This window comes from Bufo gargarizans, chromosome 5 (genome assembly GCF_014858855.1).
Source record: "Bufo gargarizans isolate SCDJY-AF-19 chromosome 5, ASM1485885v1, whole genome shotgun sequence".
In the NCBI taxonomy this organism is placed as follows: Eukaryota; Metazoa; Chordata; class Amphibia; order Anura; family Bufonidae; genus Bufo; species Bufo gargarizans.
Genome location: NC_058084.1, coordinates 154060698 through 154204876, shown reverse-complemented (window position 1 = coordinate 154204876; position 144179 = coordinate 154060698). Strand labels below are relative to the sequence as shown.

The 144179-nt window shown below is 43.4% G+C and overlaps 1 protein-coding gene across 1 annotated transcript; it reads right to left on the bottom strand.

Annotated features, from left to right (window-relative positions):
* Nucleotides 1-36710: 36710 nt before the first annotated feature.
* On the bottom strand, nt 36711-116391 carry TMX3 (thioredoxin related transmembrane protein 3). Its single transcript, XM_044294590.1, has 16 exons — nt 116301-116391; nt 111262-111313; nt 101827-101866; nt 100434-100557; nt 81267-81312; nt 78339-78419; nt 75168-75267; nt 74271-74348; nt 72336-72402; nt 51233-51331; nt 49705-49762; nt 45995-46048; nt 45212-45268; nt 41470-41599; nt 38549-38617; nt 36711-37431 (listed from the first exon to the last, which is right to left on the bottom strand). Exons 1-16 carry the CDS (start codon nt 116335-116337, stop codon nt 37168-37170), a joined length of 1356 nt encoding a protein of 451 aa, XP_044150525.1. The 5' UTR covers nt 116338-116391; the 3' UTR covers nt 36711-37167.
* Nucleotides 116392-144179: the final 27788 nt, after the last annotated feature.

Sequence of the window (144179 nt, the reverse complement as noted above, 5' to 3'; positions counted from 1 at the left end):
CGTCTGGCAAGTGGCAAATTTCCACCTGCTAGCAAAGGAGACGTCATTTAAATTCCCAATTCCCATAAAATATTAGGTAATAGCCCCCTCCCCTTTTCTTAGAGGCCAGGCAATCATAAAAGTTTTAAAACAATACTAATACATACATCTGCTGTGCTGTCTGTGGACTGGACACTGAGGAGTCTCACTCTCTGTTGTGGCTGCTGCTGGCGCTCCGCCTCCTTCTCTCTGCCTGTGCGGCAGCTGCGGCCTGCGTCACACTCCAGCAGCCAGTCTGGTCTGCTCTGCTCTGTTAAGAGACAGGCAGCAGAGCGGAGCGCAGAGCAGCCGCGGGCCCCGCCCCCTCCTCACTCAGTCTCTTAGTCTGGACCGTGGCGTGAGTGACGGTGCGGTGTGTCACAGTGTGAGTCTGACTTCATCATGTTTTCATCATGCGCCTGTTCCTGTAGAATAGATAGCCGGCGGGCCGCAGCGGGCGGCGGCAAGCAAAGCAACAAAATATAATAGTAGTATAGTAGACAGTCTTCACTTAGAGTTCGGCGGGCTGTGTCGGCCGCCCGGCGCCCCTGTTGCTATGGCGCCCTGTGCGGCCGCACACCCCAAAGGTCGGCCCTGAGTGCGTATGTCATAATCAATATAACAATAGAACAAAACAATAACAAATACAGGTGCACTCTGCAGTCTCACTAAACCCTCAAACTGATTTTAAAATTGAGAGATTAGTCAACATGTCCTACGGTGTAGAACATGTCTAAGCTGGGGCACCACGTCAAGGTTTCTCAAGTAGCCCCTTCATACTGGAAAGAAGGGACAGGCCCATAAAAAAGTGCAGAGTGTGTCACAGGTGGGGGTACACGGAAGGACACCACCACTCAGTGTGACGCGTACCCCGATCATCCGGGCCTCTGCATTGACGGTTGCTTCAGGGAGTACCACACTTCCATGGAGTACTAAATTTATAATTCCCTACCCCAATTTTTTATTCCATTTAGCCACTGACAATCGGAAAAAAACTATGGTTCTCAGACTTGGGACACTAAAACAAAAAAAATAAAAAAAAATTTAAATATTATTTTATAAAACTAAAAAAAGTAGACATTCTAGTCACGTCCGTAAGAATCTGCTCTATAAATATACCCCATGACCTAACCCCTCAGATGAACACGGTCAAAAAAATAGAATAAAAACGGTGCAAAAAAAAAAAAGTTTTTTTTTCTTGTCACCTTAAATCACAAAAATTTGAATAGCAAGCGATCAAAAAGTCATATGCCCCCCAAAATAGTGCCCCTAAACTAAAAAACTGACTCAGACTATGGAGATACTAAAATGTTTTTTTTTGTTTATAAAAGGAAAACCTAAATAAAAAAATAAAAAAAGTAGACATATTAGGTATCACCGCGTCCGTAAGAATCTGCTCTATAAAAATACCCCATTACCTAAACACTCAAATGAACACGGTCAATTTTTTTTAATAAAAACGGTGCAAAAAAGATATTTTTTTGTCACCTTACATCACAAAAATTGTAATAGCAAGCAATCAAAAAGTCATATGCACCCAAAATAGTGTCAATAAAACCGTCGTCTCATCCCGCAAAAAAGGAGCCCCTACCTAAGATAATCGGCAAAAAAATAATAATAATATGACTTTTAGACTATGGAGATACTAAAATGTTTTTATTTTGTTTATAAAAACGATAATATAGTGTAAAACCTAAATAAATATTAGGTATTGCCGCATCCGTAAGAATCTGCTCTATAAAAATACCCCATGACCTAACCCCTCAGATAAACACGGTCAAAGAAATAAAATAAAAACGGTGCCAAAATAGCTATTTTTTGGCAAATTTTACATTTTAAACTGTTTTTTCCAGTAACAAAGCAAGGGTTAACAGCCAAACAAAACGTAATAGTTATTATCCTGATTCTTCAGTTTACAGAAACACCCAATATGTGGTCGTAAACTGCTGTATGACCAAACAGCAGGGAGCAGAAGGAAAGGAACGGTGTATGGTTTTAGGAAGGCAGATTTTTATGGCCTTTTTTTTGGCACCATGTCCCATTTGAAGAACCCCTGATGACATGGTGTAAATAAACCAGTCCAGCAAAATCTGCCTTCCAAAAAGCACACGGCACACCTTTCCCTCTATGCCCTACCGTGTGCCCGAACAGTAGTTTACAGCGACATATGGGGTGTTTCTGAAAACTACAGAATCAGGGCAATAAATATAGTCTTTTGTTTGGCTGTTGACCCTTGCTTTGTTACTGGAAAAAATTTATTAAAATGGAAAATTTGACAAAACATTGAAATTCTCAAATTTCATCTCTATTTGCCAATAACTCTTGTGCAACACTTAAAGGGTTAACAAAGTTTGTAAAATCTGTTTTGAATACCTTGAGGGGTGTAGTTTCTTAGATTGGGTCACTTTTATGGAGTTTCTACTCTAGGGGTGCATCAGGGGGGCTTTAAATAGGACATGGTGTAAATAAACCAGTCCAGCAAAATCTGCCTTCCAAAAGTCACATGGCGCACCTTTCCCTCTATGCCCTACTGTGTGCCCGTACAGTAGTTTATGGCCACATATGGGGTGTTTCTGCAAACTACAGAATCAGGGCAATAAATATAGCATTTTGTTTGGCTGTTAACCCTTGCTTTGTTACTGGAAAAAATGGATTAAAATGGAAAATTTGCCCCAAAATTTGAATTCTCAAATTTGATCTCCATTTGCCATTAACTCTTGTGGATCACCTAAAGGGTTAACGATGTTTGTAAAATCAGTTTTAAATACCTTGAGGGTTGTAGTTTCTAGAATGGGGTGGGTGGTTTCTATTATGTAAGCCTCACAAAGTGACTTCAGACCTCAACTGGTCCTTAAAAAGTGGGTTTTTGAAAATTTCTGAAATATTTCAAGATTTGCTTCTAAACTTCTATGCCTTATAACATCCCCAAAAAATAAAATGTAATTCCCAAAATGATCCAAATATGAAGTAGACATATGGGGAATGTAAAGTAATAACTATTTTTGTAGGTATTACTATGTATTATAGAAAAAGAGAAATTGGATCTTGGAAATTTGCTAATTTTTCAAAATTTGGGGCAAATTTGGTATTTTTTTACTCCATTTTACCAGTGTCATGAAATACAATATGTAACGAAAAAACAATCTCAGAATGACCTGGATAAGTCAAAGCGTTTTAAAGTCATCACCACATAAAGTGACATTGGTCAGATTTGCAAATAATGTCCTTAAGGGGTTAAAACACAATTTTTTTGCAATACCCTACATCTGGGGCCTTTGCTGCATTTGTAACAGTAAAATACAAGAGTTAGATAGTGCTGTTATATTCTGGTATAAAAAAACAAAACATTTTGGGCAAAATAATACATTTGTGGCCTTTGCTGCATTTCTGACAGTCCAATACAAGCGTGATATACCGCTGTTATATTCTGGTATTCTTAAAACACCCATTTTGGGCAAGAATACATTTGTGGCTTTTGTTGCATTTGTTACAGTCAAATACAAAGTTTAAATACTGCAGTTATATTCTTGGTTTAAAAAAACTCAAATTTTTTGCAATACCCTACATCTGGGGCCTTTGCTGCATTTGTCAAAGTCCAATACAAGCGTTATATACTGCTGTTACATTCTTGTTTTAAAAAACACCCATTTTGTGCAAAATAATAAATTTGTGGCCTTTGATGCATTTCTGACAGTCCAATACAAGTGTTAGATACTGCTGTTAAATTCTTGTTTTAAAAAAACAACCACTTAGGGCAAGATCATTTGCGGCCTTTGTTGCATTTGTCACAGTCAAATAAAAACTTTTAATATTGCTGTTATATTCTGGATTAAAAAAAAACATCAATTGTTTGCAAGACCCTACATCTGGGGCCTTTGCTTCATTTGTCACAGTCAAATACAACTAGTCAATACTGCAGTTACATTGTTGGTTGACAATTTTAAAAACATTTTGGGACCGTGAAGTAATTGTATAAAATTTGCCTGTCACACTGTTGTGTGACCTTAGGAAATGTTTCCTCTTTATGACACCGGCACTGCCTTACTCTCAATGAACTTAATTGGTGAGTATTGGCAGTTACATTCTCGCCTGACAAAAACTATCTGTTAGTTTGGTGGGTGAACACAAATAATGAGGAGAGCGTCAAATGAGGAACGTGGCCCCGGTCGTGGTGCTGCTGGTGGACCTCCTGTTGCAGGGAGAGGAAGTGGTCGATCTATGCCATCTATACGCACAAGCGAAACACCTTCTTCAGGTGCGAGTAGGCGACAGAACCTTCAGAGTTATTTGGAAGAGCCGAATGCGGCTCTACGAATGGTGAGGCCAGAACAAGTACAGGCGATAGTAGATTGGGTGGATGACAGTGCCTCCAGTTCCTTCACATTGTCTCCCACCGAGTCTCTTGCTGAAAGATCAGAGTTGGCACCTGCAGCCCATGGCCATCAGTCTTTCACCTCACTCCCTTGCAAATCAGACAAGCAGTCTGAGCACCTATTCATGGAGCAGTCTCTTCTGCTTTCTGATGACTCTTTTTCCCAGGGCAATACACATAGCCCTGCCCCAGAAGTGGAAGAGATTGAGTGCACCGATGCCCAACCACTTATGTTTCAGGATGAGTACATGGGAGGACCACCGCAGCACGTCTCGGATGATGACGAAACACAGGTGGACCGACAAGGAGGGCAAGGGTGCAGACCGACAAGGAGGGCAAGGGTGAAGACTGGGTGGAAGATGAGAATCAAGGTCATGCGAGTGACTTGTGTAGTTCGGAGGAAGAGGCGGTGGTCGTACAGAGCCACCAGCACACCAGAAGAGGGAGCAGGGGGCAAAAGCTGAGCGTCCGTCCCCTAGACAGTACGCCTGCTACTGCCCACCGCAGCAAGGGACCAAGCACACCAAAGCCAGATCCAAGGAGTTTCCTGGCATGGCAGTTCTTCAGACAATGTGCTGACGACAAGACATGAGTGGTTTGCAAGCTGTGCAATCAGAGCCTGAAGCGAGGCATAAATGTTCTCAACCTGAGCACAACCCGCATGACCAGGCATTTAAGTGCAATCCATGAGCTGCAGTGGAGTAGACACCTCAAAAACAAAGAAAAAGTCTCTGGCTCCTCCTGTTTCCTCTTCGGCTGCAGTCTTGGCCTCTTCATCCACCTCTGGAGTGACAGTGGCACCTGCCACCTTGCAAACAGAGGATCTGCGAGCAACACCACCACCTGGGTCACCAAGCATCTCCACAATGTCCCATGGAAGTGTTCAGCTCTCTATATCCCAAACACTGTAGCAAAAGAGAAAGTACTCTCCTACCCACCCGCGATCCCTCGTCCTGAATGCTAGCATTTCAAAATTACTGGCCTTTGAAATGCTGTCATTCTGTCTGGTGGAGACGGAGAGATTTAAAAGCCTTATGGCGGTGGCTATTCCACAGTACGTCGTGCCCAGCCAACACTACTTTTTGAGGCAAGCCATCCTTTCCCTGCACAACCAAGTGGGGGACAAAATCAGGTGTGCACTGCACACCATCTGTGGCAAGGTCCACCTAACTATGGATACGCGGACTAGTAAGCACGGTCAGGGACGTTATATCTCCCTAACAGCACACAGAGTAAATGCAGTGACGGCTGGGCCTGAGGCAGATAGCAGTTTGGTGCATGTCCTTACACCACCGAGGAATGCAGGGCGTTTCTCTTTGCCTCCTGTTGCTTCCTCCTCCTACCCCACTTCCTCATCCTCTACTGCTTCCTTATCCGGTCAGCGTAACACCTTCACCACCAACTTCAGCACAGCCAGGGGTAAACTACAGCAGGCAGTTTTAAAACTTATCTGTTTTGGGGACAAACCCCACACCGCGCAGGAGCTGTGGACGGGCATGGAACAATAGACCGATGAGTGGTTGGTGCCAGTGAGGCTCAAGCCCAGCCTGGTGGTGTGCGATAATGGGCGAAATCTTGTAGCAGCTCTGGGACTAGCCTGTTTGACGCACATCCCTTGTCTGGCGCATGTGCTGAATCTGGTGGTGCAGAGGTTCCTTAAAAATTACCCCGATATGTCAGTGCTGCTGCAGAAAGTGCGGGCCATCTGTGCGCGCTTTGACGTTCTCAACTTGCTGCTGCTCGCCTGTCAGCGCTGCAGCGTAACTTTGGCCTTCCCGCTCACTGCCTCATATGCGACGTACCCACAAGGTGGAACTCCACCTTGCACACACTGGCCAGACTGTGCGAGTAGCAGCAGGCTATAGTGGAGTTTCAGCTGCAGCACGCACGGGTGAGTTGCTCTGCAGAACAGCACTACTTCACCACCAATGACTGGGCCTCCATGCGAGAACTGTGTGCCTTATTGTTTCGAGTACTCCACCAACACGGCCAGTGCCGATGACGCTGTTCTCAGCATTACTATCCCACTTCTATGCCTCCTTGAAAAAACACTTCGGGCGATGATGGAAGAGGATGTTGCACAGGAGGATGAGGAAGAGGGATCATTTCATAGGGTTTCAGGCCAATCATTCACAAGTGGCTCCGAGGGTGGGTTCCTGCACCCACAAACGCCTGGTACACAATTATCCAGCCAGGGCACAGTTCTGGAGGATGACGAGGTGGAGAATGAGGAGCTGGAGGAGGAGGAACCGTGTTCACAGCAGGATGGCATTCAAACCAGCTCATGGTCATCACTGGTGTATGGCTGGGAGGATACAGAGGACACAGACGATACACCTCCCACAAAGGACAGCTTTTTGTTACCTCTGGGCAGTCTGGCACACATGAGCGATTACATGCTGCAGTGTCACTGCAGCGACCATCGAATTGCCCACATTCTAACTTGTGCTAATTACTGGGTAGCCACGCTGCTGTATCCCTGTTACAAGGAGAATGTACCGTCCTTAATTCCGTCACTGGAGCGTGATCGTAAGATGCATGAGTATAAGCGCATGCTGGTAGACGCACTGCTGGTGACATTCCCACCTGACAGCGGGGGCACAGTGGAAGCACAAGGCGAAGGCAGAGGAAGAGGTCGCCAACGCAGCTGGGGCACCACCAGCACCTCAGAAGGCAGGGTTAGCATGGCCGAAATGTGGAAAAGCTTTGTCAGCTCGCCACAACAACCAGCACTACCAGCTGATATGGAATGTCTTAGCAGGAGGCAGCATTTCAGCAACATGGCGCACTGCCGATTACCAGGCATTATCTGAAGCAAGCCCTCTGCAAGGCAATGGAACCAGTCCTCAGCGAGATTTCAGCGCTTCGTCAGGACATCAGGCAAGTTGGGGAACGTGTGGAGGTTCTGGAGCCCCACCAAACCGCGATCCTGGCTCACCAGTCAGCTACAACAAAATCTTTTGAAAGGTGCAGTAACTACCTAAATGATTTGCACAATGCCCTGGAAGACCAGGAAAACAGGTGACGGCACAATAATTTGCATTTCAGAGGGATCCCAGAGACTGTGCCAACAGGTGACATACCTGCAACAGGTAAATCAATATGCAATTCCCTCCTGGGCCCAGAAGCACCCCCTGATATCGTCATTGAGAGAGCCCATAGAGCGCTGCGTCCCAAGCCAAAGCCTGAAGACCCTCCAAGGGATGTGATATGCAAATTCCTAAATTTCCAGATTAAATCGGCGATCCAAGATGCCACAAGAAACTGTGCGAATATCTCATTTGAGGGCGCGCAAATTGCAGTGTACCAAGATCTCGCACCCTCTACACAGAGAAAACGCAGAGCCCTAAAGCCGTTAACCGACTTGCTAAGATCCAACAAGACCCAATACAGATGGAACTTTCTGTTCGCTCCGTTTTCTATGAGGGACGCTGCTTTAATATCTCTGCCTATACAGATCTAGATGCAGCATACGACCATCTGCAAATCCCACCGCTGAACATAGAAAATTCGGAACTCTTTCAAGACTTAGCGGCACTACCTGATGTCCCTACAGTGGCTCCCTTTGCTCCACAGCGTACGCCAAAAGCCCAGAGAACCGAGAGAAGAAACCGCCCATTGACGCCAAAGAGAATGGTGCAGGAATCCTGAACGCTGCTTCATAACCAGTTCACAAAATGCCTTTTATCCCATATTAATAACCTTTTTTTTTTTTCTAGCAGGTTCCTTTTGCTCTTAAGGGACTTATTATTTTCTACAAGTGCCTGTCCCTTTAAACATGCTTTTTCTTAAAGAGGATAATACTATCCTCATATCCTGCTCCTTCTTTCCATCCTTATTTCCTTTCTCTTTAAGTGCTGGGGAAGTCATACTAGGGTCTCGAGACCATTCTACCCCCATGATGTCTTTTTCCTCTAATTGCATTGTTAGTTCAATGTTTAAGTTAGTTTATTGTTTAGTTTTTTTTTCTTCATTTTGTTTTATAGTAATAGGTGGTACTTGCAGTACACAGAATCTTTACACTGGCTTATCAAGACATTCTGTGTTTCTCCTTGGCCCTTTGCCAACTCAAATATGCATCTACCTGTATGGAGTCTTCACTACATAAAAGGTACAATAAAATCCCTTAGTCCCCATGGCTGATCTACATATAGCATCCTATAATGGCAAAGGCTTCAACTCTCCATCTAAGTGTAGTCAAATCTTTACTATGCTACGTAAATCTGGGGCTAGTGTCCTGCTCCTCCAAGAGACGCATTTTAGATTTAATAAATACCCTAACCTATCCTTCTCACATTTCCCATTGTGGTATCATGGGGAGGGGGGGGGGGGACACATCCAGGATGAGGAGGGAAGGTATATTATGGTAAAGGGTCAGATTGGTCCTCAAATCTACACACTCATAAACATTTATATGCCGAACACTAAACAAGCTATCTGGCTCTCTAACATATTGCCTGTTATTGACTCCTTTAGAGAGGGAATTGTGATAATGGGTGGGGACCTAAATAATCCGCAACTCAACTCTTCATCTCATAAGTCTGCCCTATCCGCAAGCTCCTTAAAGACAATTAGAGAAGGTTTTTGGAGCTTACACCTGGTAGATTAATGGCGTTCCTTACACCCTAACACAATTGCCTATACCTTTTAATCCCACGTCCATGATACATATCACCGGTTAGACTATGTTTTTATCTGAAAGGAACACCTTCAACTATGTGCTGAAGCCAAAATAGGATCCATTAACATATCAGATCATGCCCCAGTTCTTATATTGGTTTGTGCGCCAATACATTGTCCGAGACCCCCAAACTGGCGTTTAAATGAATCCATACTAGACGATGGTAAAACAAGAGATAAAATCACAACCTTATTAGAGGAATACTTCTCCCTAAATCAGCACTCCGTACAATCAGCACAGTCACTGTGGGACGCACACAAACCTTTCATCAGGGGTCACTTTATTAGCATAGGTACCCACCTAAAAAAGGAAAGAGAGAAAAAGATAGACCCCATTCACTTAAAAATCGAGGCCCTTGAATCCCTACATAAGCGTTCTCTCTCAGATTCTCAACAAGACTTAAGTTCAAGAGCGGAACTAAAAGCCCTTCTGCAAAACAAAGTTGCCAAATATTACTTAAACTGCCAACACAAATACTTTCGCATGGAGATAAAGTCTCCAAATTCTGGATGCGCAGGATAAAAAATAGGAAGTCCTTGAACTATGTCCACCAGCTCCATACCCCTTCTGGGGACACAATCTTTTCCTCTACACAAATAGCGGCCCAATTCAGGGATTTCTACGAAAATCTATACAACCTCCCCTCCCCACTTCCACCAGACATTCATCCTTCCCGTGTCTCTTCTTCCCTGGATTCACTCCCTTTGCCAACTCTTTCAGATCCTCAGAAAAGGTCATTAGTCTCCCCTTTTACTCTGAAAGAACTATCTAATGCTTTACATCAAATGCCTACAGGTAAAAGTCCAGGCCCTCCCCGCTACGTACTATAAAGCTTTCCAGAAACAGCTTTTGCCTCGCCTCCTTGATGTCTGCAACACTTCCTTAAACGGGGGCACAATGTCTAGGGACATGACAACAGCTCACATTACCCTTATACCTAAGGAGGGTAAAGACCTAAGACAGTGTTCCAATTACAAACCCATCTCACTCCTTAACATAGACCTCAAACTTCTAGCAAAGATGCTGGCTATTCGCCTTGCCAATTTTCTCCCTCAGATAGTACATAGGGACCAGGTGGGTTTTATTCGCAACAGAGAGGGGAGAGAAAATACGCCCAGGGTGATTAATATTCTATGCCACGCTTCCTATTCCTCTAAACAAATGCTGTTCTTGAGCACAGACGCTGAGAAAGCGTTTGACAGGATAAACTGGACATACTTGAGAGAGGTACTCAGGCAGTTTGGCCTTCCTTGTCCCTATGTACAAGCTGCCTTTGCAATGTATTGGCAGGCCTCAGCTCTTGTCATGGTCAATGGTAACCCGTCTACCCCTTTCAGTATACGCAATGGTACCCGTCAGGGATGCCCTTTATCTCCCCTGCTCTTTGTCCTAGCTTTGGAACCTCTGCTAGTTACACTGAGGGGTGATGCGGGCATCAAGGGGGTGAGGCCAGGGTCAAAAGAACACAAACTTGCCGCTTTTGCGGATGATGTCTCATAATGACTACTAATCCATTATCCTCCCTTCCTATAATACCCCGTCTCACCTATTTACAACAGGTGCTTCCAATTCCAATTCCCAAATCCTACTACGAATCTATCAGGAAAAAATTTTGAACCAAGATTTGGAATGGAAAAAAAAAACTGATTATCACTATCCCTTCTCTCAAGACCAGTAGGTAGTGGAGGAATAGGCCTCCCCGATCCGGAACTTTATGGTAAAGCAATCCTTTTGTCTAGAGCGGTGGAATGGTTACGTTTCAATCCAGATAAGCAATGGGTCCCTCTTGAACGACATTTAAAGAGGACCTTTCACCGATTTTTACACTGTGAACTAAGTATACAGACATGTAGAGCGGTGCCCGGTGATCTCACTGCACTTACTATTATCCCTGGGCGCCGCTCTGTTCTCCCGCTATGCCCTCCGGTATCTCCGCTCACTAAGTTATAGTAGACAGAGTCTGCCCTTGTTCTTCTGTAGCGCTGGCCAATCGCATTGCAGAGCTCACAGCCTGGGAGAACAAGGGCAGACTCCGCCTACCATAACTTTGGGACTGAAATCTCTGCCTACTATAACTTAGTGAGCGGAGATACCGGAGGGAATAGCAGGAGAACGGAGCGGCGCCCAGGGATAATAGTAAGTGCAGTGAGATCCCCGGGCGCCGCTCTACATGTCTGTATACTTAGTTCACAGTGTAAAAATCGATGAAAAGTCCTCTTTATTAAGCATCCCTTTGCGCTCCCAACTTCTAGGGTACCCTAGCTTGCCCTCTACTCCCCTTTCCTCATACCCTGTACTGCGGGCCACACTGGATGCTTGAAAATGGTTTTGCACCTCACACTGCGCCGTGCCCTTTCCATCTCCTCTCCTCCTGGTTAGAGATATAGTGGGCACAACCACTCCAATTAGGCTCAATTCTACCCCACAGGAATTGAGGGACTCCTCTATCCCTTTAACCTCATTCATGGGGCCCGATGGTAAAACTATGGGTATGAGGGAAATGGAGAAGGTTTTGAACCTCAATCCCTGTGGCTTACCGCTCATCCCTTTTATCAGGTCCTTTATGTTAAATAATAATTTAAAGGGTGAGCTTCTTCGTCCGCTGGGATGGTTTGAGTCTTTGATAACGAATCCGAAACCCAAAAAAAGTTAGTCTCACAATTATGCAACAGACTCAGGTCAGGCCCCTTACTCATAAAGCCGGCATTCATTTGTAGTTGGGAGAAAGACTTAAGTAGAGAACTTCCCTTTCCTATTCTCCCTAAACTTTTTAGGTCCACCCAAAAAATCTCCAGGTGTGTCAGGATACAGGAGAATAGCTACAAACTCCTCACTATGTGCTATATGACACCAGACAGATCCTGCTTGTTTTCCAAAGATGCGTCTGATAGATGCTGGAGGTGTCATGGGGAAAGGACAACCTTTATACATATTTGGTGGGATTGTCCCTTAATTAGGAGTTGGTAGAACGACATTTTTTCAAATCAGTAATCGAATCTACCACACCTCCATACAAGCTTCGCCTTCCAAAGCCCTTCTTTCTTACTTTGAAGAGGAAGAGTCATCCCCCCGTCCTATCTTTAAACAGCTGCTTATTGCGGCCCGTCTTATTATCCCAAAATTCTGGTTACAGACTTTCCTTCCATCAATTGAACAATGAAAACTAAAATAGACCAACTCTATCGTTTTGAAGAGCTGTCAGCTTGGGAGTCACGTACTTATGCTCGATTTGTGAAGCAGTGGCATCTATGGTCTGCCTTTAGATTTTCACCCAATACACACCCTCACTAACTGACAGTTGTTTATGAATTACTAGCTACACCTGTATTCTATCTCTTGTCTAGGCCAAATTTTTTAGTTTTTTTGGCCTCCTTATACCCAGGTCTTTTGAGACTTGATTTGTTGCTCCAGTTAAAATGAAGTTGTCTTGCTCATGCCTCACCAACCAGGCGATGCAATGCTCTGTAACTGATTGCTTGATATATGTACTTCAGGTGTCTCTGATCTCACACAAACCTTGTGATGTACTGCTCTGTATAATTCTGTACTATTCTATACTAATGTTAATTTTTTACCTGTTTGGTAAATAAAAAAATGTATAAAAAAATAAATAAATGTCGGATGAAATTCACCAATTTTTGGCTGTTATATGCCCCTGCTCTACCTTGTGAACAGGTTAATAAATTTCACTAATTTGTCTGTTACATTGTCGGGTGAAATTCACCAATTTGTGGCTGTGATATATCCCTGCTCTACCTAGTGGACAGGTTAATACATTTCACTAATTTGTCTGTTACATTGTCGGGTGACATTCAGCAATTTTTGGCTGTGATACACCCATGCTCTACCTAGTGGACAAGGAAATACATTTCAGTAATTCATCTGTTACATTCTTGGGTGACATTTTACAATTTTTTGCCGTTAATAAACCCCTCCTCTGCATAGGTTGCAGGGACCTAAATTTTTTAAAAAATTGATTGTTACATTGTCAGGTGACATTTTACCAGTTTTGCCGCATACAAACCCCTGCTCTGCATAGGTGACAGGGACCTATTTTTTGTAAAAATCGTCTGTTCAATTGGTGGGTGACACAGTTTTGCCATGAATAAATCCCTGCTCTACATAGTTGACATGGCCTGAATTTTTTAAAAATCGCCCGTTCCATTGGTGGGTGACATTAACCCATTTTTGCCGATGAAAAACCCATGCTCTGTATTTCTAAAATTCGTCTTTAATTGGCCCTTTCATTCGATCCTTCCGCTTTAATAACTTGTCCCACATTTCAGCTCGATCACATTGCAGACCTCCCTTGGATGTGGTATCCCTTTCTCACACTCCCTCTCTGGCGTGGAACCCTGATTTGCCGCTAACCGTGATCAACATGGTAGGTGCAGAAAAGAACATCAAAAGTTGATAGGGCAGATATCCAATTGGATCGTGGACATCACGGGGACGTGCAACATGGTGGAGCAGTATATGTGCACACGCCTACACGTACTGACTAATGGGTCTGCCCCCTTCAACTTCTGGGTCTCCAAATTGGGCACATGGCCTGAGCTTGCCCTTTACGCCTTGGAGGTGCTGGCCTGCCCTGCAGCCAGTGTATTGTCTGAACGTTTGTGCTGGAGGGGGTTATCACAGGTTATATTTCCCAATGTTTTGGGGTGTACCCTAATTTAAACAAAAAAATTTATAAAAATTAAAACCAAAAACCAGTGTTAGCTACCTCCTCCTCCACCGCCACTTCTACCTACACAGCCACATCCACCTCCTACTCCATATGGACCTCGTCCTCCAAGATCATTTATTTATATTTTTATGTTTTTTATGTTAAGTTATTTCCCTATCCACATTTGTTTGCAGAGCACTTGCCATGCTCTTAATCACATTTTGATGTCATTTGCAGCCCTCTAGCCCTTTCCATGACATTTTTAGAGCCATTTTAGTGCTTCAAAGTTCGGGTCCCCATTGACTTCAATTGGGTTCGGGGTCAAGTTCGGGTCCCGAAGTCGAACTTTTTTGTGAAGTTTGGCCGAACCCCTCAAACCCAAACATCCAGGTGTACGCTCAACTCTAATTACAATAACACTACAGAGGTGACCATTAAAATACTAAAAATAATAATAATAATACAGAGGGTCCAGTATATATTATAATTATACAGAGGGCATTATACTAATGGGCACTACGGAGAGAGGGGAGGTCTTTTAACGGAGGATGATAGTAAAGTGAGGAATCAAAAAAAATAATCTGTAAAACTCCGCAGAGACGAGATGCGGCTGAAAGAAGCTATCATGGCGGTCCTATCTCCAAATGAAGACACTGAGGAAAGAGTCTACATAACAGGAGAGGTCACTGGATGTAACAGGTATGGTGCAGTATTCTCCTGTATATTTCATAGCAATGTCCTTCCAAATATCTGGGTGTTTTTTTTTTGGGGGGGGGGGGGGGGGTGGATATACACACTGTGTGTGTTCTGAATTCTGGAGGCTCACACTCATCTACTACATTATCTGTACTCAGAGAGTTATCACTGCATCATCTGTGGTGTTATGTAGGACTGCAGGTCTACTGCATTATCTGTAAAAGGGGACATGGTCACAGGTTGGGGGGGGGGGGGGGCAAAACTTGGCTTGCCCCAGGTGCTGCCAACCCATGCTACGCCACTGATTCAGAGGACCACCCACTGGAATCCTAAGCAAACAGATACCAGGGAAATTAATGAATTACACATTATCCTCAATGTTTTCAAAACTATACACCAGTCTTCACAGCTCCTACTGCTCTATAATATGCAGACCACAGATGGAAATGCACGTACAATGTGACAAGTTCCCTTTAATATCCCAACAATGCCTTTGTTCTACAGGTATGTAGAAAGCACCAAGAAATGTTAACTGACTATAGTCCTTTCTCTTAAAAGGAACGTCACCTATATATATATATATATTTTTTTTTTGCCAGTTAAAACCAGATAGTGACCTATACCATTTTTTCTAATTTCGAAGAGTTAACACTCAAACTCTTAACTCAAATTTCTGAACCCATCATGATATCCCGAAACCAAAGCCATGGAAAAACAATTGAAGGTGTCGGCTTAACACAACTAGTTTAGTAAAACGTCTGGTTAAGCATGTGTGTTAACTCATCATTTCCTAAATATAATTATGGGGGCTGCCATGTTCCCTGAGCTGTTATTAACATAATTTAGAGAAATGGTTTTCAGCATCGTATCCAGGGATGCAAGTTAGGCTCCAGGAGAAGTATATAGTGGGCTCGGCATGCATGTTGGTACTTGTATCCCTGGATCCGATGAAAGCTGTAATGGCATCGGACGGGGTTAAAAGCAGAGTGTGCTTGGCGTGCATGCTGTATCTGCGCTCCCTGGACTTTGTGTGGCTGTCATGGCCCATAACAGGTAGGAACTAGTGTTAGGGACCACTCATGGAGGCGACCTTGACGTGGTGAGTGGCTTATTACGCTTTGGCCAAAATGTACACCAATGCCTTATTCAACATAAAGCATAGAGGCAGGGCAGAGTGCTGGTTGCAGAGTGCGATTGCATTTTGTGTTTTTGCGTTTGTATCTGTATTTCGCCATAGCAATCTGCACCTGCTAGGGGTTGTGCGGGCTGAATCCCCCACAAATTATTTAACATAAACTTGATTAAACAATCCATCATTTTCCGATTACACATTATCTTTAAGGATAACATTTGGCCAGTCTAATAGGTCTAACCAAGCTTTGCATATTAAAAGAAAATGCTAACCTGCATTGTACATTTGATGATTTGAAATCAAAGAGAGAAACCATGTAACAAAGCTTGACGGCTGCATAGTCATTCTGAATAGAATTGCAATTCATTATGCAAAATCTGCTCTACTTCCTAAAATAAAGGAAATAAGAAGAATAAAAACCTGAAATCATAAAACAAAACTCTGCACATAAATGAATTAATTCAGAGCAGAAGTCTGTTAAGTAGTTTCACCTACACAGCATCATCCTTGAAGCATTATGTTTCAGTAATTAAATGTTTTAAAGTGCTTTAGGGCAGCTGTATTATCTGAAAATTACTACAGGAACGCCTGCCTGTTCATTTGTCATAATACGCTCTCCAAGCGCTAATTGCTACTCTAACATGTTTACCTCTTAAAAGAAGTGGATGGAAAAAAAAAAATATATAATAATTTGCCACATGCAGAAGCTCAACTGACCATTATTCGCTTAATGCATTAACATTTCTAGTCGGACTGAATTTACACCAAAGCTGCACACAGACGACAAAATGTCTCTGCTTGCGAGTATTTTGTAAGGTAGCAGCAAAGAATCGTGCTGCTCCACTGGGAAGCTTATATGTGCGCTGCTTCTCCCCATGGTGCTTCTCAAATTGTAACGTAATTGTCAACATTTTAGTGTAATTGTTCTGGTATTATCCAGCTGGGAACGTGCATACATTCAGCCCACGTCTACTGAGAGCCTTGTGGGGACATATGAGAGCACTTGATATGACAAGACATGACACTTGCACAAATTTACCATGATAAGGGCGCCAATTTCCTGAAATTGTTTGTGCAAAAATTGTAATGCGTCTCATTTTAGACACATTTATTATTCAAATGTACAAAATAAGTACTTTTTGCTGGTTTTAAAATAAAATACAGACGTGACCAGCTTTTGTCTACCGTCTAAATACATTTATGAAGCACACAACAGTTTAGTTTTTAGACTGGTCTAAAGTTTTTGCTGGAGAGAATTTCGGCGCATTGGGACAAATGTTTTTGCGCATGTGGATGGATTTTCAGGGCATGTAGACATGTTTTCAGTGTAAGCCAAAGCTAGTTTCACATTAGCAGTAAATTCTTCTGGCAGAGGAACAGCCTGTCCAAAGTCACCATAACTGGCAGAGCCAGAAAAGGCAGTAGCACCTCCAGGCCCAATTGATTTTAATGGGACTCAGCGAACACGCGGCAATAGTGCCAGGATTTGGCAAGACAAATACTGCTGCAAGCAGCATTTTTTTGTCCAGCCGAATGCTGGCACTAATGCTGCAAACAGGTCAGATCCCTGTCAAGTCCCATTATAGTCAAGGCTTCTGGCGGGGTCAGTAGTATCTAGCTATGCCAGATACAGTGTCTTCTGGCAGGCTGTTTCTCTACCGGAAGAATTTACCGTTAGTGTGAAACTAGTCTAAGTCAACTAAAAAGCTTTATAAATGAGGCAATCTAAAGATGCGCCAGATTTACCAGCCAGTGTCAGCCACTGTGATAAATTTGGCACATTTTTCAGACTCTCTGGAGGAGATTTATCAAACCGGAGTAAATGAAAATGAGCAAAGTTGCCAATAGCAACTAAATTCTTCCGGCAGAGAAACAGCCTGCCGGAAGGCACTATTTTGGTTGGATACAGCAACAGGAAGTGCTTCACACAGGATGGAAACCTGGAGTAATTTGTTTACATGGTAAAAATGAGTCCAAACTGAAAAAAATAATATGGAGAGGACGTACATGAGTTAAGCAAATACATGACCATATCTGTTAAAAACTACAGTAATCCTGGAAATCCCCTTTAAAGGGGTGTCCAGCTTAGGCATTAACCAATCTAATGATCTGAACATGTGCTAATTTAAAAAGAAAAAAGCACTCACTTGTCCAGAAAATTCACTTCCATCAAATAAAAAACAGACAGTTTATTTGAATATTGAGGTAAATTAGTCTATTTATTCACTTTTTGTTTGTATTCACCCGAATAAACAACTTTGTTTTGTTGTAATATTTTCCCCAATAATAGCAATCTGCCACATGATTTGAAATGCTCCGCATGTATATCTTGTGAAAGGTTTATAGCCCCTGATCAGCAATCTGAGGGTGCATATTGCTCAGCAAAATGTGTTTTCATGGCACCTTTTGAAGCCTAGATCTTGGATCTAAACAGACAGCTCAGAACATGGAAAGGAGTCTTCTGGTCACTGAGCAGGCACTCGCTACTGCAAATACAGGAGGGAATGGAAGCATGGAGATGGAGTAAAATGAGACAGCCAGCCTGGGGACAATTATAAGGCAGGGTAGATTTGATCTAGCACATCTCAACAAGTTGGTAGATGAGGGGAATGCCAATTCAGAAGTAGCACTATTGCAGCAAAGATCCAGGTGAATGGTGCCAGGGGAATGTCTTCTCCAGTAAGGCAATCTGTCACAAAGACCAGGTCACTGTGCTGTGGTCACTAGTAACCAAGGCATCTAAGGGGTTAAACTGCTGGAACTGGCAGGGAGGTCAGGTTGCTGTATAATACAGTTGACAAACTAAAGTAATGGCAAGAGCACAGCTCCTGAATCAGCACCATCTTTGTGCCGTAATAGTACAGTGGCTTGCTGAAAATATGTACTTCCTCCAGCCCACCTCTACGGCACCTCAAGGGAAGTGGTTAATGTCTGTGGAAAAGTATGACAAAATATGAGCACAGTAGTGGGGATATCTGAGGCATGGCTGGATGATTGCTATGATTGCATGGTTAATTTACAGGGTTACATTTTTTTCACAAATTATTGTAAAAAATTGGCACGGACAGTTTTCACCCTTCTGCCCAGGTAATTTTTTGCAAATCTGACAGGTGTCACTTTATGTGGTAATAGCTTTGGAACACTTTTATTTATCCAAGACATTCTGAGATCGTTTTCTCGTGACACATTCTACTTCATGATAGTCATAAATTTGAGTCAATATATTTCAGATTTATTTATGAAAAAATCCCAAATTTACCAAAAATTTTGAAAAATTAGCTATTTTCCAAATTTCAATTTTTCTGCTTTTAAAACAGAAAGTGATACCTCATAAAATATTTATTACTTAAAGGGTTTCTGTCACCTGAAAAATAAGTATTAAGCTGGCTGACATAAGCGATGTGCTAATGTCAGCTGAACATAACTATATTAGTGCCATCTCACTGCCTAAAGCCTTTATTGAGAAAAACAAACTTTTATAAATATTCTAATTAGCCTCTAGGAGCAGGGGGACGGTGAACCAGCTCTTAGAGGCTCAGTTTGCCCACCTCTTTTCACGCCCTTCTTCTCTTGATTGACAGGGCCAGGCAGTGCTCTCCTCCAGCCGGCCGTGTCTGTAGTTTAAATCTCGCGCTGTTCAGCTTATTTATTTTTTGACCGATTGCCTTGGGTAGAATCTCATTTTTTGCGGGATGAGGTGACAGTATTATTGGTACCATTTTGGGGGACATAAACCTTTTTAATTGCTTGGTGTTGCACTTTTTGTGATGTAAGGTGATAAAAATAGCTTTTTTTGACACAGTTTTTATTTTTATTTTTTATGGTGTTCATCTGAGGGGTTAGGTCATGTGAAATTTTTATAGAGCTGGTTGTTACGAACACGGAGATACCTAATATGTATCCGTTTTTTTAACACAATAATAGCATATTTGAAAGAAAAAAATGATGTTTTATTGTCTCCATGTTCTGAGAGCTATAGTTTTGTTATTTTTTTTAGCAATTTTCTTATCTAGGGTCTCATTTTTTGCGGGATGAGGTGACTGTTTTATTGGTACCATTTTGTTTGACATAAGCCTTTTTGATCGCATAGTGTTGCACTTTTTGTGATGTAATGTGACAAATATGGCTTTTTTTGACACAGTTTTTATTTTATTTCTTTTATGGTGTTTATCGGACGGGGTGGATCATGTGATATATTTATAGAGCCAGTCGTTATGGATGCAGAGATACCTAATATGTGTGTTTTTCCTTTTTTTTTTTTCATTATGAAATCTGGGGAAAGGGGCGTTTTTTATCTTTTTTTTTACTTGAAATATTTTTTTTTAATTAAAAACACTTTTTTTTAAACTCTTTATTTCTGTATCACTCTGGGACTTCAACTTTTGGGGGACTGATCCCCTTTGCAATGCATTACAATACATCTGTATTGTAATGCATTGCCTGTTAGCATATTACACAGAGTAATACACGAACAGGTTGCCTAGTAGACAGAGCCTGGGGCTGGATCTCCTCGGCACCCGTAGAAGGCAGGTACTGATACCGTTCAAGGCATTGGGCAGCCTCTGCACGGCATCGGGCTGCGTCGTCACCCATCAGGTTCGCGCCACAGCAGTGCGGGGACTCGATGGGCTCCCTCAACCGCAGCAAACCCCTTTCTATGTCACGGTCAGCGCTGACCGCGGCATAGAAGGGGTTAATCCGCCGGCATCGCTGTAAACAGCGATGCCGGCAGATACAGCAGGGGCCCGGCTATCAGGGACTGCCGGACCCCTGCAGTGATCGGGTGCACACCGCTCCGGTGCCCGCCCAATCACCATGACGTACTATTACATCAAAATGTGGGAAGTCACTGACTTCCATGACGTAATAGTATGTCACATGTCGGGAAGGGGTTAAAGACATTTTGCCCAGTTGACAGACTTTGAGAGGGGAAGCATCAATGGATTGATAAAACAGGATTGTCATTTTGATGAATTGCCCACCATCTAGACTGTTGTGGCCTAGCTGTTAAAAAGGTGTTGGGAGCAGTGGTTACATGTGGGCACAGACACAATCAGTGAACAATTATGGAAGTATGTGATCTGCACATCTCTATTATGGTCCGGGTGCTCGTGAGAGACAAGTAATCTGAGATTAGGGATATCCACGGCTCTCCAGTTTGAATATATGCAATTAGTTTTATTGATCAGAAAAAAGTATTCACATCAATTAGTTTTCCATACAGTGTTGTTTATATCCAGGAGCAGAGAGTATATTAGCCACATTGTGTTCCCCACAATAGAGCATTTATGGAACTGCCTGGGACACCAGCTCTGGCAACCTACGAGTGTGCCCAGCTGCAACATCTGTGGGAAAAGGTGGCGCAAAATACCAAACAGAACCTGTATGCCTCCATGCCCAACTGTATCTCATCTTTTATCCAGGCTAGAGGGAACCCATCAGGGTACTAGAGCCTCCTTTCAATTGTACAGTTTTCTCCAATAAACTTATCTTTTCAGTCTATTATAATCACATACTGTATATCATCATGCCATTCACACACAACATTTCATTTGATTCCAACAATTCCTTCTTGGTGCGTTATTTTTCTTTTTTTTTGTCAATAAGTGTATTTTTGTAAGGGCCTATAAGGAAGCACTTCCATAAAAATGTTTCTTCTCTTACCAGGTAGAAAAGTACATGATGTAAACTGTAGAGAAGGTAATTTTCTTGCCCCAGCGCACATAAGATGCTATGTATGTTTGGAGAGTCAGAGTCAGTTGAGGATCAAATTCTTCTCCACTACAACTTCACACATCCACAAGAGCAACTAAAAGCTGCACCCATTCCAATGAATGAATAATGGCTGCCATACGTTTCACAGCTACAAGCCCCCCTCCGTGTGATATCACTGAAACTATACAGTCACCCAGTTTTTCTGGAAACACATTTACACACCAAATCCAGAATTTCTGCCCTTACTTGCCAACATCTTCTGATCTTAATTCTGTAATCAATCAAATGAAACAAAAAAAATGAGTACAATATCACACATCCCTTAATCATTGTATATGCCATGTGGTATTACTCAATTGGTAGTGCACATATATAATATTTTTTCTTTAAGGCTGGGTTCCCACATGAAAATTAGCTACTTGGAAGAGAAGGACGAAAAAATATTAATATCACTATTGCAACACGCCAGACCTGCAGGGTATAGCGAAGTGAGGTCACGGTTATGGGCAATCGAGGGTTACTCACTGTATTGGAGAACCCTGGGCAGGCGCGTGGCAGTGAAGGAGAGGTAGACACGGTTCCTCTGGGGCACACTCTGCATATAGGGACCAGGCCTGATGGTGGATTGAGGTGCCCTGGATGTTACGGGTATTTTGAGTGCCTGGGGCAAGGTCCCTGTTGTATTCGTGACGCCAGTGCCTTTGGACGGTGGCACACCGGTTAGTAGTTGGAATGATGTAGGTACACAGGTAGAATCGTGAACCAAACGTACTTTTACTGAACAGTTCAACTTTGTACAGCAGGTGGTCACACAGTCTTTCAATCACAGCTCCACAAGTAGGCTTATTCACAAAATGGCAGGTAATAATTATGCAAGATTTGCAGAGGGTAAATTCACAAGCACTCAGAAGCAGGTTGTACCTTTCCTCAGAAACAATGTACACTGTCCTTTCTAGAACTCCTGTTCTGGCTTTATATCCCAAGGCCCGGATGCCTAAAGGGTGGCTTAAATCCTTGGTAACTATCTTCCTCTGGTATTAATTAAATCCTTGCTTTCCTTTCTATTTGCTTCTGCCCATCAGGGTCACTTATCTTTCCCTGGATCTTCCTCACGTGGCTTTTGATTGACTGTGGGTTTCTCCCAGGAGGTTGGGTCCTGCAACTGGGGTGACTTCAGAGCTAACTAAGGCTCTCTTGGTTTCAGGCAGGCTGGATCTTCTCACTAGCCTCCTGGACATCACTAGCAGCCAGGGCTATCAAGCTGCATGTCAGGAGCAGGCTTTCTAACCTCTGTCTTCTCAGACTCCTGACTCTGCGCACCCTCTCCCTGTCTAGGCCTGGACATTTATACTAGGGGCTCCCTATCTCCCTCTAGTGTCTGGGATGTCTAACTACACCCAACTAGGCCTGCTGTTGCATCATACAGGGGTACATTGCATAGAAAAACACATTAGAACATACATTAAATGCACAATTAAATATAACATTTCTGTTCCTTGTGAGTAGGAGTAACGCGCACACCCATTGACCCTTGTGTAGTGCCCACCCCTACCTAGTGGGACACTACACTATTATGTGTCTTGTAAAATTGTATTGCAGATCACTTACTAAAACAGTGGGGACTCTGCTTTACTCCTCTGTCTGTTGTAGAATTTCAGATCTAGTAAGGCCTCAATCTCTCAAGGAAGTAGTAACAGGCAAGAGGATTTATTGTATACACAATATAGCTCTGATTAGTAGGAACTAAAGAACATGCATTTTGGTTATAGATTGTATCCCACTGAAATCAGATAAAACCAATCAGTACTTAATTATGGATGTAAAATACCCTTACATGTGCATGCAGTGTAAAGTGTAGAAACAAGGAGTGCAATAAAAAAATTACATATATAAATCTATGCAGATATCCAGGAGGGGCAAAATATTAACCCATTTACCAAGCAGCTATAATATAAAAATATTAAAAATAAACATGAAAATAATTCCTCATCTGATATACGGACTATACCACAAATGGTATGGCAAATCAGTCCAGGGTAAACAAAGTAACATGAGCCTGTGCTCATCATTGCAGATAACTTGTTTTATTATTAATATTCAAGCTTAAAGCACCTCCTCAGTACACACAGGCAAACCCCACTCATTCAAATGTAGGGGAAACATTTCAGCAGCAGTACTCCGCGTTTGAGCAATAGGAATTATAACATCTTGTAGAAAGAAAAAAGTCTGCGGCACTCACCCCTTCCTAAAGGTAGTCTCTAACTAGAGACCTCCCTATCAAACAATTTATATAGACACATAGCTGTAGTTCATCTGATTAAAACGCTGTATTTCTTTCGTTGATCCGAGAATAGGCCATCAATATCCAAAACTCGGAAAGCCTGTTTGGAGGCTTTTTTTGTGGCAGGTTTTTGGAACTTGTAGAAAAACACCATGAAGTACAAAGCTTTTTTTGGTGGTGTTCTTTGGTCACACCCTTAGGATTCAAGCACACGGCCATTGCCCTGCAAACAGCGAGTCCGCAACATACGAGCACCGGCCATGTGCACACCATTTCACGGATGTGGACCCATTCACTTGAACGTGTCTGCAATTCAGGAGATATGGCGCGGTGCGGAACAGAGGCAGCACTTCTGTGGGTTTTCTGTCCATGCCTCCGAACCTCAAAAAAGTAGCGCATGCACTACCTTTTTGTGGTGTGGATTGTTAGATACAGATCACGGACCCCATTCAAGTGAATGGGTCCTGCTTTAACATACAGCGGTGTGAGGGCAATTACCCCTGCGTCTAGGATTATGGGTTCGGAATTCAAATAGCGTAATGTGCACAGAGAAGGCCGATACACACAATAGCTGTAATCAGTAATCTATATTGTAAAATTAGAAGACAATCTTATACCATAGTTATTGGTAGACGCCCAACAGCTGTGCGTCACATAAAAGCACAAAGATAAGACAGAAGAAATGAAACCTCTTTATCAGAAAGAGGATCTTATACTTAGAACAGCAGAAACTAGCATTTATAAAAATAGAACAGGAAGGGGGGGGGGGGGGGGTTGTCAGCTGAATCCTGCCTCCCCCCGCGTGCCTGCAAAGAGCTGACACTTGTCTAAAATTTTAATAACCTCTAATTAAACTCTGGTTCAGATACATATAGGATATACAAGATGGAGTTCTATCTCACAATTCCCCCATTTTGAGAAATCTGTGAACTGTTACCGCCCAAAGGTACTTCAGAACAAGCTAATCCTATTCTGCCCTAAGGATTCCCTTCAGGGGGAACAGTACCACAGTCCGGGCTGCAAGTTGTGAGTTTCTTCTACTGAGTCAGGATCTGGAAATGAAGCAAACACCTGTTTATGAGTGTATCCTAGCCTTTTTGTATGTAACTGGTCAGACTGTCATTATTCATCTGCAGCTGCTGGGGGCCCTTCCAAATAGGATCTCAAATGGGGACAACCCTGTCCTCTTGTTTGGGGTAGTCCTTACTGAATATAGAACCAGAGGCAAGCACTTTGTCAAGGGCCTCTGGATCTCCTGCATGGCCTTTTATCTGTTCAAGCGCTCAACTCGGAAAGCTTGGATCACCCCTAATGCTTGCATAACTTCCCTCATCACTTCAACTGCGAAATGAGAACCTCTATCTGACTCAACTTCAGGAACACCATACCTGCATATCAGTTCACTGACCAGTTTCTTTGCTGTATTCTTGGCATTGCTTTGGCTATTGAGAAGGCTTCCGGGCAACCTGAAAAGAGATCAACACACACGAGAACAAATTCATACACTCCTACCTTTGGTAGTTGTATATACTCTATCTGCAGTCTCTGAAATGGGTAAAGTGGCCTGGGGGTGTGCTTGCTTGGAGTCTTCACCACTTGACCAGGGTTATTCAGTGCACAGAGAAAACCCTGGAACAATTCACTCTGTATTAACCACATTTACCATGGCAACTTTCGATAGGTGAGTAGGCCCATGGGCCTCCTGAGCCATCATAGGATAGAGGGCTCTGGGTAGGCATTTTTCCTGACACTTCCCAGAGTCCCTGCCCATTCGACACTGTTACACTCCGAGTCCAGGAAATCTTTTCTCCTTCATCTGCCTGTGCAGACAGTTTAATCAACACATCTTCAGACATCTGGTGAGGCTCCAGGACGCTGACAGGGATTACCTCGGGTTTCCAAGGCTTCACTGCTGCCTCTTTTGCAGCCCCATCTGCCCTGTTGTTGAAACTAGCCTCACAGGTTTGTTGTCTGGTATGTGCCTTAACCTTGACAATGGCTAATTCCTCTGGAAGCAGTAGTGAGTTCATTAGTTCAAACTCTTAGTTTTTATTGGGCTGACCTGCAGAAGTTAGAAAGTCTCTAGCCCACCATATGGGTCCATAGTCATGTGCAATACCAAAACCATACCTTGAATTTGTATAGATGTTCACCTTCTTCCCCTCAGCCAATTTACACACCCCAGTGAGTGCCTTCAGCTCTGCCTCCTGCATAGACATGTACGGAGGGAGTGGTTCAGCAATGGCTACCTCATGCTGTGTGACCAATGCATATCCAGTGTGGAACTGGCCATCCTCACCCATATTCCTGCTTCCATCTACAAAACACTCAAAATCAGGGTTATCAAGAGGTTTTTCATGAGAAAATCCAGACGTTTCTTGTTGCATCATATACAATCATGAGGAGCATTTTCAGCTAAATCAGACAAAAGGCTACCTGTGCTACCCTCCCTTATTTCTGAATCTGTAATTGGTAACAAAGTAGCAGGATTCAGAGTAGTACATCTTTTGAAAGAAATGAGGCGGGCACAATAAAGTCTGAGTTGTCTAGCCATAGAAATATGTTTTGTGGCACTTGTGCACGTCCTGTGTGTTTCCATCCCCCCCCCCCCCCTGCACTTCCTGAAACTCAAACTGATTGCTGAAGAGGAAATTGTGGGGAAGAGGGTGCATGTGGGTGCTATCTATACACAGAAACTGCCATGTCTTCACAGCTGCTCATTAATTTCATTGCCTGCACTGCCGCGACTGCTCTGACACAGGAGGGGGCGCCACGGGCAACAGGGTCTAACTGGCTGACTGTGACCCTGAATTTCAGAACAGAACAAATTAAATTCCTCATCATATTTTGGAATACTGAGGGCTGGGGCTGAGGTTATGCACAGCTTTATTGTATGAAAATGATTCACTGCCTCTTCTGTCAGGTGAAATGGGTCAGATAACAGACAATCACACAGAGGCTGCATTAACATGGAGGCATGTCTAATCCAGTATGACACCAGTCCAAAAACACCCTTCGGCTTTGTGCTTCTTTGGGCACTTGAATCCTTTCAACAGCCTCCCTTCTATCTGGGGTTTTCAAAATGGTCATCTTGTTAACTTCTCTAGCAACATGAACCATCCTGTAACTGACAGGCAGCCCCTTAACTGGGTTTCTTCTTTAGTAACAATTGGGTAACAACTGTACTGTCTTATCTTTAGTTTAACTGGTACAGATTCACGGACAAAAACAGTTTCTCCCATAAATCCCACAGCCGGTACATAACAAGGGGTTAACTGATAAGGCTGCAAAAAACTCTTTCCTACTCTCTCTCACTATTTGTCTGGAAGTTTTCCTCTTCTGCTCCCAGGACATATTTGGTATGGTCCGCATAGTCTGTCTAAGTCCAATACCAGGAATTGGGTCTGGCTCACAAGGCACTTTAACACCCCAAATCCTAAATTACATAATTTGCCGTCCAGGCTTCCCTTAGGTCCTCCTCCCTCGGATCATAATCCTTCCGGTATGCCTAGTCATGACTTAAGCACAGACCACCTTGGGGACCCACCAAATCTATAATAACCTCAACACGGGGTGTCCCTTACAAGTACCCAGCTCTCCGTCTCCATATGTTCTCTATCTCAGCAGAGTTCCTACGGGTTCTGCAGCAGTAATTCTTGCATGCACATTTACCCAAGCACCCCTTCACTCCCTGTGAGGGATGGGCAGTAACAACTGGACTTTATGAGTCGCAACTTCAAAGAATCAGTACGGGAATTTCCTCTGCTACATTGCACATTGTACACAATAAACAAGTATACACAATAAAGATAAACTTTCAACTTCTTGTTTACCCACTTGAACATTAACAAGACTAAAACAAGTGGCACCTCCCCTCTAACAACAAGCAGGGATCACCTCACTGGCAGACAGGATTTTTCCCCGGCTTCCACGGTTGGCCTGCCGGTCGGACAACCCCTTTGCCCCCTCGTCTGGCAATTCCTCCAGACTCTCACAGACAGAAATCTCTTATGGTCTCCGTCAGTCCCGTCCCTGCGCTCAAAGCGCAACCTTCTGTCAGGGGAATTCTCTTGCCCTGGTTAATTGCTACCTGGGAGGCGCCTGACACACAACACAAACCACAGAAAACACAGAGAAGAATATCCACAATAGAGTAAAATTTTCCTTCTTAGTCTGGTTCTAAAGACCCAAAATGTCAACACCAGTTACTACTCATAGCATGATCATCATCCTGCAGACAGACAGCCGTGATGTAACGAAACAAAGCAACTAGAGGCAGGCAAGATTGCTTACCTTCTCATGGGGCCACGGTCCCCTCCTCAAGTGCCTTTCGCAACATCTCGGAGGTCATTTATGTCGGCTACCGATGCTTCATTCTCTCTCAAAAACCCAATTTTAACCTCACAAACTACTTTTATACATATGTCAACAACTCCTTTGCATCCATGATCCCTAATCCAACCACCATAAGTTTGTTTGAACTTTTCCCACACATCCACTAGAGTCTTTGCCGTCTTGTAACCCTCTGGGACACTACGATTATTAGCCATATCTGTCAGTTGTCCACAAGTTTTGTCATTCAACACCAAAGAATACAATTTCCTAAAGTCAGTTTCTCCTAGTCCTAGAGCTTCCTCACTTGTACCAGTGTACTCTAGAAGTCTAAAATTATTTTTTCCAGGGAACCCAACTCAGTTTTCCACAGAACTTTCCCACTATATACCTAGTGTATTCTGCACTGAGCCTTAGCTTATTCAACCCCTCAGGGGGTTCCAGGGCTCCCGATTTCCCTTTTTGGTGTTCTTAGTTATTTTCCGCAAAACATATCTATGTCAGCAATCCCAGTTTACTGATTCAAACGACATAGTCAAAAGTCTTACCCAATAATCATAGGAATATCATCTCTTTAGAGTTCTTTACCCAAAACAGGCTGGACTATAAATCAGCTTTTTAGACTCCAACTCCACACTGATTTGGACAGACAGGAGATGAGCCACAGATTTTAGCAAGATAAAGTATCTTACCTTGCAGCGCTGCTTTAAGTGGATCTGTACATCCTCTGACCATGGTTATTGGGGTGTCAAAGGAGAGCCGATTAGTCCAGCCCCACATTGGGGGCCAAGTTTTGTGAGGGAAATTACCCCTGCGTCTATGATTATTGGTTCCGAATTCAAATAGTGTAATGTGCACAGAGAAGGCTGATACAATCAATGGTTGTAATCAGTAATCTCCTTTATTGTAAAATTAGCAGACAATCTTATACCATAATTATTGGTAGACGCCCAACTACCGTGCGTCACATAAAACCACAAAGATAAGACAGAAGAAATTTAACCTCTTTATCAGAAAGTAGATCTTAAACTTAGAACAGCAGAAACTAGTAGGATATACAAGATGGAGTTCTCTCTCTCACAAGCGGCCCTACTGTCGGTGCACGTGCATTGCGAACCACAATTTGTGGTCTGCAGCACAGGCTCGGCCGCCACACGTTTGTGTGCATGAGCCCTTATAGAGATGTCTATGGGAAAATGCCTGAAAAATGCTATACAGACACATGTTGTGTTCTGAAATATATCACCATGAACCAAATCGCAACACAAGTGAAGAAAAATGCTATAAAAATGCCCTCTGTAGTGCATTTCATAATTTCCTATAGACTTAGAACTTACATCTGGCCACAAAGTTTTTGCTGCAAAAAAAATAAAAATCCACAAAACTGCTAAAAGTGCATTTTGGGGAAAGAAGTATGTGCAGGACAACTGTTTACTTTCTTACCTTTTCTGTTAACTTTTATAAAATGTTTTATTTTTTTGTCCCTTTTACATCCATTATTACCCACGTATACAAAAAAAATTCTTTTAGGACAGCCCTTACGGCTTTCATGGGCCCCAGGCAGAAACAGCCCACTTTCTTTATAGATGCCTCAAATACTATTATGACAGTAAATAGTCAATTGTGACACTAAATGATTGGATAATCGGGTTACTGTGAAGCAGTGGCTGTCGATCACAGTCTCGTACAGTATATGTTAGACACATACTATGGCCTAAATTTGGTTTCTTCTGTTAGCTAATATAATATTTATCTGAAGTCATTTGAAAGCTTCCAGGGAATCAACATGCCTAAAACAAACTCTAACCAGATTTTTCATCAATTATATTTCATCAATTTTTCATCAATTATATTTTCATATAAAACCAAATATGAATACTAAAAGGTAAAAAACAAAAAAAATAAAAAATAAATCAACAGTTGTAGGTGAAAATCTCATTGTGTCAGTGTGATATCCTAGGGTATGTCCACATGGTTTTTGCATGTTTTTGTAATGCTTTTAACTCTGTCAATGAAACACTTTGTTTGAAGAAGAAAGAACGTGCTCTAAGCTGAGATTTTCAGAAGCCTTTAGAAATAAGCCTACATCCTCCGAGATGTCGCCTGACCTTCCAAAGACTCACAGCTGAGCATCTGACTGCGCAATGTCACTTTCCCAGCAAGCGTGCGGCGAGCTGCAGTTCTTAGTCACATGCTGAGCTCACACGGTCAGAATTTTGATTGTTACGAGGTAAATCTCAGGAAAGAGACTTCAGCTTTAAAGATTTTCGAATTATTTTTCAAATCCAGGGAGCATCTAGTCACACAGTACAGGCGAATAGAACTAGTACTAATATAGCAAGAATAACAGCACTACGCATACTTACAATGAATCATATAGACTTTATTAAAAGGTAACCATGTATCTCCTTCACAGAGTAGTCTTACACACAAAAGGCATAAAACTCTGGAGGACATATTTTGAACAGGCTATGTTAAGAAGCTATTTTTTAGCGAGCCACTTAATGCACATTTTATACAACTGAATAAAATTTGGCATCGCCTTTTGCATTTAGCTGGTGCCTGCTAGCGATTGGTGTAAATATATTCTGAAATATTCTTCAGCTTCCTAAATCTAGCTGATGTGCCATACAACGTGTGAGAGAGAGATGACATCAGAATATGCTTTGTAACAAAAAAAATAAAAATAAAGTCTACATCCTAAAAGACAGTTTGCATATTTGGATCCCGAATTCAAAAGGCTAAAAACCAGAATAAAATGGCAGCTTCAAACAAACATAAAAAAACAACATACACACACACACACACACACCGTGTATATTGGGTTACTATGGTAATTGCCATGGTATCCGTGAAGCTTACTCTGGCTTCTCCCATGAGACTCTGTACAGAGTGCAGTGTCACGCTTACACCCATCAGTAAAGACGGGTGCTGGGCACACATGAAGCTTGCTGCTTTTACCATGATCAAATAAAGAAGAAGAAACGACATTGAGTGAAATATTACATCCTATCGTTATAGGCAGCTATTTCCGTACAAAAAGTCAATCAGTGCTCGCGTCTGGTCAGTTACATTAACGTCATGCAAACCACATTACCTTCACAGCATAATGACCTAATAAAGAAGTAAAATAATAAAAAATAATGATAATAAAACCTCCAAGTAAGAATGCATAACAGCAGCTTGTTTGGTAGGAAAGAAAACGTACACATCCGTAACGTATGGTGAAAAATCAAGAGACTGTAGACCATGGATGTCAAAATCATGGCCCTCCAGATGTTGCAAAACTACCTCTCCCAGCATTCCCTGATAGCTGCAGTATGCCCAGGCATGATGGGAGTTGTAGTTTTGCAACAGCTGGAGGGCCACGAGTTTGACATCCCTGCTGTAGACCAAAGCAAAGTCTGAATCACGGCTCCATGAGAGTATATGTAAGGGGATACTGTCATCAGACAATAATTACAGCACTGAGGTTTTTGTTTGCATATGTTCAAAGTCGCAATCTCTCCCCCCCCCCCCCCCCAAAGAAAGAAAGAAGCACCTAGAGAAAGTTACCGTAGGTTTAAAAGTACTGCAAAATGATCAGGAAAGAAAGGGGAAACTAGAGGTATAGCCAATGTAATATTGACTGGCATATCACTCGTCAATCCACAAAGAAAACACACTATAAATTTTTTTTTTTACATAATTTTTTTTTCAAATACATATATTATACCACCTCTATGATTGATGTACATTTCCTTAAACAGGCTCTGTCACCTGTTTTGTGAGGTAGGGCTCCAAACGGTGATCACAAACATACCTTTGTTTCCCTTGTTTCAGGTCCGATCACACTGTAAAATTCCACTCTTAAAAATATGCTAATGAGAAAACGGAGCACTCAGAGGTGTGCTTATTGCTTCTGAGCACCGCATCACCGACGCCCTCCTGCCTGTTAGTGCCGCCCTGTATGTAATAAAAACACCCCCCATTCACTTCATTGACAGCGCTAGACTCACTGGTCCAGCGCTGAGATCCTGTCCGTGTGCACTCCAACGTATGACGGCGCGTGCGCTCTAGAGGAATTAGACTTGCCGGGATCAACGGTGCAAGTGTAGTGCGCGCGCGTGGGATCTCAGCGCTAGACCAGAGAGTCTAACGCTATCAATGAAATGAATAGGGGTGTTTTTATTACATACAGGGCGACACTAACAGGCAGGAGGCTGTCGGAGATGCAGTGCTCAGAAGCAATAAGCACGCCTCTGAGTGCTCCGTTTGCTCATTAGCCTATTCTTTAAAGTGGATTTTACAGTGTGGTCGGACCTGAAATAAAAGCATGTTTGTGATCACCGTTTGGAGCCCTACCTCACTATATATCTAGCATGGTATACTGGAAACAGGTGACAGTGCCTCTTTAAAATTAGTTTCTATAAAGAAAATAGTCCTCTGCAGTATAAAGAGGTCCTTAAAGGGGTTGTCCAGCCATCAAAAAATTATTCCGAAAAGAGCTTAGAGCAGGGGTGCCTACCTTTTCTAATTAGGGGCCACACTGACGACTGAACCAATTCCAAGGGACGGAAAAAAAAAAATCTTTAAAGGGGTATTATATTACCAACTGAAATACTGTATTTATGGCAAATTGTACATATAGTATATACCATAAATGTCTGGTTCCATTTCCAGACAGACATTCTCTCCTTCTAACGGGAGAATACATGAAAAATACAGGCTTTTTTCTCTCTCAGGCTATGAGCTGAGCGCTGCGAATGGCCAGCGCTACAGCATGGGAGAATGAGACGCCGGCAGGTTCCCCTGGGTGGAGCCTAACTATGAAGATACCGGAGGCTATACCGGGAGAACAGAGCGGCGCCCAGGTATAACAGTAAGTGCAGGGGGATCCCTGGGCGCCGCTCTACATGTCTGTATAGTTAGTTTAGATGTTTTATTCTGGTGAAAGGTCCTCTTTAAGGGGAACCCGTCCTGTTGACTATGGTGTTTCAGCTGCAGGCAGCATGTTATAGAGCAGGAGCATCTATAGTTTTGTGGGAAAAGCATGTATTTAAATTTTTCATTTAAATTCCTGCTCATTCTGGGATTTGAAATCAAGGAGGAGGTTCCATCAGTGATTGACATTCCCTCTATGACTGTGTATATAGAGATAGCTGTCAATCACTGATAGCTCCGCCTCCTGGACTTCAAAGCCCAGAAAGAGCAGGAATTTAAATGAATAAAATACAAGTTTTTCCCACAAAACTATAGATCAATTTGCTCCACTCCTCCTGCTTTAGAACATGGTGCCTGCAGATTACTTCACATCTTCATGGTGATCCCTTTAAAAGGTTATCAAATAATCAAAGATGTCTCCCTCACAGGTTCATTGTTCGGTTCTATTTCCTGTTCCCTCTCCACAAAAACATGTGACCACTGCATCCAGTAATTGGCTGCATCAGTCACAGGTCAATTTGTGAAGGAAGTAGAAACTAGCGAAGTACTCGGAAAAGTCGTAAACCTGAGCGGGGGAGGGATAGGTAAGGTAAGTGTGACTTATTTTCTTATTTTATAACTATCTTTGCTGCTTTCCATATATTTCTTCACAGAATAAGAAAAGCACATTTTGTTTTTTATACAGTTAACGACTTCCAATTAAATTATGATTTTTAACGATTGCACCAAGTTGGAAGCTCACCTTTGTACCAGTTTTGATTTCATTGTTTTAATGTCAGCTTAACTATCACAAAATAACAGCTGTAAATCTGTTAGACATAATACAGATAAGAAAAGTGTGTAAGGGCTCATGTACACAGCGTTAAATGCGGATTGGATGCGGACCCATTCAGTTCAATGTCCACATTCATATGTCCGTTACGTGGGCCCGCAAAAAAATAAAATAAAATGTCCTATACTTGTTCTTTTCGAGGACAAGGATAGGACATTTCTACAGGAGCCTGAATAAAAATTGTGGCATGCACACGGCCGGGATCTGTGTTTTGCTAAACTGAGATTTGAGGATCACAAAACAGTCAAAAAAAGTGTGCATGAGGCCTAATCCGCATATTTTGGGTCTTTTACTTCCATCTGCATCAACTACAGTACATAAATCTTCCATTTTCTTGTTCATGCTCGCTGGGTGGACTGTTCCTGGTGTGTGCTCTGAGCCAATCAGATGTCTCCACCTCATGCAGCCCCATCTAAAGTTTGGCACAGGGAGACTAACTCACCCCCTCCTCCCTCCACTTTCACAGCACACAGGCACTCCGATATCCTGATACAACTTCCCACTCCTCACCACTGAATATTCTCGTTTCAATTCAGACTGATTTTTGGTGAGAGAAGCCAGTTCTAAACGATTTTTAGAAAACACGCAGGCTCGGAAAGGGGGACTACAGGCTAATGGAGGGTGACAAACATGTCCAAATAAGGTGCATATTACACATGTATTAAAATTATGAAATATGACAGAACAATTTAAAATCATTATGGGGTAATTTGGACAAGGAGAAATAAGAATGACCATATATCACACACCATAAGATGCACTTTTTTATCAAGGAAAAAACAAACAAACTTGGTAACAGTGCTTGCGTCTTATAGTCGGTAGTTGTCAAGCCGTGACAGACCTTCTTGACTGATGCCTTAATGATCTGGCACACAGCTCATATAGGGAGCACTTTGCCTGATCAATGAGAGAAGTGTGCGCAAGCAGGCAGGAGAGAAGGCTGATCGTTCAGCACATGCGGCAGAGGATTGTGAAAGTGAAAATAAAACAAAACAAAAGAAACCTCACACCAAAGGTCCTCCTCAAGCTGAGAGATTGAAGCTGTGCACTGCAAGAACCTTCCATGATCACTGATGTGCGGCCAGACGGGAAGTGCAGGAAAATGAGTAAAGCTGCGCTACCCATCTGACCCCACCCACATGTGACATCATGGAATATTGCAGTACACGGCTTTACTGACATTGACCCCTCCACTTCATTAAATCATAAGAGAAGCTTTAATAAGTAGAAAACATTATTTTTTTAATTTTATGTTGTCTAAACCTGGGCTCATCATCCGGTGAGTCTTATCATGTGGGAAATACGGTAATTGAATGCAAATCATAGTATGTAAACCCATTCTAAAGGCCCATTTACACAAACAGATGGTCACACAGATTTGAATTCAAAATGAGACACTGCACACGATATTCCCGCTCCTCAGAAAAATAAGCAATTGTACCAATTGGAGAAACACTTCTATTATCTACCTTTCTCTATGCTGAGGGTTGGGTACACACTGCTAAGTAGGGTTGCAGTAAACGATTATTTTAGTAATCGAGTATTCTACCGATTATTTTTACTATTAATCAAGTACTCTAATAAGAAAAAATGAAAATTAATTAATAGACTGTTTTCCTTTATAAAAACTCATCAGACCCCCTGCCATCAGTCCCTAACACCCTTCGTTCCCCACTGCGAGATCAGCGCAAATGCATCAGTTCCCCCCAGTGCCATCAGCTCCACTATCCCCCAGTGCCATCAGCTCCGTTCCCCCAGTGCCTTCAGCTCTCGCCCACCCCAGTGCCATCAACTCTCCCCCACCCCAGTGCCATCAGCTCCCCGTCCAATGTCACCAGCTCCCCATGTCATCAGTTGCTCCCCCTCCCACTGCCATAAGCTCCTCGCCCAATGCCACCAGCTCCCCCCACTGCCATCAGTTCTCCCACTCCCCCTCCTAGACATCAGTGCCCAGCCAGTGAACTAAAATGTCCTGACGATGTGTGTACGTCAGGATCCAAAGCAGCGTTGCGCGAGCAGGCGGGTGACCACAGAGCATGAGTAATAGCAAGCTCTTCACTCACACTCTGTGGCTACATGGCACAAACGAATTAGCGATTTGATTCAATCGATTTGAGGATTTTTTTGTGTCGAGTTAATCGATTAAGGGTACTTTTACACTAGCGTTATTCTTTTCCGGCATTAAGTTCTGTCCTAGGGGCTCAATACCGGAAAAGAACTGATCAGTTTTATCCTAATGCATTCGGAATGGAGAGCAATCCGTTCAGGATGCATCAGGATGTCTTCAGTTCAGTCTTTTTGCCTTTTCAGGACGGAGATAATACCGCAACATGCTGCGGTTTTATCTCCCTCCAAAATTCCGAAACACTTGCCGGAATGCTGGATCTGGCATTTATTCCCATTCAAATGCATTAATGCTGAATCCGGCCCCGAGTGTTCCGGCAAAACTGATCCGTTTTTGCGGTCCGCGCATGCTCAGACCCGCAAAAATATTTTTTTAAAATGCCGGATCCGTTTTTTATGGATGACCCTGGAGAGACGGATTCGGCATTTCAATGCATTTGTCAGACGGATCAGGATCCTGATCCGTCTGACAAATGCCATCAGTTTGCATACGTTTTGACGGATCCGGCAGGCAGTTCCGGCGATGGAACTGCCTGCTGGAATCCTCTGCCGCAAGTGTGAAAGTATCCTAATTCGAGTAATCGTTTCAGCCCTACTGCTAAGGCAGACAGCTATAGCCAAGTAAAACAATAAAAAAAAAAAACATATATACAGTAGAAACTATACGTTTAACATTCTCAATTAATCAACCATATCAAGAAAAACCCTAGAATAAAGGATTTTGCTTATGAGTCATCAATTCAACACACCTGAATTGTGCTACAAGTTGCAACATAGATTTATGTCAAATATGCTTCCATCTGATTTAACCTCCCTGGCGGTACGATATCTTCATTAATTTTGTGACCGGACCGCATGCATCCGTGCGCCGTTCAAATTAACTCATGGTGGTCCTGAGTGTGGCTCGGGGTTACAACTGCTTACAGTGTAATGTGACCCCGAGCCACACTGGGGATTACCGCTAAGGAGGTTAAGCGAAGTGCATAACCTTCCAATTACACCATTGTAAAAAAAAATGCACAATGCTTAATTTCAATAGCCGTAAAACGTAATAAAATAAATCAAATAGCAAAAACTCCCAGATGCCTGAACAAACACTCTAGAATTTGAGCTGAGCACAAACAGAATGAACCAGTTTGAGGAATGTGCTATAATAAAAAAAAATAAAAAAAGGTCTATATTTGTCTTCTATTTTCCAAGCCTTTTTATTAAATTCTAGAACGTATGAGAAATAGTCTTGATGCCGTAAAAATGAAGTTGCATGCCAAGAATCAGTGAAGCAGTCCTGTCTTTTTTATTTTCTATATTTTTTTTTTAATAAAGCTGTGTCAGTGGTTGAATTTAATAAATAAGTTTCTTTTGGAATCCTAGTTAATCCAATTTTCATAAAAGTTAATCTATCTTCTTTTCCATAATATCCTTTTCTTCTTGGTCTTCGTCCGTCACCTCTGAAGAGTTCTCTCTAGTTTTGTCCTCGTCATGCTCCTCATCGCTGCCCTCATCTGACGCATTTGGATCAATGACATCTTTTCGGGTCATTTCCTCCGAGCCATCGTCTGAGTCGGCTGTGCAGATTCCATAGCACATTATGCTGATGACACCCAGTGGTAGACCGAAGAGGAAGCACCCAAGCAGGGGTGAACTCTTAAACACAGACTGGAGGAACAGAGAAGGTTTAAGGATGCAGATCGTGGTCACAGCAGCTTTGCACACCAGATTTTTAAAAATGTAAATGTAAATGCTGAGCATAACAACATTTATAGAGCACGACAGGAATACTCGCTGTACAGAAATGCAAGCCTAAATATTCTCCTAAGCTTTACCATAAAAATGTAAATAATTAGATCCTTCACCAAAAAATTCCTTTCCAGTTTTTTGTGGAAATTTTTTGGGGTTTCACCACTATACTAGCACTTTTCAAAGAGTTTCTCCAGATACATCATCCTCCAAGAGAAATCCTTTACATTGCTCATAAGATGCTTAGAAACAATCCAAATTTTGCGCCACCACAAAAACTCTTTTGTAAAGAAATTGAGAGGAAAAAACTTTTTAAGCAAATGCACTTATTTAAAGGAAATCAGTCACTATGATCTTGGACTATTATCTGCAGAGCTGCAGGAGTCCACATCGCTATTCTCTTACTGTCCTCCATTGACAGCACTCAAAGCTGGTCTGAAATACACAGTCAGGACTAACATAATAGGGAGGACTCCTGAGCGCATGCACAGCAATCCTGACTATGGATTTCTGGGCAACTTTGAGAGCCGACAGCGGAAGAATGGGGGGGGCAATAGGGAAATAAAAAAAAATAATTGGACTCTTCCTCTTCAGTAATATTCATGAAGTACTACAGACAATAATCCAAGATCATGGTGACAGATTCCCTTTAAATATACTGGCAAATACACGTCCTCCAATCATAACCAGCAAACACATCGGGGATCTCTGAAAAATTAAATTTGATTGGTTGCTATGGACAACTAAGCTAGTTTTCCTTTGCAGCAGTTTTTATAAATCTCCCCCATCATCTATTACAGGGATGCTCAACCTGCGGCCCTCCAGCTGTTGTAAAACTACAACTCCCTTAATGCCCTGCTCTAGGTTAATAGCTGTAGGCTGTCCGAGAATGCTGGGAGTTGTAGTTTTGCAACAGCTGGAGGGCAGCAAGTTGAGCATGCCTGATCTATCAGCTGTAAAGTTAGTTTCTTTAGTTTTATTACTTTTGTTAACGTAACACTAGTAGTTGTATAACCCCAGAATGCCCTTCACTTACTACAACAGTAGACTTGGCATCGTAAGCAATTCTTTTAATGCGCTGCAGAATTCCATCGCCTCCTTGAGCCTAAAATTGGAAAAAATAAATAAAATAAAAAAGAAAATTCCAGAGTGTTCAACTAGCTGCTGAATATGGGACTGTATTATTATTTTAAACGCACACATGAACAAGGCAAAAGGTGTGGGTCATTGGTGCGGGTCAGTGTGATGAAACTCCCATCCATTGGTGGGATAAGGAGGCAGAGGCTGAGTGCTCAGCAATGTCTCCTCAGAGAGGCACTTAATGTACAAGCTCATTTCCTCTACCTGACTCTAGAAGAGGACTTTGGAGCTTTAGGATCACATAAGTTGTTTTGATTTTTCACATCAAAATTTCAAAGCCAAAACTTTTGTTTCATTTGTTTGTATCAGCGCAGCAACTTGGGGTCTTGGTTTGTGCAAGTTGTAGTCTCTATACACACCACTCTGGTATATATTAGAGTTTCATATATTTATTTTTAAGGACATTAAGAGCAGGGGCGGATTGGCCATAGACCTTATAGGAAAATTTCCCAGGGGGCCACTCAAGCCTTCCTGATGGCCACAGGACAGGTACATAATGATCTGATGCTTAACGGCCACAGGTACCCTCCTGAACGCAACTGTATTACCGTGCTCAGGATGGTCATACAGTTGTATAATGTGGGTTGGTATTTTGTGCTGCGCTATGGTATTGCAGGCCCTGGCTACTTCCGTTGTCCCTGCCTACTTGTGTTGCCCCGTCTTCGGTCAACTTGGACCCGCCTACAGCATGGGACCACTTTTAGTTCCTAATAGCCCCTGAATGAGAGCGATGTCACCATCATCATTCCATTCATATTTCAAAAAAGCTGATCTTATCTGCAAGGACGCCATGGATGTAGCTGTAAGAGTGGCAAGGTAGTACTCAGCTCCTCAAAACAATTTATTTCTTTACTTTGTACCTTTTAGTGTTGGTGGATTTTTATCCGTATGTCAATTAGCATGCCCCGGTACACTCCCCCCTGACAGTTGATTGACAAGGAAAGACATCTTGTCTTGTCCTGTGGCTGACCAATTCTGCACCTTCGCTATAGAACTGCTGCTTGCAGATAATGTCACTAAATCCGGAAGTGGATGCGCCGATGGCTTCAGAGACTACTCAACAATGCTAACAGGTACAGAGTTATTTCAATCAGCATGATCAATCCTAACAGGCAGTATGCCTGGTTTAATAGGGCTGATCATGGCTTTAAGTGGGAATCACTGTGAAAGTATTGCTGATCATGGTCAAGAATTAACCAAAACTATGGCAAACTTATCAACCCCTTCGTGAAAAAGGAGGTTTTACCTTTTAGGATGCTGCACTGTAATGGTGATTTTATTTATATTTTTTCTACTTTACCCCTTATATGTTTTCTTTCTTTTTTAGGTGTGACACATTGGTCTTTCTTATTATTCAAAATTTAAATGGATATCAATTCATTTCGTAGGTCTTCTAGGTCTTAGATGGAAAAATGGTCAAATATAGGAAAAAGTACATTTCCTTAATTTTTCTTTTCATGCTGTGTTTTAAAGGGGTTATGCAGGGTTTTTACATTGATGACCTATCCTGAGGATACAGTAGGTCATCCATATCTCATCCGACACCCCACCGATCAGCTGTTTGAAGAGGCGGCAGCGCTCCATGCGAGCACTGCTTCCTCTTCATTACACTACACGTTAGCTCCTTTGCATCGGCAGTGTAATGTAATTACAAGTACTCACTGCGACGGGCAGTGTAATGTAATTACAAGTACTCACTGCGACGGGCAGTGTAATGTAAATACAAGTACTCACTGCGACGGGCAGTGTAATGAACAGGAAGCAGCGCTTGCATAAAGCGTCGCCTGCTCTTCAAACAGCTGATTGGCAAGGGTGCCAGATGACAGACCCCCCGCTGATCTGAAATTAAAGACCTGTCCTTTAAAGTAGTTCAATGAGTAATATTTACCACTCAAAAAAATACTTCTCTAATTGTCCGGAGTATAGCGATGTAAAATATGTGCACAGCATACAACGTCAGCAGAGCACTGTCACTGCAACTTAGGACATACACCTCGCTTGTATATGAAATTCAAATTGCTTAATAAGTTCTCTCCATGTTCCATGGGGATGCAGTCGACCTAAGAATCAAAGACCCAGACACTTTCCTGGTTAACGAATTCTCTACCGGGCAACGCCCGTAGAGTTAATTTTAGTAGTTGTACATTGTGGGTCTAACCCATTTCCCCCTTTAGCCATCAATTTGAATATGTCCAATCACAAGTATTTATTGAAGCAGCCAATCAGAAGCATGATGGTAGGAAACAATACATGTAGACACACAGACATGACTCAAAGGGTTCCGGTCTATATTTCATAGTGTCCCAGTGTCTGAGTAGTTCTCTATTTGCCGTGTCTAAAGTTCCTTAGAAATTTTATGAAACAGAACACTAAGAAAACAGACTATATTTCCTAATTCAACCTAAAATTCATGCCCTTCATGGATGTTATATAAACCCAAGACATTTAAGCATAAAACTTCAAAATAGAGAATACTTGAAAATCAAGCACAATTAGCACAATTCATGTTGATTAACCAATTAACCACTTAACAAAAAAATGCATCCCCTTCACGAATAGATGCAGTCTATGTAGACGGATGACACTCGTCCAAGTACATATCAATGCGTGTGCACCAGATGCCTGAGCAAAACGTACTTGTGTCAAGCAGACACAGGGACCAGTCCACCGGCTTGTGGTCGTGAAGGGGCTACTATTAACTAGGTAATGTTCAAGCCTCATATTTGTTTTTTATTTCTAAAAATCAAGGATTATCTGTATGAAGTTCTTGAACAGATCTGTGAAGCGGTGGGAGAGGAATATGTATACCGAGCTCACCTCTGCTGTTCCATCCAAAATGCTGTTAATGAACTGAATCAGGTCTTCGATATTTTCAACTTTCTCGTTAGGAAGGAAATACTGTTGATTGGAGGTATTGAGTACAACAATAGTTGGCACCTGGACTTCACTGCAAGCAGATACAATCAAAATATATTAAGGCATACCACGCTTTTCAGGTGACATTTCAGAATAAGCTGCCACGTGTGGATGCATGGGGAATAACGCTATAACTTGCCATTATGCAATTCATATATGGCATTTTACATCAGTTTTCCCTTTTGCAGGCTACATCTCTATCAGGTTTCCCAGATTAAATAGGTGCAGGAGGAAAGAAGCCTGATAAGTGAAGAAAGAATCATTTTATTTTATTTTTTGCTCTGATAAAATATATTTCAAAGTTTCATATATTCACCTTTACTACTGATTTACTCAAAGCTTGTTGACAGTACAATGACCATTTAAAAGGAACCAGTCAATACAAAATACAGTGCAATCTGAAATCATCATGTTATAGAGCAGGAAGAGCTGTTGATATATAGTTCTGTGGGTAAAGATTCAGTAAAACGTGTAATTTATACATTTATATCTATTTTTATTTTTTACTAAATAACAACCAACTGGGCTTGTTTTTCACCTCTGACATTAAAGAGGACCTTTCACTAGTTTAAAAACTAAAAACTAACTATATCAGTGGGCAGAGCGGTGCCCAGGGGTCCCCCTGCACTTACTAGTATGTCTAAGGGCCGCTCCGTTCGCCCGGTATAGGCTCGGGTGTCTGCAGCTCCCTCTGTTGTGCTGGATGGATTTTATGTATTAGGCGTGTCCCTTGCTGCAGCGCTGGCCAATCGCAGCGCACAGCTCATAGCCTGGGCACCGCTCTGCCCACTGATATAGTTAGTTTTTCGTTTTTAAACTAGTGTGTCCTCTTTAATGCCCCATGCATCAAATCCCTAGACCTGTCTATTTCTTTGGATAGTGGGGGGCAGATAGTTACAAATATGTTTCACAAAAAGACGGCTACTAACAATCTGTTGCGATGGGAGAGTGGCCATCTGTTAGCACTAAAAACCATAAATAAATAAAAATCTCAAAAAGGGCAATATTTGAGGGCATTGCGCAATTGCTCCGAGCTGGGAGACTTCAGAAAGCCCAGGATCTAAGAACTCTGTTTACTAAATGGGGTTATCCGCAAGACATTATCAAACAGGCTTACCACCACTCTCCGAGTTCAAATTGTACACAATTATTACACCCCAAAACTGACAGACAACAGGACAATGAGCTGAGAATTATAGGGACATATGACAAGGCCAACCGACAAGTACGTGATATAGTTCAAGACAACTGGGGAATCCTGATATACGTGATCTTATATCAGACCAGAGTTAGAATTTACGTGATCGATTGGTGCACAGCCTGTACCACAGTCCGGCTCAAACAACACGGCTTCATAGCACCGTAACCTGTACCTATCCATGTGAGTCATATGTGGCATGTGCCTCCATTTTGAGGGGGTCCTCCTTTGTGAGCTCAACGACTCAGAATGGGTATTCCATTAAATCCTTCATTAACTGTAAGACCATCTACCTGTTGACCTGCCAATGTGGCATACAATATGTGGGGAAGGCCAAACGTGAGTGGAGACAAAGGATTGGTAAGCATCTGTCTGGCATCAAAAATGGAAAAGACACCCCGATGGTAACACAAAAGCGGTCAGGTTCTAGGGCATCGAGAGTGTAAAGAGATCTCCACGGGGAGGTGACATTGACATAACCCTTTCGCACAAAGAGGCACAGTGGATATTCGATTTGGATACCAGGTGCCCTAAAGGACAGAATGAGGCGATCTCGTTTGCATGTTTTATTTAATGGTCAAGTTCTGGCTGTGACCTTAGAGGCCCTGGTCCATGTGTTTTATATGTCCCTATTAAAACAGCAGGGATTTACTCATCTATATGGAGCTGGATGTAGTGCCCCTGGTAAATGGGACGTATTAGCATCAATATTAACGAATGTGCACGGTGATATGAAGCTTCTTGGGTACACCATCTTTCTGACATGTCCCATCATTGGCCTTATATGTGTCATAATTGACTATCACTGACATAGGGACATCATAATTACTGTGATCTAAGAGATCTACCATCGGCGCTTGAACAAATGTCACTGGGTAAATTTTTATATATTTTTTTCTTTTGTTGTATTCACCCTCTCTGAGCCTGCCCTCAATTTGCGTACCAATGTGTAATTGCAGAGTATATGTATACGGCCGCCTTTTAATTTCCCCCTGCTTACCTGTGAGTGCTACTCGAGGGCGTCCCCCGGCTGTCATCTGATACAGTGACTAGCCGGTCTCTGGGGGTGGAGTGATTAACCCACCCACACTCCGGATTGGCCGGCTGCCACAAGCTCACACCCAGGGGGCGGGGCATTGGGCATTTAAGCCCGCAGTCGAAGAGGGTGCGTACGGCCATTCCAGTGCCGGATACATGCTGTCCGCACACCATCAGTGGCGGATAGCACTTTCTGTCTTTGCAGCCATTATTAATATCTGCTCCTGATGACACAGGGGAATTACCCCCTCAGTAGAAACGCGTTGAGCAACTATTAGGTTCACATCCTGAGTGGACATGGTGAAGCATCATCTAGTATAGTATTCCACAGGCAGGGTAATATGTGTAGGGCAAATATCGGCGCCTAACGTCAGTAACACTATTACTAAGTGAGCGCTGACTTACTGCCTAAAACCTCACTGGTATAGACTGGGCTGTTTACTAGCACGGCTGGTCGTGATTGCTGCTCTTTGTAGCAGCTGATACATAGCCGACGTGTATACCAGTGTGGAAAACTACCGTGCTGACACACTGTTAGCGTATCCTTACACCTTATGGGGAGCAATAGGATTGCAGGGAATATTTATATTTAACTATTGCACCCTAGCCTGCATTTGACACTTTAGGTGAGCTGTACTGCCCCAGATTTTAGTATTGAATCCGCAATAAAATTAGTTTTTGTTTTATTTTAACGTCCGTTACCAGGCTGAGAATTTAGAATGAGATGTCCCAATACTTTTGTCATTACAATGTATGTTGCATCCATTAAGTATAAGGCTACTTTCACACTAGCGTTCGGGGGTCCGCTTGTGAGTTCCGTTTAAAGGCTCTCACAAGCCCTAATGCATTCTGAGTGGATGCGGATCCGCTCAGAATGCATCAGTATGGCTCCGTCTGTCCTCTGCTCCGCTCAGCAGACGGACACCTGAACGCTGCTTGCAGCGTTCGGGTGTCTGCCTGGCCGTGCGGAGGCAAACGGATCCGTCTAGACTTACAATGGAAGTCAATGGGGACGGATCCGTTTGAATTTGACACACTATGGCTCAATCTTCAAACGGATCCGTCCCCCATTGACTTTCAATGTAAAGTCAAAACGGATCCGTTTGCATTACCATGAAGAAAAAAAATTATTTTTTTTTATTTTTTTGTTCATGGTAATGCAAACGGATCCGTTCTGAACGGATCTAAGCGTTTGCATTATAGGTGCGGATCCGTCTGTGCAGATACCAGACAGATCCGCTCCAAACGCAAGTGTGAAAGTAGCCTTAGGCGGTACCTACTGTACCTTGTGCGGATTAGTATTTTGAACCAACATGGCATGTAAAAGGCTTACCTGTGTCTATGAACCCAGCAATACAGCACAATATGTAAATGGCATTAAGGCCACAGAAAGAAAAAGAGACTTACTCCATAAGTAGACTATTAATGTAATCGTTGCCATCCATATGTCCAAACTGGAAGTCTCTATGAGCAAAATAAAAATATATTAAAATCTTTCTGATTACAGTAACCCTGAACGCTCATTACTGTATACTGAAGCTACACCACGTGCAAAATTACTTCAAGAGGTTTTTGAAAAACTGACAATTAATTATCTAATATGTCTTCGGCCATTGACCTTGCATCAGGATCCTCCAATACAGGCTGAGGTCTGCACTGTAGCGAGCAGCCAGAAGGCATGGGTAGAAGCTCCTAGGTATCACAGAAGGCTTCTGTTTTACCAGCACACCTGCTTGCTTCATCTATGATGTGCTGTCATAAGGAAGGAGGCTATGTGTATGTAGGGATGTCTATCACAGACAGAACCACAACCTTGTCTATAACAGTAAGATCACATAGAAGGAGCACCAGAAGCACTGAAAGAGACCGAGGACCTAAAGAACTTCATAAGAGCAGCCAACTGTCCTGAACAGAATCCCTGGTACTTTTTTCATTATGTATTTAAGGCGTGGTTTTTCAGAGAATTGTTAAAGAGATTCTGAATTCCCCGAATACTTCTCTTCACTTCTATGGGAGTTGTGAGAACAGCCAAGCATGTCTGCATGTAGTTTCACAGCAGCTGGAGTGCTGAAAGTTGCTGATGCCTGGTTGTTTGTACGACACTTTCCCTGGTAGTGATCGTATAGATTACATATAGTGACAAAGAACGAACTGTAACAGGCCAACCACAGCAACAAAATGGGGACATACCGGTGAAACTGATCTCTGTAGTCTCTTGCTACTTCTTGAACAATAGACTTCAATCTATAAAAGAAGGGAATATGAAACAATGTTTGAATTACACCATATTTCATTTAGGTCTACACTGTGTGACTTTAACCAGTCCTTGACATTTGTAAGACATACACCTATGCACAGTCACTAGTAACTTTTTCTTAAAGAAAACTTCTCCGATTAGGAAGCTTATAAGGGTACATCCACACGACCATTTGTATTTTGCGGTCTTCAAAATGTGGATCGGCACAATACAGATGGCATCCACGTGGCTGTCCTTGGTCCACATCTATGGCCAAGCATAGGATATTCTCTATCTCTTGTGTAAAATTGACATACGGGTGCAGAAAGCACACAGATGTCTTCCGTGTGCTTTCTGCATCTGTACATCCATTCCGCAAAAGATAGAAAATATCCTTTTCTTGGCCGTAAATGCAGTCCAAGGACCCCTTGAAGTCAATTGGTCCGCAAAAAAAGGAAACCATGTGGATGTCATCCTTATTTTGCACACCGCTAAATACATAGTCGTGTTATGTCCCCTAAACAGTAACACAAAAGGTGGTGGTAACCAGAAGAGAGCGCCTGATAAAAGAGAGGTTTATTTAATTTTAATTTAAAGGGGTGGTCAGGACTAAAGATATTGATGACCTATCCTCAGGACAGATCATCAACATCAGCTCAGTAGGGGTCCGACTGGCTAATTACTAGTGGTAGTGCAGTGTAATTATAGCTTCCTCTACCATGCAAGTGTAATTACACTGCAGTGCCACTACAAAGTAGACAGCGTGCAGATAAACACCGGAGAGGATGAGTGCTGCTGCCCCTTCAAACAGTTGATTGTGGGGGTGGTGGAAATCAGACCCTTAGCAATCTGATATTGATGCCCTGTCATTAGGATCAGTAATGACCAGTTCACCGTGTTCGTCCGCAAACACATGCGAGCTGCCATCTTAACTCACAAGTCCAGCGATGCACAGGTAAGTCCTTACCTATGCGCGAGCCGTTCTGAAAAGAAATGCGGTCTCTGGGTGCAGGCAGCTCCGAGAACAGCCCGATGAAGGCCCCCGGAGGCTGTTCTCGGAACTGCCTGCTCCCGATGACCACATTTCATTTCAGATCGGCTCGTGCACAGGCACAGGTAAGGACTTACCTGTGTATCGCCAGACTTGTGAGTTAAGATGGCAGATCGCATGTGTTTGCGGGCGAACCCGGCGAACTGGCCATCACTGATTAGGATGTGTCATCAAAATGTGTAGCCCAGACAACTTCTTTAATAACTAAAGCTGAAATAATGCATTGAATATCCCGGTACCAACAGATTTTACCTTGAGACAGGATTTACTCTTACACCATTAAAGACTACTAGACCATGTTTAATAGGTATCGTAAAGAGAAAAAATAAAACCCTTTTATATTCTTTCACATTAATTAGCTAATATAAGGTATTTAGATATCTGCAGGGATATGACATTAAAGGGGTTAGTCATTTTGTGCAGCCATGTCACCAGGCTGACATCTGACAATGTGGCGCTCCATCCATAATATGACTGTAGTTGGAAGCACACATGACGTACAAGTACCTCCAATGGAACCCACAGCACATGCGCTAGTTACTTCTGTGCTTGTACAGTAGGTTTCATTAGACGTTATGGCAACAGCTCTGGTCATGGGTCCTCCTTCTGCAAGCACGATACGGATGGAGAAGCGTTATTTTGAAGGGAGAAATGTGAACCAGGTGGTATGGCTTCACAAATCATTTATTTTGAAAGGGGTTATCCGACTCTTTGTAACTGATGATCTATCCTCTAGATATGTCATCAGTATCTGAACTCTGCTGAACAGATGTTTGAGAAAGCCTTGGCGTTCTTGTGAGAGGCAAGATCACTTCAAGCTTCATGACACGTGGGACGCCGCGGCCGGCTTGCAATCCGAGATCCCTCAGCAACAAACTGTAAGTTAGTGCGCATATGGGGTGAATTTAAAGGGGATTTTGCCGCAAGAGGAGAAGGATTGCAGCTTGTTCTAAAAGGTACCTATGTTACCTTATCGAAAGTCCAAATGTTTGTGAGCTTTTTGTGAATTATCTATATCGGATACATCCATTGCTATACAAACAAGTGGCATTTAAAAGGACACGCAAAAAAACAGTTACTGTTCTGGCCAGATTTTAGTGTGGAAGCATTGTTGCATTAATCGCATGTTACAAGAGACACAAGAGTATTATTGCGAATATACTATTTTGAATATAAAAGGATTGTTTTACATGCCTATTGTTGCGAATATTTTATTCTGAATGTACAGGGATTTTTATCTTATTTTTTCCTTTTTAGTACAGAGTATCCAAAGTTGTGTCTATATCATAATCTATATTTTTATAGGTGTGTACACAACTTTATCAACTACCGGTTTTATTAGGAATTTACTGTTATATTGGGATTGCATTTATTAATAAATTGACTTTATTTTAAGAACACAAGTTTTTTTTAATTTGAATCCAGAGAGAGTGCCAATCATTATTTGAACTATTTTAACCGTGTGTGGGGGTGAACCATACTGATTTGAGCACCTGCTGGTGAACAGGTGAGCCACCCTATTCATTCCGTTCTATAATAGAATATGCCTAATCTTGTCTGCAATTGCGGACAGGAACAGGACATGTTCTATTTTTTTTCGGGAACGGAAATGCAGACCCGGAAGTGCGGATACACAAAAATTCCATTCCGCAAAATGCGTAACAGAATTGCGGACGTGTGAATGGACCCCTACTGTTGGTTGTGATGTCAGTGGCCTAGGGTAAGCAGCGAAAAGGCTTTCGCAAACAGCTGACTGGCAGGGGAATAATTTCCTGGATCATTGAACCTTCTCCAGAAATCTAATAACTATAGCCTGTAATATTATTACACTCCAGAAATACATCACCACCACCTCCTCTAACAGAGACTTCCATAGTCTCTCAGCTTTTACAGTAAAGAATCCTCTTCTATATTTATGTAGAAACCTTCTTTCCTCTAGGCTTCTTTCCTATAGTGTTCAAGCACGGCCACAGCTGCTGGATTGCAGGTTGTGGTCGTAACCATGGAAACGAAAAGTGTATAATGCAATGGGGGGAAAAAAATCAAGCCAGCAAAGGAGACAATATGGACAATCACAATACATTAGTAAGTGCCTTGTACTAACTTTATCTACATGATAAATGCAATCTGCTGAAGTGAGACAACCCCTTTAATTGCAATTTTTACTGTGAAGTAAAAGAAATTTCACCATGGTACCTGGAAATTATCAAACTGCTGTTGATGGATTTGTAATTTGAATGATGTGGCTCTATCTAATACCTTGCATAGATAGTGATATCATGCAGTTAAATGAGCTAGGGGATTGTTTGCAGATCAGTACACTCTGGAGCTCAGATTATTAACAAATGACCATTCAATGTATGTGTCAGCTACATCGCAGTGCTTGGCTGATGTGTTAATGAGCTGAGCTGCAGGCGGTATTAACATAATTACAACTGAAATAAGTAAGATTAGGGAGCAGCAGCTAGTCCGTTACAACTTCTGTATCTACTGCTTACAATACAAATGAGACTGAAATATATAAAACAAGTCATAACAGGAAATAAATATCTATTAGCGGTGAAAATGAGAATGCAGCAACATTGGAAGCCCATAGTAAATGAATGTTCTCACCGTATATGTTCAACTGAATTGTTATTTTCATCAATCACTGCAACAGCCACAAGTTTTCCTAAAGAATGACAAAACTTGCTTAAAGTGGTCGTCAGAGTTGGGCGAAAAACTGTGCCATAAAACGCCATTAACTGCAGCGGTCACACAGGTACATGGACACATTACCACTGCAGCCAAGTTAGCAGAGATTAGCAAGGAGGACAGGGGGAAGCAGCGCTGGAACAGTGGGGGAATAAATGGGTAAAGCTAGTTTCACACTAGCGGCACGGATCCGTCCTGCCGCTAGTGAACGCGTGCCCCCGAACTACCGCTCCGGCCCCATTGACTGAAATGGGGGGGCGAAGTTCCGGCGGCAGCGCATGCCGACAGGCCGCCGGAATAAAAGTATGATATGTCGTACATTTATTCCGGCGGCCTCACGGCATGCGCTACCGTGCGGCCGCCAGGCCTCCGCCCCGCCCCCATTATAGTCAATGGAGCCGGAGTGGCAGTCCGGGGGCACTCGTTCACTAGTGGCAGGACGGATCCGACAGGCTGTTCACCCGCCGGAACAGCCTGCCGGAGGTCTGTGCCGCTAGTGTGAAAGTAACCTAAGTAATATTTATTTTATTGTTTTTTCACATTTCCTCACATTGGACATAATTTCCCTATTTGGGCAACCTCTCTGAGAAAATATTAAAGACAATAGCTGTTACAAATCAGCTGGTTTGGATCTTAAAATCACCAAACCTATCAGACTTTTATGGTATCTCTTGTGTATGTTTCATAATTGGCTTATATGGGAATACACCTTGTAGTTACATGATATTATGTTATCCGACTGGAATTTTTTTTTACATGTTTTCTGACAGTTGAAAGAATAGCAACAGAGTTGGGGGTGAGGGAATGTATAAAGAAGATCAGAGAGAGAAGGGAGGGGGACATCCAAACGGGATTGTATCTCCCCTCTTCCTCTGCTCCTATGAACGCCCTACTAGAATGGAGGCTAGGGTTTTGGTTATGAGTGCCTGTTGAGTCTTACCTAACATACTCCGCTTACTGGGATATATTCGCGATTGCAAACTGGGAGGCGCTTTAAGCCAGACTGATTAGGGTAGGCTTCACCTGCATTCACCTCAGGCATGAGGGAATACCCATTCTGGAAGGATGTGGACCGGCAGCTCCCACTACCAAACCTAACTGCCAGTCCAATTAAAATGGATCGTAAAACATAGTGGCTTCATTATAGTTTTTATTTTTTTATATAACCCATCTTCTACTGAAAATGACACCACTCGACATCCATAAGCACACGGTGACCCATTACTCTCACTGGCAGTCCCATATTCTAGTAAGCAGTTGCCCATAGTAAACAGTACAGATACAAATATTAATTAGATTATACCTAGTAAGAAATTACAGTGATTCATATTTTTTAACCCAAAGTTTCCATGAAACATCAAAAATACTGTATACAAATAACACACAAGCAAATAATGAGATCATGAGATGCAGCAGATATGACTTCTAGAACAGTTGGATGTATTACCTGTGTCACCAAGCTCATACAATGTAAACCCATCGACATGGAGGTACCCCTCAAACCTCTCCTTATTAACCCAGCTTGATAAATCACCATCTTCATACTCTAAAAAGGAAGGATAAAAACACAAGTTAGGACAAAAGCATTATAACCTACTGCGGTGGAATGGTTATATCTACAGATTTAGGAGAACATGAAGGAGGCTTTTTATGGAGTTATGTATGGCATATCAATGTCAAATTAAAAAAATTAAGTGTTTAAATATGCAACGTTAACGATCTCTAATACTGTGAAATAATTTCTAAATTTTGTAGAAGCTTAAAGGGAAGGAGTCATCAGAAAATGACCTCTTGTTTAAATCATGTTTTATATTAAGCATATTTTATTAGAATTTTCCGTGATTTTTTATCCACATCCCTATCTATATTTAAAAAGCAATAATAATAATAATAATAATAATAATAAAAAAAAATAGGCCTAAACTATGTTAAATATTTTACATTTTTCAAACCAGCACCTGGATCTGAATACTTCAAAATGTAGTACCGCCGCTGAGTTATTCATTGAAATCTATCTGTATAGCGCCACCTGCTGTCTTTTACAAAAACCTCAATGAGATGGAAGCACACACCCAGTTCCATCCTTTAACTGCCATCCATCCGTTGCAGGAGAAAGGACATGCACCTCCTAAGATGTCAGCTTGAAAAAAATCTAGCAGAGCAATTGGGGCAATGAATGGTTTACAAGGTTTGTTTTAGCTTTGTTCGGGCCATAGACACAATGGACAGGAGCTGACCCCATTGACTTCTATGAGAGAGATTTCTAGCATGCTTTGTGACCCGTGGAGAGGTCAGGAGGCAGCAGATAAACTGTGATATCCCCTATTGTGAATAGTGGATCATGTGTTATCTATACAGAGGTGTTACTTGTTATTGTAGTTCTGCCCGCAGTGCTAATTAGGGATGAGCGAATTGATTTCAGATGAAACATCCAAAGTTGATTTGCATAAAACTTTGCTTAAAGTATTAGAATGTATTGGCTCAGATGAGCTGAAGTTATTACTTTGCGAAGTCTCGCAAAACTTTGGGTAATAACTTCATAGATTAATTTGTACTGTAAAAAACTGTAACGTATCTCCTGGCACCCCGACTGGGTACCTCAGTTGATGGATGCTCCTAGTGCTTCCAGAGGGCTCCAAGCACTCCACTTGACACCGTAAGCACTGCAGACCCCACAAACTGCTGCAGCTTGGTTGGGGTCTCTCCAACTCCTACCCACCCTGGACCTGCGACAAGGCTCCAGTGGGTGAACCTCTCTTCCTTCAGAGAGTGATGCAGGAACAAGCTGAGCCAGGGGAGTATACAGCGTATAGCAATCCCCAGTGTAGATACAGCCTCCCCCCCACACATGAGACAAGGCTCTATGTTGAGGGTAAAACAGGAACTCTTTAAGAGGGCTACATGTCAGCCTTTTATGCAGGTCTTTCAGAAAGGGACACTCCCCCTGGGAACCTTGTGGAAGACTGCACAGTTTATACATTAGCCAATCGCATGCATTTACAGTATTGAAACCTTCACAGGCAGAATACACAAATTTTTCCCAAAACACAGAAAACACCTCAAAACCCCACATATCCCCATAAATTATACATCCATGGATAGCTCTGATCTAGGCGAACAACATTTCCAAAAATCACCCAGATCCGAGCAGGGGTTACTACATTCCATGCAGACCGACCGCAAGCATGGCTTTCCTGTCCAAAACAGTTCCACAGATTTAGGCTGTGCGGCCGATCTGTCTTCTCCTTCAAAGTTAGTATATGGGCCATAATCCTGGGGCAAGAGGCTTGCAAACAGGCCCCTCCAAACCCCTGTGGCAAGGTTATTTTTGCAACAAAATCCATTTCCTGAACTCGGGTTTGGTTCCAAGTGGTAACCTTGGAACAGATCTCGCGTTCGGTAAAAGGTTTTTAACAGTGGAAATTAATTTCAGAAGTTATTACCCGAAGTCTCACGAAACTTCGTGAAGTAATAAATTCGGCTCATAGGAGCCAATGCACACTAATACTGTACTGAGTATTCTAACAAAGTTTTATGCGAATCGACTTCGGATGTTTCATCCCTAGTGATAATGATAATAGCTAATGAACAGTTACCTGCACAGAACAGGAAATCATGACCTATTATTATGCCTTGGGGCCAATGTGATAATTGCAGGATTATATAGACAGTGACATGGAAGAAAAAACTCACCAAAACATAAAAACGTGATTTAAACAATAGGGCATTTCCTGTAAGTTTCACATTCCTGGAACATTTGACTGTTCACTTTCGCTTCTGACTTACAGTGTCATAGAATACAGGGACACCTCCAACACGAGGTTATCAATCAGTTCATAAGTGTCAGGGAGGATTTACAGGAACAGAAAAAAGGCCTAAAGAATTTGTATTACAGAGATTATATACATGCACTAAACCAAATAAGTATTGAACGCCTCCACACATAAGGATATTACAAAACTATAATTTATTGGAAATGATACCATGAAAAATCTGCAGCAGCAGAATATCATTTATAAGATTGTTACCCTAAACAATACTTTATTGAAAAATAATATCAGAAAAATACAACAACATAATTTAAAGGGAATCTGACCTGCTTTTAGCATTTTAAGCTGTCACCACCGCTATGTTCACTAAAGTACCTTAGTACCTTATTTCCTGCAGTCTTCTTCTTACTTTATTTCGTTTTGTCATTTTGATTTAAAAAAAAAAAGCCCCTTTTATGATATGCTAATGAAGCTCCAAGGTTCCCAGAGGGGCGTTTTTTTCCTCTCTGGAGCCCAGTGATGCCCCCCTGCAGTGCCCAGCCCGCCTTAATTTGAATCCCAAGAACGCCTCCTGATCCTGAAATAACCTCCCACAGCCCCGGCAAACGGTTCCGCCCCCTCCCCACATCTTCTACCTTCTAGAAATGCCCCGTCCTTCTTCCTGTCGGCGGCCAGAAATCTCGCACAGGCGCAGTACCGCCTGCGGCCTGCGCGATCATCAACCTCCTCAGGGCAACAGCGCTCAGATTACGTCACTGGGCTCGGCGCATGCCCAGTGAGACTTTTGTATCAGGCAACTCTCAAAAAGGTACAAAAATAAGAAATAAAGGCATATAAAACATATAAGTACCCAAAAAATACTTTATTGAAAAATGATATCAGAAATATACAACATCATTTACTGTAAGTTATAAAATAGGCAGCAGATAAGAACAAGCAAGAGAGGACTAATAGACCCTGAAGGGGACCTAGGGTCTTGTACCTTTTTGAGAGTTGCCTGATATATAGCGTATACTCTGTCCCTCCAAAAACGTTGTGCAGTACTGCAATCACATGACCGCTACGTTTGCGGTCATGTGATGATCACGACGGAGGTCAGGTGACCGTGACGCAGCTAGGACGGCGCGATGTTCGGCACCTGACCTTATGATGTAGCACTGCTAATGTAAACCCAATCGCCATCATGGGCGGAGTTCACGATTAGATCTATGCCACGCACCGGTCTTCATTTTAATTCAATTTGAGAACTATTTAAGAGGCGGTTCATGATCAATACAGCACCTCCGGAAGGAGCCTTAACAGGCGAAACGGTGTTGGGCAGGAGTGGACCGAGGGGCCGACACACAGCATGTGGTATCACATTTTTTTTATTAATTTCGTTAATTTGCTGTTTCTGTCAGCTTAGGGACTGCCGTACCTAGTTTCGTTGAAACAGGTTTACTTTCATATTGTTTTATATGCTTCCCGCTGGCAGTCTTTCTTTATTTTCTATTTTAGCTGTGGCCGACCCCTCGGTCCTCTTCTGGGTCTATTAGTCCTCTCTTACTTGTTCTTATCTGCTGCCTATTTTATGACTTAATTAGGTTGTTGTATTTTTCTGATATCATTTTTCAATAAAGTATTGTTTGGGTAACAATCTTATAAATTATATTCTGCTGCTGCTGCAGATTTTTCATGGTATAATTTCCAATAAATTATAGTTTTGTAATATCCTTATGTGTGGAGGCGTTCAATACTTATTATGTATTTTGTCTTACTCACATCATAACATTGCCCGGCCTCTATAATAGGTGTGTTATACATGCAGTAAAATAGACACATTGAAGGATCCTTTTTTAATATTGTGGTCCCCTCAAATACCATATACCCGCTGTACCACCTTACAGATGTATGCCGCTAAACTGTAAATTAATTTTCCAGGAAACAAACCAATCAGCAAAACATTACACATCGCCTAGAAGTTCCAGGCGTTTTCCAATCAGTGTAGATCAGGATGCTCACACAACGATCAACAGGGAAAATCAAGATCAGCCTGTGCGGTGCAAGGACACAGCAGATCTGACCCAGCATGTACCGAACTTCACAAAATGTAGAGGGCCTGGCAATACAAGTTCTGCTGGTTTTCTTTTTTAGCCTACTTTCATATAAGCATTTATGCTGTCCGGTTTTGAGATCTGGCAGGGGATCTCAAATCCTCCGCAAAAAGCTTCCGTTTGAATAGTATAACTGGCTGCGTCCGTTCAGAACAGATCCGGTTGTATCAAAAATTAAGAAACCAGATTCGAAACTAAAAAGCATTACATTACGTTTTTTTGTGTCAAAAAAAATAAAATAAAATGGATCCGGCACCCTTGACTTATATGGTTTTTGGTGTTGGATCCGGCTTGTTCAGTTTCCCATGCCGGACACAAAAACACTAATGTAACAAACAGGAACACTCCATTCCGGTTTGTTTAGTTTTGTCCCCATTGACAATAAATGGGGACAAACCTGAAGCGTTTTCCTCCTGTTTTGGGCTCCTCTGCTGGATCTCAAAACCGGAAAGGAAATCGCATACGTGAAAGTAACCTTACTCACATTTTGAAAATATCTTAAAAGGAATCTCTCACCAACAACCTCCTTACCAAACTGTTTCCAAGCTGTGGTTCTCCTGACTAAAACACTGTTTTTATTTTGTTGACCTGCCGCTCCATTCCTCAGTTATGATACCTTTTTCCTAATATGCAAATTAGCCCTTTGGTGCAATGAGGGAGTCAGCATTGCCCTTGTTGCACCCAAGCTTCACTCCATTCTGTGTCTAGCTTCTTACTTGCCGCTTTGATTGACAGGGCCAGGCAATGGCAAGCAGCCCAGAAGGGGCGGGCCACGGAAAGGAGCGGAGCTTGGGTGCAACAAGAGCAATGGTGACACCTTGATTGCACAAAGGCCTAATTTGCAAATTAAGAAAAATTATCAGAACTTGGAAACTAAGCCATAGTTCAACAAAAGTAAAACAGATACTTGTCAATGCAAATAGTGGTAGGATGGTCGCTGGGAACGGGTTCCCTTTAAGCGTATGGTAAGCTTAACTGCAGCAGTCATAGGAATCCATTCATCTAATATTGTTAGAAAGCAGTACAAGATAAGTAGAGTAAGGCTCCTTTCACACTAGCGTTCGCTGGTCCGCTCGTGAGCTCCGTTTGAAGGAGCTCACGAGCGGACCCGAACGCAGCCGTCCAGCCCTGATGCAGTCTGAATGGAGCGGATCCGCTCAGACTGCATCAGTCTGGCGGCGTTCAGCCTCCGCTCCGCTCGCCTCCGCACGGACAGGCGGACAGCTGAACGCTGCTTGCAGCGTTCGGGTGTCCGCCTGGCCGTGCGGAGGCGTGCGGATCCGTCCAGACTTACAATGTAAGTCAATGGGGACGGATCCGTTTGAAGATGCCACAATGTGGCTCAATCTTCAAGCGGATCCGTCCCCCATTGACTTTACATTGAAAGTCTGGACGGATCCGTCCGAGGCTATTTTCACACTTAGCTTTTTTTTGCCATTTTAATGCAGACGGATCCGTTCTGAACGGAGCCTCCGTCTGCATTATTATGAGCGGATCCGTTCAGAACGGATCCGCCCGAACGCTAGTGTGAAAGTAGCCTAAATGATCTGCAAAAATATTAAAAAGTATATGTATATTCCTGCAATTCTCTGGTATTAAACATGTAAGTATATAGCGGGGATATGAGCTCTATGCCAGTTCCACTAAGAAAACGGAAACCTAACGGATCCCATTATAGTCAATGGGTTCTGTTAGGCTCCGTTCTTGTCAGTTATGTGTCGAATGCGGCTCTTCCGTTATTTTAATTCTTCTGCTCCTATAACAGAGCAGAAGAACGGAAATAGCGCTGATGTGAAAGCAGCCTAAACAATTTTGGTGCAACATTCACCAGTGTACTTTTATTTATTTTTTATTATTTTTTTTCTTATAGTTGGCCTAAAAATGCCAATCAAAGAAACTCTCCTTTTAGATTTCTGGTTGTCATGATAATCCAGTCTGATCACCACTTGGGGTCAGGAAGAATTTTTTTTCTCCCTTTTACGATAAATTGGGCCACGCCTTAAGGGATTTTACAAATGAGGAAACCAGTTCCTCCACCTTACTTTCATTTACATCCTCTCTCCACCATCTGCCTGAATGGGGGGAACATCTGATAACTGAGTAAACCAGCATTACACACACATGAATCAATGCAGCAGTCATGAGGTGTTGTTTTTTGGATAAGTTTCATTTTTCAAAAAGACCCGCCTCTAAAAATCTTTACAGAAAGAAAGTAATGATTGAGAGAGATTTTTACAACAGCCAAAGAGCAACCTCAAGATGAGTCCCAGGAGCGTACTATCTGTAATGATGATTTCAGTGGCTGTAATCGTGTAAGTATCAGTTACAACTACGGAGTGCTTCCGTGGTATTTCTGGCTGTGCCTCCGCACCGCAAAAGAGTAGCGCATGCACTACTTTTTAGCGGTGCGGACCGTTCGATGCGGATCGTGGACCACATTCAAGTGAATGGGTCCGCAATCCGCATTCGGCTGCCCCAAGGTCTGTGGCCGTGCACGGAGCCCTAACGTTCGTGTGCATGTAGCGTAAGTCTATTCTACAGTCAGTACAAATGCTGCGAAACCACATATGTGCTTCTTTTAGTAAGTTTAAACTTTTTATATGCGAAAACAAATCATGTTTGTCGCCAAATTCTTAGAGAGTCATTTTTATGGCCATTTCGGGGTACATACATAATGTACTGGCTAATTTTTATACATTTTCTTTGGGTGGGATCCAAGAAAAGCAGAAAATCCACAATTATTTAAACCCCCTGGATACTGGAGTTTTTTTTTGTTTTCATTTAACTTTTTCTTCCCTAACTTTACGGAGCCAACTTTAGTATTTTTCCGTTTATATAGCCGTATGAGGGCTTGCTCTTTGCAAGACAAGTTGTACTTTCTAATGCCACTATTTAATATGGCATACAATGTAGTGGGAAGCAGTGGGGTGGAAATGGGAAAAAAATGCGATTCCACAACAGTTTTATGGGTTTTGTCCTTACAGCGTTCTCTATGCAGCAAAACTGACCTGTGTCCTTTACTCTCTGGGTCATTACGATTACAACGATACCTCATATGTATTTGTTTTTGTAAATCGCAATATTGTGACCCTCCCAACTGCAGGACGATCTGTAGTATATACATACATACATATATATATATATATATATATATATATATATATATATAATTTTGGAATGTGTGTGAACGGATCCGATCATAATAATGCAGACGGAGGCTCCAGTTCAGAACGGATCCGTCTGCATTATATTGGCAAATAAAAGCTAAGTGTGAAATTAGCCTGAGCGGATCCGTCCAGACTTTTACATTGAAAGTCAATGGGGGACGGATCCGCTTGAAGATTGAGCCATATTGTGGCATCTTCAAACGGATCCGTCCCCATTGACTTACATTGTAAGTCTGGACGGATCCGCACGCCTCCGCACGGCCAGGCGGACACCCGAACGCTGCAAGCAGCGTTCAGGTGTCCGCCTGCTGAGCGGAGCGGAGGCTGAACGCCGCCAGACTGATGCAGTCTGAGCGGATCCGCATCCATTCGGGTCCGCTCGTGAGCCCCTTCAAACGGAGCTCACGAGCGGACAGCCGAACGCTAGTGTGAAACTAGCCTTATACTGTAGTTCCATAGAACTAGAGTATAAACTCAATTTGCTATTATCCTATGTTGGCCTGCCACCTGCAGGCCAACATAGGAACTGCAGGTCTAATTCACTGGGTCTCTTCAGAATGCCACATGGGGGAGTCGGTCTTTATCAGAAAGCGCGCGCACTTCTGGGTTTTTCACCATTTAGATGCCTTGGTCATGCTTAACCACGGCATCTAAAAGGGTAAAATGCCTGTGATCTGCATTATTGCTGGTCGCAGACATTAGTCGCAGGCCTCTGCTGCTTGAAACAGCAGAGACACGCCAGCTATGGGACCCGCGAAGCTCGTGAGCGTGCTCCATATATAAAGACCCTCCCAGTGCCATACACGTATGCTGCTGGGAGCCTAAGGCCTTTCACACGGGCTAGTATTCCGCGCGGGTGCAATGCGTCATGTGAATGCATTGCACCCGCACTGAATCCTGACCCATTCATTTCTATGGGGCTGTGCACATGAGCTGTGATTTTCACGCATCACTTGTGCGTTGCGTGAAAATCGCAGCATGCTCTATATTTTTCACGCAACGCAGGCCCCATAGAAGTGAATGGGACTGCGTGAAAATCGCAAGCATCCGCAAGCAAGTGCGGATGCGGTGCGGTTTTTATGCACGGTTGCTAGGAGACGATCGGGATGGAGACCCGATCATTATTATTTTCCCTTATAACATGGTTATAAGGGAAAATAATAGCATTCTTAATACAGAATGCATAGTACAATAGGGCTGGAGGGGTTAAAAAAAATTAAAAAAATTTTAACTCACCTTAATCCACTTGATCGCGCAGCCCGGCTTCTCTTCTGTCTTCTTTCTTCAGGACCTGGGTAAAGGACCTGTGATGATGTCACTGCGCTCATCACATGGTCCGTCACATGATCCATCACCATAGTAAAAGATCATGTGATGGACCATGTGATGAGCACAGTGATGTCAAAACAGAACCTTTACCCAGGTCCTGAAGAAAGAAGACAGAAGAGAAGCTGGGCTGCGCGATCAAGTGGATTAAGGTGAGTTAAATACATTTTTAATTTTTTTTAAACCCCTCCAACCTCCCTTATAACATGGTTGTAAGGGAAAATAATAAACATTCTTAATACAGAATGCATAGTACAATAGCGCTTATTGTACTATGCATTCTGTATTAAGAATGTTATTATTTTCCCTTATAACCATGTTACAAGGGAAAATAATACAATCTACCCAGCACCTAACCCAAACCCAATCTGTGAAGAAGTTCAGGTACCAAACATGCAGATTTTTCTCATGTGCGTGCAAAACGCATTACAATGTTTTGCACTTGCGCTGAAAAATCAAGCATTTTCCCGCAACGCACCCGCCTCTTATCCGGGCAAAAAAATGAATTGAAAAACAAACTAAAAATTTTAAGGTGGAGGGAAGAAAACAAAAATATTCTTTATCAGCAAAATTGCAGAAGTCCTCGATGGTAAGGTGTGTCTTTTTGCCGATGACACAAAGATTTGTAACAGGGTTGATGTTCCTGGAGGGATACACCAAATGGAAAAGGATTTAGGAAAACTAGAGGAATGGTCAAAAATCTGGCAACTAAAATTTAATGTTGATAAGTGCAAGATAATGCACCTGGGGCGTAAAAACCCAAGAGCAGAATATAAAATCAGTGATACAGTCCTAACCTCAGTATCTGAGGAAAGGGATTTAGGGGTCATTATTTCAGAAGACTTAAAGGTAGGCAGACAATGTCATAGAGCAGCAGGAAATGCTAGCAGAATGCTTGGGTGTATAGGGAGAAGCATTACCAGTAGAAAGAGGGAGGTGCTCATGCCGCTCTACAGAGCACTAGTGAGACCTCATTTGGAGTATTGTGCTCAGTACTGGAGACCATATCTCCAGAAGGATAGTGATACTTTGGAGAGAGTTCAGAGAAGAGCTACTAAACTAGTACATGGATTGCAGGATAAAACTTGCCAGGAAATATTAAAGGACCTTAACACGTATAGCTTGGAAGAAAGACGAGACAGAGGAGATAGGATAGAAACTTTTAAATACATGAAGGGAATCAACAAGGTAAAAGAGGAGTGAATATTTAAAAGAAGAAAAACTGCTACAAGAGGACATAGTTTTAAATTAGAGGGGCAAAGGTTTAAAAGTAATATCAGGAAGTATTACTTTACTGAGAGAGTAGTGGATGCATGGAATAGCCTTCCTGCAGAAGTGGTAGCTGCAAATACAGTGAAGGAGTTTAAGCATGCATGGGATAGGCATAAGGCCATCCATCCTTCATATAAGATAGGGCCCAGGGCTATTCATAGTATTCAGTATATTGGGCAGACTAGATGGGCCAAATGGTTCTTATCTGCTGACACATTCTATGTTTCTATGTCTCTAAAAAAATACAAAAAAATAATGTGGTTGCATAAGTGTGCTAACCCTCTTATAACTGGGGATGTAGCTGTGTTCAGAATTAAGCAATCACATTCAAAATCATGTTAAATAGGAGTCAGCAAACACCTGCCATCATTTAAAGTGCTTCTGATTAACCCCAAATAAAGTTCAGCTGCTCTAGTTGGTCTTTCCTGAAATTTTCTTAGTCGCATCCCAAAGCAAAAGCCATGGTCCACAGAGAGATTCCAAAGCATCAGAGGGATCTCATTGTTAAAAGGAATCAGTCAGGAGAAGGGTACAAATGAATTTCCAAGGCATTAGATATACCATGGAACACAGTGAAGACACTCGTCATCAAGTGGAGAAAATATGGCACAACAGTGACATTACCAAGAACTGGACGTCCCTCCAAAATTTATGAAAAGATGAGAAGAAAACTGGTCTGGGAGGCTACCAAGAGGCCTACAGCAACATTAAAGGAGCTGCAGGAATATCTGGAAAGTACTGGCTGTGTGGCACATGTGACAATAATCTCCCGCATTCTTCATATGTGTGGTCTATGGGGTAGAGTGGCAAGACTAAAACCCTTTCTTACAAAGAAAAACATCCAAGCCAGGCTACATTTTGCAAAAACACATCTAAAGTCTCCCAAAAGCATGTGGGAAAAGGTGTTATGGTCTGATGAAACCAAGGTTGAACTTTTTGGCCATAATTTCAAAAGATATGTTTGGCGCAAAAACAACACTGCACATCACCAAAAGAACACCATGACCACAGTGAAGCATGGTGGGGGCAGCATCATGCGTTGGGGCTGTTTTTCTTCAGCTGGAACTGGTGCCTTAGTTAAGCTAGAGGGAATTATGAACAGTTCCAAATACCAGTCAATATTGGCACAAAACCTTTAGGCTTCTGCTAGAAAGCTAAACATGACAAGGAACTTTATCTTTCAGCATGACAACAACCCAAAGCATACAACCAAATCAACAAAGGAATGGCTTTACCAGAAGAGGATTAAAGTTTTGGAATGGCCCAGACCTGAATCCGATTGAAAATCTGTATGGTGATCTGGGGAGGGCTGTGCACAGGAGATGCCCTCGCAATCTGACAGATTTGGAGTGTTTTTGCAAAGAAGAGTGGGCAAATCTTGCCAAGTCAAAATGTGCCATGCAGATAGACTCATACCCAAAAAGGAGTATGAGTGCTGTAATAAAATCAAAAGGTGCTTCAACAAAGTATTAGTTTATTATTTTATTTTTATATTTTTTCTTACCTCTACCTTAAAAAAGATTTCAGTTAGTTTTTTATAGGTCACATAAAAGGTGGAAAAAGTTCTGAAATGATTTATCTTTGTCAAAAAATTTTACAGCACAGAAACCTGACATTTTAACAGGGGTGTGTAGACTTTTAATATTCACTGTAGTTGCTGGAGCTATTTTTTGTTAAAGTTCAATAGCTGGATTTTATTTGGACTGGGAAGGTAGGTTTGTTTGGTAGTAGGACCTCCCCAGTCCACCCCCATTCCATGGCATGTTTTCCCCTAGCCTGAGGGATCCCCAGGTGTAGTCCAGCTGGGATCGTTACGGGGAAATCAAAGCACATCCCAGGCTGTCAGTCTGAGAAAGAGTTATGCCTGGAAAAAGACTAGGAAGCTGGCTGTCTTGCTGGCTAGTGAAGCACGATTCCCCATGTGTGACCTGCGCTCAATAGGTGAGCTAGAAACAAATTTGTATAAGCTAGAGCCCAGACGGGCAGGAGTTTATTTTGTTGGGATTATGTTTTGGTGATGATGGAACCTCTCCGTACCCAGTGAGTTAAAACTGGGTTCACCTGTAATTGCCGAAGTGCCATAAAAATAAAAGCATTGTTTGGACTTAATCCTGTTGTCTGCGAAGGAATCTGTCATCGCCGCCCTGCTTGAGAAAGCAATCCCTTACAATATATATATATATATATATATATATATATATATATATATATATATACATATATACATACACACACACACACACACACACAAATATATATGAACCGCCTTGGGCAGAGTGTCCAGCTGTAGGCTGTCTAGGCATGCTGGGAGTTGTAGTTTTGCAACAGCTGGAGGGCCGCAGGTTGAGCATCCCTGATTTAGTGAATAAAAACAGGTAAAGATGCATCAATTTGTTGAATTATACTCCATCACACCTTGGCTTAAAGGGAATCTGTCATCAGGTTTTAGCATATTAAGCTGTTACCATTGCAATGTTCAATAAACTACCTTCTTTCCAGCAAGGGTCTTCTTTCTTTTTTTTCATGTTGTCATTTAGATTAAAAAAGTGATTTTGGGGTTATGCTAATGAACCTTCAAGGTGCCTAGAGGGGCATTATTCCTCTCTTCTAGAGCCCAGTAACGCCCCCCCTGCAGTGACCAGCCCACCTTCATTTTAAGCCCAGCACGCCGCCTCATAAATAAATTTCCTCCCACAGCCGAGCTGAACGGCGCCGCCCCCTCCGCTATGTCATATAATTTATTCAACATGACGCTCTGATTACGTCACTGGGCTCGGCGCATGCCCAGTGACACTATTGAGGCTGCTGCCCTCAGGAGCCGTAATATCGGACAGGTGCAGGCAGTCGGCGATACTGCGGCTGCGCGAGATTTCATGCGCAAGAATGGATGAAGCAAGGTTCGTATGTTGAATCAATTAAATGACGTAGCGGAGGGGGCGGCGCCGTTCAGCTCGGCTGTGGGAGGAAATTTATTTATGAGGAGGCGTGCTGGGCTTGAAATTAAGGCGGGCTGGGCACTGCAGGGGGGCTTTGCTGGGCTCTAGAGGAGAGGAATAACACCCCTCTGGGCACCTTGAAGGTTCATTAGCATAACCGAAAAATCACTTTTTTAAATCTAAATGACAACATAAAAAAAGAAAAAAGACCCTTGCGGGAAAGAAGGTAGTTTTATTGAACATTGCAATGGTAACAGCTTAATATGCTAAAACCTGATGACAGATTCCCTTTAAGAAATGTCATCTTTAGTAAAATTACTCTTTAGTGTTTCACCCCAAAATTATAATTAACTAGCTATCTTTCTTTTTAGGTTACTATACTGCTGCTGTTACCAGGGAACTCTGCGTGTTCAAGTTATAAACAACCATTATAGCAACATTCTACAGATCAATGGCCGCAATGCGGACATAATAGATACTTTGAAGACCCATCAATTTAATCTTCCACAGAATATCAAGCAGGAGGAAACAACCATATGGGAGTCACTTAAACTTGAGTTCAAATTTTCGAAGACAGACAATTTACCATTCGGCTCCTCAGTGGTTGAAGACATGGTCAATGAAATGATTTTACAATTGGAAAAAAAAAATGGACTGCTGGCTTATTTCCATGTGACGAAAAGTGAATTATTTCATATTTATTTATACAAAAAAGTTTTTTAACCATAGTTTTATATCTTATATTTAAACTTTTGCTATTCCCTATGCTTAACTACTATTATTCACATACGGTATTAAGTTATTTCTTCATACAAATGAATGTTTTTGAATATTTATGTATGTTGTTTCTAACTTAGTAATAATAAAGAGTTATTGCTAAACTATAAATCTTGCTATCTGTCTCAGCTTGTGTACTTGACTTCCTCCCCACCATTTTTTCTTGCTGTTTTTCAATTTTTTTTAATCTTAGTTGGGTGTTGGCCAATAGGTGAGCTGGGATTTTTAGGGTAATATGTTGGTTTTTATGCTCACAGACAGATAGAAAAGCTTCAAATGCATTCTGCTGCTTTTCAAATCTCGTCTACGTGTAGAGGAAAAAAACATTATGCAAAATTCATGGCAAGCTGCAGATTTTCAAAACTGAAGCATGCCAATTCTGCCAAGGACTTGTAGAGAATGTCCTCAGCAGATTACACCCTTTACAATGCATATGGAGAACCGCACAGCAAAATCTACACAAAAAAAATAAAAAATCCACAAATAACACATGCATTATGCAACTAAAATGTTCTGAAGCTTTCCAATATATGCTGCATGTCAAGTAGGTAGCAGGTTGCAGAGAACTAACTTCTCTAAGCATTAGGCAAACCAGTTCAGCAGGAGCGCGTTGCTAAAAGTTGCATCTTTTATGGCTGGGGTATTCAAAATTTGGAGAAGCTGGGAACACCTCTGCCCATAAGTAAAGCATAAAAAGTGCTCAAAGACAAGCCCTTTACAAAATGTCATTTGATGGACTTAAGAAATGCCAAGACCCAAGCAATCACTGGTGCTTCAGAAGCCAAGCAGAGTTTGGTTTCAAGTTTTTGTGGTTTTCCACTTTCAAAATCAACTACCGAAGTTATCCAACAAAGTTTTGCGCGACTTTGTGAATAATTGACTTCAGCTCATCGGAGCCCGTACATTTTAATGGTGTACAGAGATGGATCTCCATACAGCATTAGTCCAAAGTTTTGAGCAAAGCGACTTTGGATGAGAACGGGATCCCAAGTTACCCTTTTGACCTGACTTAAAGGGAGTCTGTCACCTCCATATGGCCATATACAGTGCTTACATGGCTCTGTAGCACACCTATACAGGATTGTAACGGTACCTTTGTTCTTTTCTTTAGACTTACACCAGCAGGAAAAACAAAGTTTAATTCATATGCAGGGGCGGCGTTCAGTGTGTAGGTGCCCAGGCTGCTCTGCCTTCTTTTCACTTTACTCCTCCCCAGCCTCTGCCTTTGCCCGCCCTCCAAGTCTTTTGCCTCATCGATAGGTCTGGACTTGGAGGGCGGGCAAAGGCAGAGGCTGGGGAGGAGTAAAGTGAAAAGGCAGAGCAGCCTGGGCACCTACACACTGAACGCCGCCCCTGGGCACTTGCGAGTGCTCATTTGCATATGAATTAAACTTCGTTTTTCCTGCTGGTGCAAGTCTAAAGAAAAGAACAAAGGTACTGTTACAATCCTGTATAGGTTTGCTACAGAGCCATGTAAGCACTGTAGATGGCCATATGGAGGTGACAGACTCCCTTTAAAAGCCTGCCAGAGATAGCCGATTGCTGTGCTAGGCTATCTTGTTTAACCACCTCCGGACCGCCTAACGCAGATGTGCGGTCCGGAGGTGGCAGCCCTGCGCACGACGACGCATATACGAGTCATCTCGCGAGGGCCGGGATTTCCTGTGAACGCGCGCATACAGGCGCGCGCGCTCACAGGAACGGAAGGTAAGCGAGTGGATCTCCAGCCTGCCAGCGGCGATCGCTCGCTGGCAGGCTGGAGATCCGAATTTTTTAACCCCTAACAGGTATATTAGACGCTGTTTTCATAACAGCGTCTAATATACCTCCTACCTGGTCCTCTGGTGGTCCCTTTTGTTAGGATCGACCACCAGAGGACTCAGGTAGCTCAGTACAGTCGCACCAAACACCACACTACACTACACCCCCCCCCCCCCGTCACTTATTAACCCCTTATAAACCCCTGATCACCCATGATCACCCCATATAAACTCCCTGATCACCCCCCTGTCATTGATCACCCCCCTGTCAGGCTCCGTTCAGACGTCCGTATGATTTTTACGGATCCACGGATACATGGATCGGATCCGCAAAAAGCATACGGACGTCTGAATGGAGCCTTACAGGGGGGTGATCAATGACAGGCGGGTGAACACCCATATACACTCCCTGATCACCCCCTGTCATTGATCACCCCCCTGTCATTGATCACCCCCCTGTAAGGCTCCATTCAGACGGCCGCATGATTTTTACGGATCCATGGATACATGGATCGGATCCGCAAAACACATGCGGACGTCTGAATTCAAGGCTCCATTCACCCATATACACTCCCTGATCACCCCCTGTCATTGATCACCCCCCTGTCAGGCTCCATTCAGACGTCCGCATGTGTTTTGTGGATCCGATCCATGTATCCATGGATCCGTAAAAATCATGCGGATGTCTGAATGGAGCCTTACAGGGGGGGTGATCAGTGACAGGGGGGTGATCACCCCCCTGTCATTGATCACCCCCCTGTAAGGCTCCATTCAGACGGCCGCATGATTTTTACGGATCCATGGATACATGGATCGGATCCGCAAAACACATGCGGACGTCTGAATTCAAGGCTCCATTCACCCATATACACTCCCTGATCACCCCCTGTCATTGATAACCCCCCTGTAAGGCTCCATTCAGACGTCCGCATGTGTTTTGCGGATCCGATCCATGGATCCGTAAAAATTATACGGACGTCTGAATGGAGCCTTACAGGGGGGTGATCAATGACAGGGGGGTGATCAATGACAGGGGGGTGATCAGGGAGTCTATATGGGTGATCACCCCCCTGTCATTGATCACCCCCCTGTCATTGATCACCCCCCTGTCATTGATCACCCCCCCTGGTAAGGCTCCATTCAGACATTTTTTTTGGCACAAGTTAGCGGAAATTTTTTGTTTGTTTTTGTTTTTGTTTTTTCTTACAAAGTCTCATATTCTACTAACTTGTGTCAAAAAATAAAATCTCACATGGACGCACCAATCCCCTCACGGAATCCAAATGCGTAAACATTTTTAGACATTTATATTCCAGACTTCTTCTCACGCTTTAGGGCCCCTAAAAAGCCAGGGCAGTATAAATACCCCACATGTGACCCCATTTCGGAAAGAAGACACCCCAAAGTATTCCGTGAGGGGCATATTGAGTCCATGAAAGATTGAAATTTTTGTCCTAAGTTAGCGGAAAGTGAGACTTTGTGAGAAAAAAAAAAAAAAAAAAAATCAATATCCGCTAACTTATGCAAAAAAATAAAAAAATTCTAGGAACTCGCCATGCCCCTCATTGAATACCTTGGGGTGTCTTCTTTCCAAAGTGGGGTCACATGTGGGGTATTTATACTGCCCTTGCTTTTTAGGGGCCTGAAAGTGTGAGAAGAAGTCTCGGATCCAAATGTCTAAAAATGCCCTCCTAAAAGGAATTTGGGCCCCTTTGCGCATCTAGGCTGCAAAAAAGTGTCACACATGTGGTATCGCCGTACTCAGGAGAAGTTGGGGAATGTGTTTTGGGGTGTCATTTTACATATACCCATGCTGGGTGAGAAAAATATCTTGGTCAAATGCCAACTTTGTATAAAAAAAATGGGAAAAGTTGTCTTTTGCCAAGATATTTCTCTCACCCAGCATGGGTATATGTAAAATGACACCCCAAAACACATTCCCCAACTTCTCCTGAGTACGGCGATACCAGATGTGTGACACTTTTTTGATGCCAAGGTGGGCAAAGGGGCACATATTCCAAAGTGCACCTTTCGGATTTCACCGGTCATTTTTTACAGATTTTGATTGCAAAGTACTTCTCACACATTTGGGCCCCTAAATTGCCAGGGCAGTATAACTACCCCACAAGTGACCCCATTTTGGAAAGAAGACACCCCAAGGTATTCCGTGAGGGGCACGGCGAGTTCCTAGAATTTTTTATTTTTTGTCGCAAGTTAGTGGAATATGAGACTTTGTAAGGAAAAAAGAGAAAAAAAAAAAATCATCATTTTCCGCTAACTTGTGACAAAAAATAAAAAATTCTAGGAACTCGCCGTGCCCCTCACGGAATACCTTGGGGTGTCTTCTTTCCAAAATGGGGTCACTTGTGGCGTAGTTATACTGCCCTGGCAATTTAGGGGCCCAAATGTGTGAGAAGTACCTTGCAATCAAAATGTGTAAAAAATGGCCTGCAAAATCTGAAAGGTGCACTTTGGAATATGTGCCCCTTTGCCCACCTTGGCAGCAAAAAAGTGTGACACATCTGGTATCGCCGTACTCAGGAGAAGTTGGGGAATGTGTTTTGGGGTGTCATTCTACATATACCCATGCTGGATGAGAGAAATATCTTGGCAAAAGACAACTTTTCCCATTTTTTTTATACAAAGTTGGCATTTGACCAAGATATTTTTCTCACCCAGCATGGGTATATGTAAAATGACACCCCAAAACACATTCCCCAACTTCTCCTGAGTACGGCGATACCAGATGTGTCACACTTTTTTGCTGCCAAGGTGGGCAAAGGGGCACATATTCCAAAGTGCACCTTTTGGATTTCACCGGTCATTTTTTACCCCACAAGTGACCCCATTTTGGAAAGAAGACACCCCAAGGTATTCTGTGAGGGGCATGGTGAGTTCCTAAAATTTTTTATTTTTTGTCGCAAGTTAGTGGAATATGAGACTTTGTAAGAAAAAAAATAAAAATAAAAATCATCATTTTCCGCTAACTTGTGACAAAAAATAAAAAGTTCTATGAACTCACTATGCCCATCAGCGAATACCTTAGGGTGTCTACTTTCCGAAATGGGGTCATTTGTGGGGGTTTTCTACTGTTTGGGCATTGTAGAACCTCAGGAATCATGACAGGTGCTCAGAAAGTCAGAGCTGTTTCAAAAAGCGGAAATTCACATTTTTGTACCATAGTTTGTAAATGCTCTAACTTTTACCCAAACCATATTTTTTTTTTGCCCAAACATTTTTTTTTTATCAAAGACATGTAGAACAATAAATTTGGCGAAAAATTTATATATGGATGTCGTTTTTTTTGCAAAATTTTACAGCTGAAAGTGAAAAATGTCATTTTTTTGCAAAAAAATCGTTACATTTTGATTAATAACAAAAAAAGTAAAAATGTCAGCAGCAATGAAATACCACCAAATGAAAGCTCCATTAGTGAGAAGAAAAGGAGGTAAAATTCATTTGGGTGGTAAGTTGCATGACCGAGCGATAAACGGTGAAAGGAGTGTAGTGCCGAAGTGTAAAAAGTGCTCTGGTCATGAAGGGGGTTTCACCTAGCGGGGCTGAAGTGGTTAAATGGAGCGGTGGTTAACCCCTTCCTGACATGGCGATTCTATTTTTTTTTTCCTGCCTTCCCAGAGCCATAACTTTTTTATTTTTCCATTCACATATTCATATGAGGGCTTTTTTTTTTTATGGCGTTTCCGATGTGGTAAAACCGACCTGTTACCTTCATTCTCCAGTTCGGTATAATTACAACAATACCACATTTAGGCTACTTTCACACTTGCGGCAGAGTGATCCGGCAAGCAGTTCTGTTGCCGGATCTGCCTGCCGGATCCAGCAATCTGCATGCAAACGGAAAGCATTTATAGACTAATAAATATTTATAGACATTTATAGTCTTATAAATGCATTGCAAGAACTGATCCGTCTCTCCGCATGTCATCCGGAGAAGCAGGATCTGTGTTTTTCACATTTTTACCGGTCTGCGCATGCGCAGGCCGGAAGGACAGATCCGGCATTGCGGTATTTTTAATGCCGGGTCGGCACTAATACATTTTAACTGATCCGGAATTTTGGATAGAGATAATACCGCAGCATGCTGCAGTATTTCCTCCGTCCAAAAACGCGAAGACATCCTGATGCATCCTGAACAGATTTCCCTCCATTCAGAATGCATGGGGATGAAACTGATCAGTTTATTTCCGGTATTGAGCCCCTAGGACGGAACTCTATGCCAGAAAAGAAAAACGCTAGTGTGAAAGTAGCCTTATAAAGTTTTTCTAGTGCTTTAAGACTTAAAAAAATAACACAGAAAAATAACAACTTTGGAAATATTTTTTTCTTTTCATCACCATATTCTGACCCCCACAACTTTTTTATATCTAAGGCTACTTTCACACTAGCGTTCGGGGCTCCGCTTGTGAGCTCCGTTTGAAGGCTCTCACAAGCGGCCCCGAACGGATCCGTCCAGCCCTAATGCATTCTGAGTGGATGTGGATCCGCTCAGAATGCATCAGTCTGGCACCGTTTGTCCTCCGCTCCGCTCAGCAGGCGGACACCTGAACACTGCTTGCAGCGTTCGGGTGTCCGCCTGGCCATGCGGAGCCAAACGGATCCGTCCACACTTACAATGTAAGTCAATGGGGACGGATCCGTTTGAAGTTAACACAATATGGCTTAATTTTCAAACTGATCCGTCCCCCATTGACTTTCAATGTAAAGTCTGGACGGATCCGTCTGAGCAACTTTCACACTTAGAATTTTTTCTAAACTATAAAGCAGACGGATCCGTTCTGAACGGATCCCATCGTCTGCATTATAGGAGCGGATCCGTCTGTGCAGACACCAGAAGTGTGAAAGTAGCCTTAGTTTGTGGAGATTTGTGAGGGCTCATTTATTGCAGGGAGATCTGCATTTTTCGACAATATCATTTTGGGGTGTGTATGACTGTGATCACTTATTAAAAAAAAAAAAAATTGGGGAGGTAAATCGATGAAAAAAAAGCTAATTGGCCAATTTTACATTTTTTTGTTACAGAGTTTACCGAATGGGATATATACCTTAATATTTTAATTGTTTGAGCATTTTAGCATATAGGAGACAGAAAGCTCCACTGTAGTTTCCAATGCTAGCGGCTGCCCAAGACAGCTGATCAGTGGGGGTGTGGGGTACCCACCGATCTGATATTGATGACCTATCCTAAAGATAGGCCCATCAATATCTATTTAATAGAAAACCACTTTAAGCACTATTGAAAAAAACATTTCATAACTTTTTTCTTTTAACACAAGTTTCTACTTCTATTCTGAATAAGTAAAATATCCCCCCCCCCCCCTTCCTTTTATATTCTATATTGCCCATCAAGTCTTTATAGAATGTAATGTTCGGTGGTAACAATGTAAGATTATGTGTTAACAACAACTGATAGAATAGAAAAAAATCTCACCGTCATAAACAAAATAAGTTGAGTCTTTAAACACCAAAACAGCAGGAACTTCATTCAGTGTGACATACTAAAAGAAACAAAATTGAAAGTCAGAAGCTTAAAGGTTTGTTTTTCGGTATTAATGATTTTGTGGGCCAGTTCCCACGGCATACCCCCTGCTCCATGCCGCTCCGGTCCTCTGTACTGCCTCCATCTGCCAGTATTTTGTTCCGGCAGTGCATGGTCACAAGCACTGCTCCGGCAGTGCCGTGCTGCTTGTGCCCACATCCCAGCTGAGGACGGCACGGAGGGGCGAAGCGGTGTAGAGCAGGTAGGTATGGATCTTTTGTTTCAGGGGACAGGCTGCTGGCACTTGCTAAAAAAAATAAATCATTATTCCCATCAAAGCCCCTTTAAAAATATAGGAATGAAATATTGATGCAAACCATGAAAGCTATGCTACAGCAGGGGGGCAGCATCTTCTATCCCCTAGCATGTTCACTTGCTTGGCTATTGTCAGAACTCCCATAGAAGTGAACGGAGCATGCTGGGAGTTGTGGTTTCACAACAGCTAGCGTGCCAGAGGCTGCTGACCACTGGGCTAGAATTGTGCGATAATACAAGTGCAAAAACAAATCTCATTAAAGGGGTTGGCTGGTTTCCTATATTGATGAGCTATCCTCAGTATCAGATTGGGGGGCATGGGTGTCCGACTCCTGGCACCCCCGCCGATCAGCTGCTTGAAGAGAGCACGCTGCACTCTCTTCACTGTTTTCCTGAGGGTAGGTCATCAAAACAGGAAACTGACAGACCCCTTTAAAGACTTATTAAAAAAGGGTCCAAACAGCTGAACTATTGAGATTTTACAAGACTGTCCAGATCAGCATCTCACAATCAGTAGCTTGGGAACCACATGATGTGGCTGCGTGTGGAAATCTCAGGTGCTGTCAATCAAACAAGAGGACAGCCGGAGGAAATAGGCAGTGTTAGGCTAGGTCTACACGACGACATTTGTTGCGCAACAAAAAGTTGCGCGACAAATAGGGCGCAACATTTGTCGCGCAACATTTTGTTGCACTAATGTCGCGCGACAATTTTTATAATGGCAGTCTATGGTGTCGCACTGCAACATGCGACTGCGACGCGACAGTCGCAGAAAAATCCATCTCGAATAGATTTTCTGCGACTGTCGCGTCGCAGTCGCAGCATGTTGCAGTGCGACACCATAGACTGCCATTATAAAAATTGTCGCGCGACATTAGTGCAACAAAATGTCGCGCGACAAATGTCGTCGTGTAGACCTAGCCTTACTGGTGGAGGGATGGTGCACTGAATGGAGCAGCCCTGTCCACAGTGCACCAAAAACCTTAACGGCATAAAAATACGCTTTTTTTCAGGCTCCTGGGACAAGATTGTCACAAGAAATGGTTATGTTTTGGAGCACTTTACCCTACATGGTGGCATGCTTACTTTGAAATGATTTTGGAGTTGACAGACTTTTTTTTATTTACCCAAAAGGTAAACCTATGTTGCATACCCATGTAATAACTATGTAGGATGAGGAATAAGAGATGATTTCTCTCCACCATCATCCTGTTAATGCAACGTTAGCCTATTTAAAGGAAGTCTGTCCTCTGAAGAAGCCTGAAGAGCAAGGGTGCACAAAGCGACTTGGGCCCGCCCTCAGTGCACTTAACTGCTCATTCGTATATGGATTAAAAGTACTTTTTCTCCAGAATAAAGCAGCAGATCACCAAGTGAAAGGTATCATTACATTCAACTGGGCTAGCCCTACAAGACAATATACCTTGTCTAACAGTGAATTTGCTGGTGACAGACTCCCTTTACTGTCATATAAATGCCGATGTCCATTTTATAAATCCAAATAGGTTAAAACATTTTACTGCTGCTTTGTCATTCTTGAATTACTAGTTAATACTCCTTTCAGATTGTTACCTCGGGTAAGACATCTTCTGAAGCAGAAAAGAAGTATGTATACACAATAAGTTCAGATGCAACTTCAATGAACTTTTCCTGTGGAAAGAAATATTTTCAAATGATTCCATCCAAATTCCTAATATGAAAATTTAAATGGGTTTATGAGTTATCTTAAAATCTGTCCAACGGCACTAAATGCCTTAACATAAAATAAAAAAACAAAAAATACTCCAATGCGCTCCCTTGTCCTGTGCTAGATCGCGCAGGGCACAGGCTCTTTTCTGACCGGCAGTGTGTTCGGTGATGTCACCGGCTCTGATGGGCGTGCTTTAGCGCTGCCCTAGCCTTTTTACTGGCAAGGGCAGCACTAAAGCCCGCCCATTAGTGCCGGTGATGTCACCGGGCTTCCTGGCAGCCCCATGGAGAGCCCGGTTCGTCACAGGAACTCCTGAAAATGCCTTTGCGCTGCGTGATTTAGCGCAGGGCAAAGGAGGGCATCGGAGCATGAACTGCTCCGATGCGCAAGTCAGGGGGGCTGCCTGGGTGAAAGTGGAGGTATGTTCGGGTTCAGCTCTGAGACCAGACAACCTCTTTAACAAAACAAATTTAGTGTGATGATCCAATGTGCTAAATCCGGAGACACATATTAAAATCGCAAAAATAATGGACATTTTATTGCCTTTTCCGAGAGTGTGAATACTAACATGGAGATAAATTTTATTGTTTTTACCGAGACATTTATTTTTAAGTAAAATTTGAAAAAAAAGGTATTACGAAATGTTTTATTAATTACAGTTGCAAATAATATTTATTTATTTTTTTTTTGCTTTTATAATTAGTTTTTTTTTTTTTTTTTTCAGTGGACTGCCCAAGTACAACTAATTTTGTTACATGCCCGGAAATGCATTGCCGTACCTTCAGGGTTGATTCAATACCGACATACACAAACAGCACTTTATGACGCTTCTGTACGTGCTCGAACATCTGTTGGCTTGGGAGCGGTCGTATCAATGGCCTTAAAACAAATACATGGATGATATAAAAGAGATGAAAAGAAAAAAAAAAAAAAAAAAAGACACATAAAATACAATTTTGCCTCTATAATACAAACTTACAACAAACGGATTATGTATTAGGGACATTACTTTTGTCCTGGTATCGGTTCTGTACCGGGATTTGCCTTTTATAGATGCTAGGCTGCGCTACTGCGCTGCCCAGTAACAGAGAACATGAAGCGCACTGCTGTCAGCGCACGCCATGTTCCCTCAGCAGCACAGGGGAGAAGGAGTCACTCTCTCCATCCCCCTGTGCAGCTGCTGTCAAGGAGGAGAAAGGGGCGGAGGAGGGGCGGGCACACTGTGCCACCAATGAAAATTAACGTCTAAAACAGATACAGGAGGCGGGGTGGCGGCAGGATCACATAGCTGGCACTCGCACCTGAGGGGTTAACTGCCACAGATCGCAGCGCCCTGTTATGGAGGTCGGGGGTCGGGTGCCGGCTATGTGATTCTGCCACCGCACCCGCCTCCTGTATCTGTATTAGACGTTAATTATCATTGGTGCCCCCCCCCCCCAGTATTAAAATCATTGGTGGCAGTGGCCACAGGGTCCCCTCCCCTCCTCTTTATTGGTGGTGCAGTGGCAGTTGTGATTGGAGCCCCAGCAGTGTAATTCTGGTGCTCTGATCGGTTACCATGGCAGCCAGGACGCTACTGAAGCCCTGGCTAAGCTCTCTGCTGCCGTGTGCACAAAGCACAGGGCAGCAGGGAGAGTGTATAGTCCTATTCACACTAATAGAGCTCTATCAGGGTATTTAGGACAAGGGATTAAAAGATCCCAGGTTCTAGCCCCTAAGGAGGGAAATGGTTATTAAAGAAAATGTTTAAAAAAAACTATGAAATATTAAGTATAAATCACCCCTTTTCCCAATTTCACATATAAAATATATAAACAAAAAATAAACATATCACATATTGCAACGTCCGAAAAGTCCAAACTATAAAAATCTCCTATGCGGTGAACGCCGTAAAAGAAAAAAACGGCGCCTTGGAAATAGGCACCTTGTCCCTCAAAAAATAGCATAGGACTGTTGGATTATGGGCCGGACGTTCCATAAAATGCGGATTGCACGTGGCTTTTTTGGCATTTTATTTTTTTCGCATGGTATTGAGTATCGCAATACTTTTTTATGGTACCGAAACCGAATCAAACTTTTGGTATCGCAAAAACTCTTATGTATAGGCAGACGTGTGCGCTGAACTATCCAGCAAACACTGAGGATCTAAAACATGCATGCTCAACCTGCAGCCCTCCAGCTGTTGCAAAACTACAACTCCCATCATTCCCGGACAGCCTACAGCTATCAGCCTACATAAGGGCATGGTGGGAGTTGTAGTTTCACAACAGCTGGAGGGCCACAGAGTGAGCATCCCTGATCTAAAACATGCCTGGTTAGACACAAATCTAGAAAAATACAAAAGCCTATAGGAACGTATTAATACTGGAGCATCGTCGGGTTGGGAGTTCCATGTGCTGGAAAGAGAAATCCCTGGTCAGTAAGGTGGTCAGTAAGGTAGCTGGGTAGAGATCTGCTCCAACGTGTGTCCATTTTCTGTTTCATGTTGTTAAAGAGGTTCCCTGGGCTTTTAATATTGATGACCTAACCCCAGGATAGGTCATCAGTATTAGATTGGCCCGGGTCCGACACCCAGCACCCCCGACGATCAGCTGTATGAAGGGAAGGCGCGCGCAGTGTACACGTGCTGTATCCCTTCTCTCTTCCATTCCGCTGCTGTATGTCTATGGAAAAGCAGCAGCGAGCAGAAGGGAGTCAGGACACACTGCCCACGCCTTCTCTTCATACAGATGATTGTCGGGGTGCCGGGTGTCGGACCCCCAGCCAATCTGATATTGATGACCTATCCTGAGGATAGGTCATCAATATTAAAAGCCCAGAAAACCCCTTTAAACGAGTTGGGCTGTGGGGGTCGCAACTGTTGCTTCTCCCCTCCCGTCCACTTTGTGAAAAAGTGTAAATTCTTGCGGCAAAAAGGCGCCAAAAATGGTACTGGTGTACAAAAAGAATGTGTTGTATTTGCTAGTGTTGAGATTCTTTCGTGATGTACCCCTATAAAGTTAGACTAATCTTAATTATTGCATAATGAATAGTTGTGCCATTTTCGAATATACTTTAGGCTTTAATTTCCCATGTGCAATGTGAGTTTGCCGTCAGTGAATAAACCCATTCTGCTTTACATCCATAGGATGAGAATCAGTAGGGATCTAAGGGTAGATTTATCAAACCTGCTGTAAAGGAAAGCTGACTTAGTTGCCCATGGCAACCAATCAGATTCCACCTTTCATTTCTCACAGCTCCTTTGGAAAATGAAAGGTGGAATCTGATTGGTTGCTATGGGCAACTAGTTCAGTTTCCCACTACACTAGTTTGATAAATCTCCCCCACCAATGGGCAGGTGTGGCACTGTTTTTGGAAGGGCAGAGATGTGTTGTTTTTTTTTCTAATCATGGACAACCCCTGTAAATTCAATGCAAAATGTTAACTAAAGAAATGAGGCTGGAGTCCAGGGATTTCCTTACTCTGCGTATAAGAATAATATATGCTCTGCTGGGAGTAGGACTATTATGTATGGTTGTCAGTCTCCTGATTTAAAACATTCTTGTTTCATTCACCGACAGTTATATGAGGAATCAAAACGTAGTGTATAGAAGAAAGGGCCACCTCCGTATGAAGAACAGCACAATGAGATAGCGGAGAGGTTTTGAGACTGTCAAGTCAGATCATGGGAAAGAGAAGCCGCACAACATTTTTCCAGAAGAATAATAATACACGGTACACTGCCGAGGTCAGTACGAGTGGAGAGGCAAAGTGCCGCTAGGTATTCTGATCCACACTGAGCGCCACAATGGAAAGCAGAATGCTATTACTGCATTTAGATGTTCAGTAAGTGGTGTTTAAACATTCATGTATGGTGTAAAAGAAAAAGAAAAATCTTCTCAAAGAAGAACACTAAAATATCACACCACATAAAAGTGTTCCATATACCGACAGTAACATCACCGACTTACCCAGCAACTCGATTTGCAAATTCAATGATATCCTCCCTAGTTCTAGGACCGCGATAGTTGTAGGCCATATCACCCTTTAACCTGTACATAAAAATAAAATGTTAAAATAAAAATTATTGGGGAGAATTTATCATGAGGGGGATATTGTTACATTAGGCTTCTCTTTAAACCTAACACTTTGCTCTAGAAACACTACTCGCATTTTCTGCACCCCCACTCGCTTACTGGGGTGGCTTTAGTACTATTTTTTTTGCAACGTAAAAAAAAAAAAAAGCCCCAACCCTAAGGCCCCTTTCACACTGGCGAGAATTCCGTGCGGGTGCAATGCGTTAGGTGAACGCATTGCCCCCGCTCGGAATCTGGACCCATTCACTTCAATGGGGCTGTGCAGATAAGCAGTTTATTTTCACGCGTTACTTGTGATTTGCGTGAAAAATCGCAGCATGTTTTATATTCTGCGTTTTTCATGCAACGCAGGCCCCATAGTAAGCAATCAAGCGCGGATGTGTTGCAATTTTCACGCATGGTTGCTAGGAGATGATGTAAGTAAATTGATAAAAGTAAATTTACTGTATTATTTTCCCTTATAACATGGTTATAAGAGAAAATAGTAGCATTCTTATTACAGAATGCTTATTAAAATGTGGCTTTTGGGGTTAAAAAATAAATAAATTGCTTCATCCTGTTGTTGGCGCAGCCGACATCATCATCTTCTTTCAGGACCTGATGACGTAATCGCACTCAGCATGTGGTGACATCAGCGTAGGTCCTGCTGACTGAAGCTAGAAATCTTCTATCTTCATTCAGCAGGACCTGCGCTGACGTCACCACTTGCTGAGCGCGATTACGTCATCAAAGGTCCTTTGGCAGGTCCTGAAAAAAGAAGGAAGAAGAAGATGCCGGCTGCGCAAACAACAGGATGAGGGGAGTTCATTTTTATTTATTTTTTTAACCCCTAAAGCCACAATTTAGTAAGTATTCTGTATTAAGAATGCTATTATTTTCTCTTATAACCATGTTATAAGAGAAAATAATAAAATATACAGAACACCTAACCCCAACCTGAACTTTAGTGAAGAAGTCCAGGTTTGGGTCTGAGTACCACAGTAAGTTTTTTATCACCACGCGCGTGCAAAACGCATTGCACCAGCGCGATAAAAACTGAACATTGGAACGCAATCGCAGTCAAAACTGATTGCAACTGCGTACCTACTCACACAATTTTCCCTCAACGCAGACGCAACGCATCCGGACACGCTTGTCTGCAAGGGGCCTAAATCAGGAGTTGAACTCCTTAAAGGGACACTGACAGGCCCAATAAGCATATATATACAGGTCTTCTAATGTGTATTAAAATCATATAAGTGCCGCCCTGCTGTCCCCGACGTTCCGAGATCCCGCGCATGCCCAGTAGAAAGCTATGGGATCTCGGAACATCGGGGACAGCAGAAGCCGCCCAGCTCATCAATATTCACTTCGCTGGGCGGCTTCTGCACTTCAAAATGGCAGTTGGGGCGAGGCTGGCTGGGCGCAAGAGAAGCTGAAACGCCGCCCCTTGGGCAGAAAGAAGACGATTCTATCAGGTTACAAAACATGAGTTTACTGTATTTATAAGGTGGACAGGGGGTACACTTATATGATTTTAATACACATTAGAAGACCTGTGCAGTCATATATATATATAGCTAAATATGCTTATTGGGTCTGTCAGTGTCCCTTTAAGGACGCCTTCACACACGTTGGATTTTGTTACAGAAATTTTGTGACTGAAAAATCGGTTCCATTCACCTGAATGGGTCTTGCAGAAATCCATGTACTTGCCACTCCAATCAAATGATAGACATGCTGTATCTTTTTTGCGGGCCGCGGAACGGAAGTACGGATGTGGACAGTACACTGTTGCGGCCCTATTGAAATGATTGGGTCTGCAGCGATTTCACTAAATTGCAGAACGGATGCGGAAACATAAATACGATCTGCTGCACGGTCTGCTGGAGGAAACGTCAAATGTATATAGAGGCTTGCAACTCTACTTGACTTTGGCGCTTCCTCTGGCAGCGCAAAGGGACTTGAGACCTGCATGGAAATCTTCGGTCATAATAATTGTCCCCCATAATATAGAATCTGCTTACATGGTAAAAGTTATTTAATCTTAGCATTTACAACCTATGTAAAGAAAAAAAAAAAAAACTGCAATAGTGGCGCTCAAGAATACGAAGCAGCTGAAACCTCATCGCTCTCTTTTGACAGGTCACTTTTTTTTTTCATGTTCACAAAATATTTGTGGTTATGAAATAAAGACAAGAAGAATACAAGAGTGCAAATCACTTGGCGAAAAGTCCAGCCATAGCCGAGAATGGCAGCTGTGGATTTTACCATATGAGCCGAACATAAAGGAAACGGCATACGTCATCCAAATCCATGGTAAGAAAACGTAGACTGTAGGAATTCTAGAACTCCATGGAAATGCCAGGTTATAGAAGGGGCAGGCAGAATGCTCCAGTTGCCACACTTTGTATCCAGCGTGGACACAGTATTAGGGTCCATTCACACGTCCAAATGTGTTTTGACATGGACACCAGCAATGTGCGTTCCGCTTTTTGCGGACCGCACATCGCCGGCACTCTCATAGAAAATGCCTTTTCTTGTCTGCAATTGCGGACAAGAATAGGACATGTTCTATGTTTTTGCGGAACAGAAATGCGGATGCGGACAGCACATTCCGGCCCTATAAAAATGGATGGGTCCGCACCTGTTCTGCAAAATTGCGGAACGGATGCGGACGTGTGAATGGAACTTATGCACTACCTCCAGATATTCTTATACTATATTTCCTGTAGTCTTCAATGCTGGAGGTTTGCAGGACACAAATGTTATTGGTGATATTATGAAGAGAGATGAGAAATGACCAATCAAAGCAATACTCACAGCTTTATAGTTGGAAATCCACGCACCCCAAATTCTGAAGCAATGCCTGTATATGGAAAGGTTGGGAAAGGTTACTGGATATAACAATGAGCGGTAAGAGCCATCAGATCTAAATGGGTATTCCCATCTTAGACAATGGGGACATCTCGCTAGGATACGCCCCCATTGTGCGATTGGTGCCGATACCACCTATCTCGTAAAACGCAGCCGAAAATGAAGGTTCTGGCCACCACCAAGCATTCCTATTGGCCTGCCGAAAATAGCCGAGCATGGAATCCCCATAGAAATTAATGGTAGCGCACTGCGCTTGTGCGGCCACCGTTTCCATTCACTCCTATGGGGCCAAAGGAAATAGCCGAGCCAGCGCTTGGCTATTTTCGGCAATCTATAGAAATGAATGGAGGGCAGTCGCACATGCGCGATGCACCCTCCTTTACTTTGCCGTCTGCATTTACGGGAGGTGGGACCCGCACCCATCAGACATTGTCTGAAATGGGAAGACCCCTTTAACTAAACGTTAAACATACTGGACCAGATTTATCATGACTCCGACAGCTCACTCCATTTTCACATATGGCTAAAGGCAGTTTTAGCGAAGTCAGATTTATGATCGGCCCTTTAAGACTGTAATAAATGTGGTTTCACGGTAGCAGTTTATCCGTCAGTAAGCGGCTTTACAAAAGTCGCACGTCTCTCCGAAAGTTTTTTGCGACTTTTTTGCAACTTTTTAAATAGTCGCAATAGTAAATCTGTCTAGAGATTCATTTACATAAGAAAACACGCCCACTTTTAGAAAACTGGCGAGCATAGTGCAGAACAGAAAAAAGTTGCAAATTTTTGCACAGTTTTAGCGATTGTGCAAAAATTTGCGACTTTTTCACTCCATTATTCTGACTTGAGCTAATGATAAATCTGGCCCATAGAATGTGTTTGCATGCAGAATTTTGTCTACAAGTTATAGGGGGGTTATTTTAACAAAGGGGGGAAGGGGTTAAAATAAAATAAAAGCAGACAGGTGAGTAATGCTTCTCATTTTTTTTAACCCATTATATACCTTAAAAGACTTCAGTTCAGTGAGCTCAGTCGCTATGTGGAGATTGCTAGGAGCTGTCCAGTAGGCACGCTAGAGGACAGAGCAATCCCCGGTACCCCGCAGCAGCTGGGCAGGAAGAGATTTGCTGCCAATACCTTATAGCAATCTCTTTTATAATCATTTTAGTGCAGACTAATCTCCAAATAAGAAATATTCATCCTCCTGTAACATCTGTCACCTCTGGATTGTGACATTTATCCTGCACTACTCAAGGCTACAAGAACGGAAGAGACTGCGACAAGCTTTGCTGGACAACAGAACGGTAATATACGATATAGCGCAGCATATGTACAGTTATTAAAAATGTATAGGTCTCTACAGAGATTCTCGGGATCAGCCGGATTTAGAACTGTTAAGAGCATTAAATCTACAGCACAAAGATGACAGAACTAAACCTTCTATAAAATGGTGTAATATCTGCAAGGTTTTCAGACATGTGAGATACAAAGACCGCGTTCTGGACTTCGTGACTACATCCCATACTACAGTCAGCCAGGAAATATTTAACTTAAACACCAGTTTAGATAAGACAGATATTAGGGTTAAAGGGGTTAAGACACTAATAACACTAATCAAAGGGGGTCCAATCTCTGAGACCTCCATCGGTCATGAGAATGGGAGTCCGCAAGTCCAGAAATGAGAGGTGCAGATGGCCGTCCTCCGCTTCCTTCACTTCTATGGAACTTCTATGGAACCGCTGGGAGCGCTGCACTCGGGAGTCCCGTAGAAGTCAATGGATCAGAGGTCGGACATGTGCGCCACACTTCATTCTCATGGGCAGTTGAGATTCTCATGATAAGGCCTCATGCACAAGACCGTTCCGTTTTTGTAGTCCGCAAACCGCGGATGCGCAAAAAACAGAAGCCGCCCGTGTGCCTTCCGCAATTTGCGGAACGGAACGGGCGGCCCGTTGTAGAAATGCCTATTCTTGTCCACAAAACGGACAAGAATAGGATATGCTATATATTTTTTTGCGGACCACAAAACGGAGCAACGGATGCGTACGGATTGAAGTGAATGGGTCCGCACCCGAGCAGCAAAAACTGCGGCTCGGATGCGGACCTGAACTACAGTCGTGTGCATGAGGCCTAACTGGGGTCCCAGCAGTCAGTCCCCCACCGATCAAACACCTATACACAGGATATACACACTGGAGAAATGACAGTCGAACTTCTCATTCTACCTGCAGATGTCATGGAAAAATAGGGTTGGACATGTTGGATTTTTCCTTGCTAGATTCTTAGCTCTCGCAGAGACAAGAGGGGTCTGTTATCGAGTCATTCCCCTCTCCCCATTAAGAAAACATGCAGGTCAAGCAAAACGTGACTGTTTATGGTGACGTTTGGGGAGAATATTCTTTCTTTTCTACTATCCGTCCAGGGCATTGTACATGGAGGGACAGAACTGTAGGTTTGGTGGTATTACACACGGTGATTGTTGTGCATGGCCCTATTCAACAGAACAGGACTCACTCATGATACATGCTGGGAGTTATATGGTTGCCAGGGGAAGTGTTCTGCCCAGCATGCAGCTGTGTCTATCTATGCCCTTTGCCAGATCAGAAAGGAGGGTATACCGGGAGCGACACTAAGGCCCCTTTCACACGAGCGAGTTTTCTGCATGGGTGCAATGCGTGACGTGAACACATTGCACCCGCACTGAATCCTGACCCATTCATTTTAATGAGTCTGTGTACATGAGCGTTGTTTTTCACGCATCAGCTCTGCGTTCTGTGAAAATCGCAGCATGTTCTATATTCTGAGTTTTCCATGCAGCACTGGCCCCAATGGGGCTGCATGAAAAACGCATTGCATCCGGAAGCAAGTGCGGGTGCGATGCGTTTTTCACTGATGGTTGCTAAGAGATGTTGTTTGTAAACCTTCAGTGTTTTATCACAAACGTGAAAAACGCATCAAAACGCATTGCACCCGCGCGGAAAAAACTGAACAACTGAACGCAATCGCAGACAAAACTGACTGAACTTGCTTGCAAAATGGTGCGAGTTTCTCTGAACGCACCCTGACGCGTATCTGGAGCAAATCCGTCACAATCGCTTGAAAGAGGCCTAAGGCTGGGTTCACACTGGTCAGCAGCGGTCACATCCGAGGTAAGGCAGGGGACACCAGTGTTTGGAGTCACCTGCAATGCTGCGATTGGCTGGAACAACGCTCCAGCCAATGGCAGCGCTATAGCTGCACAGGAAAGGGCAGAACCTCCCTGCATACAGCCATTCTAGCTGGTGACTTCATGCTGAGAGGTTCTGTGCTTCTCTGTGCTCGATCTGCTGGGATTTGTGGTTCTACCACAGCTTTCACTGCATTTCCTGCTCCTGTACAGAAGAAGACGAAGATCCCTGTCCCTATCCCCCTCTCCCTCCCGCCCATCCGATTTTGCCTGCGTCAAAGGAATTTTGACTTTTTTGTTACTTTTATCTTTGTTTTTACCCCTGCTCTGAACCACTTTTTCTGTGTGCGAGCTGTGAACGTCAAGTGCTGATCAGTCCGTACTTCACTGCTCAGCACCTGGGCTCTTTTTTTTGGCGCAGATATATATTTTTTTCATCTGTCCCTTTATTTTATTTTTTATTTTTAAGAAGTAATAGTTAGAATCATATATATAAGTACATTTTTAGCTAGTGTTCTTTTTTGTATCTGCAGTAAATTTTTATACTGCAGTGTCTGCACGAACGCACCAAACGTCCGCTTGCGTGCATTCTGCAGCCCTGAGCACCAATAAGTACCATTTTTTTACTGGTCGCTTTTGTGCTCAGTTTTTATTTTTTGGGTGTAAAAAGTACTTTTAGTGTTAGGTAGTGTTAGTGTAGATTTTTGCACGCACATAATATCTGTGTGCGTGCGTGCGTCCTGCACCTGCTCAGCGCTGATCAGAAACATCCATTTTTCTGACCGGTCTGCTCAGTTTACTGTGCATTTTTTTTTTCAAGTAGTTAGATAGATATATATATATATATATATATATATATATATATATATATATATCTAATATATAAAGCTGAGTGTGTGTGTGTGTGTGTGTGTTTATGTCCGCTAGAGGAATCTGCACCGTTGCATTTACAATCACGAAATTTGCCACACAGGTACATCAGGTGTCCGGGGAAGTTTTAGACCAGGTCTCAGCTCTATAGGACGTACCGTTCCTGAGATATTCCCAAAAAAATGCATCAGCCAATAGAAGCTCGCAGGTCCTCCAGCCTCCACATACACAGTTTTACTCCAGGTTTCCATAACAACCCAGCCAATTTTCTTCACAGCTGTAGGAGAGCTTTAAAAGGAAATCTGTCACCAGGATAATCACTATTGAAGTAAAGCCATGGCCTAATAGCACTTAGTATCTTATTTCAAGATGTGCCTTTGTTCCAGCAATAGATGGTTTTATCCTCTGAAAATCCATTTTCCAGTTTATTTGGTATGCACATGAGCCAGTAAGGTGCCTAGAGGGGCGTCACTCTTGCAGTAAGGAGCCCTGACACGCCCCCTGCCACAATGTGTCCACCCTCAAAAGACTTAAAACCCCGACCCCAGGTCTCGCTAAGCCACGTCCCTGGTCCAGTTAGGCCACGCCCCCACCCCTGAGCAGACGGGGATTGAAAAAAATGACAGTGCTGCTGTCTTAGAGTGAGCTGTTCAAAAGGACATGCCCCCGATTTGGTTAGGCCACGCCACGCCCCCTCCCACTCCTCATCCGACAGGGATGGAAAAAATTAAGGTAAAAATCAACGTCTAGGTCCACTAAGCCATGCCCAGATCTGGTTAGGCCACGCCCCTCCCACTCATCAGCTGACACTGATTTAAAAAATGAAGGTAAAAAATCAACTTCTGTGAGCTGCAGAGGTGGGAGGGAGGGTGACTTTCTCCCTGCAGCTTACACTAGGTAGTGTTTGTGTAGATTTTTACAGGCACATAATATCTGTGTGCGTGCGTCCTGCACCTGCTGAGTGCTGATCAGAAACATTCATTTTCCTGACCGGTCTACTCAGTTTACTGAGCACATATTTATTTATTTTTTCGTGTAGTTTTATCTGTATATATAAATCTCCATATACATATATATAAAAATAAAATTTTAGTTTAGGTTTGTGCGTGTATCCAGCAATTTTGGTTTATTTATTTTTTTTTCTACTCTTTTTTTCTATATTTCAAATTTATACCAAGCCCCTTCACATGTAAAAACACTACATACACTCCCCATACTAAATAAAGTTTTACACATTTCACACCAAACAACCCAATAAAATAAAAATGGACCATCCGTCACAACGAGTTTACTCAGCTGAAGAGGCATACGCATATCTTGCCTCGGATACTGAGTCGGCCAGTGAGGCAGAAGAGGATGCCACTTTCCTCTACCCCCTCATCATCATCATCATCATCATCAGCTGATGAGAGACCCTCTAGAAGGCGCCCCAGGGTAGCAGCGGAGGCAGCCCCCCAGAGGACCTCACCCCCTGACGATTATCAGCCCCAAATTCTGGATTTTGTGGGAACCTCCGGAATACAGATAGACAGTGCGGGCTTCACAGAACAAGATTTTTTCAAAATCTTCTTCTCTGAAGATTTTATAAATTTAATGGTGGCCCAAACCAATTTGTATGCACAACAATTTATAGCTCAGAACCCTACCTCGCCATATGCTAGATCCCTAGGTTGGACCCAGTAAGTGCAGCAGAGATGATGACATTTTGGGGACTCATGCTGCATATGGGCGTAGTAAAGAAGCCAAACGTCAGACAATATTGGAGGTCGGACATTTTCTATCAGACTCCAATTTACAGTCAGACCATGACCTGGAAGCATTTTGAGTAATTTTAGAAATTCCTACACTACAATGATAATACACAGTGCCCACCCCAAAATGACCCGACATTTGACCGTCTGTTCAAGGTTAGGCCTGTCCTTGACCACTTTAACACCAAGTTTGCTGAGGTGTACAACCCAGATAAAAATATGTCTAGATGATTTCCTGTTACTTTTTAAAGGGAGGGTTAGATTCCGCCAGTACCTGCCTAGCAAATGGGCAAGGTATGGCATAAAAATTTATAAACTTTGTGAGAGTAGCTCCAGGTTCACCCACAAGTTCCGCATTTATGAAGGGAAAGCTTCCCGCATAGAACCCCCAGAATGCCCCCCCCTCCTAGGAGTTAGTGGAAAGATTGTGTGGGACTTGCTGCACCCACTGCTGGATAAGGGTTACCACCTGTATGTGGATAACTATTATACCAGCATACCCCTATTCATGTCCCTAACTGACAAACGTACTGTGCTTTGCGGCACAGTGTGCAAAAATCAGAGAGGCCTCCCTAGATCCCTGGTAGGGCAACCACTGAGAATGGGTGAAAGCAGGGCTCTCCTCCATGAGAACATGCTGGCGGTTACGTACAAGGACAAGTTTGCATCCTGGACTACAATAAGCACATGGGAGGGGTTGAGCTTTCAGATCAACCTCTGAATCCCTACAGTGCAACACGAAAAACAAAAGCATAGTACAAAAAGCTGGCCGTTCACATTGTTCAATCTGCAGGCCACACAGGAACTTTCCTCCAGTTCCAAGAGGTTATTAAGGCCCTAATTTTTCAAAGCCAGGCCAGGGAGGGTCCCAGTACCTCAGGGAGTCATGGTGCCCGTGTTGTACTACGGCAACATTTTCCAGGTCAAGTCCCCCAGACAGCAAGGAAGGGAAGGACCCCAAAAAGATGCAGGGTCTGTTCCAAAAGGGGGTAAGGAAAGACACCATTTACCACTGCGAAACCTGCCCTGAAAAACCTGGCCTGTGCAGGAGTGTTTAAGAATCTACTACACAACCATGGAGTATTAATTTCATCCTTGATGTACCCCGTAATTTTACCACCTTATATCTCTGATTTAGTCCACATAGCTTACAGATCCACTTTTCACCAACCACTACATATTCATTTCTGTGAAACAGCTGTTAGGTCAAAAGTGCCCTTTACACCCCTTAAAATGTTCGTACTGGGGTCAACGTTCGAAAATGGAGTCACTTCTAGGGTTTTTTAATTTATGGGGACACTGGGAATTTTTTTAACCACTTCAACCCCGCTAGCTAAAACCCCCTTAATGACCAGGCCACTTTTTACACTTCTGCACTACACTACTTTCACCGTTTATTGTTCGATCATGCAACTTACCACCCAAATGAATTTTACCTCCTTTTCTTCTCATTAATAGAGCTTTCATTTGGTGGTATTTCATTGCTGCTGACATTTTTACTTTTTTTGTTATTAATCAAAATTTAACGATTTTTTTGCAAAAAACATTTTTCACTTTCAGTTGTAAAATTTTGCAAAAAAAATGACATCCATATATACATTTTTCGCTAAATTTATTGTTCTACATGTCTTTGATAAAAAAATAAATAAATAATGGTTTGGGTAAAAGTTATAGCATTTACAAACTATGGTACAAAAATCAGAATTTCTGCTTTTTGAAGCAGCTCTGACTTTCTGAGCACCCGTCATGTTTCCTGAGGTTCTACAATGCCCAGACAGTAGAAAAACCCCACAAATGACCTCATTTCGGAAAGTAGACACCCTAAGGTATTCACTGATGGGCATAGTGAGTTCATAGAACTTTTTATTTTTTGTCACAAGTTAGCGAAAAATGATGATGATTTTTTTTTTTCTTACAAAGTCTCATATTCCACTAACTTGTGACAAAAAATAAAAACTTCCATGAACTCACTATGCCCATCACAAAATACCTTGGGGTGTCTTCTTTCCAAAATGGGGTCACTTGTGGGGTAGTTATACTGCCCTGGCATTCTAGGGGCCCAAATGCGTGAGAAGTACTTTGCAATCAAAATGTGTAAAAAATGGCCTGAGAAATCCGAAAGGTGCACTTTGGAATATGTGCCCCTTTGCCCACCTTGGCTGCAAAAAAGTGTCACACATGTGGTATCGCCGTACTCAGGAGAAGTTGGGGAATGTGTTTTGGGGTGTCATTTTACATATACCCATGCTGGGTGAGAGAAATATCTCGGCAAAAGACAACTTTTCCCATTTTTCTTTTATACAAAGTTGGCATTTGACCAAGATATTTATCTCACCCAGCATGGGTATATGTAAAATGACACCCCAAAACACATTCCCCAACTTCTCCTGAGTACGGCGATACCACATGTGTGACACTTTTTTGCAGACTAGATGCGCAAAGCGGCCCAAATTCCTTTTAGGAGGGCATTTTTAGACATTTGGATCCCAGACTTCTTCTCACGCTTTAGGGCCCCTAAAAAGCCAGGGCAGTATAAATACCCCACATGTGACCCCATTTTGGAAAGAAGACTCCCCAAAGTATTCAATGAGGGGCATGGCGAGTTCATAAATTTTTTATTTTTTTTGCATAAGTTAGCGGAAATTGATTTTTTGTTTTGTTTTTTCTCACAAAGTCTCACTTTCCGCTAGTTGGGACAAAAATTTCAATCTTTCATGGACTCAATATGCCCCTCACGGAATACCTTGGGGTGTCTTCTTTCCGAAATGGGGTCACATGTGGGGTATTTATACTGCCCTGGCTTTTTAGGGGCCCTAAAGCGTGAGAAGAAGTCTGGAATATAAATGTCTAAAAATTTTTACGCATTTGGATTCCGTGAGGGGTATGGTGAGTTCATGTGAGATTTATTTTTTTGACACAAGTTAGTGGAATATGAGACTTTGTAAGAAAAAACAAACAAAAAAAAATAAAAATATTTCCGCTAACTTGGGCCAAAAAAAGTCTGAATGGAGCCTTACAGAGGGGTGATCAATGACAAGGGGGTGATCACGCATATAGACTTCCTGATCACTTCCCTGTCATTGATCACCCCCGTCATTGATTACCCCCCTGTAAGGCTCCATTCAGACGTCCGTATGATTTTTACGGATCCATGGATCGGATCCGCAAAACACATGCGGACGTCTGAATGGAGCCTTACAGGGGGGTGATCAATGACAGAGGGGTGATCACCCATATACACTCACTGATCACCCCCTGTCATTGATCACCCCCCTGTAAGGCTCCATTCAGACGTCCGCATGTGTTTTGCGGATCCGATCCATGTATACATGGATCCGTAATAAATCATACGGACGTCTGAATGGAGCCTTACAGGGGGGGTGATCAATGACAGGGGGGTGATCAGGGAGTGTATATGGGTGATCACCCCCCCTGTAAGGCTCCATTCAGACATCCGCATGTGTTTTGCGGATCCGATCCATGTATCCGTAAAAATCATACGGACGTCTGAATGGAGCCTTACAGGGGGGTGATCAATGACAGGGAAGTGATCAGGAAGTCTATATGCGTGATCACCCCCATTTCATTGATCACCCCCCTGTAAGGCTCCATTCAGACGTCCGCATGTGTTTTGCGGATCCGATCCATGTATCCGTGGATCCGTAAAAATCATACGGACGTCGGAATGGAGCCTTACAGGGGGGGTGATCAATGACAGGGGGGTGATCAATGACAGGGGGTGATCAGGAAGTCTATATGCGTGATCACCCCCTTGTCATTGATCACCCCCCTGTAAGGCTCCATTCAGACGTCCGCATGTGTTTTGCGGATCCGATCCATGTATCCGTGGATCCGTAAAAATCATACGGACGTCTGAATGGAGCCTTACAGGGGGTGATCAGGGAGTCTGTATGGGGTGATCAGGGGTGATCAGTGGTTCATAAAGGGTTAATAAGTGACAGGGGGGGGGGTAGTGTAGTGTAGTGGTGTTTGGTGCTACTTTACTGAGCTGCCTGAGTCCTCTGGTGGTCGATCCAAACAAAAAGGACCACCAGAGGACTAGGTAGCAGGTATATTAGACGCTGTTATCAAAACAGCGTCTAATATACCTGTTAGGGGTTAAAAAAAAAATCACATCTCCAGCCTGCCAGCGAGCGATCGCCGCTGGCAGGCTGGAGATCCACTCGCTTACCTTCCGTTCCTGTGAGCGCGCGCGTTCACAGGAAATCTCAGCTCTCGCGGGAGGACGCGTATATGCATCCACCCAGAAGAGCAGGGCCGCCGCCAGGACGCAATCCTGCGTACGGCGGTCCTGAGGAGGTTAATGTGACATGGCAGCTAAAATTCATGTCTGTTTATTCAGGCCTGCAAAATCCATACTTTTGCAGTTTGCCTCTAGAGCCCTGCTGTGCGCCCATACAGCAGGTCACAAGCACATGGGGGGTTTCCTGAATTGGGAGAAAATGGGGAACACATACTGGGGTGCATTTTCTCCTTTAACCACTTGTGAAAGTGAAAAATTGGGGTCTGCTAGTAATTTTTCTTTTTTACAAATGTGTGCTTTGAAATCCTTTCTCTAGTATTTCTGCCTTCTGTGAGACACCTGTTTGCTGACAGCGGCCTTTACGTGCATATTCCCCTTTAAGAGGTTATCCCACAAATCTAAAGTTTTCAATACTCACATTATCTGGAAAACTCGCCTTTTCGTGGGCGGGCAGCAGCTCATCCAGCATTTGCATCTCCCAGGATGCACTGCAATTAGCTCTTGTTAACCGCTTCCTCTCCTGCGCCAAAAATGGCACCTCACGTATAGCCCCAGAGATACCGTATGTAACACCCTCCCCCAATATCCTTCTCCACTGTCTGACGAGACCTATAGCTAATATAGCTATACATTTCTATGAATTTACAAACAGGGATAAATGACTGAAAGCTACTGTGAAATCATCAGTACTGACATCAGGAAAGGAGCTGGGAAACTACTGAGCATGTCGGTCCACCACTGAATGGGGGGAGAAGGGGTACCGGTATTTCTGACATAGGAGGAACAGCCGGGGGCACAACCAGAGAGGAACATGTGAAGTACATAAAGAATTGAACAGTATTTTTATCGCATGTACAGTACAGACCAAAAGTTTGGACACACCTTCTCATTCAAAGAGTTTTCTTTATTTTCACGACTATGCAAATTGTAGATTCACACTGAAGGCATCAAAACTATGAATTAACACATGTGGAATTATATACATAACAAAAAGTGTGAAACAACTCAAAATATGTCATATTCTAGGTTCTTCAAAGTAGCCACCTTTTGCTTTGATTACTGCTTTGTACACTCTTGGCATTCTCTTGATGAGCTTCAAGAGGTAGTCACCTAAAACGGTCTTCCAACAGTCTTGAAGGAGTTCCCAGAGATGCTTAGCACTTGTTGGCCCTTTTGCCTTCACTCTGCGGTCCAGCTCACCCCAAACCATCTCGATTGGGTTCAGGTCTGGTGACTGTGGAGGCCAGGTCATCTGGTGCAGCACCCCATCACTCTCCTTCATGGTTAAATAGCCCTTACACAGCCTGGAGGTGTGTTTGGGGTCATTGTCCTGTTGAAAAATAAATTATGGTCCAACTAAACGCAAACCGGATGGAATAGCATGCCGCTGCAAGATGCTGTGGTAGCCATGCTTGTTCAGTAAGCATTCAATTTTGAATAAATCCCCAGTGTCACAATCAAAGCACCCCCCACACCATCACACCTCCTCCTCCATGCTTCACGGTGGGAACCAGGCATGTAGAGTCCATCCGTTTACCTTTTCTGCGTCGCACAAAGACACGGTGTTTAGAACCAAAGATCTCAAATTTGGACTCATCAGACCAAAGCACAGATTTCCACTGGTCTAATGTCCATTCCTTGTGTTCTTTAGCCCAAACAAGTCTCTTCTGCTTGTTGCCTGTCCTTAGCAGTGGTTTCCTAGCAGATATTCTACCATGAAAGCCCGATTCACACAGTCTCCTCTTAACAGTTGTTCTAGAGATGTGTCTGCTGCTAGAACTCTGTGCGGCATTGACCTGGTCTCTAATCTGAGCTGCTGTTAACCTGCGATTTCTGAGGCTGGTGACTCGGATGAACTTATCCTCCGCAGCAGAGGTGACTCTTGGTCTTCCTTTCCTGGGGCGGTCCGCATGTGAGCCAGTTTCTTTGTAGCGCTTGATGGTTTTTGTGACTGCACTTGGGGACACTTTCAAAGTTTTCCCAATTTTTCGGACTGACTGACCTTCATTTCTTAAAGTAATGATGGCCACTCGTTTTTCTTTACTTAGCTGCTTTTTTCTTGCCATAATACAAATTCTAAGGCCTCGTTCACACTTCAGTGTTTGGTCAGTGATTTCCATCAGTGATTTGTGAGCCAAAACCAGGTGCAACTCTAAACACAGAACAGGAGCAGATCTTTCCCTTCTACCTCATGTCTGTGGAGGCTCCACTTCTGGTTTTGGCTCACAAATCACTGATGGAAATCACTGACCAAACACTGAAGTGTGAACGAGGCCTAACAGTCTATTCAGTAGGACTATCTGCTGTGCATCCACCTGACTTCTCCACAACGCAACTGATGGTCCCAACCCCATTTATAAGGCAAGAAATCCCACTTCTTAAACCTGACAGGGCACACCTGTGAAGTGAAGACCATTTCAGGTGACTACCTCTTGAAGCTCATCAATAGAATGCCAAGAGTGTGCAAAGCAGTAATCAAAGCAAAAAGGTGGCTACTTTGAAGAACCTAGAATATGACATATTTTCAGTTGTTTCACACTTTTTTGTTATGTATATAATTACACATGTGTTAATTTATAGTTTTGATGCCTTCAATGTGAATCTACAATTTTCATAGTCATGAAAATAAAGAAAACTCTTTGAATGAGAAGGTGTGTCCAAACTTTTGGTCTGTACTGTATATTGCAATAATATTTCATTTGCAATGCCCTATTCATTGCATAGTAATACTGTTTAGTTGTATATCAGTTAACATAATTTTTTTTTTCATTTCTTTTGTAGATCCTTTGTTGAGGGTGCATACACACGACCGTATAAATGGATCCGCATCCGTTCCGCAAATTTGCCGAATGGGTGCGGACCCATTCATTTCAATCGGGCAGCAAAAGATGCAGACAGCACACAGTGTGCTGTCCGCATCCGTTGTTCCATTCCTTGGCCCCGCAAAATAGATAGAGCATGTCCTATTCTTGTTTGCGGTTGCGGACAAGAATAGATATTCTCTATATAGTGCCGAACATGTGCGGATCCGAAATTTGCAGACCGCAAAACACTTACGGTTGTGAGAATGCACCCTAAACTTGACACACTTATGTATTTTTTAAACTGTATTAACTATGTAACTACGGTCCGTTCCTAAGTTACGCAACTTTTTCTTAATATGCAGACTAGGTCTTTGGTGTAATGAGGGCGTCACCATTGCTCTTGTTGCACTCAACTCATTTCTGTGGCCAGCTCCTCCCTAGATACTTTGCCACTGCCTGGCCCTGTCAATCAAAGCAGCGAGGGAGTGGCTAGGCACAGAAAAGAAGGAAGCTTGGATGCAACAAGAGCAACGCTCATACCCTCATTGCACCATAGGGATAATTTACATATTAAAGGATAACTGTCATATTTTTTTATTTGCTAGTTTATTAGAGCTAGGCATGTATACCTGAGTTAGTCTGTCAATGATTGCCAAAAGATCTGTAATTACCTTATAATAACAGATTTCATTAATGTCCTTTGTCCCTTTCCACTGCTCCCTTAAAAGACCGTTGCTATGGTGGATCTGTCTCCAGCTAGGAAGACAGAGGGGCGGTCCTTCACACTGCATGCCTGCATTAGGCTTCGGATTGAGGAGGCGTGTCTCTCAGTAATCCAATCTGATTGGCTGTCAGGAAGCTGCTGGCTACAGCAAGTTTGAATGGGACCTGAGGGAATGCAGTTTTGGCCTCAGAGAACTGGCAGAGGAGCCATCTTGAGAAGATCCTCATTATGTAGGATTCAAAACAGCCGTAACTAAGGGGAAAACTCAAGGAAAATATTGGTAAGTGAAGAAACTGCTTTATGCATAATGCTGCTGAAGCAGTAACATATGCTAAAAAAAAAAAAAAAAAAGGGTTTTAATCAGGTAAACCACACCTATGTGTTTGTGCAAACTGTTGGATAAGGAGGTCGCTGGTGACATATTCCCTTTAACTGTGACCTCTACATTGTAAGTATAGTAGTGGTCCTGACAGTTGGGCATTCTTCGATCACTAGGTGGCAGTATAGCTGACCAACCTGCTATCACATTTGTAGGAAATACCCTTTAATATTTTTAAAAGAAACTGGAGGCTACTAAAATCAAATGATGCAAATGATAATCCAGAATGAAACCGTCTCATTGTCTCCAAGAAAACTTTCTAAAGATTAGTACAATCCCCGACGCACTTCTCAGTAGCAATCTTGTTAAACAGACTAATTAGAAAAATGAGTGATTACCAGATTTGCTAAAAGCCTGATGCAACAAGGGCTAGTGAGGGCTTGTAGTTTTAATCCACCCAAGCTATACCACATTTCCTAAACAGGAGAGAGGAACAGTAGTGGAGCTAACTAAGGATCTCACGTTAAAATACTGTGAAAAATACAGGTTTTGTAAAGCGAAATTGAAAGGCACATGGAAGAGAAAACCTTAAAATGTGATTACTACTTTCATATTCAAATGTGAAATGTGAAGTGTATTGCCCTGCAGAAAAGTAAATCCAATTTACAAAGCTTAAAGTGGTTGTCCGGGTTCAGCTCTGAACCCAGACATACCTCCATTTTCACCCAGGCAGCCCCCCTGACTTGAGTATCGGAGCAGTTCATGCTCCGATGCTCTCCTTTGCCCTGAGCCAAATCGCGCAGGCAAAGGCATTTTCAGGAGTTCCAGTGATGAACCGGGCTCTCCATGGGGCTGCCAGGAAGCCCGGTGACGTCAACCGTACTGATGGGCAGGCTTTAGCCAGTAAAACAGGTAGGGCAGGGGTAAAGCACACCCATCAGGGCCGGTGACATCACCAAACACACTGCCGGGTGGAAGCTTCTGCCCGGCAGTGTGTTATTGTAAACAAAAGAGACCTTGCCCTGCGCGATCTAGTGCAGAGCAAGGGAGTGCATCGGAGCATGAGATGCTCTGATGCTAACATAAGGGGGGCTGCCTGGGTAAAAATTTGTGTATGTCCGGGTTCAGCTCTGAACCTGGACAACTCCATTAAAGTGTACCTGAGTTTTCAAAAAAGTTTGCATAATGGCTGTGCTTCATTATAGAATCATAACTGTGAAGGAGCAGATCTTTTTTAGGCTTCTCTAATGTCTTCTTCAGCTATATTATTCCCCTCTTTCATTTGCACAGCTAGATGCATTTCTCTCACAAGCAGGGACATCTTGCTTCTGTGAAATCTGCCACTACTGTCTGCAGTGACCTCTCTCTACTTACTTTCCACTATGTTTGTTTAATCCTAGGGAGCTCAGAAGACTGAAAAGGAGTGAGAAATCACACGTACAGACACACAAACTTCTCTGCTCTTCAGAAGCAGTTCTTCTATCAGGCTCAGGAGCTCAGCTAGTTCTGACATGCCATTTTCTAATAACTATCTTATGTGTCTCTGCTACTATGGACAGATCAAGCCTAACAGGCAGTGGACTGCAAATTAGGTGGAAGTAAGACCCCTAGAAGGCCATGACTTTACAGCTATTTTTCAGGTGGATGCAGGCAGTGATTTAAAACAGTGCCTGTACAGTGACTCTTTAAGGACAGTTTCAGATTTTCTGTACAGCAAATCCGTAGCAAATTACATAGGAGGTTCGAATTCCCCACTGATATGTAGTGGAAAAAAATCTGCACCGAGGAATATGACAGCTGAGTTCGCCTATTTAATACAGACGTGGACAAAATTGTTGGTACCCTTTGGTCAATGAAAGAAAAAGTCACAATGGTCACAGAAATAACTTTAATCTGACAAAAGTAATAATAAATTAAAATTCTATAAATGTTAACCAATGAAAGTCAGACATTGTTTTTCAACCATGCTTCAACAGAATTATGTAAAAAAATAAACTCATGAAACAGGCATGGACAAAAATGATGGTACCCCTAACTTAATATTTTGTTGCGCAACCTTTTGAGGCAATCACTGCAATCAAACGCTTCCTGTAACTGTCAATGAGACATCTGCACCTCTCAGCAGGTATTTTGGCCCACTCCTCATGAGCAAACTGCTCCAGTTGTGTCCGGTTTGAAGGGTGCCTTTTCCAGACTGCATGTTTCAGCTCCTTCCAAAGATGCTCAATAGGATTGAGGTCAGGGCTCATAGAAGGCCACTTTAGAATAGTCCAATTTTTTCCTCTTAGCCATTCTTGGGTGTTTTTAGCGGTGTGTTTTGGGTCATTGTCCTGTTGCAAGACCCATGACCTGCGACTGAGACCAAGCTTTCTGACACTGGCTAGTACATTTCTCTCTAGAATTCCTTGATAGTCTTGAGATTTCATTGTACCCTGCACAGATTCAAGACACCCTGTGCCAGACGCAGCAAAGCAGCCCCAGAACATAACAGAGCCTCCTCCATGTTTCACAGTAGGGACAGTGTTCTTTTCTTGATATGCTTCATTTTTTCGTCTGTGAACATACAGCTGATGTGCCTTGGCAAAAACTTCGATTTTTGTCTCATCTGTCCACAGGACATTCTCCCAGAAGCTTTGTGGCTTGTCAACATGTAGTTTGGCATATTCCAGTCTTGCTTTTTTATGATTCGTTTTCAACAATGGTGTCCTCCTTGGTAGTCTCCCATGTAGTCCACTTTGGCTCAAACAACGACGGATGGTGCGATCTGACACTGATGTTCCTTGAGCATGAAGTTCACCTTGAATCTCTTTAGAAGTCTTTCTAGGCTCTTTTGTTACCATTCGGATTATCCGTCTCTTAGATTTGTCATCAATTTTCCTCCTGCGGCCACGTCCAGGGAGGTTGGCTACAGTCCCATGGATCTTAAACTTATGAATAATATGTGCAACTGTACTCACAGGAACATCTAGTTGCTTGGAGATGGTCTTATAGCCTTTACCTTTAACATGCTTGTCTATAATTTTCTTTCTGATCTCTTGAGACAGCTCTTTCCTTTGCTTCCTCTGGTCCATGTCGAGTGTGGTACACACCATATCACCAAACAACACAGTGATTACCTGGAGCCATATACAGACGTGGACAAAATTGTTGGTACCCTTTGGTCAATGAAAGAAAAAGTCACAATGGTCACAGAAATAACTTTAATCTGACAAAAGTAATAATAAATTAAAATTCTATAAATGTTAACCAATGAAAGTCAGACATTGTTTTTCAACCATGCTTCAACAGAATTATGTAAAAAAATAAACTCATGAAACAGGCATGGACAAAAATGATGGTACCCCTAGAAAACACAGAACATAATGTGACCAAAGGGACATGTTAATTCAAGGTGTGTCCACTAATTAGCATCACAGGTGTCTACAACCTTGTAATCAGCCATTGGGCCTATATATATGGCTCCAGGTAATCACTGTGTTGTTTGGTGATATGGTGTGTACCACACTCGACATGGACCAGAGGAAGCAAAGGAAAGAGCTGTCTCAAGAGATCAGAAAGAAAATTATAGACAAGCATGTTAAAGGTAAAGGCTATAAGACCATCTCCAAGCAACTAGATGTTCCTGTGAGTACAGTTGCACATATTATTCATAAGTTTAAGATCCATGGGACTGTAGCCAACCTCCCTGGACGTGGCCGCAGGAGGAAAATTGATGACAAATCTAAGAGACGGATAATCCGAATGGTAACAAAAGAGCCTAGAAAGACTTCTAAAGAGATTCAAGGTGAACTTCATGCTCAAGGAACATCAGTGTCAGATCGCACCATCCGTCGTTGTTTGAGCCAAAGTGGACTACATGGGAGACGACCAAGGAGGACACCATTGTTGAAAACGAATCATAAAAAAGCAAGACTGGAATATGCCAAACTACATGTTGACAAGCCACAAAGCTTCTGGGAGAATGTCCTGTGGACAGATGAGACAAAAATCGAAGTTTTTGCCAAGGCACATCAGCTGTATGTTCACAGACGAAAAAATGAAGCATATCAAGAAAAGAACACTGTCCCTACTGTGAAACATGGAGGAGGCTCTGTTATGTTCTGGGGCTGCTTTGCTGCGTCTGGCACAGGGTGTCTTGAATCTGTGCAGGGTACAATGAAATCTCAAGACTATCAAGGAATTCTAGAGAGAAATGTACTAGCCAGTGTCAGAAAGCTTGGTCTCAGTCGCAGGTCATGGGTCTTGCAACAGGACAATGACCCAAAACACACCGCTAAAAACACCCAAGAATGGCTAAGAGGAAAAAATTGGACTATTCTAAAGTGGCCTTCTATGAGCCCTGACCTCAATCCTATTGAGCATCTTTGGAAGGAGCTGAAACATGCAGTCTGGAAAAGGCACCCTTCAAACCGGACACAACTGGAGCAGTTTGCTCATGAGGAGTGGGCCAAAATACCTGCTGAGAGGTGCAGATGTCTCATTGACAGTTACAGGAAGCGTTTGATTGCAGTGATTGCCTCAAAAGGTTGCGCAACAAAATATTAAGTTAGGGGTACCATCATTTTTGTCCATGCCTGTTTCATGAGTTTATTTTTTTACATAATTCTGTTGAAGCATGGTTGAAAAACAATGTCTGACTTTCATTGGTTAACATTTATAGAATTTTAATTTATTATTACTTTTGTCAGATTAAAGTTATTTCTGTGACCATTGTGACTTTTTCTTTCATTGACCAAAGGGTACCAACAATTTTGTCCACGTCTGTATATAGGCCCAATGGCTGATTACAAGGTTGTAGACACCTGTGATGCTAATTAGTGGACACACCTTGAATTAACATGTCCCTTTGGTCACATTATGTTCTGTGTTTTCTAGGGGTACCATCATTTTTGTCCATGCCTGTTTCATGAGTTTATTTTTTTACATAATTCTGTTGAAGCATGGTTGAAAAACAATGTCTGACTTTCATTGGTTAACATTTATAGAATTTTAATTTATTATTACTTTTGTCAGATTAAAGTTATTTCTGTGACCATTGTGACTTTTTCTTTCATTGACCAAAGGGTACCAACAATTTTGTCCACGTCTGTATATGTATACATTAACCAGCAGCACAATCTTTAACAAAATCTGCATTTAATGCAGTGAATTTGTGGGGAAAACATTCTGCCATGTGTAGACCTTATCAAACAAAACTATTCAAACTGTAGACACTTACTTGAATGAACTGTTGCGTCCATCTTTCCAACTCTCACAGGGGATCCACTTGACCTCATCTCAATGCCAACCTCATTCCAAACAGGCTCAAGTTTCTTGCAGTGGCCACACCAAGGTGCATAAAACTAGGGAACAAAAACGAATTAAAAAAAAAAAAATCTTGGTCCACCTACAGATGAGATAAGCAGGACATTGGAAACATACCACTTTAACACTAGTGTTTCTATTAAGTTGGTTTAAAGAAGTTGTCTGTTTTAAACAACTTATTTGACCAAAAACATCCTTCAAAAAATAAGACAATCTCAAAGTCTGCGGCTACAGGTACCCCCAGTGATCAGGGGTAGTGTGGAGAGCAGCATATGTTCAAATGCTTTGTAACGCCATCAAATAAATTAAATATCTGCCACTGTCTTCAAGTTCTCTGGAGATAGTGGCCCAGTGATGCATTGCTTGGTGCAATTTTAGAAAAACCAACTGTGCCCATCACACCTAGGGGGTGAGGTTTATTTGGAAAAGGGTGTGGCCTAAGATGCACCATTTTGTGCCAAAATTGTGCACAGTCCTGGCATAAAATTCTGCCGTAAAGCCAACCAACCAATAAAATAAAAAGTAAGACACAAAGTGACTATCCCTGCACCAAATGTGTCATCCTGCCTAAGCCCCATAAATTTGGTGAAGGTCTACACAGCCTGCATAATGCTGCATTTAGACTAGGCAATTATTGGGAGGGGACCATTCCTTCCCAATAATCGCCTGCTCGTCAGTGGAGGCAAGGAGCTGGATTAACATGCCACAATCTCTCTCAGTGATCAAAGCTGCACTAGTATACAAAGCCTGTACTGCCAAGTTATTCTCAGGAGGTCCTCTCCATTATAGCAGAGAAGGCAGCAGTGCTCGTGGTAGTACGCCATGTGATGTTACATTCATCTGTCTCATGGCCTAGGCACAGCTCAGCCCTATTGAAGTGAATGGGGCTGAGCTGCGATACCAAGCACAGCCACTGTACAATGTATGGCGCTGGGCTTGGTGAACTGAGAGAAGGCCACAGCGCTACTGCAATCACCAATGCCTTCTCAAACAGGTGACGGGGTCCTGGGTGTCAAAGCCCCACTGATCAGATACTGATGACCTACCTTGAGGGTATGTCATCAGTAAAAATATCTCTCGGAAAACCTCTTTAATGCATAAATTGGAAGCTCTTCCTGGAGATTAAGTTAAATGGAGGCTAAAAACACAATGTGAACCTAACAAGACTGGCAAAATAAAGCCAATATACAAGAGTATAGTGTATACATGATCAGCTTTATCAATGGCACAGAAATGACAGATATATATATATATATATACACACTTCACCAAGATAGTATACAAGTCTGAAAGTAACCAAGACTTACATCCACAAGCCAAACATCGTCTTGTCTAGTGTCCTTGAAACTACAAAAAGGAACAGAAACAAAACAGTAAATGGGAGTTCCTTCTTACAACCTTATGACATGGAATATACATCTACACTATGTTCTTCTACTGAACAGTATAGATAAAATTGTAACCCCAAACACTAAATAAATCATAAAATTAAATTTCATGGTCTGAAAATGGCCTTAAGAGGTTGTGTCATAAAGTCAAGTCCTTTCCATCTGCCCTAGTAGAGCATAGTGACATGATAGAGAAGGGTTTCCCCTCTTGGGAGCACACAACTCACCACGAGCTGTAGCAGATCCAGACCAACCCACATGAGTGATCATTATGTAACGTTACGTTCATCCTGCAGTGGCTGAATGAGGGGATCTGGAGCACAGCTTCCATTTAACAAAGGGTTGTCCTGGGGCCAGGTTCACAAAATCCAAATGAGGTGTGTTTGTCATAAGATTTATGAGAAGAAAAATATCAGATTCGATTCAAAAAGGGAAGATGGTCATAAGGAAAATATGTAATATTAGATCCAATAAGTAAGACTGGAGATACAAACAGCAAGTACCCCACAACCTCCAGTAATCAAAACATTGCTGTTGTTTGTGTGTGAATACACTCATTATTAGGGTGTCCTTGTGATACAGTTTGTGTGACACATCGCCCATGGTACTTGGATCTGTATGATCCTTAGGTGATATATCCTGGATGCAGGCTCCTCACGGTGCCAGCTGTAATGGGTAGGTGACCAAGACAACACACCGGTACCTTGAGGTCACCACTGGTAGAGCTAAGTAGGAGACAAATATCCCTAGAAGCTCCAATCTCCTTTCTCTTTACAAAAAGTTTGTTGTCAAAGTCATACTGTATTGACAGTCAGCATCTATTACATAAGTGGGAAACAAGACATTGTCATGTGGTTGATTGGCAAAGAGCACCAATCATCGGCATAGGGCTGTAGTAAACGTTATACAATGTGAACAATGTTTAATATTCTTCATACAGCCAAAAATGACCTTGATTTATGTTACCTTCCAGCAAACATCCCTCTGCTACTTTTTGTATAGACCAACCCATCTAAGATTCTGAGTTGTGGCTCCTTGACAGGTAAGGCGCAGGTCCCTGCCAGTGCTAGGCAAAAACCATCATAGCCATGTAGTACTGCAGACTGATTCTGGCAGGTACGGTAATACTCCTTAATTAGTCTACTTTCACAATGACGTTTTGGCTTTCCGTTTGCGAGATCCGTTCAGGGCTCTCACAAGTGGTACAAAACGGATCAGTTTTGCCCTAATGCATTCTGAATGGAAAGGGATTTCACTTTGGAGGCGGACACCAAAATGCATGCTTGCAACGTTTTGGTGTCCGTCTGACGAAACTGAGCCAAACGGATCCATTCTGACACACAATGTAAGTCAATGGGGCCTGATCCGTTTTCTATGACCCAATCTGGCACAATAGTCAATCGTCTTGACTATGTTAAAGATAATACAAACGGATCCGTTCTGAACGGATGCAGACGGTTGTATTAACTGCCTGCCGGAATCCTCTGCCGCAAGTGTGAAAGTACCCTAAGACTAGAGATACAAAAAGCAGGTAACCCCACAATCTCCAGTTTTTGAAACACTGCCATCTTGATCTCCCCAATTACCGCAGTCACAGCAGAACTTCATGTGTCAGACTTCATTTTAAAGCAGCCTGCAAAACCCCAATACTTTTCTTGCCACTTTTGAAAAGTAACGAGAAGGGTAAAAAGTTGCAAATTATAGCACAAAATATGGAATGCACCAACTTTTTGAAACCATAAAAGAGGCAAAAGTGAAGAAAATAAGAAAACTGACCTACAGCTTCAAAGTATGCAGCCAAAACCACACTGCACTACGGCATCTGACACACCGCCACGTGGACCCCCCCTCCAAACATGCACGTTCATTGGACAACGATGACTGGCAGGAAACGCTGGATATGTTAAATGCATCATCTACAATCTAGCGGATAAATGCTGTTACACCATCTTGCTTTAGGTTCTCAGTATTCTTGCAGCATCCCCTCCCCGGGGGCTCTCTCAGCTTTCCGTTGCCTGCTCCTGTCATAACCAATCATTGCTGTGGTGATTGTGACATGCGGTTTCATCATCTAGAAAGCGAAGCTTGCACCACTGGCACAATGCGGTGGAAATCCACATACTCCAGTTGTATGTACTCATCACATTGTCTGATGGCTACTCAGTGAACCGCACGGTAATAAATCCCAGCATGAAAAGATTAGCAGCGCTTGGACTGTGGCATTCAGCGCAGCGCGCTCATCAGCTATTTAGTCAGGTGGTACAGATATACTGACGGAAGGTGCTACTACATGGAGGCATCTGTAGATGCTTAGCATGTAGCTGTCAAGTATGGGGGTCATTTACTATTCTGAAATACACCTAAATTAGGCACGACTTCGCCCCACTTACGCCAGGTCTTAAACTGTGGGCAGGGAAGGGCCAGCAGGCTGGCTCATTTACCATTTTCTATGCCTTATTCAGGCGTAAAAAAAGTTCTAAAAGGAAGACAGCAAGAATGGCACTGTATGTGCCGAAGTTATGGAGGGGCCGACGTCTCTTCATAACTTCAGCGGATCCACCGCCATTGCAGGGCTTTATTAAGACGAGCGTCTAAAAAGCTGCTCTTAATAAATGTGCCCCTATGTTTTATGGTATGGTCACACAGAACAAAATTTCCAGTGGGAAAAATCCGCCATGGCAACTTCCGCTAAACAAATCAGTCGCAAAATCCTGACGTTACAAGTATTTTTCTGTGGATTTCACCCTTGTTTTGCAAAAGCCGAAACCCACGATGGAGGCCTGCGCCTAAATTGTCAAACTGCAGAAGTCACATCTGCACCACAGCTGAAATTCCACTGTAGTGTTAATATACGATATTAATGTGTCTGTCACTACACCATTATGCACAAGGGATCTGACAAGTGCCCTTTAAAGGGGATGTCCAGAATTAGAAAAAAAAACTACTGCTTTCTTCCAGAAACAGCATCGCAACCGTCCATGGGTTGTGTCCGGTATTACTGCTCAGCTCCACTGAAGTGAATAGGGATGAGCTGCAATACCACACACCACCTGGTGACAGGTGTGGTGCTGCTTTTGGAGGAGGAAGCCATTTATTCCTGATCCTTTTAAAATGTGAGTTTGCAAACTGAGCAGTCAGAAAAGTCAACCTCAGAAACTGGGAAAAAAAAGGAAAATACAGTTATGCTCAGGGAGTCAGTAAGGCTGGTGTTAGATGCTGATCTACACAGCCATCTTTGGTCATGTGACAGCCGCCACGGCCAAGATTGCCGCGTAGGACCAGCCTAATAGCATGGCAAGAAGCTTCATTAACAGTACTGTGCCAACAAATTATTTACAAAACTTTACTTAAGGGGCTTCTCTGGGAATTAAGAAAATACTTAAATATTACTTTATCATAAATATATTCCCAAATACCTTTCATTTGTTATAATGGCTCGTTTTGTCTAGGGAGCAATCATTAGGAGAAATAAAATGGCCGCCGTCCTATTAGTACACACAAAGCCTGTCCTTATCACACAGCAGAACAAGTTACTTCAGAACACGGAGCTAAATAATCATTAGGCGAATAAAGCTAATTCTGAGTCTGGTTCTTATTAAAGAGCTGCTTCATCCTCCTCTCCTACTTGTCAGGGATTATTGTTCTGAATACAGTTTAATATGATCTTCAGTTGCATCTCTAGGAATGGAGTTCATGAGGAGACATGAAGTACAGAGAGGAGGTAGGAATGTAGTAATGAGCAGCGGGACTTGTATGCAGTCTTCATTACCACAGTCTGTCCTGTCCATCCTCTCAGTACTTCATGTCGCCTCATGAACTCCATTCCATCATATTAAACTGTATTTAGAACAATAATTATGTACACAGGTAGAGGAGAGAGGAGGATGAGGCAGCTCTTTAGCTCAGTGTTGTGAAGTAACTTGTCCTCCTGTGTGATTAGGACAGGTTCTGTGTGTACTAATAGGACAGGTGACATTTTATTTCTCCTAACAATTGCTCCCAAGACCAATGGAGCCATTATAACTAATGAAAGGTATTCGGAAATATATTTATAATAAATTAATATTTAAGTATTTTCAGCAATTGTATTTTCTTAATTCCAGGAGAACCGCTTTAAAACTCCACATTTTACGTCGGTGATGGAAAACACTACAAAAACATAAGTAGTGCAATATTCTGTAGTTTGATGACTGTAGTTGGCAGATTTCCCAGTCTGAAGGAGAATTTAAACTGGGAGCACACACCCTTCTTGGGGGAGTTACTGAAAGAGGATACAGAGTGCGTTTACTTACTCAGTTAGGCCCCTTCATATATATACATCCGGATGCCAAATATGCTCAGTTTTTCTGTCCAGCGCAGTTATTGTATAGATGCCAAATCTGTGCCCGGCTCCCAGCCTAAAATTGCTGGTCGGAAGCAACAAATATATGTGAAGGGAGCCTTATACTCCTTTACATCTATCCGGAAGCTCTGAGCAATACTACCTCTAGATACTGACACAGGAAGCAATAATGCCGCATCACATTCAGTTGTAGCATAGGATGCTCTGTTCTCATATAGGTGACCTACAATACCTCTACAGCCCCTCTTCAATGCCCCATGGTATCACCGGCACTAGGGTGATCGTTTACTGTAGTAAACGATTATTTTAGTAATCGAGTATTCTACCGATTATTTTTACGATTATTCGAGTTTTCCTTTATAAAAACTCATCAGACCCCCTGCCATCAGTCCCCAACACCCTTCGTTCCCCCCTGTGAGATCAGCGCTAGTGCATCAGTTCCGGCCAGTGCCATCAGCTCCGTTCCCCCCAGTGCCATCAGCTCTATTCCCCCAGTGCCATCAGCTCCCCCCCACCCCAGTGCCATCAGCTCCCCCCCACCCCAGTGCCATCAGCTCCCCCCACCCCAGTGCCATCAGCTCCCCCCACCCCAGTGCCATCAGCTCTCCCCACCCCAGTGCCATCAGCTCTCCCCACCCCAGTGCCATCAGCTCCACTCCCCCAGTGCCATCAGCTCCACTCCCCCAGTGCCATCAGCTCCACTCCCCCAGTGCCATCAGCTCCACTCCCCCAGTGCCTTCAGCTCTCCCCCACCCCAGTCCCATCGGCTCTCCCCCACCCCAGTCCCATCGGCTCTCCCCCACCCCAGTCCCATCAGCTCCCCCCCACCCCAGTGCCATCAGCTCTCCCCCACCCCAGTGCCATCAGCTCTCCCCCACCCCAGTGACATCAGCTCTCCCCCACCCCAGTGCCATCACTTCTCCCCCACCCCAGTGCCATCAGCTCTCCCCCACCCCAGTGCCATCAGCTCTCCCCCACCCCAGTGCCATCAGCTCCACTCCCCCAGTGCCTTCAGCTCTTCCCCACCCCAGTCCCATTAGCTCCACTCTCCCAGTGCCTTCAGCTCTCCCCCACCTAGTGCCATCAGCTACCCCTCCAATGCCACCAGCTCCCCCATTTCATCAGTTGCTCCCCCTCCCACTGCCATGAGCTCCACCCCCAAGGCCACCAGCTCCCCCCACTCCCCCACCTAGCCACCAGTACCCAGCCGCAGCGACAGTGAACTAAAATGTCCTGACGATGTGTGTACGTCAGGATCCAAAGCAGCTTTGTGCGAGTAGGCGGGTGACCACGGAGCGTGAGTAATAGCAAGCTCTTCACTCACACTATGTGGTCACATGGCACAAACAAATCATCGATTCAATTGATTTGAGGATTTTTTGTGTTCAGTTAATCGATTAATTTGAGTAATCGTTTCAGCCCTAACCGACACGGCAAATGGACCACCGGCTGCACCACTGCTATGGCGCCATCCCAGGCCCCATGCCTGGAGGCTTTAGAAATAACCATGTGGCGGTTATAGTGGTCACACACATTAGATAGCTATCAGCACAACACCGGTCTCTCCCCCAGCGTCCCCATAGACATACATGCCTGGACGGGTTGGGACTACACTCATCTAATGTGCACAGCTAGCTGGAGCTGCCATCAAGCTCATATCCTCGCTGGAAAAATTTCAGCCTGGTACGCAGCATATTTTCCACAACTGACCCACTACATGTGGCCATATCCGTAGGGAATTGCAAATAACAATTATTTTTAAACCACCTCACAATAGGGTAAAAAATAATTTAAAAAATTATTATTTTCCAGAGACACTTTATAAAATTAAAAGGGTTTCCTGTGATTTAAATATTGATGACCTATCTTCAGGACAGAACATCAATATGAGATCGCCAGTGGTCAGACCCGGCACCCCTGCCGATCAGCTGTACAAAGAGGCCCCTACACTCCAGTGCTTAGGCTTCTTACTAGGTCACGTAACGCCACATTCATCAGTCATATGACCTATGCCATGAATGGAACTGAGCTGCAATACCAAGAACAGCCACTACACACTGTATGGCGCTGTGCCTGGTAAGCTGCGAGGAGGCCACAGCACTCAACAGAGTGGATCGCGGGGGTGCCGGGAGTCAGACTCTCGCCAATCTCATATTGATGACCTATCCTGAGGATGTTAATCCTAGAGAACCTAACATGCAACATAACGTATTGCTATAGGCAACTGCTCCATTTTGCCACTGCTCTAATTTTGATAAATCCCTCCTGATGGTGCCTGTAGGACGTGTACATGTGCATTACAGAATTATGAGACCCAAAATATTTTGGCTTCTCAGTTCCTAATACCTCTTCACGAGAAACCTAGTGGATGGAGGAAGCGAGTAATATTTTTGTGCCATGTGAAATAGGAATAAAAACTGGATCAAAAGTTATTTGAAGAAATATAAGTTGTGATGTTAAAAAATAAATAAAATAATCATCAAAATGTAGAACTAGTAATATAATAACCTTCTCACATATGGTATCCCGCCCAAATATCAGGGCCTGTCCAGTTTCAAAGGCTTCTTGCCATTAATGGTAGCCTTTGTGATATATTCACATGTGACAGATTTGTTGCCGAAACTTCATTGACCAAAAGCCTGGTCCATTCTTCTGTATGGCTGCACATGGTTTCCTACAAGCTGGATTCAAATGTATGGGACCAGCACAGAAACCTCCCGCGTCTGAATATACTCTTAAAGAGCTCATGAGGGTGCATTCACACAACCGTATCCATTTTGCTTTCCGCAAATCCTCCAACTACTGATGCAGTCCGTGTGCATCTGGCACTTTTTGCTGGTGCCATTGAAACAAAGTTTATTGTCTGCAAAACGGACAAGAATAGGCAATGTTCTATCCTTTCTAGCTCGGGTCGAGTGGATGTGGGCAGCACACGTGTGGCATCCGTGCGCTGTCTGCAGTTTTTGCAGCACCATTAAATTAATGGGTGCGCATGCGATCGTCAAAAGATGTGGATCGGACGCCGACCGAAAATACGTTTGTGTAAATGCACCCCTAGGCTGTCCTTGTGATGGTGTGTATGTGACACATTGCCCCTAGCACTTGGTACTGTATGATGGTTAGTCAGTGTATCCTGGATGCAGGCTCCCCATTGTGCCAGCTGTAATGGGTATTTGACCAAGACAAGACGCCAGTACCCTCACGTCACCTCTGGTATAGAGAAGTAGGAGAAAGATAGCCCTAGAATCCACAATCTCCTTTCTCTTTACAAAAAGTCAGGAAAGTTGGGTGACAAAGTCATACTGTATTGACAGTCAGCATCTATTACATAAGTGGGAAACAAGACAGTGCCACGTAGTTGATTGGCAAAGAGCACCAATTACATAAGCATGAGCGTATTCATCATACAGGTGAAAAGGCAGATTTATCTTACCTTCCAGCACACATCCCTCTGCTGCTCTTTGTGTAGACCAAACCTTCTCAAATTCTGGGTTGTGGCTCTTTGGCAGGTAAGGAGCAGGTACATAAAACCATCCCAGCCATATAGTACTGCTGACTGATTTTGGCAGGTACGGTAATTCCCCTGAATTATATGAGCAGGACTACGTCCACCTCCACGACCGTGCCGCAAGGCTCCGACCTGCTTTTCCCCCTAGCCTGTGGGATTGTTCTCAGTTTATACCACAGCTACAGCATGGTGCCTTGGTATCACCAGGAATAACAGACAACATAAACGACACCTTTACTTATCTACAATGTACAACACATACAAATACTTTCAATATCGTGGTCATATCAGTATACATACACCATGTAACTGGCCTATAGTCTAATAATATAGACAACATATACTTAGGCTTGGAATGTAAGATGGTCCTACTTCTTCCATCTAAGACTTCCCAGGAAGCTGGTCTGGGTGAGGAATGCCCACGTGACTAGGTGTATTGCTACTATATCAACACCTGCCTACCCCAAATTCATTGTGCCTGGGATGATAGCACTGGTTTATTTTTATTTTTCTGTTCAATAGGGCAGCAAAAAAAAAAAAAAAAGACAAAATAAATAAATAGTACATGTCCTTTTATTGTCCAAATTACGGACACCGATAGGACTGTTCTATTAGGGGCCTGCTGTTCCATTTAATGAAGAACGCACATGGCCAGTATCTGTCTTTTGTGGATCCGCAATTTTCGAACCGAAAAAAATTAAACGTCCGTGTGCGTGAGCCATGAGTGGGGAGCTGGACACAGTATCCAAGCAGGAAATGACTAAATAATTAGTTTCTATGGGTAGAGTATTGGGCAGGTTTTGTGCCGCGCTGCCAGGGGGGGGGTATGCTGTGCCGCGCTGCCAGGGGGGGGTATGCTGTGCCGCGCTGCCAGGGGGGGTATGCTGTGCCGCGCTGCCAGGGGGGGTATGCTGTGCCGCGCTGCCAGGGGGGGTATGCTGTGCCGCGCTGCCAGGGGGGGGTATGCTGTGCCGCGCTGCCAGGGGGGGGTATGCTGTGCCACGCTGCCAGGGGGGGGTATGCTGTGCCACGCTGCCAGGGGGGGTATGCTGTGCCGCGCTGCCAGGGGGGGGTATGCTGTGCCGCGCTGCCAGGGGGGCTATGCTGTGCCGCGCTGCCAGGGGGGCTATGCTGTGCCGCGCTGCCAGGGGGGCTATGCTGTGCTGCGCTGCCAGGGGGGCTATGCTGTGCCGCGCTGCCAGGGGGGCTATGCTGTGCCGCGCTGCCAGGGGGGCTATGCTGTGCTGCACTGCCGTGGGAACGGGAGGTATGCTGTGCTGCACTGCCGTGGGAACGGGAGGTATGCTGTGCTGCACTGCCGTGGGAACGGGAGGTATGCTGTGCTGCACTGCCAGGAGGGTATTTCGTGCTTGCTAGGCACTGATTAGGGCAAGATGAGCGCTGCACGTATGGCATCTGTTTGGAGCTGAACGGAGATGGATTGGCTAGGGATAGTAGAAGAAGCCCTGGTGTAGACACACACCTATACACACAGCATACTTACGTCTCACCCAAGTCCTCTACAAACGCTGAGGAGGGGGCCGACAGGAATAAGACTGCAAGAAAACACAGGGAAATCAAAATGGCAGGATGTGTTCAACTGCCCCTCGTATATACTGGACTACCTGCCCTTCCTACTCGCATATATTATCTGGACCTCAAACACCTATTCTTAATCCTATACTGTTCACTCATATCACCTGCGCCTCGTATACATATTCCCAACTAGCTACCCTCCATCTACAGTGGGGAAAAGAAGCATTTCATACACCCGCGATTTCGCAAGTTTTCCCACCTACAAAGAATGGGGAGGTCTGTAATTTTTATCATAGGTACACTTCAACTGTGAGAGACAGAATAAAAAAATAAAAATCACATTTATGATTTTTTAAATAATTAATTTGCATTTTTATTGCATGAAATATGTATTTGATCACCTACCAACCAGCAGGAATTCTGGCTCTCACAGACCTGTTGGTTTTTCTGTAAGAAGCCCTCCTACTCTGCACTCATTACCTGTATAAAAGACACCTGTCCACACACTCCAGCCTCTCCACCATGGCCACAGGGCGATATGGCAATAATATCATATATTGCCCACCCCTAGTACAACCCCAAGAACACGGTCCCAACCGTGAAGCATGGGAGTGGAAACATCATACTTTGGGGGGTGCTTTTCTGCAATAGGGACAGGACAACTGCACTGTATTGAAGGGAGGATGGGTGGGGCCATGTATCGCGAGATTTTGGCCAACAGCCTCCTTATGAGCATTGAAGATGGGTTGTGGCTGGGCATTCCAACATGACAATGACCCAAAATACACACACAGGGCATCTAAGAAGTGGCTCCATAAGAAGCATTTCGAGGTCCTGGAGTGGCCTAGCCAGTCTCCAGACCTGAACCCAATCGAAAATCTTTGGAGTGAGCTAAAACTCAATGCAGCCCAGCAACAGCCCCGAAACATGAAAGATCTGGAGAAGATCTGTGTGGAGCAGTGGGCCAAAATCCCTGCCCGTGTGTGAAAACGTGGTCAAGAACTACCAGAAACCCCTGACCTCTGTAATTGCAAACAAAGGCTTCTGTACCAAATATTAAATTCTGTTTTTCTATTGTATCAAATACTCATTTCGTGCAATAAAATGCAAATTAATTATTCAAAAAGCAGACAATGTGATTTTCTGGATTTTTGGGAATTCTGTCTCTAACAGTTGACGTGTACCTATGATATTACAGACCTCTCCATTCTTTGTAGGTGAGAAAACCTGCAAAATCGCCAGTGTATACAAATACTGTATATAATATCTGTACCCCGAGCATACATTGTCCATTCAAATACATGATCTACATGTACAAAATCATGTACTGGCCATTCACATATACAGTTAGGTCCATATATATTTGGACACAAACAAATTTTGTTTTTTACTTGTTTACTAAGATATTTTCAGGTTATAGTTCTATAATGGATTGGACATGGACATAAAGTCCAGACTTTTAGCTTTTATTTGAGGGTATCCACATTAAAACTTGATGAAGGGTTTAGGCGTTTCAGCTCCATTGCACGTGGCACCCTGTTTTTAAAGGGACCAAAGGTAATTGGACAATTGACTCAAAGTCTGTTTCATGGGCAATTCCTTCATTATTTCATTCTCAATTAAGCACATAAAAGGCCTGGAGTTGATTTGAGGTGTGGTGCTTGCATTTTGAAGATTTTGCTGAGAAGTAAACATGCGGTCAAGGAGCTCTCCATGCAGGTGAAACAAGCCATCCTTCATCTAGGAAAACAGAAAGAACCCATCCGAGAAATTGCTACACTATTAGAAGTGGCACAATCTACAGTTTGGTAGATCCTGAGAAAGAAAGAAAGCTCTGGTGACCTAAACAATGCAAAAAGACCTGGACGCCCACGGAAGACAACAGTGGCAGACGATCGCAGAATAATTACCATGGTGAAGAAAAACCCCTTCACAGCAGCCAAGGAAGTGAACAACACGCTCCAGGATATAGGCATATCAATATCCAAATCTACCATAAAGAGAAGACTGCATGAAAGTGAATACAGAGGGTTCACGGCACAGTGCAAGCCACTCATAAGCCTCAAGAATAAGAAGGCTAGATTGGACTTTGCTTTAGGCTACATGCACACGACCATGGTGTGTCTTGAGGTCCGCAAATCACGGATCTGCAAAACATGGATGGCGTCCGTGCACGTTCAGCAATTTGCGGAACGGCACAGACAGCCTTTACTATAACTGCCTATTCTTGTCCACAAAGCGCGGACAAGAATAGGACATGTTATTTTTTTTGGCGGGGCCACGGAACGAAGCAACGGATGCGGACAGCACATGGAGTGCTGTCGGCATCTTTTGTGTCCCCAATGTGGACCAAAAAAATGGCCGTGTGCATGAGGCCAAAAAACATCTTAAAAATCCAGCACACTTCTGGAAAAACATTCTTTGGACAGATGAAATCAGAATGATGGAAAGAAAAAAGTATGGTGAAGGCATGGTACAGCTCATGATCCAAGTATACCACCACAGTGTAATGGCTTGGGCATGCATGGCATCCAGTGGCACTGGGTCCCTACTGTTTATTGATGATGTGACACAGGACAGAAGCAGCCGGATGAATTCTGGGGTTGTGTCAGAGACGTACTGTGTGGTCAGATCCAGCCAAACTGATTAGTCGGTGTTCCATAATACAGATGGACAATGACCCAAAACATAAAACTCAGGAGTTTATTAAAGCAGAGAAGTGGAATATTCTTGAATGACCGAGTCAGTCACCTGATCTGAACCCAATAGAGCGTTCCACTTGTTAAAGACAAGAAAGGACCACAAGCAGACAGCAACAGAAAACCGCTGCAGTAAAGGCCCGGCAGAGCACTAAGAAGGAGGAAACGCAGCGTCTGGTGATGTCCATGAGTTCAGGACTTCAGGCCGTCATTGCCAACAAAAGGTTTTTAACAAAGTATTAGAAATTAACATTTTATTTACAAATATTTGTCCAATTACCTTTGAGCCCCTGAAATTAAGGGATTTAGTTTCAAAAATGCTTTAGTTCCTCACAATTTTATGTAATTATTTTGTTCAACCGACTGAATTAAAGCTGAAAGTCCGAACTTCAACTGCATCTGAATTGTTCTGTTCAAAATCCATTGTGAACAAAAATTTGAAAAATGTTGTCTCTGTCCAAATATATATGGACCTAACTGTACGCTCTGCACCAGGGTGTACAGTCCATTCCCATACATGACCCGCACCTCCTAGAAAGGCTGGATCCAGTCTCCACATCCTGTACGTTCACAATGATGCATAGTGCCCTCCATTCACATCTGTGCACCTCCTATTGTATACTGTCCAGTCCAAGTTCACAGTTGTACACCGCTCATTTACATATATGACCGCACAGCTCATACATGTACACAATCACATACCGTCCATTCACATATATGACCGCACATCTCATACATGTACACAATTGTATACTGTCCATTCACATATATGACCGCACATCTCATACATGTACACAATTGTATACTGTCCATTCACATATATGACCGCACATCTCATACATGTACACAATTGTATACTGTCCATTCATATATGACCGCACATTTCATACATGTACACAATCGTATACTGTCCATTCATATATGACCGCACATCTCATACATGTACACAATCATATACTGTCCATTCACATATATGACCGCACATCTCATACATGTACACAATTGTATACTGTCCATTCACATATATGACCGCACATCTCATACATGTACACAATCGTATACTGTCCATTCATATATGACCGCACATTTCATACATGTACACAATCGTATACTGTCCATTCATATATGACCGCACATCTCATACATGTACACAATTGTATACTGTCCATTCATATATGACCGCACATCTCATACATGTACACAATTGTATACTGTCCATTCATATATGACCGCACATCTCATACATGTACACAATTGTATACTGTCCATTCATATATGACCGCACATCTCATACATGTACACAATTGTATACTGTCCGTTCACATATATGACCGCACATCTCATACATGTACACAATCGTATACTGTCCGTTCACATATATGACCGCACATCTCATACATGTACACAATTGTATACTGTCCGTTCACATATATGGCCGCACATCTCATACATGTACACAATTGTATACTGTCCGTTCACATATATGGCCGCACATCTCATACATGTACACAATTGTATACTGTCCATTCACATATATGACCTGCACATCTCATACATGTACACAATCGTATATAGCACATTCACATATATGACCTGCAGATCTCATACATGTACACAATCATATACTGTCCATTCACATATGATCTGCACCTCCTATACATGTACACAATCATATACCATTCATTCACACATATGATCTGCACTTCCTATATATGTACACAATCATATACCATCATTCACATAAATGATCTGCACATCTCATACATGTTCAGCTACATAATATCACATAGAACTACATACTATGTACAGTCACTGCTCTCCCCTATAGATGATCACACTTCTCTTCCCTCCTGTGCACATCTTATGTCCGCTCCATACACTTCAATAGGCGGCTGCCCACCCATGGTGCAGTGATAGGTGGGCGCACACCCCAGGGTGCAGTGATAGGTGGGCGCACACCCCAGGGTGCAGTGATAGGTGGGCGCACACCCCAGGGTGCAGTGATAGGCGGCTGCCCACCCAGGGTGCAGTGATAGGTGGGCGCACACGCCAGGGTGCAGTAATAGGCGGCTGCCCACCCAGGGTGCAGTGATAGGTGGGCGCACACCCCAGGGTGCTGTAATAGGCGGCTGCCCACCCAGGGTGCAGTGATAGGTGGGCGCACACGCCAGGGTGCAGTAATAGGCGGCTGCCCACCCAGGGTGCAGTGATAGGTGGGCGCACGCCCTTTCCAGCAGAAGCTCACATGGCGGTGGCAGGGCTCATCACACTCACCATGGAGGAAGACACAAAGCGCTGCTGTCATTACCTGTTGCTAAGAAGGAGCACAGCCCGGCAGCTGCCATGTTAGGAGGATGTGATACCGGAAGGAAACTGTGTGATGGAGCCGTCCCTCCTCCCCGTCATGTGTGGTGAGGACGCTGCTTCCTGGAGACACCCGGAGCGGTCCCTGGCGGCGGAATGGGGCCACACAGTGTCACACCGGCGGGCATTGTGTCTCCTCAGGCCGCAGCCTTTCACTTTTAATAGCGTTAGTTTGATTAACATTACATTTATTATATATCTCCTATTATCTATCATCCATCTATTATCTATCATCCATCTATTATCTCCTATTATCTATCATCCATCTATTATCTACCTACCTATCTCCTATTATCTATCAATTATCTATCTATCTACAACGAAAAAGGGGGTCAGTCAGCACATCCCACTGCGCAGGTGCGTGCTGCCATGGCTAGAAACACAAAGAAAAAAAAAAACACAATGCAGCAGCACTCTGCAAACCAAATAAAGTACAATAATGCTATAATTATAGAAAATATTCTGGTGCTAATGCAACGTTTATTATGTAAATTTGGGATTCTTGGCATTCTTGTACAAAAATTATTTGGGCCCGCCTGCCACACGTCAAGGCGATCTCTGTAAGACGGGAACCTAACACTAAATGCTACCTGTTATGTGCCATAACGACCACCATAAAATTCAGGGAGTGCAGGTTCCACATGCATGCTGGGTCCACTCTGCTTTTTATCATTTTTGGTGCCAAAATGGCCTCCATTAAATTCAGTGGATGCAGGTACCAAGGTGCATGCTGAGCCCACTCCATACCTCTCGTGGTGCCAGATAGCTTCCATTGAATGCAATGAGAGTCCACCCTATACCTCTCCTGGTGCCAAAAGGCTTCCAGTGAGGAAGAGCAGGCCAAGCTATATACTTACACTAATAGAAATCAGCCTATGGGGCAGACAGGCTGGTCAGGAGTGCACGGCTGAGGTGTCAGCAGCACCTCCAGTACAAACTGCAAAGAAAAGGGGGTCAGTCAGCACATCCCAATGCGCAGGTACGCGCTGCCATGGCTAGAAACACATAAAAAAAAAACAATGCAACAGAACTCTGCAAACCAAATAAAGTGAAATAATGCCATAGTAATAGAAATAATGTTGGTACTTGCATCCCCTGAATTTAATGGAGGCCATTTTCACACTGAAAATGATAAAAAGCAGAGTGGACCCAGCATGCATGTGGAACCGGCACTCTCTGAATTTTATAGTGGTCGTTATGGCGCATAACAGGTAGTATTTAGTGTTAGGTTCCCGTCTTACAGAGATCGCCTTGACGTTTGACAGACAGGCTCAAATAATTTTGTACAAAATGCATTTGCCAAGTAATTTACAAAATAAGCGTTGCATTAGCATTAGTGATGAGCGAGCACCAAAGTGTTTGGGTACTCGGTCCGAACACATAGCGGTATTCGTGCATTTGGCCGAGCACCCGAGTATAATGGAAGTCAATGGGAGACAACCAGGCACCCCCTGCTCGGATGAGGGGAGGGTGCCTGGTTCATAGGAAAAGGTCTTAAAGTGATGGAAACACCTCTGAAATCAATCAGGAACAGCAGGGGGACCATGTCTGGATGCCACTTAGACTCCAATGTCGCTGCTGGGAACCATGTTGTACGCCACTTTTACAGAACAACAAAAAAATGCCCACACCCCCCCCAAAAAAAAAACTTTTTAGAGGAAAAATTGTTAGGAAACATTCTTTCCTGTATTATCAATTGTATATACAGTGTAAGTGCTGCCAAAAATTACAAGGAAGAGGCACTCCGATACAACCTGTATATCACATAAAGGAGGGCCTCATTCACATTGTGGTAATATTGTTCAGGTAGTGGGACTCCTACACTCATAAAGCCTATGCACTAAGGGAAACGGCTTCCAAATATTACAAGGAACCGGCACTCCAATACACCCTTTCTTACACATAAAGGAGGGTGTCATACACACCCTTGAAAAATTATCCTTGATGGCCTGCTGGTAATCCTCCAAAACATTTCAGAGCGAGGGCCTGCTGCAGAGCCTATATAAAATTAGGGGTGAGTGCCTGCTGCTGAGCTGACCTTCTAAAACATTATATGTGAGGGCCTGCTATTCAGCTGATGCTCTAAAACATTATATGTGAGGGTATTTAGGTGAGCAGACCGTATAAATCATTAGCGGTGAGGGCCTACAGGTGAGCAGACCATATAAATCATTGGAGGTGAGGGCCATCAGGTGAGCAGACCATATAAAACATTGGAGGTGAGGGCCTGAAGGTGAGCGGACCCTATAAAACATTGTAGTGAGGGCCTGAAGGTGAGCGGACCCTATAAACATTGTAGTGAGGGCCTACAGGTGAGAAGACCGTATAAATCATTAGAAGTGAGGGCCTACAGGTGAGCAGACCGTATAAAACATTAGAGGTGAGGGCCTACAGGTGAGCAGACCGTATAAAACTTTGGAGGTGAGGGCCATCAGGTGAGCAGACTGCATAAAACATTACATGTGAGGGCCATCAGGTGAGCAGACCATATAAAACATTGGAGGTGAAGTCCATCAGGTGAGCAGACCGCATAAAACATTACAGGTGAGGGCCATCAGGTGAGCAGACCATATAAAACATTGGAGGTGAGGGCCTACAGGTGAGCAGACCATATACAGGGAGTGCAGAATTATTAGGCAAGTTGTATTTTTGAGGATTCATTTTATTATTGAACAACAACCATGTTCTCAATGAACCCAAAAAACTCATTAATATCAAAGCTGAATATTTTTGGAAGTAGTTTTTAGTTTGTTTATAGTTTTAGCTATTTTAGGGGGATATCTGTGTGTGCAGGTGACTATTACTGTGCATAATTATTAGGCAACTTAACAAAAAGCAAATATATACTCATTTCAATTATTTATTTTTACCAGTGAAACCAATATAACATCTCAACATTCACAAATATACATTTCTGACATTAAAAAACAAATCAGTGACCAATATAGCCACCTTTCTTTGCAAGGACACTCAAAAGCCTGCCATCCATGGATTCTGTCAGTGTTTTGATCTGTTCACCATCAACATTGCGTGCAGCAGCAACCACAGCCTCCCAGACACTGTTCAGAGAGGTGTACTGTTTTCCCTCCTTGTAAATCTCACATTTGATGATGGACCACAGGTTCTCAATGGGGTTCAGATCAGGTGAACAAGGAGGCCATGTCATTAGATTTTCTTCTTTTATACCCTTTCTTGCCAGCCACGCTGTGGAGTACTTGGACGCGTGTGATGGAGCATTGTCCTGCATGAAAATCATGTTTTTCTTGAAGGATGCAGACTTCTTCCTGTACCACTGCTTGAAGAATGTGTCTTCCAGAAACTGGCAGTAGGACTGGGAGTTGAGCTTGACTCCATCCTCAACCCGAAAAGGCCCCACAAGCTCATCTTTGATGATACCAGCCCAAACCAGTACTCCACCTCCACCTTGCTGGCGTCTGAGTCGGACTGGAGCTCTCCGCCCTTTACCAATCCAGCCACGGGCCCATCCATCTGGCCCATCAAGACTCACTCTCATTTCATCAGTCCATAAAACCTTTGAAAAATCAGTCTTGAGATATTTCTTGGCCCAGTCTTGACGTTTCAGCTTGTGTGTCTTGTTCAGTGGTGGTCGTCTTTCAGCCTTTCTTACCTTGGCCATGTCTCTGAGTATTGCACACCTTGTGCTTTTGGGCACTCCAGTGATGTTGCAGCTCTGAAATATGGCCAAACTGGTGGCAAGTGGCATCTTGGCAGCTGCACGCTTGACTTTTCTCAGTTCATGGGCAGTTATTTTGCGCATTGGTTTTTCCACACGCTTCTTGCGACCCTGTTGACTATTTTGAATGAAACGCTTGATTGTTCGATGATCACGCTTCAGAAGCTTTGCAATTTTAAGAGTGCTGCATCCCTCTGCAAGATATCTCACTATTTTTGACTTTTCTGAGCCTGTCAAGTCCTTCTTTTGACCCATTTTGCCAAAGGAAAGGAAGTTGCCTAATAATTATGCACACCTGATATAGGGTGTTGATGTCATTAGACCACACCCCTTCTCATTACAGAGATGCACATCACCTAATATGCTTAATTGGTAGTAGGCTTTCGAGCCTATACAGCTTGGAGTAAGATAACATGCATAAAGAGGATGATGTGGTCAAAATACTCATTTGCCTAATAATTCTGCACTCCCTGTAAAACATTGGAGGTGAGGGCCTGAAGGTGAGTGGACCCTATAAAACATTGTAGTGAGGGCATATATACTGTATGGAGGAGGATGAGAAAACAAGATTCAAACATATACCCTTTTTTTGCGGTGAAAAGGGTGCATCTGAATCTTGTGGATTGAGTACATTGTAAAGCATACATTTAAATAGCGTTTTTGTTCCTTATTAGCTCAGCTTTCCTCTGGTGGAGTGGAGAAGTCAGGGGCAATCCAGGCCTTGTTCATTTTTATCTGAGTCAACCTGTCAGCATTGCCAGTGGACAAGCGGATACGCTTATCTGTTATAATGCCACCAGCATCACTAAATACACGCTCAGACAAAATGCTGGCGGCAGAGCAGGCCAGCACCTCCAAGACATAGAGCGCACATTCATGCCACATGTCCAGCTTAGCAGGGCCGGTTCTAGGTGAAATGGGGCCCTGGTGGCGAAAAACAATAAGCCCCCCCCCCCCCCCCATACACACACAAGACACTTGCTGACTTTAACGCCCCCCCCCCCCATCACTACAGAAATACAGCGCCCCATACCTCTTACATCCAGTGACGTCTCCTTTGATGTGGATGTTCTCTGTCCTTGTCTTCTCCTTTCAGACCAGACCAATATTTTGTCACCATTTTCTGTCTCTGCAGTTTGACTACGACAAACAAATCTTAGTTTACTACTTTTCCTTCATCCTCCCGTCTTCTGGACAAATCATCCTACTACCCCCAATACTATGACGCTGTGCTCCCCAATACTATGCCGCTGTGCTCCCCAATACTATACTGCAGAAACAGATATTACTAGTACCACACAGAGTCCTCAATGTAAAATACCCCTTCTTTGTGGCCTCAGTAGAAGCCCCCATAGTGCCCCATAATAATGTGCCAGTATCAAGTGCCTCTCTTTCCCCCATGTGCCAGTAACAAGTGATTCTCTTCCACCCCCCATGTGCCAGTAACAAGTGCCAAACCCCCCATGTGCCAGTAATAAGTGCCTCTCCATGCCCCCCATCTGCCAATATAAAGTGCCAACCCCCCATGTGCCAGGATCAAGTGCTAACCCCCCCCATGTGCCAGTATCAAGTGCCAACCCCCCCATGTGCCTGTATCAAGTGCCAACCCCCCCCCCCATGTGCCAGGATCAAGTGCCTCCCGCTCCCCCCATTTGCCAGTAAAAGTCCAGTATAAAAAACAAACAAAAAAACCTTATACTTACCTCCATCACGCGATCGTACGCGCTGTAAAACGCTCAGGTGAGAACCATTCCCATAGGGAATCATTGGCTCTTGCCTGTTTAGCGTTTTGCAGTGCGTAGGAACGCGCTGTAAAACGCTCAGGTCTGAATCGGCTGTAATACTGCTGAATTTAACCACTGGTAAAAAAAAGTGCTGCACTGCTGTCAAACACACACTTTTGTCCTTAAGAGGACTGTTTGGTCTTTCAATTCTTTTTTGGGAGTTAAATCTGTGAATTTCCAGCAAACTGCTATATGTCCCTGCCTACTGTCGGCTTTCCCTGACGCTGAATGATGCGAGACGTCGGCTCCTATATAAACTAGTACCACGTGTTCCGGCCTGCCAACCAGTGTAAGGTGTATAGCTAACATGGCTATGGCATTACACTAATTACTTACCTGAATGCTGATTGGATGCTTCAGGAGGCGCCAAACGTGCGGGGCGGAGACTCGAACAATGCGACGAGCAAACGTGGTACTCGGCCGAGTACCGCCATGTGCCGAGCCTGCTCGCTCATCACTAATTAGCACCAGAATATTTTCTATTACTACGGCATTACTGTACTTTATTTGGTTCGCAGAGTTCTGCTGCATTGTGTTTTTTTATCATCTATCTATTATCTATCACCTATCAATCTATCAATTATCTATCTCCTATTATCTATCTATCTATTGTGCCCAAATAATAGTGGACGGAATGGATGCGGACCCATTCATTTCAACGGCCCTGCAAAAGATGCAGAGAGCACACCGTATCTGTATGTCCCTTCCACACTCCACAAAAAATAGAAATCATGTCCCATCCTTGTCCGTTTTGCAGAAAACAATAGGACATTTCTACCGGCAGGTACTCGGTTGGGATCCGTGTTTTGCAGAGCCGTAATTAATGGACCACAAAATGCATACTGTCATGTGCATGAGGCCTAAACTCCATTGTCATGTGCCATTAAAGGGTATTTCCGAGATTTTTATACTGATGACCTATCCTCTGACCAGTTACTTTCATTCTCCAGGTCCCAACTATTGCGGTGGCACCAAATATGTCTAGTTTTTGTTGTGTTGTTTTTTGTTTTTTTTTCTGAAAAACAAAAAACTTTGGAAAACTGAACCTTTTTGTTGCCGTATTCTGATTCCTATTACTTTTTTTTTTTATTAAACTTCATATTTTGCAGGGCTATCTGTATCTTTCATCTGTATCTTTCATTGATACCATTTTGAGGTGTGTATGACTTTTTGATCTCTCTTTTTCCATTTTGCCTTTTTCCGTATGAGATAAATATTTTTATAGTTTAATAGTATGGGCGTTTTCGCACACAGCGATGCCCATGATGTGTATTTTTTTATTTTCATTTTGGGGAGAGGGATATAGTTTGAATTTTTTGAGTTCTTTAATGGTTTTTATTTTTAAAACTTTTTTTTTTTTTTTACACTTTTTTTTTTTTATAGTTCCTATAGGGAACTGCTGGATAACAAGCAATTATTAGATTGCTTCTTTCTTAGACTCCAATGTAACTGCATTGTTACTGTTTTGCTCCTGGTGGTGGAACAATCTTTTTCTGTTTGTATACTACAAATTACAACCTGTTCTCACATTCCCTAATAGCTCAGTGTGTTATTAGGTTGATTCACATTTGAAAGGTCACTGGTTTGAATCCAGGAGCAGCCGTGAAGAAAGTTTCCCAAGAAAAGGGAAACCGCATTATCCAGCTCATCCATAGCAGTATCTCAGCCAAGAAAATTGTCAAACTGCATCATGTGAGTGCCATGGCAGAAGAATACGAAGTCCATGCATCCATTCCGGACGTCTAGGCAAAATATCGGAGTGACACAACCTATAAAGCGAACTATATACCCATCCCAGTGTCCCTCACCTACCCGATGTGTAGGTGACGAAGGTGAGGGACACTGGGATGGGTGATTTGACTGTTTTGTACTAATACTAGGTGTGAGGAACTTTCATGGATATGTTTTTGGTTCTCCTCTGTAGATTGCCAATGCTTGAAGGCACTGTGTTTGATACAGTTTAAGGGCTCATTCAGACGGCCATACGCTGTCCGCAAAAATGCTAATCTGTTTTTTTTTGCGGACAGTTTAGTATGTCTGCAAAAAAACGGATTGCATTCCGTTTTTTTGCTGACCCATAGACTTCAATGGGGCCATGTCCTGATTTTCACTGACAGGTATAGGACATGTTTCATTTGTTTTGCGTAGCCGTACAATGGAAGAAAAGGCCTTATAGAAGTAAATATGGCAGCATCTAATCCACAAAAAAACGGATCCGCATTTTTGCGGACAGCATACGGCCGTCTGAATGAGCCCTAATGGGCAATCTGCAGTGGGGACCAATATACTTTGCCTTTTTCTTTGCACTGGCACTTTAATGTATATGATTATATGCAATTGAATATTATGTATACGTATTTTTTGCTTCTTCCCTGTATATGTAATCGGATATTAGCCTCCTCCCGGTTGTCTCTCTTTTATAAATCTGTTATCCCGCTGTAAGGTGTGGACTGCATTCTGTGTTTTTAATGAATTGTATTTAATAAAGATATATTTTTTGCTTACAATATGGTTGTTCGTAGTCATATGATCTGGGCATACACATGTTTGTTGTAGGTTTTGTAAATATCGGAGTGAACAAGTCGGCTCACCACAAGGTCTATCAGTTCTGGCGCGACAAACACAGCAGTGGAGGTGGCTCATATGCTTCGCAATAGTGAAATCGCTGATGTCCGTGCAACGCACATTACACAAGTCTGGAATAGTGGCCCAAAAATAGGTGAAGAAGCATCAACTTCAATAGTGTCATAAGAAGTGTCAGCTCAAGTTTTCAAAAAAGCATGAACAGTGGACATCAGAAGATTGGAAACAGGTGATTTGGAGTGATGATATGAAAGTCAATAGACTGGGCTCTGATGGGTGCAAATGGGTCTGGAAGAAACAAGGGAAAAGGGGGCTAATGGATCAAGAAACTGAAGGAACGGTCATGTTGGGTGGAGGAAGCCTGATGATATGCGGTTGTTTCATAGCCAAAGGCGTTGGATACTTGAACAGGATTGATTGTGGTCTCAATGCTGAGCTATATGTGAGTATCCTACAAGACGAGTTACTTCGTACACTTGAATACTGTGGGTATGAAATGGATGACATAGTTTTCGAGCAGGACAACGACCCAAACCATACGTCGAGATTGATGAAGAAATGGTTCTACATTTGTGTTCAAAATTATTCAACCCCCACTGAAATTGAGTGTTTTGGCCAGTTTGACATTGATTTTAATCATTTCAGTCATCTTGTTTACAATTAAATCAAAGAGGCACTTGTAAGTGAGACAAATATAACATAACATTTATAATGAAATAACCACAAATGTCTTTTCTGTGCTCACATCATTATCAGTTTTATTCAACCCCCAAGTGACATTCAATCTTAGTACTTAGTACAACATCCTTTTCCAGTTATAACAGCTTTTAAACGTGAAGCATAGCTTGACGCAAGTGCCTTGCAGCGATCTACGGGTATCTTCGCCCATTCTTCATGGGCAAAAGCCTCCAGTTCAGTCACATTCTTAGGCTTGCGCACTGCAACTGCTTTTTTTAAGTCCCACCAGAGGTTCTCAATCGGATTTAAAGGGAACCTGTCACCGGGATTTTGTGTATAGAGCTGAGGACACGGGTTGCTAGATGGCTGCTAGCACATCCACAATACCCAGTCCCCATAGCTCTGTGTGCTTTTATTGTGTAAAAAAAACGATTTGATACATATGCAAATTGACCTGAGATGAGTCCTGTACGTGAGATGAGTCAGGGACAGGACTCATCTCAGGTTAATTTGCATATGTATCAAATCGGTTTTTCTACACAATAAAAGCACACAGAGCTATGGGGAATGGATATTGCGGATGTGCTAGCAGCCATCTAGCAACCCATGTCCTCAGCTCTAGACACAAAATCCCGGTGACAGGTTCCCTTTAAGTCTGGTGACTGCGATGGCCACTTCAAAATGTTCCAGCCATTAATCAGCAACCATGCTCTAGTGTACTTGGAGGTATGTTTGGGATCATTGTCCTGTTGAAAGGTCCAACGTCTCCCAAGCCTCAGGTTTGTGACGGACTGCATCACATTTTCATCCAATATCTCCTGGTACTGAAGAGAATTCATGGTACCTTGCACACGCTGAAGCTTCCCTGTACCTGTAGAAGCAAAACAGCCCCAAAGCATGATTGACCCCCCCACCATGCTTCACAGTAGGCAAGGTGTTCTTTTCTTCATAGGCCTTGTTCTTCCTCCTCCAAACATAGCATTGGTCCATGGGCCCAAACAGTTCTAATTTTGTTTCATCAGTTTCTCAGAACACTATCACAAAACTTTAGTGGTTTGTCCACATGACTTTTGGCATACTGCAGTCGACTCTTCTTATTCTTTGGAGACAGCAAGGGGGTGCGCCTGGGAGTTCTGGCATGGAGGCCTTCATTACGCAGTGTGCGCCTTATTGTCTGAGCTGAAACTTCAGCACCCACATCTGACAAATCTTTTTTCAGTTCCTCAGCAGTCACACGGGGACTTTTCTCCACTTTGCGCTTCAGGTAGCACACAGCAGTCGAAGTCAGCATCTTCTTTCTGCCACGACCAGGTAGCGTTTCAACAGTGCCCTTTGCCTTGAATTTGCGAATGATGCTTCCTATGGTGTCTCTTGGTATGTTTAACATCTTTGCAAACTTCTTATAGCCATTGCCCTTCCTGTGAAGAGAAATCACCTCTTCTCTTGTCTTCCTGGACCATTCTCTTGACTTCACCATGTTTGTAAACACACCAGTAAATGTCTAGAAGGAGCTGAGTATCACAGTCCTTTTAAATCTGCCTAATTGGTGCTTATTATGCTTGATTGCTGCTCCTTGACATCCATAGGTGTTTTCAATACCTGATCGAAAACACTTGAATGAACTTCTGTTCTTAAGAGTGGTAGTCTTTAAGGGGTTGAATAATTGTGTCAATGAAGAAATCACAAAAAAAACATTTAATACTGTATTACAAAAACAATTGATGTCATTTTAGTTGCATTTGGTTCTTTAAAAAGTCCTTGTAAGATTTCATTCTGAACACAATTACAAATGTACACTTAATTCCCTAAAACCCTTTACAGCATTGGGGGTTGAATAATTTTGAACACAACTGTACTTAAAAACACTTTGTTGGGCTATTGCTTGCTTTAAAACATAACTTTTACTAAGTTTGCTCTTAAAATAATGGGGAAACACTATCCATATTCAAAAAAATAACAGTGATAGATTGTTGTACCTGTGGATGGACAGTCCCTATAATGATATGGAATATTCTTACCAGATCAGGAGATACGATTCTGTCCGAACTACACCCGTCTGTATGGGTCCAAACGGTTTAGGTACGCAGTTAGGCTCGTATTTGCTGAATGGAGTCTTCCATGGGACAGGGTCCTACCTAGCCCTGAATCGAATCCCTAATGGATGTATTGGGGTAGGGGCTATTAGGCCCTGCCTATCAGAAATACAGAGCACCCGCGACCCCGCCAGGAACCTTTCCCTGTAAGGGGCCTAAATCCCTAATGGATTCCCTCTCTAATGTCCCAACATGTTTCGTCCCACTATCTGGGGACTCATCAGGGGAGATATTTGATCTTGGAGGGTTAACTAAAGTGAAAGAATAAAAGGGAAAATACACACCAAGAACAGTCACAATTTGTCCCGATTGTATAAGAAAAAGAAAAAAGGGATCACAGTAAATTGATCCAGTATTTACTAACCGCTTCAGTAGTTGTTCTGTTGAACGCGGAAGGTGTCGGATGTATCGACAGGTCCGATTTTCAGAGACACTAAAAAGACAGTGGTCCATGTCCTGTTAAGATGCGGGGAAGTGTCACCGGCATCTATGTCTCACCGCCTATATTTTTTATCTCAGGGGGGTGGCGCTTGGTGTTGCGCCGATTTCCCTATTTAAATCCCCCGCTCTGGTACAGCCCAGCGGCGTTTCCACTCCCACTTCCTGTGCGCTGGAATGCACGTGGAACGCACGCTAGTAACGCGTGCCCGGAAGTGAGAGGGAGGAGCAGCCAACTAACAATGGGGCAGGTCGGAGGTTCGTGACATTACGAGTGCGCGTCTCTCGTTGCATAGCAACCGGGTGACGCGCAACGCGTAGTCTAGTCAGATGACTTGACTTATTCTACATCTGAGCATCGTTGCTCGAACCAGGATTTCTTTGACAGATTTCAGAAGACCAGTACAATTATTCATTTATTTTAGCCCTAGATGGGGGAGTTTAATATTATTTTATTTTATTTTACTGGGACATGGCCTTGCGCATGCGCTCTAATGGTCATCTCACATTTGCATCCAGTGCCTGCATGTGTCACAATGAGGCTCAAATGAAAGAGCCATAGTTCAGTTGATCATTAAGGCCATTAGGGTATACTGTCTGCATATAAAATATCCACTTGGCCTCACATTGCAAAATCTTTTTGTCCCAGTTTCCTCTTCTGCCGGTTTGTTTTATTAGGTCAATTCCCATAAACTCCAAGGAGTCCAGTCTTCCATCATGTTCAAATCTGACATGCCGGGAGACTGATGTTTCTCTCTCATTTGTAATATCTCCAATATGTTCGCCTATTCTGCGCCTGAACTCTCTTTTGGTCTTGCCAATATACTCTTTTCCGCATTTGCAGTTGATTTTATAGATGACACCCTTTTATTTGCAATTTATCATGTCTCTGATAGTATACCCTGCCTGTTACATTACTCATGAACGTTTTACCACGGCGTACATATTTACAAGAGACGCATGTACCACATTTATAGCAGCCCGTGACCGGTTTGTCTAACCACGTTCTGGGTGCTGGAGGCCCTACAAAGTGGCTTTTCACAACTTTGTCCCGTATCCTCATTCCCCTCCTATAGGTTATACTGGGGTATTCTCTGATTACACTCCTTATATCTGAGTCCATTCTTAGGATGTGCCAGTACTTGGAGATAATATTTTTCACATTTGGGGCTGCCTGGTCAAATGTTCTGATCAGGCGGATTTCCTTTGTATCCTTATTATCAACCTTTGTACCAACTTCCAATGCCCTTTCCTTTTTGGTTTTTAAAAGTGATGCCCGGTCTTGGCTATGTGCAAACTGGAAGGCTGGTTTGAGGGTATGTAAGGGATAGCCTTGATCATGAAATCTATTTTTCAGGTCAGCGGCCTGTTTCAGAAAGTCTGATTTCTGTGAACAATTCCTTTTGATCCAAAGGTATTGTCCACGGGGAGTACCCTTTCTAAGGGGATATGGGTGACTACTCTCCCATCTCAGGAGAGAGTTTGTGGAGGTTGGCTTCCTGTAAATTGTGGTATCTAGTGAGCCATTCAAATTTTTGATTATATAGATGTCCAGGAAGGGAAGTTTTGTTTTATTGCATTCCGATGTAAAACGTAGGCCAACAGAGTTGTTGTTAAGGCCCTTGGTCCAGGTGGTAAATGTCTCTAAATCACCCTTCCAAATCACGAAAATATCGGGGAATACCCTTAGAAAGGGTATTCCCCGTGGACAATACCTTCGGATCAAAAGGAATTGTTCACAGAAATCAGACTTTCTGAAACAGGCCGCTGACCAGAAAAATAGATTTCATGATCAAGGCTATCCCTTACATACCCTCAAACCAGCCTTCCAGTTTGCACATGGCCAAGACCGGGCATCACTTTTAAAAACCAAAAAGGAAAGGGCATTGCAAGTTGGTACAAAGGTTGAGAATAAGGATACAAAGGAAATCCGCCTGATCAGAACATTTGACCAGGCAGCCCCAAATGTGAAAAATATTATCTCCAAGTACTGGCACATCCTAAGAATGGACTCAGATATAAGGAGTGTAATCAGAGAATACCCCAGTATAACCTATAGGAGGGGAATGAGGATACGGGACAAAGTTGTGAAAAGCCACTTTGTAGGGCCTCCAGCACCCAGAACGTGGTTAGACAAACCGGTCACGGGCTGCTATAAATGTGGTACATGCGTCTCTTGTAAATATGTACGCTGTGGCAAAACGTTCAGGAGTAATGTAACAGGCAGGGTATACTATCAGAGACATGATAAATTGCAAATAAAAGGGTGTCATCTATAAAATCAACTGCAAATGCGGAAAAGAGTATATTGGCAAGACCAAAAGAGAGTTCAGGCGCAGAATAGGCGAACATATTGGAGATATTACAAATGAGAGAGAAACATCAGTCTCCCGGCATGTCAGATTTGAACATGATGGAAGACTGGACTCCTTGGAGTTTATGGGAATTGACCTAATAAAACAAACCGGCAGAAGAGGAAACTGGGACAAAAAGATTTTGCAATGTGAGGCCAAGTGGATATTTTATATGCAGACAGTATACCCTAATGGCCTTAATGATCAACTGAACTATGGCTCTTTCATTTGAGCCTCATTGTGACACATGCAGGCACTGGATGCAAATGTGAGATGACCATTAGAGCGCATGCGCAAGGCCATGTCCCAGTAAAATAAAATAAAATAATATTAAACTCCCCCATCTAGGGCTAAAATAAATGAATAATTGTACTGGTCTTCTGAAATCTGTCAAAGAAATCCTGGTTCGAGCAACGATGCTCAGATGTAGAATAAGTCAAGTCATCTGACTAGACTACGCGTTGCGCGTCACCCGGTTGCTATGCAACGAGAGACGCGCACTCGTAATGTCACAAACCTCCGACCTGCCCCATTGTTAGTTGGCTGCTCCTCCCTCTCACTTCCGGGCACGCGTTACTAGCGTGCGTTCCACGTGCGTTCCAGCGCACAGGAAGTGGGAGTGGAAACGCCGCTGGGCTGTACTAGAGCGGGGGATTTAAATAGGGAAACCGGCGCGACACCAAGCGCCACCCCCTGAGATAAAAAATACAGGTGGTGAGACATAGATGCCGGTGACACTTCCCCGCATCTTAACAGGACACGGACCACTGTCTTTTTAGTGACTCTGAAAATCGGACCTGTCGATACATCCGACACCTTCCGCGTTCAACAGAACAACTACTGAAGCGGTTAGTAAATACTGGATCAATTTACTGTGATCCCTTTTTTCTTTTTCTTATACAATCGGGACAAATTGTGACTGTTCTTGGTGTGTATTTTCCCTTTTATTCTTTCACTTTAGTTAACCCTCCAAGATCAAATATCTCCCCTGATGAGTCCCCAGATAGTGGGACGAAACATGTTGGGACATTAGAGAGGGAATCCATTAGGGATTTAGGCCCCTTACAGGGAAAGGTTCCTGGCGAGGTCGCCCCTATCGGGGCGGGTGCTCTGTATTTCTGATAGGCAGGGCCTAATAGCCCCTACCCCAATACATCCATTAGGGATTCGATTCAGGGCTAGGTAGGACCCTGTCCCATGGAAGACTCCATTCAGCAAATACGAGCCTAACTGCGTACCTAAACTGTTTGGACCCATACAGACGGGTGTAGTTCGGACAGAATCGTATCTCCTGATCTGGTAAGAATATTCCATATCATTATAGGGACTGTCCATCCACAGGTACAACAATCTATCACTGTTATTTTTTTTTTAATATGGATAGTGTTTCCCCATTATTTTAAGAGCAAACTTAGTAAAAGTTATGTTTTAAAGCAAGCAATAGCCCAACAAAGTGTTTTTGATATAATTGTGCTGAGGCCTACTAGTTGTATTTCAATTAATATACAACACCTAGAATTTCTCACAACTGTACTTATATGACAACGAAGTAGAGATGCTGGATTGGCCACCACAGTCCCCAGACCTCATTCCAATCGAACACTTGTGGGTAGGGTTTAAAAAAAAAAAAACTGTATTCATACCTAAGTGAGTCGACCAGCATGCACCAACATTGGGAAAGTGTAGAAGAGACCTGGGAACAAATTTTGGTCAACATGCTTGAATCTGAGAGCATGCCCAGAAGGATTCAGGCAGTGTTAAAAGCTAAAGGTGGATTTACTAAATACTAACAAAAATAAGAATTCTGAAATTTAGAAGCAAAACAGTAAAAAAAAAGCAGTTACATGATAAGAATCTGCATAACTAATCATATGCTAAATAGTTGCAAGTCCAATTCATGTATGAGATAGCCAAGATGATTGTCTATAAAATGATGGTAGTCTCATGTTCGAAGCTGTAGTGGATGGTCAGATATGGAGCCTGAAAGTCAAAAGTTCAAAATATTGTAACACTTTTTCACGTCAGTGTAATTCTCATAGACTCAGATGTTAGTGCATTGGAATCTAAGAAAGAAGCAATCTGATAATTGCTTGTTATAGTTCCCAAATGTGAGACTGCCATCATTTTATAGATTCAAGCATATCTTGACCAAAATTTGTTCCCTGGTCTCTTCTACACTTTCCCAATGTTGGAGCATGCTTGTCGACTCACTTAGGCTACTTTCACAATGACGTTTTGGCTTTCCATTTGTGAGATCCGTTCAGGGCTCTCACAAGTGGTACAAAATGGATCAGTTTTGCCCTAATGCATTCTGAATGGAAAAGGATCCGCTCAGAATTCATCAGTTTGCCTCCGTTCTGTCTCCATTCCGCTCTGGAGGTGGACACCAAAATGCTGCCGGCAGAGTTTTGGTGTCCGCCTGACACAATAGAAAACTGATCCGTCCTCCATTGACTTTCAATGGTGTTCAAGACGCATCCGTCTTGGACATGTTAAAGATAATACAAACGGATCTGTTCTGAACAGATGCAGACGTTTGTATTATCTGAATGGATCCGTCTGTGCAGATCCATTAAGGATCCGCACCAAACACGAGTGTAATAGTAGCCTTAGGTGCAAATACAGTTTTATTTCTTTTTTAAACCCTACCCACAAGTGTTCGATTGGGATGAGGTCTGGGGACTGTGAGGACCACTCCAGCACTAGAGTTCAGCGGACACCTGGATGTTCGGGTTCGATAAGTTTGGCCGAACTTCAAAAAAAAGTTTGAGTTCGGAACCCAAACTTGACCCCAAACCCCATTGAAGTCAATGGGGACCCAAACTTTGTAGCACTAAAATGGCTCTAAAAAAGTCATGGAAAGGGCTAGGGGGCTGCAAAATGCAGCAAAATGTGGTTAAGAGCATAGCAAGTGCTCGGCAAACAAATGTGGGTAGGGAAATGACTTTAAATAACATAAAATACGTAAAAATAAAAAATAATAATCTTGATCTAGGAGGACGAGCTCCATATGGAGTAGGAGGTTGAGGAGGCAGTGGATGTGGCAGTGTAGGGGGAAGCGGCGGTAAGGAAGGAGGAGGTAGCCTACAATGTTTTTTTTTGTTTTTTTTTTGTTCTAATTTGGGTATACCCCAAAACATTGGGAATATACAAAATAAAACAAAGAGAAAGTGCGCTGGAGTACAACAATGGCTGGGTGAGGCCGGTATACATGTCTATTCTGCACAAGGTACGGACAAGTCCTGTGGGATCCAAGCCTGGTTCATTTTAATGAACGTGAGCTTGTCCACATTGGCTGTGGACAGGCGGCTGCTCTTGTCTGTGATGACGCCCCTGCTGTGCTAAACACACGTATAGATAATACACTGGCTGCAGGGCAGGCCAGCACCTCCAAGGCGTAAAGGGCAAACTCAGGTCATGTGCCCAATTTGGAGACCCAGAAGTTGAAGGGGGCAGACCGGTTATTCAGTACGCGTAGGTGTGTGCACACATACTGCTCCATCATGTTGGTGAAATGCTGCCTCCTGCTAAAACGTTCCATATCAGCTGGTGGTGCTGGTTGTTGTGGCGTGCTGACAAAGCTTTTCCACATTTCGGCCATGCTAACCCTGCCTTCTGAGGTGCTGGCGGCATGGGCGTCCGCATGGGGGGGCAAGTGCCCCCCCTGGAAATCGGGGCACAGGGAGATGAACACTTCCATTGTGGAAGCGTTCATCTCCATAGTCATCTGTATCGCCGACCTCAGGACAGCGATACAGATGACTGTGCTGAGGCAGGGGAGGGAGAGGCGTGTCCCTTTCCCTTCCTCTGATAGGCTGCAGGCACTAGGCCGGCAGCCTATCAGAGGTCGGCACAGGCGGTGCGATGATGTCATCGCGCCGCCTGAGCCATACAGCGCGGGACACAGGTAGGAAGAGGCCTGCATCGCATTGCTGCCAAGGAGGTAAGTATAAGTGTTTATTATTTTTTTGGTCTACAATACTGGTGGCTACTGGCACATAATGGGGGTCTCTGGCTACTGGCACATAATGGGGTCTCTGGCTACTGGCACATAATGGGGGTCTCTGGCTACTGGCACATAATGGGGGTCTCTTGCTACTGGCACATAATGGGGGTCTCTGGCTACTGGCACATAATGGGGGGCTGTCATTACTGGCACATAATGGGGGGCTGTCATTACTGGTACATAATGGGGGGGCTGTTATTACTGGCACATAATGGGGGGCTGTTATTACTGGCACATAATGGGGGGCTGTCATTACTGGCACATAATGGGGGGCTGTCATTACTGGCACATAATGGGGGGCTGTCATTACTGGCACATAATGGGGGGCTGTCATTACTGGCACATGATGGGGGCTGTTATTACTGGCACATTATTGGGGGCACTATAGGGGCATCTACTGAGGCCACAAAGAAGGGGTGTTTTATATGGGGGGCTCTGTACAGTAGAATTTTTATACTGGGACACATTATGGTGGGTACTATGAGGAAGGGGGGAGAGGAGTACTATGGGGTCATCTACGGGGGCACTAAGAAGGGGTATTTTATACTTGCAAATTATGGGGGACACTGAGGGCATCTACTGGGGAATTTTATACTGGTACATTATGGGGGGCACTAGGAGGAAGGGGGGAGAGGAGCACTATGGAGGCATTTACTGGGGGGCACTATATAGGGGTATTTTATACTGGCACATTATGGGGGCCCTATGGGGACAGCCAAGTGTTGAAGTGGTGTCCGAGATCCCCAAGGGCCAAGTCAAGTAATTGTAAGTTTTCATGTGAAATATGTTTATGTGATACACATATAGCCTACTCTGTGCCACACAATATACAGTATACCGCTACACTGTGTAGTCTGTTCTATAAGCACCATTGTTTTGTGGCGGCGGACAGAAAATAATCTGGAAGTGCCCCTCCCGAGACCAAGCTCTGGATCCGCCACTGCACAGCTCATGCGTTATTATACTTTGTAATAATGAATATGCCCCTCCCCTTCATTACATTCTCAGAAACAATAAAATTATGCCCCCCCCTGGAAAAATTTCTGCGGACGCCCATGGCTGGCGGTGCCCCAGCTGCTGTGGTGACCTCTTTCTTGCTCTTCTTTGTTAACCGGCTTACTAGGTATAGCAGTGGTACATCACACCCAAAAATTTGTGAATTTCACCATAAAATGTAAGAGACAATTTTTTTTTTTTTATTGTTTAACCCGTCTACTAGGTATAGCAGTGGTACTTCACACCCCAAAATTGTTGAATTTCAACTGAAAATGTAACTGACAAATATATATTTTTTGTTAACCGGCCTACTAGGTATAGCAGTGGTACTATACACCCAAAAATTGGTGAATTTCACCCGAAAATGTTAATGACAATTTATTTTATTTTTTTAACCGGCCTACTAGGTATAGCAGTGGTACGATACACCCAAAAATTGGTGAATTTCACCAGAAAATGTAAATGACAAAGTAGTGAAATGATATAAAATAAAACACGTAAAAAAAAAAAAATATTATGGATTTATGAGGTGGAGTTCCATATGGAGTAGGAGTTTGAGGAGGTGGCGAATGTAACGGAGTAGGTGGAAGTGGCGGTGGAGGAGGACGAGATAGCCAACACAGGTTTTTGGTTTTAATTTAATTATGTAAAATTAAGGTGCACTCCAAAAGAGTGTGAAATATCCAAAATACAAACATGAGCAATTGCGCTGAAGTATAACAATGGCTGGTTAGTGCCGGTATACATGTCTATTCTGCACAAGGTACAGACAAGTCCTGAGGGATCCATGCCTGGTTCATTTTAATGAACGTGAGCTTGTCCACATTGGCTGTGGACAGCCGGCTGCGCTTGTATGTGATGACGCCCCCTGCCGTGCTAAACACACGTTCAGATAATACACTGGCTGCAGGGCAGGCCAGCACCTCCAAAGGGCAAGCTCAGGCCATGTGCCCATATTGGAGACCCAGAAGTTGAAGGGGGCAGACCCGTCATTCAGTACGTGTAGGCGTGTGCACACATACTGCTCTACCATATTGGTGAAATGCTGCCTCCTGCTAAGACGTTCCATATGAGCTGGTGGTGCTGGTTGTTGTGGCGTGCTGACAAAGCTTTTCTACATGTCGGCCATGCTAACCCTGCTTTCTGAGGTGCTGGCGGTGCCCCAGCTGCGCTGGCGACCTCTTCCTTGTCCTCTGCCTTCGCCTTGTGCTTCCACTGTGCCCCTGCTGTCAGGTGGGAATGCCACCAGCAACGCGTCTACCAGCGTACGCTGGTACTCGCACATCTTATGATCACGCTCCAGTGACGGAATTAAGGACGGTACGTTGTCCTTGTAACGGGGATCCAGCAGCGTGGCCACCCAGTAATCAGCACAAGTTAGAATGTGGGCAACTCGGCGGTCGTTGTGGAGACACTGCAGCATGTAATCGCTCATGTGTGCCAGGCTGCCCAGAGGCAACGAAAAGCTGTCTTCTGTGGGAGGTGTATCGTCTGTGTCCTCTGTATCCCCCCAGCCACGCACCAGTGATGGTCATGAGCTGGTCTGGGTGCCACCCTGCTGTGAACATGGTTCCTCCTCCTCCATCTCCTCATCCTCCACCTCCTCATCCTCCAGAACTGTGCCCTGGCTGGACAATTGTGTACCTTGGGTTTTTGGGTGCAGGAACCCACCCTCGTAGCCACTTGGGAATGACTGGCCGGAAACCCTACGAAATGATCCCTCTTCTTCCTCCTCCTCCTGTGCCACATCCTCTTCCATCATCGCCAGGAGCGTTTCTTCAAGGAGGCATAGAAGTGGGATAGTAACGCTGAGAATGGCGTTATCGGCACTGGCCATGTTGGTGGAGTACTCGAAACAGCGCAACAAGGCACACAGGTCTCACATGGAGGCCCAGTCATTGGTGGTGAAGTGGTACTGTTCTGCCGAGCGACTCACCCGTGCGTGCTGCAGCTAAAACTCCACTATTGCCTGCTGCTGCTCGCACAGTCTGGCCAGCATGTGCAAGGTGGAGTTCCACCTTGTGGGCACGTCGCATATGAGGCGGTGAGTGGGAAGGCCGAAGTTACGCTGCAGCGCTGACAGGCGAGCAGCAGCAGGGTGAGAACGCCGAAAGCGCGCACAGACGGCCCGCACTTTATGCAGCAGCTCTGACATGTCGGGGTAATTTTTAAGGAATCTCTGCACCACCAAATTCAGCACATGCACCAGGCAAGGGATATGCATCAAACCGGCTAGACCCAGAGCTGCTACCAGATTTCGCCCATTATCGCACACCACCAGGCCGGGCTTGAGGCTGACTGGCACAGACCACTCATCGGTCTGTTGTTCAAGGCCCGTCCACAGCTCCTGCGCGGTGTGTGGTTTGTCCCCCAAACAGATACGTTTTAAAACTGACTGCTGTCGTTTACTCCTTGCTGTGCTGAAGTTGGTAGTGAAGGTGTTACGCTGACCGGATGAGGAGCTGGTAGAGGATGAGGAAGCAGAGTAGGAGGAGGAAGCAACAGGAGGCAAACTGAAGCGCCCTGTAATTCTCGGTGGTGCAAGGACATGCGCCAAACTGCTATCCGCCTCAGGCCCAGCCGCCACTGCATTTACCCAGTGTGCTGTTATGGAGATATAATGGCCCTGACCGTGCTTACTGGTCCACGTATCCGTAGTAAGGTGCACCTTGCCACAGATGGCGTTGCGCAGTGCACACCTGATTTTGTCCCCTACTTGGTTGTGCAGGGAAGGGATAGCTCGCCTTGAAAAGTAGTGGTGGCTGGGCACGACATACTGTGGGACAGCCACCGCCATAAGGCCTTTAAAACTATCCGTCTCCACCAGACGGAATGACAGCATTTCAAACGCCAGTAATTTAGAAATGCTAGCATTCAGGGCTAGGGATTGCGGGTGGGAAGGGGGGTACTTCCTTTTCCTCTCCAGCGTTTGGGATATGGAAAGCTGAACGCTTACGTGGGACATTGTGGAGATGTTTGGTGACCCAGGTGTTGGTGTTGCTGGCAGATCCTCTGTTTGCGGGGTGCCAGGTGGCACTGTCACTCCAGAGGTGGATGAAGAGGCCGCGACTGCAGCAGAAGAGGAAGCAGGAGGATCTAGAGACCTTTCTTGGTTTTTTAGGTGTCTACTCCACTGCAGCTCGTGCTTTGCACTTAAATGCCTGGTCATGCAGGTTGTGCTCAGGTTGAGAACGTTTATGCCTCGCTTCAGGCTCTGATTGCACAGCGTGCAAACCACTCGTGTCTTGTCGTCAGCACATTGTCTGAAGAACTGCTACGCCAGAGAACTCCTTGGAGCTAGCTTTGGTGTGCTCGTTCCCTTGCTGCGGTGGGCAGTAGCAGGTGTACTGTCTAGGGGACAGACGCTCCGCTTTTGCACCCTGCTCCCTCTTCTGCTGTGCTGGTGGCTTTGTGCGAGCACCGCCTCTTTCTCCGAACTACATAGGTCACTCGCATGACCTTGATTCCATGTGGGGTCGAGGACCTCATCGTCCTCCACATCATCTTACACCCAGTCTTCACCCCTGCCCTCCTTGTCGGTCTGCACACTGCAGAAAGCCACAGCAGTTGGCACCTGTGTTTCGTCATTTTCTGATGCTTGCTGCTATGGTCCTCCCATGTACTCATCCTGAAACATAAGTGGTTGGGCATCAGTGACTATGTGGATGGCCCTGGGAAACCCTGCTAGCAGAGTCATCAAAAAGTATAAGAGACTGCTGCATGACTTGGGGCTCAGACTTGGCTGATTTGCAAGGGGGTGAGGTGAAAGACTGAGACCATGGGCTGCAGGTGCCAACTCTGATCTTTCAGCAAGGGACTGGGTGGGATACAATGTGAAGGAACTGGATGCACTGTCAGCCACCCAATCTACTATTGCCTGTACTTGTTCTGGCCTCACCATTCGTAGAGCCGCATTCGCCCTACCAAATAACGCTGAATGTTCTGTCGCCTACTCGCACCTGAGAAAGGTGTTTCACTTGTGCGTGCAAGAGGAGCTCCACCAACACCAGCAGCACCAAGACCGGGGCCACGTCCCTTATTTGACGCTCTCCTCATTCTTTGCGTTCACCCACTAAACTAACAGATGGTTTATGTCAGGCGACAATGTAACCGCCAATAGTCAACAATTAAGTTCACTGACAGTAAGGCTGTGCCGGTGTCATAAAGAGAAAAAATTTCTTGAATCACACAACAGTGTGACAGGCGAATTTTATACAATTACTTCACGGTCACAAAAAATTTGAATTTGTCAACCAACAATGTAACAGCAGTATTGACTAGCAGCATTGACTGGTTGTTTTGGACTGTCAGAAATGCAGCAAAGGCCGCAAATGTAGTATCTAGCAGAAAATGGGTGTTTTTTTTCAAACCACAATATAACCGCAGTATTTAACCGTTGTATTGGACTGTCAAAAATGAAGCAAAGGCCGCAAATGTAGTATCTAGCACAAAATGGGTGTTTTTTTCAGACCACAATATAACAGCAGTATTTAATGGTTGTATTGGACTGTCAGAAATGCAGAGCAGGCCGCAAAGGTACTTTATGGAAAAAAAATATGATTTTTTCACCCACAGTGAAACAGATGGATTTACTGATTTTATTTCACCATCAGATTTGCAGTGCAGGCCGCAAAGGTATTTTATGGGCAAAAAAATATGATTTTTTTCACCCACAATTAAGGAGATGGATTTAACAGATTTTTCTTTCACTATCACAAATGCAAGTGTACTTTTTAACAACAAAAATATTAATTTGTCCCCCCAGAATCTAACAGATGGATTTACTGAATTGATTACACTGACATATGCAGCACAGGGGTACTTTACAGAAAAAAATGTGAATATGTCACCCCCTGGGTCCCTGAACTCACAGATGGATTACCTATATTATTTTCCCTTCCCCTAGCACATATGCAGTGCATAAAATGGCCGCTGACGCCCACCTAACTAACAGACGGATAAAACGTATTTTTCTTTGTCACTGGGCTCAGGGCAGGGCACAAAAATGTTGCATTGCACCCACAAAAAAAAATAAAAAATCGCTGTAGATCGCAGAGTTAACAACAAGTTCTGATATAAGATTCTTTCCTATTCTCTCCCTCACAGCAGCAGCATCCTATCTCTACACTAGTAAGAGCAGAGTGACGTGCGGCGCTACTTGACTCCAGCTTATATAGAGGCTGGGTCACATGCTGCCCTGGCCAATCACAGCCATGCCATTAGTAGGCATAGCTGTGATGGCTTCTAAAGGCACACGAGTTAAAAGCTCATTGATTGGCTGCCCTGTAGCCTTTCAAAAAGCGCCATTAAATCGCCGAACACCGAATTCTAACCCGAACATTTACTGAAATGTTCGGGTTCAGGTCCGGGGTCAAAAAATCCTAAAGTTTGGTACGAACCTGAACTTTACAGTTCGGGTTCGCTCAACCCTATCCAGCACCTCTACTTAATTGTCATATAAGTAGAACCATTTCTTCATCAATCTCGATGTATGGTTTAGGTCGTTGTCCTGCTCGAAAACTATGTCATCCATTCCATACCTACAAGTGTACAAAGTAACTCATCTTGTATGATACTCACATATAGCTCAGCATTGAGACCACAATCGATCCTGTTGAAGTATCCAACACCTTTGGCTGTGAAACAACCCCATATCATCAGGCTTCCTCTACTGAACATGACAGTTCCTTCAGTTTCTTGATCCATTAGCCCCCTTTTCCCTTGTTTCTTCCAGACCCATTTGCGCCCAGTCTATTGACTTTCATCTCATCACTCCAAATCACCCGTTTCCAATCTTCTGATGTCCCCTGTTCATGCTTTTTTGAAAACTTGAGCTGATACTTCTTATGACACTATTGAAGTTGAGGCTTCACCTATTATTTTTTTTTGGGCCACCATTCCAGACTTGTGTAATGTGCGTTGCACGGTGCTTGCATGGACATCAGCAATTTCACTATTGCAAAGCATACGAGCCACTTCCACTGCTGTGTTTGTCGTGCCAGTAGCCGACTTGTTCACTCCGATATTTTGCCTAGACGTCCACCTCTTGGCTTTGGAATAGATGGATGGACTTTGTATTCTTCTGCCATGACACTCACATGATGCAGTTTGGCAATTTTCTTGGCTGAGATACTGCTATGGATGAGCTGGATAATGCTGTTTCCTTTTTCTTGGGAAACCTTCTTCACGGCTGCTCCTGGATTCAAACTAGTGACCTTTTACTTGGGAATAAACCTAATAACACACTGAGCTATTAGGGAATGTGAGAACAGGTTGTATTTTGTAGTATATGAGAAGAAAAAGATTGTTCCTCCACCAGAAGCAAAAACTGTAACAATGCAGTTACATGACAAGTATCTGCATAACTAATTATATGCTAAATAGTTGCAAGTCCAATTTATGTATGAGATAGCCAAGATGATTCTCTAAAATTATTGTAATCTCATGTCCGAAGCTGTAGTGGATGGTGAGATATGGAGCCTGAAAGTCAAAAGTTCTAAACATTGTTATCCTTTTTATTGTCAGTGTATACTGTGTTCCTATGGAGCTCTGCCACAGGCAGGGGCTCCATAGGAGCTAATGTGTAGAAGCTTCCTGTCACACAGGAGGACAGGGGCTGCTGCACACACACTTCGTCTCCCGCGATCCCTGCAGGAGGAAGCCAGAGCACACCTGTATGCACGCTTCCGGGTATTAATGTGTACAGATGCCGTAGTCAAACATGGAAATCTGAAGGGCTAAATGTCCATGACGGGCATTACTGCCAGTCTTGGACATTAGCAACGGGTGTCTGTTGTATGAAACAGGCATCCGGCAGCTATTGCGCCCACTGCACTTGTGAGAGAGCGCCATAGTTAAAGTCCCAACCAGCACCATACATGTACGGCTCTGGTTGGGAAGGGTTAGTATGGTGGGGCACATTTAGTAAAGTGCCTGCGCCACTTTTTTGTCGTATTCCCTCTTTGATACCAATGTTTTTTTTTTTGTGTTTACACAATTTATTAACATTGTTGTGCCTGTTTTGTTGTGTTTTGCAATGCCTGCGCCATTTTCAGATTTTACAATAAATTCTTTAGGTGCAGTTAGGTACGCCTTTTTTGAAGATACATTTAACATGTGCGCCTATTTGTCCGTCCTTTTTTGCCGTACGGAGTGGCTTAAAACCAGGGCACTCTGGGGGTGGCATATTTTTTGTCCACATGTGTATAATTTTGTGGTGCAATTGAGATTTTTTTGGTGCACTTTTTCCGATGTGTTATACAACGTAATGTTTGACCTTTTTGTCTAATATACTTTTTTTCTGTTTTGCTGTTATTTTTTTGCTTATGTGTAGGGACAGGGACAGCCAGCAAGTAATACTTCAGGGACCCCAGGCTGCTTCTAAGTCTATATGCAAACAAATGAAAAAAATGGTGTTGTGTTGAACAGGCAGGAAGTGCTCAAACCCATATGCAGTTGTGCATTTATAAACAGGGGAGCAAATCCTGCACTTGTGGCCCGTTGCTAATGGTGATCCCCAGCAAAAATGTTTACAGTGGAGGATGCTTGCGGTGGACCACAAGTGCCATAATAGACATCCTACATAAGATAGCAATTATGTGGATGTGATAATCAATATAACAATATAATAATAGCAAAGACAGGTGCACTCTGCGGACTTACTAAACCCTCAAACTGATAATAAAATTGAGAGATTAGCAAACATGTCCTACGGTGTAGGACATGTCTGAGCCCGAGCACCGCGCCAAGGTTTCTCAAGTAGCCTGGGACCTAACACTCTCCTACCTGAGCCGTATGAACAATACTAGGAGCCAGTGGGCAAATTACAGGACCGTAAAGGTCCGACTCACAGACAACTCACCAGTTACCTGTACTTGTGGTCCGCTGTGGGCATCCTCCACTGTATGCATTTTTGCTGGGGATCGCCATTAGCAATGAGCCACAAGTACAGGATTTGCTCCTCTGTATATATGTGCACAACTGCATATGGGTTTGAACACTTCCTGCCTGTTTAACACCACACCATTTTTTTTGTTTGTTTGTATATAGAGATACCTGGAGGTATGTTTCCCATCCACAGACATGTTGTCTAATCTCTCAATTTTATCATCCGTTTGAGGGCTTAGTAAGTCTGCAGAGTGCACCTGTCTTTGCTATTATTATATTGCTTCTAAGTCTATCCAAGTTTTGTTACATTCCAGGCATGATGGCATGTGTGTTATCCAGTGCACCATCATGAGAATGACACCCACCAGGGTGGAGACAAAAGAAAGTGGCCTCCACTGCCTACTCAGCTCATCACTAACAAAATAAAAGTTCATTCATTGCACTTGAGGTAAAATGTTCAAATAATTGTGATAATTTACCAGACCTACAAGGGGGTATGATATTCTTCTTTATCTCTGGCTATATAGCACCTACATATATGAGCTGAAGCTAAGAATCTAAGCTTTAAATCAAGAACAGGATTGGAGTAATTGCTCTCATACAGTCCAAGTTTTATCTCTTAGAATGTGGTTCAGAAGTGAGAGTTATTACCTGCCAATCTCACTCCCAAATATGTATGGATGTATTTCTAGCTGCTATACAGCTTGAGATATTCTGTCCCGTATTTTTGATTGAATTTGCACTAAAGGCTCCTAATAAATCCCTGTATCAATCAATTACTTGATCTCTGATTCTCACATATGGGAGTCTTTTTATTTTCAGAAAAGGGGAGAGAAGATGAGTGTTTGCCCATCTTATCACCTTTTGCACCTTATTATGTCTTTTTCTGACGCCATTATCCAGATGTTTACCAGCGTCTGGATCACCAAACACTCGATCTTCACCATTTAATATGCGGATCACTATCAGTACACCTTACACACTGTAGTAATAGTGGTAACGACAATCACTGGATAGGAATTTCTGACAGATGGAAAAGCATATCAGTCAAAGAAGACATTTTCAGTTACTCTGTCGCCAAAAACAATATTTTTTAATTTGTTTTACAAAACAAACCAATATGATAAACCAGGGTGGGCCCCTGCCTCTCCATTTAATTTGGGAAGCCTGCAGGATACAGGATCTACATTCTTGTGATTGATGGGGATCAGATTGATCTAATCATTATCCCCTTCCCTGTTGATAGGAGTAAGAAATGGCCAAAAGAAGAGCAAGGTGCTCATAGGGTGAGTGTGTAGAAGCAAAACAGT

Excerpts from the sequence above, each read along its gene's own strand:
- TMX3 (XM_044294590.1), bottom strand. The coding sequence starts at position 116,337 with ATGGCAGCTGCCGGGCTGTGCTCCTTCTTAGCAACAG. Across the intron at positions 75,268-78,338 it reads TTTGCAAATCGAGTTGCTGG|GCCATTGATACGACCGCTCC; the intron begins GTAAGTCGGTGA and ends ATTTGTTTTAAG. Across the intron at positions 51,332-72,335 it reads AACTTATTTTGTTTATGACG|AGTATGAAGATGGTGATTTA; the intron begins GTGAGATTTTTT and ends CTTCCTTTTTAG.